Source organism: Hoplias malabaricus, chromosome 1 (genome assembly GCF_029633855.1).
Source record: "Hoplias malabaricus isolate fHopMal1 chromosome 1, fHopMal1.hap1, whole genome shotgun sequence".
NCBI lineage: Eukaryota > Metazoa > Chordata > Actinopteri > Characiformes > Erythrinidae > Hoplias > Hoplias malabaricus.
This window is the reverse complement of record NC_089800.1, coordinates 63,737,159-63,869,715: the sequence shown is the minus strand read 5'-3', so window position 1 is coordinate 63,869,715 and position 132,557 is coordinate 63,737,159. Positions and strand designations below refer to the sequence as shown.

General features: G+C 39.1%; 1 protein-coding gene across 4 annotated transcripts; it reads left to right on the top strand.

Moving 5' to 3' along the window:
• Window positions 1-70,927: 70,927 nt before the first annotated feature.
• On the top strand, window positions 70,928-123,175 carry spata17 (spermatogenesis associated 17). 4 transcript variants are annotated; one of them, XM_066641393.1, is made up of 10 exons: window positions 70,928-71,024; window positions 71,543-71,632; window positions 72,311-72,392; window positions 73,501-73,551; window positions 76,318-76,421; window positions 85,565-85,688; window positions 88,723-88,899; window positions 90,742-90,890; window positions 97,615-97,750; window positions 123,052-123,175. In XM_066641393.1, the coding sequence occupies exons 1-10, from the start codon at window positions 70,957-70,959 to the stop codon at window positions 123,109-123,111; spliced, it is 1,041 nt and encodes a 346-aa protein (XP_066497490.1). In that variant the 5' UTR covers window positions 70,928-70,956; the 3' UTR covers window positions 123,112-123,175. The 4 variants fall into 4 exon arrangements, with proteins under 4 accessions (XP_066497490.1, XP_066497497.1, XP_066497481.1 ...); XM_066641400.1 differs by lacking the exon at window positions 123,052-123,175 and adding an exon at window positions 117,719-117,963; XM_066641384.1 differs by lacking the exon at window positions 123,052-123,175 and adding an exon at window positions 108,803-109,033.
• Window positions 123,176-132,557: the final 9,382 nt, after the last annotated feature.

Genomic DNA, 132,557 nt, shown 5'->3' with positions numbered 1-132,557 from the left:
GAGAGAGAGAGAGAGAGAGAGAGAGAGAGAGTGAGAGAGAGAGAGAGAGAGAGAGAGAGTGAGAGAGAGAGAGAGAGAGAGAGAGAGAGAGAGAGAGAGAGAGAGAGAGAGAGAGAGATGCAATCATTTAGGAAATGGGTAATAATCAAGCGCAAGAAGTAAAAGAGAAAAGAGTGAAACAAAGGAGAGAGAGAGAGAGAGAGAGAGAGAGAGAGAGAGAGAGAGAGAGAGAGAGAGAGAGGTAGACAAGCAGCAGAGTAATCAAGATGGAAAAAAGCATCAGGTTCATCCCTGAGTCACCTTTGACAAGTGATGAGTGAAGATGTGATGTGAGAGACGAGGGTGGTGGTGGTGTGTGTCTGTGTGTGTGTGTGTGTGTGTGTGTGTGTGTGTGTGCGTTAGAAAAGAGCAAGCGGCACTGTCCGGGGGTAGGTGAAGCGAACATAGCTGTGAGCGGACGCCTGGAAACTCAAACCTGTCTGAAATGATTGTTGGTGCTGATGGTAAATTGCTGCTGATGGCAGCTGGTGACTGCTGATTGTGGCTGGTGGCTGCTGAGGATCGCTGGTAGTTGTTAATGCCAATGTGGTGGCTGTTGATGGTGGATGGTGGATGGTCCTTGTATATCTCAGATGGTGGCTGCTAATGGTGATTCGTTACAGTTGTTGTCAGGTGGTAACTGAAGTTAAGCTGGTGAATGTAGATTGCAGCTGTGACATGTTAATGGAGGCTGGTTGCTCCTAGAGGTACCAGGTGGCTTTTGGAGATGACTTGTGGTCACTGATCATGGCTGGTGGTTGAGGATGGTTGCTGGTGTTTGCTGACAGTGGTTGTTAGGTTTTGACAGCTACTTGTGGTTCTTGATGGTGACTGGTGTATACTGATGATTGTTGATGGTGGCTGGTGAATGAAGATAGTACCTGGTGGCTCTTGGAGGCTAGTGGTGACTGTTGACTTTGGCTAGTGGATGATGACAGCTGGTTGCCGTAGACTGTTCAGGGTGTCTGTTAATCTGTGGCTGTCATTGATTGTTGATGGCTGTTGCTGAAGGTGGGTGTCTGTTGATTGCAACTGATGGCTGGGGGGTTTTCGTAGTGACTGGTGGCTGATTATTGTGAGTGGTGGCCAGATTATATCTGGTGGATGTTGTTGGAGGTTAGTGGCTGTTGATGGTGACTGATGGCTGGTGACTGGTAGCTCTTGATGGTGACTGATGACTGGTGACTGGTAGCTCTTGATGGTGACTGATGACTGGTTGGCTAGTAACTGGTGACTGTTGATGATGTCAGGTGACTGGTGGCTGTTGATGGTGGATACAGATGATGGCTGGTTGATGACAGTTGTTGGCTGACGACTGATAACTGGTGTCTTTTGGTGATGTCTGGTAGTTGATGGCTGTTGTTGATGACTGATGGCTGTTGATGAGGATTAGTGACTGTTCATGATGTCTTGTGGTTGGTGGCTCTTGATGGTGGTTGGTGGCTGTTGATAGTTGATGGCGGATGTAGATGGCATTTGTCGGCTGTGGACCAATCACTGGTGACTGCTGATGATGTCTGGTGGTTGTTGATGGTGACTGATGGCTGTTGATAATGGCTGGTGACTGGTACCTGTTGATGGCGTTTGCTGATTGTTTGTGAATGATGTTGACTGGTGGCTGCAAATGGTGATTGTTGGCTTCTCAAAAAAACAGACATAATATAAACTTCGTTTTTTTTTTTTTGTTTTTGTTTTTTTGGGGTGGGGGGTGTTGGATTGAATTTTGTCAGTCCGTATGGCTATTTTTTGCCCAAAAACAGACATTGAAATGGTCTGTCTAATTTGGTATAAATTTAGTCCAAAACAGATGTCTATTTTCAGACCACTTACCACATTTCAACTAATTTTAGATATACAGGGATATCTTCTTTGTAAACGTCTTTACACCTTTCATTTTCAACCAAACATTAACGCTGTTTAGACGGCTGACCAAATCATCTTTTCAATGAGATTTTTCTAGGTATGTTTTGCTTGTTATTGGCAGTTAGTGACTGCTGATGGCAACTGAGCTGAATGTGGTTGATGGCCACTGTTGGACAACACCGAGATCAGACGGTGAAACTGTAGCTGATATAATGTCATTGATGAATGACCATTTCTCATCAGCACTAATAACCTTCTCAGTTTCTGCTATAAACAAGTTTAGCATTTCAATCTCGACACTATACCTCATGTCTCATGTCACCTTTCTGTCTGATGCAGTTTCTCCTGCGAAGTTTTAGGAGAATGTCCATTAAGTGCCCTGAGACATGAACGAGCAACTTTTGAGCAGTAAGCGTTTCCTTTGTGTACAGTTTCTGTTGTGTACTCTGCGAGTGTCTCTGAGGGCACTGAGTGAATGATGAAGGATGACGGGCTCCTTTCCGCTCAGTTATTGATCGTTTCCTGGTGATGCTCTGGTGGAACTTGATCTTGCTGAGATTTCCACTGCCACAGCGATGTGGTGGGAGCCACGGGTCAAAAATAGTCTCACTGAATTAGAGCTGCTTGTAAATAAGGGCCCGCCACAGATAAATGATCCTCTGTCAACAATGAGCAGTGGGTAAGAGTAGAGATCCACAAACATTTACTAGGATCCTTCTTAGATTCTTTCCCAAAAACAGAGCAAACCAAAAGGACCAGAGACAGTGGGATCAATATTTAACCTATTAATTACAAATAACTTAAAACTGATGGTTCTGCAAAGGTTCTTTAGGAAATTAAAAGTGCTATATGGAAACCTGAACACCCAAAGAACCCTTGGCCAGATACAACCCTTGGCCAGAATGAGCTGTAGATGGTCCTTTCAATCCGATGTAATTTTCACACAATGTGAAGAACAGCTGTATTTAAATGATGTAATAAGTTAAAAATCAACAAAAATGTGTTTTGTTTTTTTTTGGATGTGATATATATTGTGGTATATATTTAGTATATACGAAATAATTGTTTATACTAAGTATGTATTTATGAATATATTTAGAGCATATTTGCAATGGATCCTCTTTATGTATCATTTGATTGAATTATAAATATATTTTCTATATTTTATTAGTATATTAACAGTTCAATTCAAACTCCAAAATGTTCCAAGATGAAATAAAGTATATATTTGTAAGATAGTAGAAAAATATGCACTTAATTATATTTATGTTCATCTTAAAGGTGCATCAAAAGAGTGCAGTTAGTACATTTGATTTTATCTGAGTTTATTTATAATAACACTAATGATACATAATTAACATACTAGGTACATGTTTAGTACACCAAACATAACACAGTTTTAGTGCAGTAATCATGAGTGAGTGGAAGCATATTATTAATTCATTCATTCATTATCTGTAACCCTTATTGAGTTCAGGGTCGCGGTGGGTCCAGAGCCTACCTGGAATCATTGGGCACAAGGCGGGAATACACTCTGGAGGTGGCACCAGTCCTTCACAGGGCAACATACAAATTCACACATTCACTCACACACTCACACCTATGGAAACTTTTGAGTCACCAATCCACCTACCAATGTGAGTTTTTAGACTGTGGGAGGCGCCACCATGCTGCCTGGAGGTATATTAAATATTCATAAATTAAGTTTACTTCAGTGTACTTTTTCCCCCTAGTTTTACACTAGATGTGGGAACATTGTTGCAAGGATTCTTTGGCATTCAGCATTCACAAGGGTATTAGGGATCAGTTTTGGATCACAAAAAATATTCCAATTTATCCCAAAGTTATCAGACAGAGAACACAGTTCCCCTGCTCTACTGCCCAGTGTTTTATGCCCCTTTAGCACCATCTTAGAATTGTGTATTGTGAACTTATCTTCTTGTTAGGCTTATGTTAGTTGCACTGCATTTCATATATGCTGTGGAGATTTTACTCACTGTGTCTACAGTTGGTGCAGATGAGACACAACTGGGCACAGTTCACTTTTATGGGCACAGGGCACATATTGTACAATGCAGTCTAGTTAACATTAACACCAGTGGACAGCCATTGTTCTTTGAAGGCCTATAAAGTCTTATAAAGGTTTTTAAACTCTCTGACCTCTCTGGGGGGAAAAAAAATTGATGACAAACATCATCATAAAACACGTCTGGCTCAAACTTAAAGATTTTGATGGCCACCCGCAAAGAACGGCAATCTCAAACCTCTCAGCCCTCCGGCCTCAGCTCAAATAGAGGCTTTTCGCTCACGCTGGCAACCCAGCGTCCCTGCATCTCTCGTTTCATATACATCCGTCTCCTATTGCTCATGGACACATTACCTGTAAACGGTGGAGATCTCAGCAGGTCTCCGCTGAGGAACCAACCGCACCAGAGCTGAGTGATTTTCTCCAGTGGAGGATTTGATTGGAGGCCGGTTAATCCTATAAAGAGCCGTGATTGGCCGGCGACGGGGGCCATGAGACAGCGGGAGACAATAGGAGACAATGGGAGGATTAAAGCCAGAACAGGGACTCAACAGAGACATGCTGAGACAAACATGGAGGAACCAGGTGAGGTCAGGAAAAATGGATCCTCGGTCGATACAGACAGCTCAAAGAGAGTGGAAGGGAGTCAGGAAATTTTGGACCATGGAAGAAAGATGGTTGGCTGTGCACACACTGTTTGTATAATCTCCATAGAAAAGCATGACGTGAAACGGGACAATACTCATGAGGCTAAGGTCATCATGCCCAAAGCCATGCATGGACTAGAGGGCTATAAGGCCCCCAGTCACTGAAAATATCTTTAGGACAATATGTGATGCAGAATAATTTGTCCAGCATGAATACCTGACTTCAGTTATGTTTATCTGGCTGAATGCTATCAAATTCTCACAGCATTGGTCCCATATCTACAGCAAATTTCCAGTATCTCTGCTTTCACCGAAGAGTACTGAAGAGTAGGAGCTGTTACAGCAAAGAGAGGAAACAAACTGCATATAATAAAAAATGCAGATGCTCTCCTTTATTTGAAAATGAAAGAGTATGAGAGAAGCTATTTTTAAGAGTAGTGCATGACTCTCTCTCTCTCTCTCTCTGTGTGTGTGTGTGTGTGTGTGTGTAAATGCCGGTGGTGACAGCAGCAGTGTCTCAGCACTCGTTTGGGATCAGTATTCCTGACATGAATGTGGCCGAAACCCTGGTCAGCCTGGGCCTCCTAATTAGTGCCAATTGTTGTGGACGTCTGGCGGCTTTTTGCCTGGCCTCCAAACACTTTCGCTGCAGTCTCGCCGCAGTCCAGTCATTGCGTTTCCTGCGAGCTTCGCCCTGTGTCCAGCATCCCCAAATCACTTCTGAAAGAAAGAGCCAGAGGATCCAGCCCTGAGGTATCGTCCAGACCATGGGCACAAAAACAGCCTGCTGTGGTGAGGGATCTATTTTTAATTTTATTATATATATAATTTTTTTGTGCTTGTCTGGTCACCTCTGGCCCCTCTTGCAAGGGTCAAGGTGAAGTGTTTTACCCTCAAATCTCAGCCTCCAGGAGGGAGAGAAAAGAGGGACCATGGGAAACAACAAAGAGAGAAAGGTGGGAGGGGCTTAGTATGCTTATATATTAACGTACAGAACGTACAGACAATACTTTATAGGTTTATACTGATATATATAACTCTACTGGACAAATTTAATATTTCCCATTCTGATGTTGTAAGAGATGTTGTATTCTTAGACCAAGTAAATTGTAAATAGATGTAAAAAGAAATGTTCTCAATCATTTATTTATTTATTACATAATTTAATGTATTAAATACATTTATTTATTATATATTATTTTTTTTAAAAAGTAAGCAAATAAAGAAAACAAAAAGATTAAAGTTTTGAATAAAATGTCTGTTTTACATACTGTGCATTATTCTCGGGTTAGGGTTACCCCTGGCACAGGTCAAGGTGAAGTTTTTTACCCTCCAGGAGAGAGAGAAAGAAAGAGAGAGAGAGAGAGAGAGAGAGAGAGAGAGAGAGAGAGAGAGAGAGAGAGAGAGAGAGAGAGAATCAGAAGATTGTTGTGAGAGCTAGAGTGCTGGCTTTTTGCACAATCTACATCAAATTGATGTGCCTATAGACAAAGACAGTGAGAGACAAAGAGAGAGGCCAAAAGAGAGAGAGAGAGAGAGAGAGAGAGAGAGAGAGAGAGAGAGAGAGAGAGAGAGAGAGAGAGAGAGAGAAATGAAATGCTAATGCTTTCAAACTACATTCATCATCACTCCTGTAATGGAACAGATACAAGGGATTAAAGGCACAGTGAGCTATTTTTTTTTCTTTACATCAAATATAAGGAGTGTACCCACTGATTCTGGGAGATAACAGCTTTCAGTCGCCTCATTTGCAAGTACAACTGCTCCACCCTGTCGAGAACCCAAATTTACTGCTGTTCCCAAAATGCTCAGCTTTAAAGACGCACACATCTTCTTCATAATCTTCACTTCTTTAATAAAAAGGATTTTCCCAGTGACTGTAAATGTAACACATTTGTTGCCCACAATGCAAAATTACTTCTTATTAAGGGAAACCATCTCAGATCTAGTCAATATATATAGCATTGCTCATTCTGCTACTGTGTAAATTATACTTTAAAATGATTCAATCTATTTCTGAATGTATTTGAATGTTTTCAAGTGATTATCCAGTGAAAACGTCTTCTTTTGGCAGATCATTTGTGTAAAGCATCATTTCTTGGAGTGGAATAAGACATTTTCACTGGATAAAACCAGTTCAAGCTGTTTAACTATTAAAAATCTAAAATATCTAGAGGTAAAAAGATAAAGAACAATTTTGACATGACTCTTTGAGTATATTCTTTAAACAAATTACTTGAAACTTTGGGGGTGCATACTGCTGAGCCTTAATGACATTCATTCATTCATTCATTCATTCATTTATTCCCTAGTGGTGAAAATGTGGAAGTTAAATGTGTTAATGTACTGTCTGAAGAAAAACAAACTAAGTTTTATGGTAAAAGGACAAGGACACGAAGCACGAACTATCTGAACACACACCAACCGCCATAACTCATAAACGCGTGCACACACACACACATACACACACACACACATAAACACACACATGTACACACACACACACGTACACATGCACACAGTGAGTTATAGGTGTGTCAAACTAGTGAGGGGCAGAAAAAGAGCCGTTTTAAAGTCAACAGCTCTGTAATGTATTTATTTATAAAACCTTCCTCTCAATTTAAATCAGTGATGTCCTCGAATAAAAACGCACACATAAATGACAGAGTGATTTATGGCAATATTCCTGGAATAATGTCATATTTTGGTGGACAGAAGGAGCCAAAGTTCAGCCAGTGTAATGCACTTGGTTGAAATGTACCCAGGGAAAAACCAAAGGGAACTTTCAAAGCTTTCCTTTTTATATATTTTTAGAAAAGTCTGCATTTGTTCTAAAAAGGGTACAACAGCTAAATTATTTTACCAGTTTTTTACCACTTTTTAATGTAAATGAGCCAGATTTTAGATTCTAGATTCAAGATTTGAATGTAGAAAGACAGTGGAAAACCCCCTTCTGATGATGTATCTTAGAAACTAAAGTGGGTTGAGGAAGATATAATGTGTGCAAATTTTGTAGATTTCACTTTTATAAATTGAATTTAGCTTCTTTAGGTTGTGTATGAGTTGTATCATTTTAAAGGACAAGCTAAAAATAAAATGGGATACTTTAGAGCAGGTGCACATGAGCCCAAGGTCATAATGCTCAATGCCAAGGGTCCAGTAGATAGTTCTAAACCCACTCTGCACTGAGATATAGTGTCTGTAGGATGATGTAGTTCTGTTCAATAATGTGATGAGTTGGAGTGGTGTTTATGATCCAGAACTAATCATCCAACATGAGCACCGTTCCTTGCCAATTCTTACATGGCTGCCATCAGATCCTCACAGCAACGGTCCAACATCTAAAGGTGTAATCTTCCCAGAAGACAAGAGACAGACTCCTGATTAATACCCTTCATTTCAGGGGAAACGCTGGATGAGCAGGTTACTGGGAGTTTGGGCTGTGTTCTAAATCACACCCAGCTTCTCGTCTCCTGTCAAACTCAACAATGTCTGGAGGAGTGATTTGTGTTATGCTTCCTTTCTCTCCTCCTCCTCTCAGGATGGGAGGAATTAAAAGAGTCCATTGGGTCAAGGAGGAGTCCACCTGAACCCAGGGCTTGTTCATATTCATCTGGACAAGGACAGTAAACTGATCCCAGAACAGCTGATTTATGGGCCTTGGTTGGTCTCTTGGTGTCTCAGTGTCTTAGGATCTCAGTCTCTCAGTGTTTCTGTCTCCACGTCTGTTAGCGTCTCTCACAGTCTCTCATTGTATGTATTATCTCTGTTTGTCAGTCTGTCAGTTTCAGAGCTCATTCTCTCAGTTTGTCAGTGTCTAAGTCTTTCAATGTTTCAGTTGTCATTCTTAGTATTTACGAATGTGTTTCACAGCTAATTTTCCTCAACAATTACTAATAGATTGTATCGAAAGCAACACATACTAAGATTTTTTTTTCTATTGCGTGTTGTAACAAATGATTACATTATAAATACAGTATTTGCTATTTTCAAATGAAAATATATTTTCTTGCATTTTCAAAAAATAAAATAAAATAAAATAAAATAAAAACCCCAATCCACATAATAATAATTTAAAACAATTCAAACAATGCCAAAAAATTGAAAAGAAAAAAATGGAGGTACAAGGTTTTTGTTTAACCAATGATAGTAAGCAGCTTCTGAATTCCTCAAGCTTTAAATGTTCAGATTAGGAAATAATGTCTCCATTATATCACAGAACTTCAATACTTCAGCATGTCTTTACTGCTGTGTGTGAATGTGGAATATTGGAATATTACTTTATGGAACACGAGGCACATTTTGCCTTTTGTGTGAAACACGGATCTGTGGAGGAGCCAAAGCATGAAATGAGCTCAGCCTCCAAAGAAGCCATTCAATTTGAATCTCTTCCCATTTCCAGCCTCCTTTAGTATTAATATTCATTTTATCATGCAGTGTTTGTAATTACAGTCGCATTCACAAAGAGAACCCAGCCAGGATCAAGAGGAGCTCTCAACTTTGATCTTTTATTAATGGGGCGACGGGAAGGACGTGTTTCTTTGCGTTCTTCTCTCCGTTCTCTCCATCCAGACAGATAGGAGGAGAAGGCCATTGAGAGAGAGACGGAGAGAGAGAGAGAGAGAGAGAGAGAGAGAGAGAGAGAGAGGATTTTCTAAAGCTGCAGAAATCATGAGGTCTCTGTGGGGAATTAATGGCACATGTTTGAGTAAAATGTCATTTCTGTTCTCCCCTGTTCTCACAGTGAGATCATGATTTCTTTTTGCTCTCCAGCTATAGGCTCATCCATCTGTGTATTTCTGTGTGGCATATGCAGGAAATCTCTAGATTTCTCCTGTGCAATTTATCATTTATATTTTTGCTGATCTCTTTTTTACACTTTGTCAATAACTCAAATAAGGTAAGTGCTGCATTTTAAAGCCCCTGCTGAAGCAGTAACAAAATTTACTGTGCCTGACATTGTGTTAAACAGAAGCTGCAATTAAATACTTCATATTCATGCTATCAAAACTGAGGGATGGATGGAAATTTTATACTATAACAATACAATAAGAAACTGTATTCCTGTAACTTTTATGTATGCTGATAGCAGCTTAATGTGTTTTACAGACAGAGAAATAAATGCATCAGTAGTTTATAGGTCACAAGATTAAAACCACTGATATATGAAGCAAATGACGTCCATTATCTTTTGGCAAGATCAAGATGTGGGATATGTAATTGACAGCAAGGTAATTTTTGAAGCCGTGGGCAGCCATGGCCTAATGGTTAGAGGACCAGGCTTGGTACCGGAGGGTTGCCAGTCCAATCCCCAAGAGTGGCAGAAACATCCATGGCTGAAGTGCCCTTGAGCAAGGCACTGACCTCGCAACTGATCCCCGGGTGTTGGACATGGTTGCCCCCCGCTCTGGGTGTGTGTTCACAGCCCCTAGTGCACTAGTGTGTGCGTGTTTTCACTGCCACAGATGGGTTAAATGTGAAAGACACATTTCGTTTTATGTTGTACAATGACAAATAATTGCACATTATTAAACATTATTATGGAAGCAGGAAAAATGGACAAATAAAAGAATCTGAGCAAATTTCACAATGGTCAAATAATATTTTGGTCAGAGCGTCTCCAAACAGCAGCTCTTTTAGTGCATTCCGTGTATGCAAGTGTATGCAACCTATCAAAGTGTGTCATGGGAGCCAGAGACTCACTGATGCACAAGGGAGTTAGGGAGCCGACTGCTATGGGGTTGCAAAGCCAGAGATTTTTCAGTGTCAATGCTGACCCCTGCCCACCACTGAAAGCATATACGTAGCGCACTTGAGCATCAGACCTGGAAGATGACGCACGGGAAATAGGTGGCATTTTCTGAGATTTCACATTTGCTTTTGTGATATGTCGATGGCATCATTGGGAAAGAGATGGAGTGAAAGCTCGCAGCGGCAGCGAGATGCTTTGGGCAAAGTTCTACTGGAAAACTGGGAGTCCAGGCATTCATGAGGATTTTACTGTAACACATACCACTTTTGAAGACCAGGTTCACAGCCTACTGTCAGTGGCTGCGTTCCCAAAAATAAATAAATAAATAAATAAATAAACAAACAACAGGAATGGTATGACAAATATTGGCTTCCAAAATTGCTAAGACTGGCACAAGGGAAACATGCACAATATGAAGCAGTTGGCATTAATGTTATAGCTGATTGATGTATATCGATCAACCATAATATTATGATCATGTTCTTTATTCTACACTCACTGTCCATTCCACTCCAAGTTCCACTGACCATACAAAAGCACTTTGTAGTTTTATAAAGCCATACATATATATATATATATATATATATATATATATGTACTTATTTTTCATCTATTAAATACATTAATTAAATAAAAGTGGCTTGTCATATAATCAGTTGTGTACATAACTTTTCATTGCATGATATTATCTTACTACCATATCTTGCTTATGTTATTACGAAGCCAGAAAAGAAACAAATGCATGAAACACTGCTAACAGCAGCAGCATTAGATAACCTTTCAAATTCAATTATTTTTATAAGTGCAAAAGTTTTTGCTTTTTGGCATTATAACCATCTGTCAGAAGTTTTAATACACCAGATACCATGGAGAATGAGGAGACAGAGTCTAACGCATGAGTCTAATGCTACCTAGAAGGGCAGAACACCGGTCATTTGGCAACAAAAACTCAAAAACATAAAAAGTTTAATATTTGCAATTGATCGAGACCTCCTTTAATGATTTTTCCCAGAATTGCATTTTTTGTAACTTAGAATCCTTAAATGTTTCAAATAATTCTTGTGAAAGCTAGTTTAAACTACTCCTATCAATCTCCAATCATTTTCTGCCAGCAGGTGCTGTTCGCTTTTTCCAATGTTCTGGTTTTTCAGATGAGATTAAGGTGTTATCTGTACTCTCCACAACACGTATCAATCATAACAGCAAATAACAATAACAACATTCATGGCTCAATAACAATAACAACTTTTCTGGCTCAACAAGAGTAATGACGTTCCTGGCTCAACCATAATAACACTGTTCCTGCTAAATAACTCTAACAAAATTCCTGTCTCAACAACGATAACAACATTCCTGTCTCAACAACAATAATGAGGTTCTCGATACAACAACAGTAACAAGGTTCCTGACAAAACAACATGCACAATGTTCCTGGATCAAAAATAAGATCATTGACATTGCATGTAAAAGACAAGAGATGCAAGGGTGTCTGCAAAAAGAACTATGAAACATGGACTAACTAAGCACTGAGATTGCACAGGCATAGGTACAACCTGCTGGCTGCATTTTTTATTATTGTTTAAGTTGTTTAAGTGATATTCTCCACCTCTGAATTTGTTCATTACTGTTTTAAATATTTGTGTATTCCGGTGTATTATTCAACGTCCTGATTATTAAACAAAGAGGTTACTCTGCAGTTATTCAGTACTTGAATAGTTTTTTCACTTAGTACTTTTTACTGTTACTCAAGTAATTAATTGGGTGACTACTTTTTATTTTTACTTGAGACATATTATTCTAAAGTAACAATACTCTTACTTGAGTACAGTTTTTGGCTACTCTACCCACCTCTGCCTGTAATACACAAGAGTAATTTAAAGTGCTTTACAGAGTCAAAAGAAACAGCTGTTAAATGGAACGTCTACAAGTGTTTTTCCATTAAAATCGTGAACTATGCTTTTAAACCAAGAGAAAGAATAAAAATATATAAAATTCATTTAAAACAATTAAGAAGAAAATATTTGATTTGAATTGATTTTTGAATTGATTTAGATTACTTACATTTGCCAATAAAAGAAAACACATGATTAAAATAATTCAAATTTACTATCATGTATTATCATAATTTACTATTAAAATTATACCAAACTTTTTTGTCTTGTTCTCAGTCAGCTGGTTCAAGTTAAGAGCATGCTGTGATACAGATTATTTTGTAATTAAAACCTATGTTTGAAACTAAGCTCCAAAGAATCCACTTGCTTTTGAATATGTAAAGTGAGGTAATGAGCTAATATTAACAATTTAGCATTAAATTCCCCAAACAGGGATATAGTGTGTATCGTGTCTTTCAAATTATGCATCCATTCACAAATTTAAAAGCCTAAAAGGCACATTTTAATTTCACTTTAAAATTACAGAAGATAATAAAGTGTGTTGTGATGGTATGAGTGGATCAGGCACAGCAGTGATGCTGCAGTTTTTAAACACTCTGTCCACTCACTGCCCATTCTGTTAGACACAGTTACTTCACTGGTCCACTTTGTTTGTTGCATTGGCCGTGTAGTTCTTCATCAGTGGACACAGGATGTTGTTAGCTGGAAGTTTTTGCTTGGCTGACTATGCTCAGTCAAGCACTGATACTGAGGTCTTTAAAAACTCCAGCAGAACTGCTGTGTCTGATCCACTCGTACCAGCACAACATGAGAATGGTCAACAGCCCATATCTCTCCTGCTCTGTGGTGGTCCTGACCACTGAACAACAGGTTGACAGGGGCAAACAATGTACACAGAGCAATAGATGGACTCTAGTCTGTGATTGTAGAACTACAAAGTGTTCCTGTAGCTGAGAGAATGAACAGTGAGCATAGAAACAAGCAGGCGGTCATACTGTTATGGTTAATTGGTGTATATTGAAATTTTGAAACACAAAAGCAAACATTACCTGCCAACAGACTTACTGGTGAGCCCTGAGTAACAACAGTGAACACAAATGCAGTATAATCAGGGACCTCCTGGTCTCGGCACCAGTCTGGCCAGTATCTCTCCTTCTCATATCCGTCTATCAGAGTCATGCATTTCCCAATGACCACACAGATCATGAACTGAACACTATACTTCACTCCTGCAACGTAAAACCTCTGTGTTAATGTTTCCCTTTTCCTCCATCCATGCTTTTACTGAGCATCTGAAAACGAGTGAACCTTAAAATCTGCTCACTGTTCCACATCTGTTTCAGCTTTACGAGTCTCCAACGGCATGGACAATGAGGAGAAAAGTGTGTTTTACAGCTCACTTAATGTTAACGGTAGAATCAGGTGACAAATTGGGCAAAAGAGGAAGAAGACAATGAATAAATGTCAGGGGATTTTTCCCTCTGATAATAAGCCGTTCACCCTGTTTCTGAAATTCACACCACACACATGTTCAGGAATTAAAACATATTGGGGAATTAAACGGAAATTTTCCATATTAATGTGCTGCTCTCAGCTGTGCCAGAGGGATCATGTCTGTAATTCAACACTGCATTAAAAAGCATGCATTTAATATTTATTATGCCGTGCTCATATTTTAAGTGTCTCTCTGTGACTTATTATTAGTGTAACTCATTCCTAGATACAGAAGCATTACGTAGGAGTTATGTAATAAATGTGGGTGAGAAAATTGTGGCTGATTTGCCTCAAATATAACAACAAAAGAAAGTTTTATTGAAAAGAAACAGCAGGAATATCCCACCACACTGAGCCATGGGACAGGCAGATTTCTGGCATGTGTTCAGGGCAATGTCAGTGCCATAAGGGACACCTGGCACAGGCTGAGGGTGTGTGTATGTGTGTGTGTGTGTGTGTGTGTGAGTGTGTGTTTGAGAGAGAGAGAAAGAGAGACTGTCTGAGTGTGTGAGGGAGGTGGCAGATAGGACAGACACAATAGAATCAACTGAGATACAAAGACAATGTCAAACCTTTTTAGATAATCTCAGAAAAAGCTACTGTAAAAAAAAAAAAAAAAGAAAATCACCATATTTTCAAACCCTGTTGAGCACAAACTCGTTCATGCAGGGATTACAAAGCTATCTGACTTTTCACCTCATGTAAGTTATACTTTATACATAAATAAAATTGAAATATTGATTTTTTTTGTTTTGTGGCATAAACGACTTATTGCATCATCAACTTAAAAATATAAAACACAAGAACAGGTCCTGATTTTGAAAACACCACCCATATGACCCATCAGTCCCAGAGAAACGTAACGGCTGCAACTAAAAACCTGGAGTCTGCATAACTAATGTTTAACTTCAGGTCCGGTTTAAACAATTAAAATATTGCAAATTGTTTATACAATTTAAGCTCTTCTGCTTCATAGAAAGGATTACACTAAAAACCCCTCACTCACTCACTATCACAGATTCACTCACTCACTCGTTATCACATAAATATTTAGGAAATGCTCCACAAGAGGCTCCTTTCAGTGCTTTGCATCAAAACACAATATGCCCTGTTTTAAAATAAAGTGCTGTATTATACATCATCAAGCCAGGTTTTGCTCTGCTACAAATTAGAGAGAGCACCGGAAATGACCAGTGAGCTACACAGCTGTCAAAAACTAATCACAATAAATAAATCCCTGTGTTAGTTCAGAGTCCTGTTTTATGAGATGCACTACTTCCCACAGCAGCAGCTCTGCTAAAGAAGAAGTAGACCAGGTTAAGTGGAGTTTTATAATATAATTTGAAATAGGTAGGTGGACTATAAATAGTGGTCAGGGAGCTGGGGGAGAGGGGGATTAGGAGGGCAGAGGGAGAGGGCAGTAATAAAGTAATAAAGTTCTCATAAGGAGAGACCTGCGGAGACGTCTCACATCTGGGCCCCAGGTCTCTCCACTCCTTCGGCTTGTCCTACTTTTCTTTTCCTCCTGCTCCGAGGATGGAGGTCTGGCCTCTCACGTATAGAAGTGTGTGTGTGTGTGTGTGTGTGTGTGTGTGTGTGTGTCTGTTTCTTGAGAAAGCGATATGGCCTGATTCCCTGCGTTTTCCCAGTGGTCTCCACCATATGGTCAAACACACACACACAGCGGTGGCATGGCTCCTCAGTCTGTGACATGTAGTCTCCCCCCCGCCACACACACACACACACAGACACACATATGTACACAAACACAAACACACACACATACAGAGACAAATGACCCATGCACACGTGAGCTTGACATGATCGATAAACACACACTCGTGAGAACATATGCACAATACACAAAGCAACCCCCCTCCCCCACAATTAATGATTTCTGCTTAAAAGTGCACGAGTACTTGGTTGAGGTATTTTCAAATATTTTTTCTCAAGTCCATAATTTAAGATGACAGTGGCACTAATAAACTGTTTCAAATCCAAACAAAGGAAATCTCAAAAATCTGCATTTTCTCTTTTACATCTCTGTAATTTCTCCTTTATATTTATGTAGCTCCTCCTTAATTTCTCTATAGTTCGCCCTTAATATCTCTGTAATTCTCCCTCTGTATTTAATTTTTCATATCTCTGTAATTCCTATTTTATATATCTATAATTTCTCTTAATAAAACTGCAATTCCTCCCTAATATCTGTGCAGTTTCTCTTTAATATCCCTTTAGGGTTGTTCCTTGTTGAGATCTCATTAGTTCTCCTTAGTGTCATCAGATATTTAGTCCAGGAATTTCACCTATCTCTCCTCTTGTTTTTTCATGGAGATCTCTATAAAGTCTCACACTGGGCTCAGATTTGCTGAGATTCTAACATTCAGATGTATCTGCAGCTAAACTAAAGAACTCAGAGCTCAACTCTTTCTCAGCAGCACTCAGCCCCTCCTCCGTTCTGATGCTTTAAAATACTTACCTGGACACAAGTATCTACCGTCTCCTTTTGTGTCTGATGCAGTTTCTCCTGAGTACTTTTAAGAGCAATTACCATTCAGCCTCCTGGGATAATGATGAGAGATTGTGTCCATATTCTAACACACACACACGTGTTTGGAGAAATATCTGGAGCTGTATGGAGCTCCACAGCAGGTCCATATTCACACAGGCACTAATTAAAACACTATCAAAGCCTCTCAGCACCTTTCAGTCTGACAGCAGAGCAGCTCTCTCAGGAGCTTCCGTCTCCCTATCTCTCCATCCATCTGTCCCTCTGCCCTTCCATTCATCCATCCCTCTATTCATCCTCCACCTCCATCTCTCCATTCCTTCATCCTTGGAGCCTACTGTCCTTTCATCCTTCCATTCGTACCCCCCCCCCCCATCCACCCTTTGGTATCTATCTCTCCAGTCATCTGTCCCTCTGTCTCTACATCCATTCATCCATCCCAACCTTCCCACATCTTTCCAGCCCAACATCTCTCCATCCCTAAGTCTCCCTTTCATCCTGCCCTCTCTCCATCCTTTCCTCCATCCGCATTCCCCCATCCATCTATCCGTCTGTGTGCTTCCCAGTAGACCCTGGGCCTCCCGACCCGAGGCAGGGATGCAGCGGCTGGGCGGAGGGTTGTGTGTGAGTGTGTTTGGCAGCAGCAGCTGTGGTACTGAGCACCTGGGATTGGACTGGTGGTCACTCCCCCACCAGCCAACACATCCCCCACTCACTCCATTTATATTAATTCCTTATTCTTATGTTGTGTTTGTTAATCCTTAATATCTCTGTAGCTCCTTCTTAATAACTCTGTAGATACAACTTAACATCTCTATAGTTCTTACTTAATATGAACTTCTCCTGGACAACTCAACTCATATAGATGGGCATTTGGACTTCTACTTGTGTCTCCTGCAGCTTGTCAGAGTCTCCTGAAAAACAGAAACCAGGAAACTCACCTGTGTCTCCTCTAGATCTCAGTAAAGTCTCACCCACGTCCCCCACCCGCCACCGTGTCAAGACCATGATTAATGAGAAGACGTCAGGACTGTAATATTCTCTAATGTGCTCCGGCAGAGAGAGGGGAGCTGTGATGTCAGTCCACAGAACCTAGGAGAGAGAGAGAGAGAGAGAGAGAGAGAGTGAGTGAGAGAGAGAGAGAGAGAGAGAGAGAGAGAGAGAGAGAGAGAGAGAGAGAGAGAGAGAGACTATGAAAGACCTTTATAAACATGTTGTTGATGCTGATGTTAAATGTTTGAAGATCAGATATAATGAGTTGTCATGTGTTCTGTTTAATGTGAAATGTCCTGTTTAATCACAGTGGCAAAGTCTCATTTTCAGCAGAAACCCCTATCACTGAGTGTAAAGTGGGACATACAGCAGCAAAGGGTCATTTATAACCTCACTCTGTTGGCAAGTGAGCGTCATTTGTCTTTAATAACGCAACAGAGCCAGAAAAAGTGGAGCAGTCATCACGAATCAAGAGAAGAGAAGAGAAGAGAAGAGAAGAGAAGAGAAGAGAAGAGAAGAGATTACTGTGAGAACCAAAATCTCTGGCCAAACACAGATCTATACACAACTAAACGCAGATCAATTTCTTCTGCTTTAGCTAAAGGATTCTTCGTTGCTAATTAAGTAAACAAGTCATCGGCTGCTTTCATTTATCCGTCATTGACGTGTGGGTTCATGTTCTCAGCCCTAATTAACTTAATTAACGTTTACAGAGGACTAAGGATTTCCACAACTGAATCCTCAGCTTTATACACCGCTAAACATGCAAAACCATCTTTAATCTACTCAATATCATATTTCTCATTCCTGAAGCCCTTGTAGGAATTTTATGAGATTACTCAACTTGTTTGAAGTGATTTTATTTGGTGAAATGTCTTCCTCCAATAGAAGATTTATATGTTTAATGAACAATCACATTGGACACGCTGGAGCATCTGCACATGAGCTGAAGGTCATCCTGTCCAGTGCCAAGTGTCTGCCAGAGGGGTATAAAGCTTCCTGTGACTGGGCTTTGGAGCAGAGGAACCAATCTCCATCTAATATTTCTGGGACGAGCCGCAGAGGTGTTTGTGCTCCAGAAATCACCCAACATCAGAAACTCTACCCAATGTTTATGTGCCATAACATCCTCACAGCAATGTTCCAAAATTTTTCTAAGGACTCCCCAGAAGATTAGAAGCTGTTAATGCAGCAGTCTTGATTAATACCCTCCGTTTCAAAAGAAGCTTTTAACAAGCTTTCAATATAATATTTTTTTCTGATTTTATTTATTATATTGTTGTTAACACGAGCTAATGCTGACATACAGCTGTCACATTGCTCTTAGAGAAACCCTGTGATAGCATTCCATCATCCATTTACACCCATTCCCCAGGCCTCTAATGTGTATACTGGCGTTTGTAGAGAATCACTCTCGCCCCACGCAGACAGTACCAGGCCGTGGCCATCTGCTCCCCCACACACACAACCTCAGGTAATCCCACTACCCACAATCCCCTGCTCCTCAGGGTCAGCCCAGCCAGCCGATCAGCTCCAGCTCAGCCAAGAAATCTGAGTGCTCAAAAAAAGATAAAGATTCATGAGAGCAATTCAAGATTTTTCTATACTGTTAAAAAAAATGACCGAAAATAAAAACATGTACATTCACAGCCGAAACACTGCATTAATACACTGTATTCCTGAAAAAAATATATAAAATATAAAAAATATAAAATAAATGTAGATACATTTATATATGTTAAGTCATTTAATCACAACAGATCTTATACTGTGTGTAGGAACTGTGTGTCTGTATAAAGAATAGAACAGTTTGAATGGCCATCAATGCATCTTTATCACTTTATTTAACCTAAAGGAAATATTTTAATGAACCAGCATTAATAAGAATGTTTGTACTGCTAACTACGCAGCTAATGATGCTGACTCAAGGGCCATGCACTTTGTCAATGGATGGGATGGCTCCAAAGCTGTTTCAGTGTTACTGCAGCTTCCCTAATAAGCTGCTAGAGGCTGTCTATCTTGAAACTTGACAAATGCACCTTTAATTAGACATCTTTTTTTTGTTTTGTTTTGCAGTGCACCTGTACTCCAAACAGTGCTGCTGTTTAACAAGGAACAAAACCAAGCCTCCATTTTACACCAATTTGTATCAGAGTCAATAGAAGACAGTCACCACAAGATCTGAAGTATTGTGATTTAAAAGCCTTAAAACAAACACCTTTTTAAAAAAACACTGTCAAGTTCAGACCTTTAGCTCATGGACATGAAATAATAATCTGAGGAAATCTGTCAGAACAGAGGAATGCCCAAATGGAACAGCGTCCTGATAGTTTCCGGAGCTTTAGCACTTTATTTTAAAATATTTTCTCGTTGTTTTAACAGGCTGTCAGAGAAAGAGGATGTAAACACTGAGGAGGAGAGAAAAGAGAGTGAGGAAATAGGCTTGGGCTCAGGCTCCGAGTCTGAAAACTGCTCTAAAACCACTTTGTCTCGGACGGACGACAAGCTGTCAGAGGAATAATGATAATTTACGGAGAGGAGAACAAAAGCAAATAATCATCGTCTTAAATGGAGCATGAGGAGTGCGTATGGCTGAGGGGAGATCACAACCCTCCTGTCTGAACCACACACACACACACACACAAAGGCTCAGCTCACACAATTAGTGCATGCTCCACACACATTGTGTCCACTGTACAATACATATTAACACCATAAGGTAAATACTGTGATTTAATATTCCTAATAATTATTCTAATATTAATGTAAGGTTTATATGGGTAAATATGATTATTTTAACCAGCATTTATAATTTTACCTGCACCCAAATGCAATAATTTAATGGGATGCTCCTGAGCAGTGGCACATGAACCTGAAAGGCAAGACTTTAGAAGGATTTACACCCTCTGGCAATAGACTGTGGAGCAGTGCAACTCAGTTCTCTGGATTGATGGAGTTCCACTTAAAATAAAGTTTTTTGTTGTTGTTGTTGTTGTTTCTCCCAGGGCTCCCCCCAGTGCAATTCATCTTTACAGCACTATACTGAAATCAATAGGAAGGGGGAATGAGTGGTTACTTACCCTCCTCCAGAAGTACATAGTTCAGTTTTTGCAGGGCTGAGATCAGAGTAGCAAAGACTCTCTCAGAGTCCTTACTACAGGTCAGCAAAGCATCACAACGAATTTGAAGTTGTAATTTTACAGTAAAAATATTACGTGGTGTTCCTTTAACCCCCAGTATAGCGTCAGTGAAATGGTGAAGTGAACTGGTGGCAGGTGCTGGGCTAATTGAAGTCCCTCCGATGCTAATCCTGTTCAATGTCAAGCAGCATTTCCTGCAGATAGCTTAGCATCCGCTAACAACACGTTAGCCAATCTCATTAGCATGGCAGACAATGAGGCAGAGCGAGGATAGATCACTTTTTCATTACTGTGACTCTAATTAATGACGTTAAATGCTTTGGGTGAGGGGAGAAAAGAGGGGAAACAGAAAAAATATCCACCTTTTCATTGCCTCTAGCTTTTCTCACAATGCTGCGGCGTAAGGAGTTTAACAGTTTAAACACTCAAGATAATGGTTCAAATTAATTTGTGAAGCTCTTGTTTGAATAGATGAGTGTGGACACTCTGAGAGAGAGAGAGAAAGAGAGTGTGAGAGAGAGAGAGAGAGAGAGAGAGAGAGAGAGAGAGAGAGAGAGAGAGAGAGAGACAGGCTGCTAACAGGATTTGGTGGAGCTCTTCCTTTAGACTCTAACTAATCTTGTTGAGTCCTAAGATGAAGGCTTTGTTTCTCAGAGGAACAGTGTTCCTTCAACCCGGATCCAACTCAACAGAACGGAAGATATTTATTTGAGTTGAAAATTCTTTCTTTTTTTGAATGGGATGCAGAATGAGGGTGAAATTGCCTTCTCCCAAATATAACGCCAGGCCATCGCTACTTAATGCTCTTCTTCTCTGACTTTTCTGAAGGCGAGCTTTTCTGAGAAATGAGGAGCAGTCCTTGCCGAATGCAAATAAGAGCTGAAGAAGTGCTGAGACAAAAGAGACGTTCACACACAGCTCTGTTCCAATCCTGCAAAGAGTTCAAATCAGACCAGTCTCAGGCAAATCCATGGCATTTCCCTTTTTTCTTTTGTGATAAAAGTGCAGAGAATTTTTGCTTAAGCGACCTTCCAGCGCCCTTCCATCAGAAGTATCTCTGGAAGTGAAATCAATTAGATCAAAAGTTTTTAGAGTTTCAAAATCTGACCTAAGCAGTGCCTAATAAAGTGGCTATTCTTGGAGTCTGCTCTTCTGCTTTTACCTTTTTTTCCCAATGCTTTTTACATGAAGACAACCTAACTGTGGGTTGTGCAGCAGCAGAATTATGTTCCCTGGACTGGTGGAGGTCCATCCAATACCTCTGATGTGTAGGAGTGGTGTTTGTGATACAGAACTGTTCATCTACCATCGGTACCTTACTTCACAAACGGTCATGAGGCTGAATGCCATCAGATCCTCATAGCAATGTTGCAACTTCTGAACCTTTCCAGTAGAGTAAAGGCTGTTATGTAAAAGTTGGATGAGGATGAGCTTTACTGATTTTAAAATATGATGATGTACACACTTGTGGCCATTGTTTAAGAGACAGTGATGAAAGCAATCCATACACAAGACTAAACTGCAGCTATTAAAGACTCTTTGGTTCATCACAGCAGATCACTGTTGTTTTTAAATCATACATTCATCACAAACTCAGTTAGAACATTCTTCAAATGGTCCCAGCCCACTGTGTTAAGTGTTCTCCCACATGAGGCCCTGAATATTGCCAGTAAGAAGTGAGAACATGCTCCGTTATTCGTTATCGTTTAAAATCTCTGTTTTCCCGACACTAACAGTGACCCTTTTGGCTTTTCTTTAGTCAGACAGAGGGCAATAAATAACCAAATTGTGATTTGCTTTTAAGATAATCATAATCTCTGGAATCCAATTCTGGACCTATTTACAGGCCGCTCAGCGTGGGACACTCGGAATTAAAATGAGTCCATCAGCCGTGGAGTATCATAAATGACTGTTTATCGGGATTAGAGGATTCTGAAGCTCATCTCAACATATAAACCATGCTGAATATCCTTCCTCTCTCTCTCTCTCTCTCTCTCTCTCTCTCTCTCTCTCTCTCTGTCTTTCTCTCTCTATTTCTCTTCGGACAGAGTGTAATTACCACCCCAGAGCACCAAAAGTGACATGTTTGAAGAACAGATAAAAAGACATAAATTGGCCGGTAATGGTGATATTTCCTCTGCTTTAGAAAAACCCATTTATTCTCCCTCTCAACAAATCAAGGCTCTGTCATCCCCCCTCCACTCCTCCACTCCTGCACTCCTCCACTTCTCCGCTCATCTCCTCTGCCACATTCTCTCCACCGGTGAATGCAGATGAGCAACGCAGACACTAACTTGTACTCTCTCTTTCTCTCTCTCTCTTTCTCTCTCTCTCTTCTCTCTCTCTCTCTCTCTCTCTCTCTCTCTCTCCCTCTCTCTCTCTCTCTCTCTCCCTCTCTCTCTCTCTCTCCCTCTCTCTCTCTCTCTCTCTCTCTCTCTCTCTCTCTCTCTCTCTCTCCCTTCAATCCTAAATCAGCCGTAATGGGGGCAGGACCTCTGAAACATCGGGAAAAGAGGCAAGTGACACAACGGACAAACTGCACACTTATTTATTTATTTACTTCTTTTCTTTCTCTTCTTTTCCAGGAAGAGGAGCCGATATTGCACATCTGTCACTGCTGTGTAGACAATTACTCACTGAAAAAAGGGAGAGGGCTGGTGGGAGACAAGAGAGAGAGAGAGAGAGAGAGAGAGAGAGAGAGAGAGAGTGTGTGTGTGTGTGGTGGGGGGTTGGGGGGGGGGGGGTGCAGGATGCTTGGTCACTACGTATCGACTTCTGCTTCCTTAATTGTTCATTAGTTTCTCCAGTGGTGTTTGTGTTTGTTTAGTCATTATAGGCAATCTGTTTACCCTTGTTACTGTACATTTACTAATGAAGAATCATGACATTTAGCGCTGCTGTAGTTTTACTAATGAATCAACAAACAAATAAACTACTGGGGAATTAGTCATTTGAGAAACATTGCTGTTTTATACCATTTGAAAACACCAGCTGTTATTCATATTACAAAAATTAGCAGACGTCTTTCAGCATCAGTACCTGACCTCTCTAATGTGGCTGAATGCCATCAAATCTTCACAGCAATGTTCCAACACCTAGTATAAAGACTTCCTACAAGGCCACAGACTGTATGTCATGGTTTCTGCTCCAGTAAATAATAATTATTATAAATGTATGCTCTGCTATTTTATGAACATATGGCACAAGGTGAATGTCATGATAGTAAATAATGAACAGTTAATTGAATGCAAATGATTTAAAAATATTGAAACATTGAAACAAGTTTGTTTATTTACTTCAAACCTAATAGCTACTGTTAATGCGCTCATATCTTTGTAAACTAAGCACCACATTTTCCACACTAAGACTGTTGTAGTTTTATTATTTTAAGTTTTTTTCAAAATGTGAGTTAAGCACAAGAATTAGGGACGGGAATTAGAGACAGGAATATTGGAGTTAATGTGTGTAATATATATTGATGGTGTGTATTAGCTGTGTGCTGGTGAATGGGACCGAGGGAATGCCGTTCTTTCCGTCAGGTGTTGAGTAAATGAAGCTTGTCTTCACTGGAGAACAGCAGGAAGTTTCATGCTCCAGTTCTCTGTTTTTTGTCACTTTCAAAAAAATAATTAAAAAAAATAAAAAACAAATGAGTTAAAACCATAAGGCCAAAATAACCTGGGATCATTATCCAGTGTCCACTCATATATGAGGGGAAAAAATATGCATTGGTTGTTTATATTTTATTATTTGTATAATTTCAGATGTTCTTAGCTTTTTGGGAAATGTTAATTAGGGCTAGAACAATAGAACTGCTGTAAAATGATGAATCAAATAATGTCTTGACATTCAATAACTTTAGGGTAAAGAGGGTTATGGTGTTGTCTTGAAATAGTCACCATTTTGTTGACATCATTGCGTTATACACTTGTATGCAGAATTAATGTGTAATCATCTCCTTGTGTTGTGTCTCCTTTTTAAAGCAGTCCAGAACTCACCTTAAATATGAATACCTGGGTAAAAATCCAAAGGTGCTGTTCATAACATCACTTAACTAACAGATTCCTTCAAAACTAGCTGGAGTTTTCCATATATTAGTGCGCTCTGAAAGTAGAAAAGTTTATATACTGTACTGTATATTTGTATAAAATCAAAGTCAGAAAAAAATCATTCTTAATGGATATAATCCCTCTTTAAACCAATAATGTGTAGTGAATAAAGGACACCTCAGTATTTCCCAGGGCTGATAATTAACACTCATTTCTTTTATCCTTCCCTTTCTGGCGTACAGAGGGAAGTCAAGGCCTGTTGAGGCTGTGAATGATGTGATGGTGTGATTAATAGCAGTAAATAATCTCTCTCTCTCTCTCTCTCTCTCTCTCTCTCTCTCTCTCTCTCTCTCTCTCTCTCCACCTGTGTTCTGCTGTATCGTGAAGTCTGACATGAGGAAGTGAACATCTGGTCGTTGGCTTCTCTCTCTCACCCTCGCTCAGATGTTTGAGTGTTTGTGTGTGTGTGTGTGTGTGTGTGTGTGTGTGCGTGCAATGGAGTGATTAACATGAGTGCTCTTCTACAGCTGTTCATTATGAAATGGACAGAGTTTTTAGGCCTATTAACACCATGTCTGATATTTACACACACAAAAAAAGCATGTCAATCTTGTAAACAAACACACACACACACACACACACACACACACACACACACCACACACACACACACACCACACACACACACACACACAAACACACACACAAACACACATACATTAACACAGTCTTTCTGAAGTCCAAATCCCACACTCTTTTGCCGTTCACTGTGTAAAAACGTAAATCAAAGCCTAGTGTTTTGTTGAACACATTAAAACCCAAGGCCTATTCTCACCAGGGCAATTATGATTTTCTCTGAAGTGGAACCTTACCATCAATACCCCATTTCTTATTTTTAAGCACACTATGAATAGAAATAAACTGAAGAGGAAGGACAACTGATTATTTTATTAGTGGCAACAAATATTCTTGTAGTGTCACAGTCACACAGCTCCAGGGGCCTGGAGGTTGTGGGTTTGATTCCGCTCTGGGTGATTGTCTGTGAGGAGTTGTTGTGTCCGCGTGGGTTTCCTCCGGGTGCTCCGGTTTCCTCCGGGTGCTCCGGTTTCCTCCCCAGACCAAAAACACAGTTGGTAGGTGGATTGCCGACTCAAAATTGTACGTAGGTGTGAGTGGGTGTGCTTCTGCCTTGCGCCCAATGATTCCAGGCAGGCTCCAGACCCACCATGACCCTGCACTGAATGAGCAGTTACAGATAATGAAAGAATGAATGAATCATAGTCATCCAGCTCCAGGGTACTAGGGTTTTAGGTTTAAACCCTTTTTTGAATCACCATGTAGAGTTCGGTGTGTTATCCCTGTGTCTGCGTGGGTTTCCTCCCACAATCCAAAAACCCATGTTGATAAGTAGATTGGCTGTATGATGATACACTGTCAGAAAAACTGTTACTGTGGTGATACCATTTGTGTGTGTGTGTGTGTGTGTGTGTGTGTGTGTGTGGAAGGTGGGGGGGGGCTGATAATCTGAGTTTAATGAATATGCAAACAAACTGCTGGACACTGAAATCAGCTCAGGCCACAGATGTTATATAACTGTTCTATTGGTTTTAGGGATTTATTTATTTATTTATTTATTTTTAGTTTACTTTTTATTTTTTTGGGAATGACTGCTTTTATAAACTTCTTTTACTTATTTTTAGTGGTAAAAATGTCACGGGGGCACCACTAATCCACTTGCACTGCAACAGAACCAGCCCCCAGCACTACAAAGAACTATGAACTCTTAAAGTACAAAGGGACTCCTCTAGCAAGGTTAAACTGCAACCTGGAGAAAGAAGGCAAAAAGCTTCTAATTATATGAGCACATTATTTGAGCATTATGTCTTCATTTAAGTAAAATTATCTGGCAACAGAATAAGAAAACAGTCACTTAAAACAAGCAAACTGTGGTGGTCCCCTGAAGGGTACGTATTCATACCTTTAATTAGGGAACATTTATTACATTTTATTTAACCAGGAAAAAAATACTTGTTTACAGGAGAGTCTTGGCCAAGGCTCTCAGTGCCAATACACAGGATATTTCAAACAACAAACATAAAGCAAAAATCATCAATCATTCATTCATTATCTGTAACCGCTTATCCAATTCAGGGTCACGGTGGGTCCAGAGACTACCTGGAATCATTGGGCGCAAGGCCGGAATACACCCTGGAGGGGGCGCCAGTCCTTCACAGGACAACACAGACACATTCACACTTTTGAGTCGCCAATCCACCTACTAACGTGTGTTTTTGGACTGTGGGAGGAAACCGGAGCAAACCCAGGCAGACACGGGGAGAACACACTTCACAGACAGTCACTGAGAGTGGGAATCGAACCCACAACCTACAGGTCCCTGGAGCTGTGTGACTGCGACACTACCTGCTGCACCACCGTGCCGCCCTAATCAACAATCAACCATCCATAATTTGTTTAAAACACCGACACACTGTTTTATCCACTTCCACAGTTTGAAGAATGTTTTTAAAACTATTCAGCGATATAAGCCCCTGCAGTTTTAAAACCCTCTGTACCAAATTCCAGTCCGATGGTGCAGCAAACCAAAAGCTTAATGAAAGGTCAATGAGGGGTTGTACCGCTCAGCGTTTTAGCAGTTGAACTATCAAAATCATTTATTCACTAGTTGAACTTAATAAATGAATGAACTTAGCCTTTAATGTGACATCACAACATGTTTGACATCTGTGGTGGTGAAAATTACATCACCCCCTGCCTAAAACACCTTCCCATGTCACTGGGCTGAATGCTACCTGACCTTCCCAGAAGCGCTCTGACATCTACTGTAAACCTTCCCTAAACAAAATGTCTGTCAGTGTTTCTGTTCCAGGAGTTAATTGTTAATTATAAAATTACACTCAGATATTGTACATAAAGCACATTACCCAGAAGAGTAGAGACTGTTACTATCCATAACAAACTCCCTATTAATACACAAAGACAGGTTTGATGTGTAGATGTCTACTGACTTTAGTCATAAAGTGTGTAAACACTTACTGGAGCAGCGGGAGGGAAGAGGTCAGGAAAGGGGTCAGAGGCTTTTATTCTTCAAAGAAAAGGGAAAATGTGTTTTGTCTTTAAGGCGTCTCTTCTCCTTCAGGGTGTAAACTTTGCTCTTCTTCGTGTCATGTCCTCTTCGTGTTGTTTTGTCAATGCACTTCCTGCCTGCAGAGGAAGTTAATCAGCTCTTTAGCCTCTCAGCGGAGGCTCTGTAAGTGTCCCGGGTCCGAAGGGTGGGGTCAGGGCCGGGGTCTCGACCTCTCTCCCGTGGCGTGAGCTGTGTGTTTTTGGGCGAACAGCGAAGATGGCTCTGTGGGAGGGAAACACACAGTGTCCTTGTCTGGACAAACCTCTGAGGGCAGGGTCTGGAGCTGACCCTCAGGGATTTACTGCTCAGACGCAGATGTGTGTGTGTGTGTGCGTGCATGTGTCTGTGTGTAGACATCTGTGCTAATGCCTCTGTATCCCATGGAGGCGGTAATCTGAGCAGAGATGGTATAACCTCCTGCGACATGCACAAAAAACTGTTCACACTATCTTTCAGTAATTCAGGTTCAGGTAAAATAAATGGATTTTTGTGGACTTTCTCTCCTCACTTTTCTTCTGAAACGACGTGGTGATCAGGAGACTGCTCTAAGCATGCGCTCTGTAGTCTTCTGGGAACATTAAGCCTTATAAATATTAGTAAAGACAGGTGCTGATATTGATACTTAATTCTAGTTCACAAACATCACTGGTCACAGATGTATTGGGCTGAGCTTGAAAACTCCAGAGAACATAGACCACTGTCTACAGGCCACTGCTGGAGGGCTTCATGCCACTCTAGCCCACTCCTGGCATTGAGTGTAGTGACATTAAGCTCATGAGCAGCTGCTTCTAGACTTTCCTGTTTAATTTCATGTGTTTTCTTAGAGATTATACTTACTCATATTCTAATAAAGAGATAAAGTTTTATTGGGGAAAGAAAAAGAAATTCTACATTCCTTTCTGTATAAAAGCCAATGGGATTTATGGATTTGTTCAGTCGTATTGTAAATCATTTCTATTATAACAAAAACACACTCGGACATGAGATGAGAGGTTTCCACGTTAGTGCAGCAGATGTAATTATTTCGTTCACGAGAAGCAAATCACTTCATGACACGGATTTGCATTTAATTTGTTCCCTACAAAGAGTGGATTAGGAGACTGCTCTGAAACCGAGAACCTTTCTATTTCAGACACTGTATGGAACATTTATACAGAGCAGCACAATGTAAAGAATAAAACCTCTTTAACCCTTTCAACTGAGAGAGTTCACACTGGGCCCATTCTTTAGACCCTCACTGCATGTATTATATTCATAGAACTGAATAACACACAGTCGCTATTCAATAACATTATGCTGTAAGGTTGAAGGAGAACTTCACCCATTTTGTTCAAATTTTTACATTATTTTCCCGTTAGAGTTTAGAAACGCAGACAGCAAGTGAGCTAATGTTCACGATTCATACATGCATAGTTACTGTCAGGACAGAATCAGGATAGAATCTTGTTTCGCTGTTTATTTGGAGGTTTTAAATGTCTTTACCTTCTCACAGTTTTGTAAATATTGTCTCAGCACTCAAAATATATAACTTTAACCATAAGAGTTTGCATTTCACCATTACACAATACTAAACTGGGAGAGAGGGATCAAGAGAGAGAGAAAAAGAGAGAGAGAGAGAGAGAGAGTGAGAGTGAGAGAGAGAGAGAGAGAGAGAAAGAGAGAGAGAGAGAGAGAGAGAGAGAGAGAGAGAGAGAGAGAGAGAGGGTGATGGGATTTGAAAGGCGTTACACTCCAGCGGCTCGTTGATTTGTGTTTAGCGATGGAGACGCGTAAATGGTGCTCGACTCGTGGCTGAAATTGTTTGGACGAGACGGCGGTGGTGATTAGGACGCTGTCCAAAGCCTCAGGGTCACGCCACATGCCCCAGAGTCACTCCTCCTGCTGCCAAACAAATTCAGGATTCATTTTAAGAACACTGCTGCTTTACTGCTGCAGTATCAGGAGTTACTGAGACTCCAGGATATTTGTGAATGTGAAGCTCCTTACACTAGAGTCTAAGGTTCTCAAGTGAAATAATCTAAAATCTAGTTCCTTTATCTAATATTTCTCATTCTGAGACTGCTTAGAATAGAACAGAATATAATTTTTATCATTGCACAAGGAAAATCAAACCAGGTTTGACTCTCTACAGGGTGATACATAAAAGTAATACAAGCCAAATATATATATATATATATATATATATATATATATATATATATCAAGTGAAAGTAGCGAACCATGTAGCATTGTAAAAAGTACAAACAAAGTTTCACCTGAGTGTTCCAATATACAAGAAGCAGGAAAACATTTACAGTAATGGGAGTATAAATATGGTTCTTATTATATTGTAGTGCAGTTTTTAGCATACATAAATACACAAATCAGTTAAAATATTAAAATGACCTTGTTCACTTCACTCATTCTGCATTTCATCATCACCACTGTCTTCACAGATGCACTTTGTAGTTTGAAATTACAGACTGTAGTCCGACGTTCTTGTTACCCCTTTTCCTGTTCTTAAATAGTCAGGACTCCCACAGGACCACCATGGAGCAAGTAATATATAGATGGAAATCATTTGCCGATAACGAACACAAGATCTTAAAAACCAATGCATTAGCATCCAAAATGTTGACTAACAATGTAGGCATGTCTAAAAGACTGGACAATCAGTGGACAATAGCCAATGGAGTAAGCCACTTTTACCAAATGAAATGATTTAAAATGTATAAAGTGTAAAGGTCTAGAAATAATTTGAAAAAGCTTATAATATTATTATAGGTTATTAGTGTTAATTTGATTAATATGATTTTACTTTACACTCTTTACAAATTATAATTACAGTTTACTTACTTTTAAGGCAAAGGGTCTCGAAAAAAGACCCCTCTTAATAACCCCAGTGCAAAAAGTGTGAGAGCGAGACAGCAAGAGAAAGGGGAGGAGGTTATAATTTAAATGCATGCTATTGTTCAGTGTTTTATTGCAATGTACAAGAGATGGGTTTGAGAGATGAAAAAGGGAAAAAGATGAGGAGGGGGGGCTCCTCGTCAATGAGTAATTTTTATTTTTTTATTTTTTTACAGCAGCATAAATTTTCCAGAGAGAACGAAGAGGAGAAGAGCTTTTAGTGTGTGATTTATTCCAGAGAGACGGAGGAATCGTAGATCACCGCTGATGGAGCTAATGCCATCCCAACAAAACCTAACCAATCTCTGGACCCCCTCAACCATGCAATGCGCCTAATAGAAACTCCAAAAGTATCGGGCCGTCGTGAGTGTAGATGAAGGGAATAAATGTATCCACTGTGGCATTCCCCCGTCACACGCATCCACTCTAGGGTTGAACGATCTGAACAGTGTGATTAGTTAACCATAGTGATCTTTTGGAGGAGCCAAAAAAATAACAATTACCAACAGGTTAATACTGTAGGCTAATATTAATGACCAACTGTGAATGATCAGTCTGTCAAAGTCAAATAAATTACTCTCAAAGAGTTTAGAATAAAATATACATTTATCAGGGACATGATTAATAATTAGATAAAATGTATACTTATCTATACACACACACATATATATATATATATATATATATACAATACATCTGTACATTTACACTACGTAGTTGTGTGTGTGCATGTGCGTGTAATCTACAATCTTGGCTCCTTTCACAGCCATAACCCCTGATATAAACATGAGTATCACCACATTAATTCACAAAAGAGACTCTCAAGCTCAAGCAGCAAAATCGTAAAAGCTTGTAAACACATAAACAACATTTAACCCACATATAAACACATGTGCATTCTGCTGTCTGAGCTTTAAATCACCACACACTCAGCTGTGAATGCTGCTCTATAAATCCACAGATCTTCTTCAGATCTTATTATTTAGATCAAAACATAATTAGGTTCCACTCCACTCCACACACACACACACATACACACACTCACACACTCCAGGCCTGGTGTAGTATATCATCTCCTCTACAAAGGAAAAACAATAAAAGGAAGGATTACAAATTCCAGAGACATAAGACATCCTTTTATGTGTGATTTTCATAAAAAAAAAAAAGTACTGCACATAAAAGAAAATCCTGGACGAACATGAACATAGAAATAAAGCGCATTCAACTCAGACATTTCAATAATCCACTTCCTCACCATCACAAGCAAAAACAAACCTGTTCTGTGTGCTACTCCAAAACTTCAGTAATACAATATTTTCCACATATTTTACATTAATAAATGATTAAAACAACTGTACTACGATACTGACACTTTATTCTAACAGAACCTCTGATATCACCATGGCTTATATGTATTATGGTTTTGTTCTGAATTAGGCCAAAGAGAACCTAATAAATGTGTTTTACCCGAACAGAAAACCAATCCCCAGAAAAGATCCTTGATATTAATTCAGATTTTTTAATGGTTTTATCTAACAATCTGAGTCTTCCAGGTTAGATACACTCCAGATTACTACTGAATACAACAAAACAATTGAAATAAATACATTTTTCTGTGACACTGATTCCGCTTCATATTCTGCAAAAAAAGTACTTTGGAATTAAGCATTAAACAACATGGCATTACTATAAATATTTATTTTCTGTACATTTCTCTAACCATAGTGATTGATTTAAAAGCCTATTTTACATTAGAACATCATTTGAAATAACAATATTAAACAGCTTCTCAGTTTTCAAAAAGCAGATCTGCACAATGCTTTTTACAACAAATGTTTTTTAAAAATTTACATTAAGTTCAATTCTGAATGTTAATTAAAATAGAAATACAGTGATGTTTGTAAAAACTGTGATTTGGCATTAATTGGTTGATTGTAAAATAATAATAATAATAATAATAATAATAATAATAATAATAGGCACTAATGATGATGGACTCCTGTTGTACATGTTGATAATGGAAAATAGTGCAAATCTCAAATAATAACATTATTTCTCATGTTCTGCATTCAAATAATAAAAAAATAACAGCAGTGTGTTCACAAACCTTTACTGTAATAACTTTTTATGAGGTGATTTTACCTCTGGTTCCATTCAACACCACTGTGAACTGTTATGACTCTACAAGTCTTCTCTAAAACAAAAACACTTTCCAGGGGTTAGGTTTACGCTATTCTTAAAAATCACAAAATTCTTTAGCCATTTTATCATAATGTCTGTGAGTAAGCCAAGAGGTTTGGGGCACGCATGTCTGCACACACACAGAGAGAGAGAGAGAGAGAGAGAGAGAGAGAGAGAGAGAGAGAGAGAGAGAGAGAGAGAGAGAGAGAGAGAGAGAGAGAAAGAGAGAGAGAGGTGAAGGTTTTAATCACCTCAGTGGGCTCAGACTCTAATGTCCTAATGGAGAGTCGCAGAGCACCTCAATATATTTATCATAAAAACAGAGTGAGTGCCAGAGTGAACACCTAAACACCCTGACCCCCCTCTGCACACCTCTCTCTCTCCCTCTCTCCTTCTTTCGTCCCTCCTCTCTCTCTCTCTCTCTTGCTCTTTCTTTCTTCCCCTCAGCTCCCCTGGAGAAAGCATGTAATTCTGGTTCCATTAAGGGGAATATGCAGCACTTCACTTTGGGGAGTGAGAAGGGCAAGGGTTCAATTCGTCTGCATTCAGAGAACGAACTAGTGAGTGAGAGAGAGACAGAGAGAGAGACGGCGGGAGAGAGAGAGAGAGAGAGAGTGAGAGAGAGGGTGGTTCATTTTAACGCTGTGAGTGGAAACGAACCCTGGAGGTGAGGTTAAACACCTCGGCCTATTCCTATTTTATGAGAGGGGAAAACGCTGGCTAAATAAATTCTGGTTAAAATAACCAGAGCTCAAGAACAATATACATGAGGACACAATGATTAAAGGGAGATGATGGAGTGAACAGAGGGAAAAGAGGAGTAGATGGAGTGGACAGAGAGAGTGTAAGGAGTAGATGGAGTGGACTGAGGGGAAGGGAGTAGTAGTTGGAGTGGATGGAGGGAAAGAATAGTGGGTAGAGGGAAAGAGAGGAGTAGATCGACTGGATGGATGGAAGAAATATGATGAGTGGATGGAGGAATGAAATAAAGATGTGAATGTATTGAAAGAGGGGAGCTGATAGAGTGGCTGGACAAAGAAATAGAAAGCAGTAAATGGAGAGAAAGACAGGAGGGGATGGAGTATGTGCAATTATTATTTGTCATTGCACAACGTGTGTACAATTAGTGCACTAGGGACTGTGAACACACACCCAGAGCAGGGGGCAGTCATCCCCAGCACCCGGAGAGCAGTTGTGGGTTCAGTGCCTTGCTCAAGGGCACTTCAGCCGTGGATGTTCCTGCCAGTCCTGGTGATTGAACTGGCAACCTTCTGGTACCAATCCCGGTCTGTAACCATTAGGCCACGGCTGAAAGGTAGGAATGGACAAAGGTAGTGTGAATGGAGTGCATAGAAGAAACGGAAGAGGGAGGGAGGGAAAGGAGGAGACAGTAAACATAAACACACACACACACACACACACACACACACACACACAGTGAAATTTAAACAGGAGCTAACTGTGATGCACATAATGAAAATACTCTGCTGTTACAATATAAAACTTATTTTAACTCAACAATTCAAAAGATGATAAAAGAGGGTTTTTAGTTCAAATCATTTGTAACTTGGTTGTTGTAGAATTCTGACTGAATATATTTTAATTTATTTTTTATTTTATTTATTTTATTTTCAAATAAGCATGTTTACAATATTACCATATTTTTAAAAATGCCTTTGTTTTCTTTTTTAAACCTGTTGGGTCTAAACTCAGAAAACTGTTAAAGAAATGAATTTTCATTTCTAAATTTCATTTGAAGTTTCTGATTCAGCCCTAACAAAAATCAAGAAATACATGTTTATTATTTTATGATTCGACCTCTCCCTCAAACTAATGGATATCGTTTGAAAATTAAAATGTTTGCTTTACATTTAAAATTAAATTTAGATTCCTTCTTCTCTTCCCATCTCCACAGTTAGAAGGAACACATTAAAACAAATTAAATTGCTTAAATTATTCTCAATTAAACATTTGCCCCTAATGAGTGAGAAAAGCAGAAGAAGATGCCTCACATGAGATGCATAAAAAGTAGAGGGGGTGGTAATTCTGTACTATTTTAAATCAATATTCCAATTCTAATTTTTGGTTAGAATCAAGGTCAGTCTCGTATTCAAACACAAATTCAACGTACTCTCTGGGTGATTTTAAATTTGAAGAGTAAAGAAAAACACAAATATAAAATTAATGTATTAACTTCTCATTAAGGTGTAATATGGATGGTGATTTTGAATTTCCATATTTATAATACACTATATTAAAATTCTCTCTAATCAACTCAATAATATGAAGCTTTATTCTGAGATTGCTGTCAGAATATTTCAAGACATGTTTTTTAAGGGTTTTAAACCACTGGTCATTCATTCTTCTTCCCAACCATCCATCTATTGCTCCGTTCATGTCTTGGATCTAGAGTCTACCCAGAATCACAGGGCATCACACACTCACCCAGTCATTCACACACTCACACTTGTGGACACTTTTACACAATACACCTACCAACATGTGGTGGGTGGAAATTGGTGCACTTGGAGAACCATGGAGGAACCCACGGCTGGGACCCGCAGGACCCTGGAGCTGTGTGACAGCAACACCACGTGCATCAGTACCATGCTGCTCCAATAACAGATTATTGTACTTATCTCAAGAAATTTTGCTTCAAACTAGCCATATGACCTGGAAACTTTCATCAGATAAAATCACTCAAACCAGATGAAAAACATCTATAAATAATAGGATTCATCTCAGAATATCCTCAAAGCAATCTCACAATCAGAAATCTTACTTTTGCAGTGACTGCAATTAATTAGAGATTTTTGCAAGTTTAAAATATTGTACACTGAATAAATCATCTCCATGAAGAGAGAGAGAGAGAGAGAGAGAGAGAGAGCACATGAAAGAACCTCTGGCTCGTACTCATCTTTTCTCTCTGCGTTTGTTCCAGTTTGTTAACCTCTCGCTATGAGCGAGGAAAACGGAGAGAGTGGAAGATGTCTCACATGAGATGTGTGGTGTTTAGGAAGAAAAGAGAGAGAGAGGGAAGGAAGGATAGAGGGAGGGATGGAGGGCAGAAAAAAAAAAAGTGCAGCCGAGGCTGTTTGGCCGGAGAGCTTGGCGTTTGACGCAGTGTTGACATGTGTAGCTCCAGTCGCTGTCAACACGAATAAAGAGTGAAGAGGAAACAACAGGTACTCTACTCTCTCTCTCTCTCTCTCTCTCTCTCTCTCTCTCTCTCTCTCTCTCTCTCCCCGCCACCTCTCTCTCTTTCTCTCTGTCACTCACTCAGTGGATCAGAGGCGTTGGCTGTTGTTGCCCCCCCACCCCACCCCCGGCCAGCGGGGGTCCAGGGGCGAGAGAGGGAGAGAGACAAGCAGATGTGACTATGGTTTCTGGCATTTGGCAAAAGCTCTCATCGTCAAAGAGAAGAGGATGGAGCCCGACAGAGCATCAGCTGCAGCAAGAGAGCGGGTGACCAAGTTAGTGTCACAATACCAACTCTCTCTCTCTCTCTCTCATTAGTCATATCTAAAAGTTTGTACTGCTCAAATTACTTTTTCTGATTCTCCTGGTGAAAACTCTAAGTTAATTCTACTAAAAAATGTATACAATGCTTTTTTAAAACTGCCACTGTCACAAAGCAGCTTTTCAGAATTTCTTTTACAATGACCCAGTCCCAAAGATTCAATCAAAGAACCTCCTTCAAGAGGAGGAACTGCTGAAACGCTCAAAAAAACCTCTCAGAATCAGAGAAAGGACGACTCTGAGGACCCAAGACTCAAATGAAGACCCTCCTTGAAATGTAAAGAGCATGACAACACATCATCTGCAGAGGACTAACCTTTTTGTGTCTGCACAGTTAGTATTGGGATGGCACAATGGCTTGGTGGTTAGGACATTTGTCTCTCAGCACTGGGATCTTGGGTTCAAATCCCATATGGCTGGAGTTTCCATGTTCTCCCTGTGTCCGAGTGGGTGTACCGCTTCCTGGAGGTCAGGTGATTTGGCTTCTCTAAAAAAAACTATCCTGGAGTGATTGAATGTGTTTGTGAATAAAGGTGTGTATGTGTAATGTCAAGACATTAATTTAACACTCCACCCTGGGTGAACCTCCCAGTGCCTGATGCAGTCGTCAAGGTGGGTAGTCATTCCGTTCTAGAAAGGTGCTAAGTAAGCGCACGGATTTTTGCTTTTAAAGTTTTGGGGGAATAGGAAACATAAAACGCAGGTGTTTTGCTGCACATCTCATGGATGCCTCTGACGATTTACACCTAGCACCCCCCCCCCACACACACACACACACCTTAGTTGTTTCCTTTCTTCCTTTTCTGTCTAAACGCTGTGTTTACATCTCTTAGACGAGACCACACTCTTGGTACACTAAGCTGGGTCCAGCAGGAAAAGGAGGATTGTACATGATTGTTGTGTTATGTTTGTTTGTTTTCTCGGAGGCGGCTCAGGTTTCTGGACCCTGTTCAACTCTCTCACTCCCCTCTTTCTCTCCTCTCTTTTGCCCCCCCCCCCCTCCCCCATCCCTCTCTCTCTCTTTCTCTGCCTCTCTCGTTGCTGTGCATTTCCAGTTTCTGACTGTGGGGTTTGTGATGGTTGGTGACAGTGTGTGCTGTCGGCGAGGTCCAAGCTCCATCCCACCAACACCAGCTTTCCAGGGTGGGAGAGGAAATCTATCAGATGATGATGATAATTATTATTATTATTTTTAATGAATAATGAACAAAAATGATCAGTGCATCCCTTGAATCTCTAGACTTTGGACACCTCAGGCCTAATGTTACATTTTTAATGTGAATATAAGTGAAGGGATTCTATAGAGTTAGTACACACACTACAGTTTATATATAAAATAAAATTGTGCAAAATGTGGGCTGTCGAAAACTTGTTATTGTATGTTTTATTTTAGCCGTGTATTAAACTTAAAGTCCACAGAGAAAGAGTGAAGTGAAATTTACAGGTATTTTATGTTATATTTGAAGTTGCTAAAGGTCTTAACGTCCACATTTTTGAGGATGTTTTAAATTAAATTCACTTAGAAATTCTACAAAACCCGAAACATCCACAAAATTGAGTACACAACTCCAGAAACAAGGAGAATGGCAATAAAGAGTGGTGTGTGTTTTATCCTGATGGAGGGAGAGGGATAAACATGAAAAATTGTGCAAATAAAAAAGGCGTTCAGCAGTGAGCAGTCGTTCTGTCAGAATCCTGACATTCTGTGATGTGACACTTGTCTCGTTTCATCTGAGAGGAGAGTGAGAGAGGGGCGAGAGAGGCTGCCCTGAAGACATGTCCGGGAGAGAGAGAGCAAGGGAGAGACAGAGAGAAAGAGAGGGAGAGACAGACAGAAAGTTTCCCTCTCTTATTTCTTGTCGACACATTAATCTTTATTAAAGAGAACCTGAACTCCCCTCTTCCTTCACAGAGCAACAGAAATAACACACTGTGATCACCAGTGATCAATCACCTTGATTTGAACTCTCATCATCAATAAATACATTCCACTTTCATCAATTATTCAACAACAACCATTATTTATATTATCAATATAAATAGAAAAATATAACAACAATACAACTTTATTCAATGTCCATATCTTTATTAATATTACAAAAATATTATAACCGTCAGCTGAGTTAAACCAGCAGTATCCTAAATTAAATTTAAAAATACTTTTAAAAATATTTTGCTTTTCTTTTATAAAATCTATTACATTTACACAGACACGATCAAATCAACACACCACTGTATTAATGCTGTTACATCGTCTCAAAATAAGAGTAAAACTCAAACCTAAAACTGAAACTCTGTATAAATCCTTTCAGTGAAAATTCTTTTCATTCATTCATTCATTCATTCATTCATTATCTGTAACCGCTTATCCAGTTCAGGGTCAAGGTGGGATTCCGGAGCCTACCTGGAATCACTGGGCGCAAGATGGGAACACACCCTGGAGGGAGCACCCGTCCTTAACAGGGCAACACACACTTACATATTCACTCAAACACACAAACCTATGGACACGTTTGAGTCACCTAGCAATCCACCCGGTGGAAACCCACACTGTAATAAATGTCACCAGCTTCAGCACAAAAACGTAAGTTCAAAAGCTGCCTTAAAATTTAAATCCAATTAGAATGATTATTAATTTCAGCTCATGGCTTTAAGTCAGGTTTGGCTTTGAATTCCTTTCTGCAAGTTGATATGCCTTTAAACTTAACGACCTACGTTGAAAATCATGCAATTTTTCCATCCAACGTAGATCTTAAAAGTATTATCTCTACGTTTTTTTTTATTATTTAATTATTGTGAGGACTTAAGTATTGTGTTAAGAAGAACTATCCTGCTTCATAGCTGCTTTTAATGCTCTTTATTATAACTCTCTGAAAAGAGCATCAGAGAATAAAAAACAAACAACAGACAGCATCGAACCTGTCACTCTGAGGGTAAGGCCTTGGACAAAACACAGTTCTCGCTGCAAAGAAAGATCTTAATTTACCCAAACACCAGTAAACATCCCATATATTATTTCCACGCTCACAGCACACAACAATGAAAAAAAAAACCCAAATAAACTCCAAACAAGTGAAAAACGTGGGCCCGCATGCTGGGAGCTTTTCCTGAGCGTAACAAAGCCCAGCCTATAACCAGCTAACAATTTCAAGTTACTTCTGCTCCTTCAAATTTCCTCATTGGAGTAATTTAAAAACTTGAGATGAAAGGCTGAAAAACTCATAAAATCCAGATGAAATCACAAAACTTAATTTCATAAATTAAGGTAAATGTCAAAAAGATGTTGTCATGACTTATCTAATATTTTACAGTGCACTTGGAGAACACACCAAAGTCCTCATACGCAGTCACCTGGAGCAGGACTTGAACCCACAAAAAAAAGTATAAAGATTGCTGTAAATGCTGTCTTTGCTGTAAATATCTTTTTCATTTCTGTATGGACACATGCATCATGTCTCCTTTCTGTTTGATGCTGTTTCTCCTGAGGAGTTTACAGAGAATCTACATTAAGATTCCTGAGCCAGTAAAGAGCAGCTTTTGAGCAATAGGATTTTCATTTTTCCTCTGGGTTTGTGTGTAGAGAACTGCTGCAGTTCACTGTCTAAATTACATCTCATTCTTTTCCACATTTCACTTTGATTTTTTGTCATTTCCAGTGTTTGCATTCGCACATTCAAGCCTTGCCTGAAGGCCTGACACACACACACACACATTCAGTACACCAGCGTCCTGTTAAAGTGGTTTGGTGTCAAAGTCAGGGACGCTCAGAAGGAAGGAAACACAGACACATTTTGCAGAGATATGTCAATAAGCCAACACACTGTACATTATTAATTACTTTATTAGAGAGAGAGAAAGAGGTGAAAAATGTCTCTACATAGTGTTTTCTAGTGTTTCCTCGTGTGTCTTATTGTTTCTCTGAGAGAATCTTTCCTCTCGTGTTTGAAACTCTGCATTTTAAAAGCTCAAAGAATCACAGAGTTCACTTGTCTTTATGGAAAATAATCTAATGAACTTTCTCCTAATCTTCACCTTTATCTAATTTTACTCTCATCCTCAAGGGACAGAAAAATCAATCTCTCGCTCTAAAAAAGCAGGAATCTTATTTTCTAGATTCATTTTTCTTTCTTTCTCTGTGTTAGCACAGTTCCAGTGCATATCAGAGCAGTGTAATGAAGATTCAGAGCATTTCTCTCTTGCACTAATACCTCATCAGAGCGGAATCCCTTCCTGGAAAATCAATTTTCTTTCTGATTATTAAGTTCTTCTTTGCCACGGTTGCGTTCCTCACTGCAACAGAAAAGTGAGAGAGAAAAAGAGAGCGAGCAGGAGAGCTCTCAAATCTTTGTATTCACTGCATAGAGAAGAATCTGATATCAATATTCCTGCGACTGTGATATTGATCGTCTTGATGGTGCAACACATTAAGTAAAAAAGAGGATACAATGAAAAGAGAGACAGATTTGCTTCTTCGGATTAATGTTATGGTTGCGTCCAAGCGATGATGAGCTGTTTTATCATCTGAGCTTGTAAAAAGAATGAAGATGAGAGAGAAAAATGAGACAGGCCGTTCAACACTGGTCACATGCAGTTTTCCCTTATTTAAGTTTATGTTGTTCTGAGGTCCACTTACAACAAACATTATCTTGCAAAACAAAGTTTTTATGTTCCATTTTTCAAATCCCTTCTGTCACAGGCCCAATGCTAAGCTTGGTTTAGAGGGTTATAAAGTGCTTTGACAGCAGTCAAATAGTGTCCTCTGGAGTGATGGCTCTCCATCCACTACCTTCAGAACAAACTGGAGTGTTGTTTGTGGTACAGAATGAATCATCCAAAATACCCTTCATAAGAGATGTCTAACCAGCACATGTCCACAATGTTTGGCCTAGAAGAGGAGTCCAGGTGAGAGTTGTGGATGTAGCTAACATAGGGTTGTCACTAAGGGGTTCAGGGCACTGGGGACTGTGTCCCGCTTTTAAGTTGTTGTGCCCCACAGTGTGTTGTTTCTTTCTGTGTGCTACTAGTAAATATTTGAATTTATAGTTCCCACGTGCACCCATCTCTCCAAATGCCCACCCATTCAAACAGCCCTCCAGACTGTCCTGAGCTAGCAGGTGATGATGAGGATCATCAGAGAGGAGGATACACAGAAGACAAAAACACTGGGGAAAAGAGAAAAAGTGAGGAGAAGAGGAAAAAGAAAGAAACAGACAGAGCAGAAGGGGAATAATCGAATAATAAAGCAATGGGGAGACACAGAGAGAGAGAGAGAGAGAGAGAGAGAGAGAGAGAGAGACAGAGAGACAGAGAGACAGAGAGAGTGAAAGAGAGAGAGAGAGAGAGAGAGAGAGAGAGAGAGAGAGAGAGAGAGAGAGAGAGAGAGAGAGAGAGAGAGAGAGAGAGAGGGTGATATATGTGGTGATGTCAGTGGGAAAGATGCAGTAGCGCGGTTCCTCAGGAGGCGATCTCCCACCCACAGACACACACACACACAAACACCCACCATAATGAAGTGGTCCGCCAACAGACAGCACACACGCCCAAACTCTCTTATCTCCCACAAACCTCCAGCTGGGCCCAAATTACACAGTGTCCATGTTCCATCAAACTTTAACCTAATTGCAGCGGTGCACGACTCTGCAGTGATTTGTGTTTTTGTTTCGTGTGTGTATGTGTGTGTGTGGGGGGGGCGGGGCATTGTATTTGTAAAAAGACATATTACAAATATCATTATTTCACTGAGAATATTTATGTGATTTGAATAAAGCCAGATCATTTGTTTGTTCATATATGAATTACAATGTAAAAATGCCTCAAGAGGAAACAAGTAATTTAACTGGTTTGTATCAATTCAGATAAATACTTTAAATCAAACATGCAATTTAAAGATCTTATTCTAAATTTACATTATTATTTTACATCAATTCAAGCCTTAAAAATCAACACTTCCAAACTGCCTCTGTTCAGTTTTACTTTTTACAGTCTAACACACACCCATGCATGCACACACACACACAAGAAGAAAGAGCACAAATAGTACATGTGTGAAGAGTGCTGATGTGTGTTTGTGCATGTGGGTGTGTGTTTTAGAGCTTGAAATGGCAAATAATTTGCAGAATGAACATTAAAAAGTGAGAAGAAATGAGGAGATGAGAAAATCAATGGAAATGGCTCCCGGAGGATTCTGGGTAATAAGGATTACTACACAGAGAATAACAATCCATACAGTATCCCATAATGACAGAAATATCAACACTGTGCCAGTATGAGTGTGTGTGTGTGTAGGGAATATTCTTCTATTTTAATAATTCACATTATAATCTTAAAGGAGAGATCTGTAATATATTTGCTGAATCGTAAATATCCAGGGTGTGTGATCATAGATTAAGGAAACAGGCTAAGCACTGGTGTCTCTGAGAGCAATGCTGAAGCAGTATTGATTAGTTGATTAGTGCCCATTCTGGTGCAGAACTCTACTGGAGTCCAATAAGACTTGTATACGGACACATTTATAGAAGAACTAAATGTTTGAATAAGAAAATTGTGAATAAGAAGCAAAGATCTGCTTCCTAAAATAACATTAAGGGTGGAAGGGGAAATTGACAAGTAACAACAGAATTACCTGTTCAAACTATACAAAAATGCAAGGAGAATGGTGGCTGCTCATTCACTTTTTTGCTTTTCTCTAGCGTAGGTAGATGTTTTACTGATTAACACTTTTCTGTATAAATATGTTGATTATGACAAATTTTTTAAGTTCTTAAACTCGTCCCTTGCTTGTCCGTATAGGTTCAGTTTTAGTAAAACTGGCAACCTGGTTGAGTTTTGGGCCAGAAGAGAAGAGGGAGGAGGGAACTGACTCCAAACATACAATTTTTGAATGTTTGGAGTCAGTATTACAGATTGCTCCTTTAAAAAACAAATTAATAATGTTTAAACAGGGTGTGTTACCACCTTGCGCCCAGTGATTCTGTGTAGGCTCTGGACCCACCGTGACCCTGAAATGGATATGTGGCTACAGACAAATGAATGAATGAATGAATGAATGAATGAATGAATGAATGTTGAAATATAATTTTAATAGATTTCTACCATTTCTCTTTCTATTCTCTCCTAGAGACTCACTTTACATTTCTCAAAAATTCTGCAGACCCTCCTCCAAGATTCAGTCTTAGAAATTGGTTGCTCTGTCTCATAACACTACAGGTTAATCACAAACCACCTTCAACAATGTAAAGGTGTGGATTCAACAATGAAACCAGCATGGTTTATTTATTTATATTTATTTATGTGCTTATTTTTAAAACTTGATCAATCTCTTGTTTATATTTTTGAAGGCCACAGAATATAAACAACCAAATTTCATTCTGGAGAATAGCTTTGGCCTTCATCACCCTCCTGTTTGCGTTCTTCCAGAAAGAGAGAGAGAGAGAGAGAGAGAGAGAGAGAGCACCCTGCATGTGTGTATAGTGATATTTTGTGCTGAGATAAGTCCATAAATAAGATTAATATGGTGTACAGGAGGAAATACGTTGGCATTGAGCGAAGCGGTGTAGAGCGAGTGAGGGCTGAGTCCAGGGGCCGATAATGTGATCAGGGGCCCGTAAAACTCAGCATGAAAATGGGCCCCGCTCCGGAGAGAATGGATTACCAACCGCACTCGCTCCAGCACTGCTTTTCTCAACCTGCCACTGAGATAGCAGCAGATTAAAGACTGTATACACACACACACACTCACACACTCTCAGTCATGTAGTTATTTCACACATGGAGCTACATGTGCAGGTATACAAGAGTTCACCTGCTCAGACAACACCTCACACACACACAAGCACAAGGCTAGTATCATCCTACTACACTCACTCTCTCTCTCTCCTTCCTTTCAGCGTTATATGTATTAAAGGATACAAAGATATCAGGAAACCTACAGAAAGGAAACAATCAAGACTATATTGCTATTGTTTTTCAGAAAAATATACTGGCTACCGCAGAGCCCACACCTCAACATCACTGAACTAGGATTAGGAACTGAACTTTGGACTTATTGAAAATAATCCCTTTGAGAAACTGAAAGGGAGTCTCTTAAAAAGAATGGAAGGTTTATTTTTTTTAAATTATTAATTAATTATGTTTTGAGTTCAAGTTTAAATTCAGTTTAATGGCAAACTATATTTCCACAAATGTGCAACACTTAAAAAAATGTAGTTAAAAACTAAAGTCTGTATTTTGGTCATTCACTTGAACATTTATTTAACAGACAAAAGAACAAAGATGAACTTAATTCTGTCTTTAAAATATTGAAAATGTAGGAATCTATACCTGCAGCACACTAAAAACACACCTGACACAGAGGCATCACATTTTCTTTGTTTTCACTTGTTTATGAATTGAATATATTTACTGTGTTAATGTCCTCTTCATTTTCAGTAGGAGTCAGATCTGGACTGCACACAGGCCACTCAAGCTCAAGAATCTTTTTTTTTTAAAGCCACACTGTTATAACTCATGCAGAATGAAGCTTGGCATTGCCCTGCTGAAAAACACATGGAGTTCCTGGGAAAAGACATAATGTTGATGGCAGCATATGTCTTAGCAATATACTAATATAAGCCTCCCCACCAACACCCTTCACATACATAGAGATTCACTCATTCATTTACAGATGCTGGGTTTTGCACTTTTTATTGGTAAAAGGCTGGATGGTCTTTGCCATCTTTAATGTAAAATCTGATGTCCATTTCCCCCAAAATAAGCTGAAATGTGGACATGTCTGAGGACACAACACATGTCCACTGTTTTTCAGTCTGTCTCAGAAGACTTCAGGCCCAGAGAACTCACCAGCATTCCTGTGCAAAATTAATATATGGGTTCCTCTTTGCATAATACAGTTTAAGGCTGCATTTCTTGATGCAGCGGAGACTGTTAAGTGACAATGATAACAAGTAATTTCCAAATTGCTCAGAGCCGATGTGGCTGTTTCCATCGGAGCAGCATGAGGATTTCTCAAACACCTCCTGAGGTAACACACATTCAGCAGAGGTTTAAGCACAGAGACATTCTCTGACGTCCCTGAATCTTTTTGTGATATTAAATTCTATTCAATCTTGCATTTAAAAATGCAAAATATAAACTACAATCAAGTTGTTCTGTGAAAACATCAACATTCTTTTCCTAGTGCATTTGTCAGTTAAGTAAAGGTTCAAGAGAATTTAAAAATCACAGATGAATGTTTAATTGCAGTTTTAAAAATATCCACACTTTTATGGAAATCGGGATTGTATTATTTAAATAATTTAAATATATGCTGAGTGATTAAAAATGACAAATAATTAAAAAACTCTCCTGAGGATTGAGTGGAATTAAAAATATCATGTAAAATATTATGTAAAAAAATGGCCTTGGCCTGAATTAATAAAAATAAAGAAAGGACATATAAACAAATTCAGAAAAAATCATGGTCATCTCTAATTTTATCAGATTGTCATCACGACACAAACAGCTGATACTCTGCATTGAGAAAGAGAGAGAGAGAGAGAGAGAGAGAGAGAGAGAGAGAGAAAGAGAGAGAGAGAGAGAGAGAGAGTTACATATTACTATCGGAATGACATTACTGTATCACTGTATTACTGTACACAGAATTACAGCAAAGCCTCAGGGAACGAGGCTCAGGGGACAGAGGTTAATACAGAGAATGGGTGGCTAGAGAGAGAGGGAGGGGGAGGAAGAGAGAATAAATAATAAAAATAATTTAAAATAATGAGAGAGAGAGAGGTGAAATATGTCTCTCAATGGCATTTCCTCAGTGTCTCTTAGTGTCTCTCTGAGAGAATTTTTCGTCTCGTGTATCAAACCCTGTATTTTAAAAACTCAAAGAATCACAGGAGATCTCGTCTTCATGGAAAACAATCTAATGAAATTTCCCCTAACAGTCCCCTATGTTTATTCCCTTCTCAGTTACACTTTCATTAGCATCATATTTGCATTCAGACACCAACAGCATGAGACAACAACACAAGAAAGTGTATTTAAAACATCTCTCTTTCTGTTTGTCCATTGCTCTGTCTCTAATTTTAAAGCAGTGAGATGTATTGATCTGTCTCTGCTCTCATCCCTTTAAAAAAAAGGAGTAAAGTTGGATTAGGAGGTTTGGAGTGAGGAGCAAGTGAAGTGTGGCTTAATGATGATTTCATTTGTCACTTCTTGGTGATTTAGGCCAAAACTCCTTAGCTTTGCTAGGACAGCACCCCTAACTTCTTCAGCAGATTACAGAGTGCAGAAGAGAGAAAAAAAGATTTATCAAAGTTTCAACAGGTGAAAAAATGTATAGAAAATCGGAGAGTTCAAAAAAAAAAAAAAAGAAAAACTACTACTACTACTACTACTACTACTACTACTACTAATAATAATAATAATGATAATAATAATAATAATAATAATAATAATAAATAAGGCATAGCTTTAACAGCTGTTCTGTAATATAGAAAGTTAGAAAATAACATTTTGTTGTCTCATGCAATATTCTTTCTATTTATGTTGTATTTATTTTGAAATAAATACACATTAGGAATGTTTTTCAGTGTTCAAGGCTTTAAAAAGCTTGTTAATTGTGTACAAAAACAACACTCAACTGAAAGTTAGTTGAAAAGTTCTGGTATCTCAGTGCTCCAAATAACACTTTTATTTTGAAAAGTGTAATTCATTAGACGTTTTAACGGCATGTTTTGTTTTGTGAATATAAATATACGATATAACCCAAAGACCTAAAATGCAGGTGCATTCCGTAATTCTGAATAAATCAAGAACATTTTAAAACTTATGAAATAGCCGTTACACTGACTCCTAGTGGTCTGGAAGTTTCAAAGATTCTATACTAAACATTTTTTTTTAAAATGGCTGCCTCCCTAAGGTGGTATGGGTGGCATATGCTCCATAGAGCAAAATAAGTGCATATAAATATATATAATCACGTTCACATATGTAACCACGTGCACCTTTAACCCTGCTGTTCATAGTCTGCTATAAAAAATTTCCTCTGTACTGTGTCTTAAGGCTGATCATGATGTTAAGTGATATTCTGAGTGATATTATGTTGACAGAAAGCCAGACTTGACCTTGTAACGTACGTTGAACTGCGTTCTTCTGTCCCTCTGACAGCTGTGTAATGTGCGAGAGAGCAGCATTCCGGAGTGACACATGTATTTACAGCTTTTCGCAGCTTTTCCATAATCCACGTGCCTCGCATTTATCATCAGCCGATCAATCGTCCACGCCGCAGTTAATATTTTTTCATGGATAAATCATTTATCAGCTTTTACGAGCAAGTGATTGATGCGTTTTTCGTCAGTATCTTCCCAGAGAGTTGGGTGAAGAGAGAGAGAGAGAGAGAGAGAGAGAGAGAGAGAATATGCAGTATTCAGAATAAATGTTTGTGTTCTGTTCATGTTAAGTTGAACTCTACACGTCTCTGTAATCCTTTTTCACAGGACTCTGTTTCTATATGCTTCTGTGCTACCATGTTTTTGCAAAAATTTCTTTTTGCATGTGTTTCTTCTCGTTTTCATGTTTATTTTCTTTCCGTGTGTTTCCCTAAATGTTTCCACGTCTGCTCCCGCCTGTTTCCGTATATGTATTTAAATGTGCGTCCATGAATATATGTGTAAAGGATGCATGAGGTTTGCTTTATAGATGATGTGTGTTTTCCTGATAAGTACTGGATATGTTTAATCAATCCTAAGCTAAAACCTCTAAATCAAGGATTGTGTACATTCATTTTCTGTAGCGTGTCTTCTTTAAAAAGTCTCAAAAAGTGCTGTTCAAAATTTCTATAATGTATTTAAACAGAGAGATTAATAAAATTATATATATGAAAATAAATGTTCTTACATAAAACTGGATTTAGAAATGCAATGCTTATGGTGGATGTAAAGAAATGTGAACTGTTCCATTAAAAAAAAAAAGGTAGATTCTGGCAGTTGTCCACCATGATCTGAGAACAGATCCCATTGAAGGTAAACACAATTTAAGAAATTAAGGTTTACTAAATAAATAAATAAAAGTAATATATATATATATATAAATGAATATTTTATAAAACAGTGAATAACAACAAACATTCTGAAATATGCAGCTGTCAATGTGATGTTGCCAGACCAAGTGTGTGACGGTTTCTGAGGGTGTTTTTCTCATGTGTGTGTGTGTGTGTGTGTGTTCAGTCAAAACCGAGTGTGGAATCTGACTGTCAGCTGTATGACATGCTATGAGTGGCCTCTGCTGGCTGACTGAAGGCAGCATGAGTCACACACACACACACACACAAACACACACACACACACACACACAAACCCTCATCTCTCATTCTTTTTCTCTCACACACTACATGTTCTTATTCATCTAGTGATTCTTCGGCAATAAATGTTATTAATTGGGAGTGTGTTCCTCTTTGCTGCAGTAATAGCTTTTACTGTGGGAAGGTATTACACTAGATATTAGAACATTGCTGTAAGAATATGATGGGAGTAAGCCACATAAACCTTAGTGAGGTCAGGTACTGAGGTGGGATGATTAAATCTGGACTACAAGTCATCTCAAACGTACTAGCTGGAGCTTGAGTTCCAATTTTCTACAGCCTATTTCTGGTGGTACCCATCTAGCCCATGCTTGGCTCATGCACAGCTGCTTCACAGCCTCTCATTTCATTCCATGTTTTTCTATAAAGATTATAGTGTGTGGACATTAATTTCGCTGAATTCATTATCATTCAAATCATTATAAATAAAGTAGATTTTGTAAGTACAGCCTTGGGTATAAATGGTGGAGAAAAACATAGAGAAGAGACAGGGATAAGAGAGGGAGACAGAGGGACAGAAAAGATGCACAACTATGTTGATACAGATGAATGACAGCAAAAGATGCTTTTGGACAGAAATAATAACTCCACAAAAAGATGAGAGTACTCAAGTTCTTCCTCTTGACTCCATTCTGTGAGACATAAACCATGATGCAGAAGTTTTTTTTTTTAACAAAAACTCCCTCATCCTCTTCATCAGCTCATGGTCAAAAGAAAAATGTCACAGAATATATTCAATATGTTTTTAAAATCTCTATTTATTTTACATTCTATTGTGTGGTGATGATCATTTTAAAAAATGTAAATAAACAACCCTGCAACTTATTGAGAACATCCCACAATGCAATCTTAATATACCAGAATTAATAGAATACATTACAGTGAAAATGAATGCAACATTGTCATTTTCATTTTAAAATATTAATCTAGAAATGTTTAACTGTAATTCTCACCTCTACAAATATGATAGATAATGTATAAATTAAGCACTGTTGTAAATAGTTTCTTTACGACATAATCAACAAAGAATGGTATAATAACCGTACAGAACCAAGATTATTGTCAGATAATCTATTATAAAAAGATTATCTAACAATAGGTTTAGATCTAACAAAACATTTACAAACGTGACTTTCATAATAATAAATAAAAATAAATACAAAATCACATTTTGGATTAAAATGATCAATTAAAAAGAGCATGTCAGAAAACATGGAATGTCAGTGTCGTGGAAATGATCTTACTGTGTTTCAGAAGGGTCCAAATTTTGCGTTGCACCAAACAAAGGAAACACAAATTACACAAATGGGGTTAAGAACTGACAAATGACACAATTAAAACCTGAAGGGACAGTGGTCAAACTTCAACTTTGCAGTTTTGTGGCTTTAAATCCTCAGATCAATAACTATCAAAAACAAAACAATATACATAACAATATAACTTAAAGTATTGTGATTAAACAACTGTGTGAGACAAAATTTCAAGTCTTCAAATTGCTAGGAGTATTAAGATGTGACTCTGAAGCAATGGATAAAGCTCATGTAGTTTGTCTGGGTAAAAATGAAATGCATGAAGTGATGCACCCATCATGCATAGTGTACACACTTCTGATCTGGGCTTTCTACAGTTGGTCATGTCTAGACTCAGCAATGATATTTTCCTCCCTGATGGCACAGTCACAGTCCAGTTAAAATAGTCAAACCGTTCTGGAAACGAGGAATCACTTCACACATTTATTGGTCCCCACAGAATCCTGACCTTAACCGAACGGTAGGATGTGCTTGTGAAGACTTTATGAAGTTGTTCCTTTCCCACTGTCAAAACAAGAGCTTGACCAAAAATTACAGCGGTTCTGCACAGAAACATATGTTGTGATCTTGCAAAAGGTTATCAGAACAACAGCAAATCTAAAGGCAGTCCAATAAAGTGCCTGGTTAATTTTATTAACTTGAATGTATTTTTTAAATAAATAATTAATTAAAATATTGATGACTGCAACACAATCCAAAAATGTGTGAAATAAACACATCACCTTTCCTCTAATAATCTTTTTAAATTTTTGAACTTACTAAATTTTGAAAATACTAACTGTATTATGGATGTTTTTTGGATTGTTTGGCTTTTTTCACCGACAACAGTCTAGATGAAGCTTTTGTCTTTAATGATCTTTTTGTCTTGACATTAGTTTTCTCAAATATGAGCTAAAATGTGTACTTTGACTAAAGAAAACATTTCCACTGTGTTTTACTGGGATTTGGAAATACTCCTGAGTCTATGTGACTCTATCTGTCTCAGCAGTATGGTGGTATGTCATGCAGTCCTGTCTGAGGGCTAGAAGGTCATGTTAAGTCAACACTTGTGTCCGGCCTCTGTCCCAACATTTTGTGTGTTGCACAAAATTTGTTAATATTTCAAATATTTTTTTGTTTTGACCAGGAAACATTTATTTACATATATGAAGAAACATCTACTTTGTGACATTAAAAGATTCATGGGAAACTGTTATCTGTATGAAAATGGGAAAATGTCCAAGTTATTTAATGGCACTATTCATTTAAAGAATCATTTTATTGCGTACATAAACAAATAAACAAACATTTTCAGAACCTTTAACTGCAACATCTGAGTGAGTGGATTATTCCATTAAATACAATTGACTACTGCAGAACGCTATGCAGACATTGCATGGGAATGTAATCTGACCTTGGACAGGAGAAAAAACAACAGAGGAAAAATTAGAAAAGCAAGGGAACATGTGTGAGTGTGTGTGCGCCTGTGTGTGTGTGTGTGTGTGTGTGTGTGTGTGTGTGTGTGTGTGTGTGTTTGTGTGTGTGTTTCTCCAGTTTCTCTTAAGAATTCAAAGGGTTATTTGTGGTGATCTGTTCAAAACCTCATGTTTATAACTGAGAGAAACACTCATGCTGTCCAAACATATTCCACTGAGACACAGAGAGACACAGACACATCTGATCTACTCAGTACATGACGTACTGCACTGAGGACTTATCAGTGAGAATTCATTTCATTCATTCATAAGAAGTTTTTCTTTATTTTATTTTATTACTTAATGTTAAAAATGTTAATATTAAAATTTAAATGTACTACATCCAGAACTATGTGCATCATTAGTGTTAAATTAAGCAAACACATTTACAGTGTCACTGAGGACGCTGTCAATAATGTCAAACTGAATTAATGTCACCATCTGCAACAGAAAAAACAAATAAACAAACAAAAAAACATATTACAATGTGTTATGTTGATTATGTTAAATATTTATAGTAAAAATAAAATGACCACAAAAGAAATTGTAGGCAGCATATCGACTACTAAATTGTACATAAATGATAATAATATAATAAATTCAGCCATGACCCTGAAATGGATTAAGAGCAAAGACGATGATGATGATCATTTATTCATAATTGTATTTCTATGATTTCTTTTTAATAAGTAAATTGGACATATAATCAGATGCATGCTGATGGTTTGCTATTACAGATCATACAATAACCAAAACTTTTTTACTTATTATTTAAAAATATCTGCCCTTAACAGTAACCTTTGATGAATGAACAAAATGTTTCACATAGTAAAAAAGTAGCATGTCTACTATTAATAAAACTGCATGAAAAATACTCCCTATTGAACAAAACTCTCCTGTAAAACATAAACTTACCAGTTAAACTTCCTCGTTGAACAAAATATTACCTATTCATTGTGACATTTTGACACAATGCACAGGGCCGAGTGTAAATACAAATATATAGACGCCTGCATGTATTTCATCTGGGATTTCATAGAGTATGGTAAAATGTTCCAAATCTTTCCAAATATTACTAATTAAATGAAAATACCGTCATATATTTCCTTTTCAAGCAGAGAAATAAAAGTAGTCAAAGAAGTTTCAGAGTGGAGAAAGAGAGAGCGAGAGAGAGAGAGAGAGAGAGAGAGATAGAGAGATAGACAAAGAGTGAGTGAGTGAGTGAGAGAAAGAGAGAGAGAGGCAGAGAGAGAAAGAAACACAGCCTTCACAGGGGGGAGTTTGGGGCCGGACAATGATGAAAAGTCCATATGTTATAGTGCCACCATAAATTATGTGGAAACGTATGGCGAGGCCACCGAAGGGGCGTCCAAAAATAGGCCACGGAGCGCTGTTCCAACTGCGCAGAAACAAATTGCCTGCTTTCTCAGTGCAGGAACATCACTACTCTGACATCCCTGTTTACACGGGGTGTCCGAGTCCGGAGAGAGGGAGAGAGAGCAGGGGAGTGGTTTGAGAGAGAAAGAGAGAGAGAGAGAGAGAGAGAGAGAGAGAGTATGAGATCCACAGCTCCTGACATCCCGGTTTACGCAGGGCATTCAAGCCCTGAGAGAGAGGAAAAATGGGAGAGAGCAGTGCTGCTTGAACGCCCTCTCACCCACGCACCCATCTGCATGAGAGAGAGAGGGGGAGAGAGAGAGAAGATTTATTGCGGTTCTCCAGCGGTGAAGAGAGGAGGGACGCTGAACTGAGGGTCAGCCACGAGACCTGGAGTTAGGAGTTTATAACAACCTTACAACTGCTCACAGAGTCTATTACTCGTGCTACTGACCATGAGAACATAAACATACATTAAAGTACACAGCACTGTTTCAGAAAGAAAATTATGATATGATTATGATTATGAGAACTGTTCATTGAACTGTGAAAAGTTAGAACCAGAAATATCAAAATTATGTTGTAATTTGACATTAATAATTAACTTATTTATCCTCTTCTTATAGGAAAATGAAACACAACATAAACCCAATATTTAATATGCAGTCAGGATATGTAAAGGCTCAGAGAGTATCTGAACAGCTTGTTTCTCCAGCGCAGTTTGGTGTCCGACTGTGGTCGAGCTCGTGAGGAATGACGGACAGCTGCAGTCAGAGAACTGGCCCTGAGACGAGGGGAGGGTGAGGGGGAGTCGAAAGGAAAAATCCCATTTACGGAGAGGCAGATGGGACAGGCCGGACGCTCCAGAGCGAACAGCCCATCGTTCTTAGCGGCAGAGTGTCCGGCTCCGCGGCGATGATGGATCAGGAGTGTCCGGCGAGAGAGTGAGACAACGCTGCCTTGTTAAAGCTGCCACTCTCTCCCCCTGCTCCTGTCATTATCGCACGCCCAGATTTATCAGCGTTTGGAGCAGAGCGCGGGCACACCGGCTGCCTCACATTTATCACTGGGCCAGGCCTTCACTGGGTCTACACTGAGAGGAAACGTGAAGACCACACAACGGACCAGGCCATCACCAGGTATTCACTGGGCAGAAACACAAAGACCACACACTGGGCTGGGACGTCAGTGGGCCTACATTGGATCTACAGTGAATGGACGCATAAGCAACACACACAGGGCTGAGAACCTGTTCCGCCACTCAACAAGACCTTCACAAGATCTGCAAAGCGTCTGCACCAAGCAGAAACAGACTTATACTGAGCCAGGACTTCACTGGGTCTCGAGTGAATGGGAACCCAAGGACCACATGCCAGGCCGGCCCAAGTCTAGAGTAATCAGAAACACAAGGACCACACACTTGGCTGAGCCTTCATCAGGTTCTGCCAGGTCTGTAGAGACCTCCCCCGAAAATAAACATGAAGACCCAGAGCAGGCTGGGCCTGGACCAGGTCTCAGCAGGTCTACAGCCCTTCATCAGGTCTTGATGTATCTACATCAAGAAGAAACATGAGGACCACAAACTGGGCCATGCCTTACCATGTCTCACCGGGTCTACAGCAGATGGAAACATGAGGAGCACTCTCACCAAGTCTACACATACAGGACGAACCTCGACCTCAATTGTAATTCCATTACAAATTAAGTATGTTGTTTCTTTTCTGGTAAATCGTCTATGTCTGGAGATATGAGATGTTATTATTAATAGTTATTTAAGAGTGATGAAATGATAGGGAAAGTATATCCATCTTTACTTCACAGTAATATGCAGTGTATACAGCCATTACATCATTTAAACTAAATACAAAAGTCCTTCAGAATGTGCTCCCTGTGGATAAATCAGCACAAAGAATGAGAAAGTGGCTGGGACTTTAGCAAACCCCCAAGTTCTGTAGAAGAATCAGACGTTATGTAAAAGAAGCAGGTGACTTAAGGAGGGAGTTGTGGCCTACATAGAAAAACGAGTGTCTTTCATTTCAGTGGCGTGGAGGTAATTAGACCAGCACGGTGTGATAGTAGGACAAGGCCGCCGTGGAAAATTAACTCTGCTCCATTTGCAATTCACGGTGCACAGTTCCGCTAAGGTCCGGACATACACTCTTACTCTCTCTCACTCTCTCTGTCGGTCTCTCTCTCTCACTCTCTCTCTCTCAAACTCACACAAACTTAGCGACTGTGCGGCTGGTGACGGTTTGTGATGTGAGACGAGAAACATCTTCAAGGTATTTATCACTCTACCGCTTTTCTTTCCCATAGCACCAATAAATGTTTTTTTTTTCTTTTCCTGGAGATATTCAAGGCACGTGTCTCTCAGAGATAAACAAACAACACTGTAACAACAAACAACAAGAGGAGAGGGGGAGGGGGGAGGACAAGATTCTCATAAACGAGGTTATTTACACTATAAATCACTACAATTAAACACCAAAACTAGGCCACCGTAATTAATTGGCCTGGAAAGGGTTGATGTGACAGGCAGGAGAAACATATCAACTCATATTTCACTCACTCATTAGTTCTACTCATCATATTATAAACATTTCAAACACTGAAATATGCAGAAAAATATTTCTCTTTTTTTTAACGAAAGTCTGTGGTATTCTCTCGTAAGCAGCTCTTTCAGTGCCCAGTTTTACAGGTGTGATTTTATTGAATGATAAAAATGTAAGTTTATATAGTGAATTATATTCACACAATTAATATTTCAATTTTCCTTTTTTATTCCAATTGTTTTGATGTAAAAAAGTATTTGATGTTCCAAGAATATAATTATAATTTCTCCACAAAAATCGTACTGTATGCAGTAACAGTAATTTAAGTAATTTAATGTGATAGAGAATCCATTTCTCTGGGAAAATGTCTTAGTTGTTTTAATTGCAAAGTTTACTGATGCCAATAACAGCAGCGTGTAATTATTAATGGCCAAACTCTTGAAGTGCCAAAGTGTTTTCAGTAAAACACAGAAAGTGAATTGGGTTTGATTCTGTATTAAATGCTGCTGCCTTTCTGAGTTCATTCTTTCTGAGATAGACAGATCATGTCTGTCCTTCACAGCCTCACATGTTCCTCTCTTCCTCTCCATGCTAATGAATTCACACACACACACGCACACACACACACACAGCACTTTCAATCGCTGCCATCTCATTGTGTCCTTATCCCTTAGATGTCCTCTCCTTCCCTCTGTCCTGTCCATTGTATCTCTGATTAAACTCTACGTTCCTTTGCTTTTCTCTCTTTCTCTTTTTTCCTCACTTTTCTCTTTTTCTCCTAATGACCTCGAAACACACGGCATTGTTGTGAGGCAGCAGCTGGAGAAAGTTGCATTTAAAGCAATAAATCTGTGGTGCGCTTTTTCACTTTCCGGAAGGTCATTAAGGCTTAAATGCAAAGCATAACCAAAAAGCGAGAGCGAATGAGCCACTCTCCTTTTACGGGAGGAAAGAGGTCACCTTTATCTGGAAGAATGGATGACCTGCGATATCCATCTTTTGATTGCAGGGAAACAGGTGATTGTGCTGTGAATTATTTATTATTTAAAAAGGTTTTCTGCAAAGCAAAGAGCAGAGAGTCGCTCGAGCAGAAAAACACGGATATAGCTGTTACAGGATCCTCACAAAACCATTCTCACCACACTTTTATCCAAAATGGTTTGTTTGGCAAGGGTGAAAGAACACTCAGCAGCGTAAACACACACCCGCTATAGTATGCATGAACCTGAGGTCATGTTGAAGCACTGGAAAAGCAGTTGATATCTATTCGAAAACCATAAAAAAATTTTTACACATTTTTTACACGTATGTATTTATCATAATTTTCAGCAAAAAGATAAGCACAAAAAGTTACAGGAACATAAAACAGATGTGGAGCATAAGAGCAATTACACAGAAGTCTCTATCTTTCAGAGACATTGTTTCCTGCATTCAGGTTCTAGAAAATTTATAATAAGACAACGGTACTTTGATCTTAAGCGAAATTACAGCACTGAATTATCAATAAAAAAATCCCTACAAGAATAAACAAAGAGAAAGTGGAGAATAAACCAAAGTACTTAAAAATACCTTTTGTATGTATTGTATGTACGTATTTTTCTAAAATTATTTCCCCTTCCTCCCAACATTATAATTACTTCATAATCAATGCCTGTTTTTGTTAGGCAATAAATAGGATTAGCATGTTGCTACAGAGACTCTGCATTACAACATGTACAAAATGTTTATCGTAATAATAATGTGTTGATACTGCTGAAGCTTCTGGAATTAAAACACGGGGAACAGAGAGATGAAATTTGCGAATGCCCTGCTTTAATGTAAACGGTGCTCAAAGCCACGGAGAGGGCAAGGAGATTTATTGGCTTAATTTGCTGACCTCTCGCTTGTGGATCTTGAGGGGGACGGTGTGCAAGCTAGAGTGGGTGTGTATGTGCATGTGTGTGTGTGTGTGTGGAGGGGGGGGGGTCAAGGTCAGCTCGTTTTAGCTAGGTCAAGTTCAGGCTGCCTCCGCTGCCTCCCTTATGCATTCAATTACACAGTCACCTGACACTAAATTAGCATGACAACCTAATTTACCTTTTCACCCCATTTGAGTATGATCTTCCCCAAGCCGAGACAGAGAGAGAGAGAGAGAGAGAGAGAGAGATGGACAGAAAAAATAGGAGAGAGGGAGCACTCTGTCAGCAAAAAGAAGGAGAAGAAAAAAACCTTTTTGCCCCACTGACTCAAGACCAATAACATTTTCCAAACGTCCGACTGCATTAATTATTAAGGAATGAGAAAATGACTTCTAAAGAGGCCTTGAGTCCAGGTGCTGTCCCATTAGCCCATCAGCTCCAGGGGGGTTTTGGGGTGTGGGGGGAGGGCTCTGTGGCAAGTGTAGTAATGAGTGGAACCTTCACGCCTGCAGGCTGACCTAATGAAGTGATGCTTTACTGAGAGCGAAGGAAACCAGATGAGGGGGCAGTAGAATGAGCTGTTATAGAGAGAGATCTGGTGTAGCAAGAGCTGGTGTAGAGATTTTCACTGTAAGAGAGCTGCAGCAGAGAAATACTCTGACCTAATACAGGCTCAGTGATTGGCAGTTCTTGCTTCCCAAAAACAGAAAATAGTGTGTTCAGTGCACAGAGCTGCTCCTTCGCCTCCACTGTAAAAAGTTTAATGAACAGAAAAAGAAGAAATCTCTCAGAAAAATGTAAAAACCTATCACTAGATTTGAAAATGCATAGAGATGGTGAAAACAGAGAGAGAGAGAGATTTAAATGTCAAATAGATTTTTTGTTACCACAGAGAATATAACATACAATTTCCTTTTCTTCATTTTATAATACAATGTTGTATTATTATAATTACTTACATTTAATGAATAATTAACTTTCTCATATTAAGAGAGATAGATAGAGAGAGAGAGAGAGAGAGAGAGAGAGAGAGACAGAGAGGGAAAGAGAGAGAGAGACTTAGTGTATTTCTGCCGAGCCTTAGGTTTGACTTGCTTAGTCAGGATTTTTCAACATTTTTGAGTGGTTGATTATGCAATCACTGACATGGACCCCAGCACCATTAATGAATTCATCAGGCAGCAATCTCCTATAGCTATGTCTATTCCAAACTATCAAAAGAATACAAATAAACAGCAGCAGCACCCAGTAAACTGTTCTCACTAGGACAAGCAGGAAAAATTCACCACTGCACTTAATTAATTCATATATCTAACAAAATATCTACCTTTAATCATTCATTATTAAAAAATAAAAAATAGAGCAATGTTAACTGTGCTGTCAACATCAACAGCATTTACAAAAAAAGAGGCAAATATGGCTCAACTTCAAAGGAATAAGTTTATGAAAATAACTGATTCTTAAAACCCAAAGAAAAACACCTACCAGAACTGAGCCGATTCCTGCTAAATATAAACATACAAAATGGATCCCTAAATGTCTGGATGCTTTTGAATTTGAGTCCCAAAAAGACCCCTGCAGTTTAAAGTGTCACAGAGCAAGAAGCTAACCCATGAATAGAGTTCCCTCAGCCAGTCACAGCCCTGAGACACTCCACAGTCATGCTAACAATGCTACACTGAACTGAACTAAATTCAGTTGCATCCATTTTGAACAAAGTGTGTACAACCACTACAAAAATACCTGGAAATTATGGGATGCTCTGGAGGAGATGCATATGTGCCAAAGGTCATGCCCAATGCCAAGTGTTGGCTAGAGAGGTACAAATCATCCCAATCAGACTAGAGTGATGAGGCTGGAGTAGTAGTAATGAGCAGCGTCTGATTCAGAATTAATCCAGTACCTGACCTCAAAAGGGCTGAATGTGATCTAATTCGCACAATGTTCCAACATTAACACCTAGAAAAGCAGTCATATACTGCAGTAAAGAGGAACAAACACCCAGTTAGTATAGATAGTTAGATAGATAGTAGGAAATAAAATAGTTAGATTTGTAAGTGTTCACAGATGTAGCCACAGATTATTAAGGGAGCTGTAGCCAGGTCTTTCTTTATTAATAAAGGCTACTAACAGAACAAATCATAGCAATTTATGAGAAATCACACCTGGTGCTGAACAAAATAACGGCGCTTATAGTAATATATCAGTAAGAGGAGAAGCACTAAACCTCTCTATATTTTGTTGCTGGTAAGCAAATTAAAAAAAAAAAAAAAAACCTACTGTCCTAAAGCTAACGATGCATTTGGGAAGGTATTTCGTCACGGCTATGCAGCAGAAAAGTGGACGACCTTGCCCAGTGCAGAGCGGGGGGGTTTAAAGCCACTTTGTTAGAGACGCAGCGTAGCTTTCTGCATGATTCAATGAACCCCACTCCCCAAAGGAGCAGGGACTGTAGGCTACGATGTGCACACGGCCACAGGAACGCTGTTCACCTTCACTCTCTCCACAAGGTAACTGGCCAGCTGTGGATCAGCTATTTTTGGACGGAACGGTGTCGGCTTTGTTACGAAACTTAGTCCCCTGCTCAAAGATATAATCAATTCTGTCTTCCTTAGGGCTCTCTCTCTCTCTCTCTCTCTCTCTCTCTCTCTCTCTCTCTCTCTCTCTCTCTCTCTCCCAATCCTCCCCTCTTCTCAGTTTTGAAACAGAGCAAGTGAATGCGGACTGTCCTCCATCATTGATCAGAAATACAATTCAAAGGCCTATAAATAAAAACAAATGAGTGGCGTTCTAACGTTTCTCTCCCAGAGGCCAGCAACCAAGTGGAGATCGGATCCATAATCCCCCATGGGCCGTGCCGATAACGGCCCCGGAACAGAGACTCACATGCAGAAAAACAGAGTGTCAGTAAAATTCACTAAAGTAAACAATAACAGAATTAATGTCTGGGTACAAGAAGAGGTGTGCGCTCAAAATCATTCACTGAGACAAGCAGAAGAAAACGATAGAGTGATGACAGGGAAAGAGAGGGAAAGTTTAAACAAGGATGTTAGAAATAAAGTGTCCAGTAGGACCTTGACATAAGTGTTGTCTTCCTCACAGCACCATCACAGAGCACCAAGACCTGTACTTCTGTTAGAATCACACGCTGAGAAAAAAACAAGCGGAAGAAAGAGAAAAAAAGAAGAAGTCAAAGAGTCATCAGGAAAATAAATCTATACCTCGTCTCCATCTGACAATTACTGCTGTTAGATTAGAATTAAATGGGTATTGACAATGAGAACAAGGGGGCAACACAGGGCCACCACACTGAGAGAGAGGGGTGAGTTTGTGTGTGTGTCTGTGTGTGTGTGTGTGTGTGTGTGTGTGAGAGAGAGAGAGAGAGAGAGAGAGAGAGGGAGGGAGAGACAGAGAGAATAAAATCATGAGTATTTAATAGAGACAGTATATATTTGTAAAAATAATTGCATAAAAATAAAGTTCAAATATGCATGCTAATAATGAGCAAAATGTTTTTAACTCATTTTAAATACATTATAAAATATAATTTTATACATAAGCCTAAATTAAAACCTAATTTAAAATATATTCTGTAAAATCTTTACTTTTTAATACTGTTTAAAGTGGAAAACGTGCACTACATTACAAGGTCTTAAACTGTAGCATAGAGCAGATCAGGACAAGAGAGGTAAGAGGGAGAAAGAGAGAGATAGAAAGAGATTTTGTGTGAGTGTGCGTGTGTGTGTGTGTGTGTGTGTGTGTGTGTGTGTGTGAGAGAGAGAGAGAGAGAGAGAGAGAGAGAGAGAGAGAAGGAATATGAGAGTCAGATCTTTACTTTTTATTGGAAAACTAGCTGAAGTTAATATTGACACAGCGAGGAGTGAATCAATACATTGAGAATGAGCAATACATTTTAATTTCAAACTTCAGCAGCAAATCCATGCGGTTAAGCTACTGAGGGAGGTATTGGTGGGGGAAGCGTGGTTATGGAGCAGTGGGGATGAGATAGAAATTTGCTCCAGATCAAATTCTGGATCAACCTTCTCCAGCGTGACATTTCCTGTCAGCTGATATAGAGCGGCAGAGTGGACTTTTAACCTGGAGTTCAGACTCAAGACATTGGAAGGTGGGGATGGTTCAAGGGGACCAGGCGAGTAATAGGATATGATTCAGTGGGAGGAGAGTCACATAACAAAATTGTTGCAGTCTTTAATTCAGGTACAGAACCTTCCAGTGATTCAAGACCGTCAAGTAACACACATCTGCAATTCACTATGGCCTCAGCTACACCCTACACTGAGGCCATCAGCTTGTAAACTTAATTATCATACACATACATGTGTAACAAATCTGTTCAAATCTCTCAAAGAAAAAAAAACAGTTGTGTTTATTAACACAGCATCAGGAAATCCATCTGGTTAAACACTCTCTCTCTCTTTCTCTCTCTCTCTCTCTCTCTCTCTCTCTCTTACAAACACACACACACACACACAAAATAATAATAATAATAATAATAATAAACTGAGCTTATTATGAGCTGAGATGCATGACTAAAAAGGGCCTGTATTCCTGTGTTACTCTGATGAAGAGCGTTAGGACCCTGAGGGCACTCAGGTGCAGGTCGGGAGAGCTGAGGGTTTGAGCTCCTGAGGTCACATGAAGAACAGGTTCCTTAATAACACCCCACAGAGCAGTCATTATCACAGTGTTCCAGGGAGAATTACCATTTCACAAACCCACAGACAACAGGAATGAGTGAGTGACAGCTTCTGATACCAGCAGCTCACTGAGGAAAGGAGCTGATCCCATATCCACAATTCATATTAGAGAGAAAAATACAGAACCCCAAAACCACAGACCCCCACACACACACAAAAATAATAATAAAATATTATTTAAAAAAAAACATACAAACAGAATCTCAAAAAAATCTGATAAAAAGCCTGAAAAAATATTCCAGAACTGTAAAACCCCATTAAGAATCAAGGCAAAACAGAACCCCAAACCAGAATGATGACATTAAATACAGAACACGCTCAATGAAGAGAACACTACAGAGATGGGAAATAAATAAGGAGAACATGAATCAATAAAACTGCTGCAGTTTCATAATTCTCTCCATTATGATTCACATATCACTAAATTTATAATAAATAAACCAACTCTTGTACAATATATTTAGAAATGCATAAGTGCGCTGTAAGACAATAAAAACTCTTAGGGGTATCTTCCCAGACAGGGATTAATCCTAGCCTTAAACTACACAGTATTATGAATGGTGATTCTTCATTAAAAGGAGGATATAGTCCAGGACTAAAGAGTTACATACAATTTGAAGTGTGTGCTAAAGACCAACTGGGAGGGAAGTGCCTAATTTCAGTCATTTGAATGTTAATAATGTTTGTTCTAAACTCAGATGGGCATCTGACATCTTGACTGCATCCAGACAGCATCTGAGATCCGGCCAAAATCCAAAGAGTTATTTAGAATTTAGTGCTGTATTTTAGGGAAAAGAAAGAGGCAGTAATTAAAGTTTAGTCTTCAAGAAGGGAACATCTGTTTTCATCCCACATAATTACCATAATTAATTAATGTTAATCAATCCAAAACAAATTATTTTTTAACACATAGTATAAATCATGGGCGTCCGACTCTGAGCTGACCCAGTCTGGCTCGGCCGGGTAATCGATCAGAGGTAAATAAGACACTAGAGCCAGAGACAGAGCTGGAGCTGCAGCCACAACACTCCTCAAATGTATGAGCAGATGGACGGACGGATGAGTGTCTCTCAGACCTCAGCAATAGGAAGGAAAAGGAACTAGCACTGAGAGCCAAGGCTAGAATAAGATACATCTTAGACACCATTAAGAAATCAGTTAGAGACCAGTTATGTGTAGTTAGCTATGAATTACATATGTATCAGTGATTTTTGTAGTCATTTTCATTTATGTTAGATATCAGTTCATGATATCTAGTTAGATAAGTTATAGATCAGTCTTATATCAATTAGAGACCAGTTACAGAGCAGTTGGGGCTATTTAGAAATCATTTAGAGACCAGTCAGAGATCAATTACAGATCAGTAAGATGTCAGTTTGAAACCAGTTCAGTTAGTCACCATGTAGAGGCCAATTAAGGATCAGTTAAGATTCAGTTGGAGATGAGAAATCAGTAAGAGACCAGTTAGAGGTGAGTTAGAGATCTGCTGGCTGTGTTTTTTATCGCCTGAGCATCCATCCAGTCCTGTTCATTATGAGCTGTGTTCAGATCATGGCCTGAGGTGGAGATCTGCTAACACTGTGTAGAATATATCTAAATGGACTCAGTGCAGTTATTAGGCCTGTAAAAATAGAGTGCCCTTAAGCCTGTCTCTCACACACACACACACACACACACACACACACACACACACACACACCCCACCCACTTACACACATACACACAGCTATAAAATCTCTTTCAAATATATCCAGAAAAGGTTTATGAAAAGACAAAAAGAGGGCCTCAGGGAACAGTTCCCACCCGCTGTGGAACATTGCTGTCAGCTTCACTGTGGGACGGGTTAATCAAAACCTCAAGGGGAAAGGTGCTATCTGGAGTCGCACACCGCCGTCTCCATCGATTCCATTTACTGCTCCTCGCCACCATTCCACTTCTTTAATTATTAAATTGGCCCAAAATAGATTTTTCCATTTTACGCCGCAGTGACAGGGAAAACATTAGACCATAACAAAGGTGATATAAATGTATCAAAAAACAGATGAACAAACATTGGTGAAGATATATGAGAGGGATTTTAATAAATCCGGACCGGATGGATTGATTTTGGTGAGGGAATAAGCAACAATTTATTGCGTGCGAAAGATGCATTATTTTGCGATTGTTATCGAGACGCAGTGAAACTGATTTGTGTCCCATTGCATTTTATGGACACAAAGAAAAGGAACTTTGGGTGATTTAGATTAAATGCATTAATCAAAAGCAGCCTCTGTGAACCATATATCTGGGACCTGAGAAGATTTTTTGACATTTAATTCAGAAGCACAACTCTTTCACTCTCCACCTCTCCGTCTAAACGCCAGTGCTGCCGCCGCTCAGAGAAACCTCCTTTAATTTTATGAGGCTTAAAGTAGCTTTTAACCAGCCATGCGGCAAATAACACGGGATTAGGAATATTTAGTGTTTTCCGACTCCTTAACACGGATAATCCTTTAGAAACACGTGTGACCTTTGCTGCTTAATGACTTGGCAGTGGTTGACTCTTTAAATGATCGCTGGGTAATTCAAAGAATGATCTCATAGCAATAACGATTAAGAGAAATGAGAGAGAGAGAGAGAGAGAGAGAGAGAGAGAGAGAGAGGTAGAGAGAGGTTTTAAATTAATTGAAATACCCTGCAGAAAAGACTCTCACAAATAATAAGAAAAAGAACATGTATCCCAGCAGGATTAGGCCTTTAATAATCATGTTCTGACCCGATCCGATCTGGAGAACTGGTATCAAAGTGAATCTTGGCATTTTTTAATGGTTTTGGTATTGGCTATATTAGCTCGGATCTAATTCAAATTTTTTGTTAATTTTTGTCCTCTGTAAATTCCAGAGTCATATGTTGAACCTAATAGAAATTTACAAATTATTTTGTAAATATCTGCAACACTTGCAGAGTGTAATTTGTTTTTGGCTTTTACAGCACTGTCCTCAAATCAAGTGGGAGCAGGGGGGGCAGGGGGTGAAGGGTGGGAGGATTTCGTAGTGCAGAATCTTTTTTTTTTTCACACATGATAATAGGTTATCTATTTGCTTTTAAATTGGACAACGCATGACAAATGAAAAAACTGTGCAGCGTACGAATGATGACAAAACTCTACAAAAGAAACTTATTTGGCACCAAAAGGGCCAGCCTCTGCTCTGCCAATTCAATCATTTAAACTTCAGAACTTTTCTCTCTCAAACAGTGCACAATGTGTTAAAGCCAGAACTTTATCATCAAGCTAGAATGTGAGAACAAACCTCTGAGGTAACTGCTCCTTGGAAACAGGCCAGAGCCACTGGAGAAAGGGCGAGTAAATAGGCAACAAATCAACAATAAAACAAAACCACACAAAACCTGGGCCAGGCTCAGCTCAAACGAAGCGAACAGAGACCAGGAATGAGATCGGGCCCTGGATGGAGTGGCCTGAACCGTGACTACAAAAAAGCAACAGAAAAAAAAACAGCGGGAGGTCAGAGGTCAAGGACTCTCCCTCCTTCGTAACCCTCCCTTTCACTCCCTCTACCTCTTTCTCTATCTTCTTTAGAAGATGAATTGCTGGGCAGACAGAATATTGCCTAGATTAGGTTCAATTCACCACAATTACAGCCATTTTCAGACTAAATCAGCTCATTCACACCAGCAGTTTTACAATTCACACATTAACACACACACACACACACACACACACACACACACACACACACACAGATAGAGAGAGAGAGAGAGTGGGGGGGGGTGAACATAAATAAATAAATACATTTAAAATAAATAAATGAATAAATAGCTTGAGTGTATCAAAAGCTGTCGCAGTCACACACCTCCAGGGACCTGGAGGTTGTGGGTTCGATTCCCGCTCCGGGTGACTGTCTGTGAGGAGTTTGGTGTGTTCTCCCCGTGTCCACGTGGGTTTCCTCCAGGTGCTCCGGTTTCCTCCCACAGTCCAAAAACACACGTTGGTAGGTGCATTGGCACTCAAACGTGTCCATGTGTGTGTGAGTGTGTGAGTGAATGTGTGTGTGTCTGTGTTGCTCTGTGAAGGACTAGCGCCCCCTCCAGGGTGTATTCCCACCTTGCGCCCAATGATTCCAGGTAGGCTCTGGACCCACCGCGACCCTGAACTGGATAAGCGCTTACAGATAATGAATGAATGAATACTACTACTAATAATAATACATTATTATAAAAACAGGGTGGCACGGTGGCGCAGCAGGTAGTGTCGCAGTCACACAGCTCCAGGGACCTGGAGGTTGTGGGTTCGATTCCCGCTCTGGGTGACTGTCTGTGAGGAGTTGGTGTGTTCTCCTCGTGTCTGCGTGGGTTTCCTCCGGGTGCTCCAGTTTCCTCCCACAGTCCAAAAACACAAGTTGGTAGGTGGATTGGTGACTCGTGAGTGTGTTAGTGTGTGTTTGTGTTGCCCTGTGAAGGATTGGTGCCCCCTCCAGTGTGTATTCCCACCTTGCGCCCAATGATTCCAGGTAGGCTCTGGACCCACCGTGACCCTGAACTGGATAAGTGCTTACAGATAATGAATGAATGAATAATATTAATAATTTCTATTACTTTTATATAGCAATTGTTCTCATACCCAGGAATGTTTTAAAAATATTTGTACTTTAAAGAGATTTTGGCAATGTGTTTCATAGTTTAGGAGCCATAGGCACAGCCATTAATGGATGTGCTCTGAGCAGTGACCAGTCTGAATTCACTCACTTCACTCACTTCACAGCTTTGTCCTTTTGTCTGTAATTGGGTTAAACAGCTCCCTCTCCAGGTCATAGGCCTGTGTGTGTGTGTGTGTGTGTGTGTGTGTGTGTAGAACATAAACTCCCCTTGAGTAGGATGTGAAGAAACATGAAGATGTGCATTCATTTTTCCTCAGTATAGTTAATAAATTAACCTAAAACCTTACTAACACTGAACAGTGCATTCAAACCTGTGTGAACATTTGGAACATTCCTCTTTTATTGTCATATTTTATAAGGAATGGCCCAATAGAAAGAATTTCAAATGATTTCCATATTATCATTGCATTATTAGCATATGTTAAAGTTTTGGCTGTTAATGGGTGGTTTATCATTTACTTGTCCAGATATTTTAATGATTAAAGGTTTTGTTCCTACATAATTTTGCTTTGTTTGTATTCATTCTTCCATCGTCTGTAACCGCTTATCTAATTCAGGGTCATGGTAGGTCCGGAGTCTACCCAAAATCATTGGGCGCAAGGCAGGAACACACGCTTGAGGGGGCACCAATCCTTCACAGGGCAACACACACACTCACACATTCACTCAAACACACCTACGGACACTTCTGAGTCGCCAATCCACCTACCAACGTGTGTTTTTGGACTGTGGGAGAAAACCGGAGCACCCAGAGGAAACCCACGCAGACACAGGGAGAACACACCAAACTCCTCACAGACAGTCACCCGAAGGAAACCCACGCAGACACAGGGAAAACACACCACACTCCTCACAGACAGTCACCTGGAGCGGAACTTGGACGCACAACTCCCAGGTCCCTGTAGCTGTGTGACTGAGACACTATCTGCTGCATGTATATATCCATGGAGTGTGTATCCATGGAAAGGCACCTGGGCAACATCCTTTAGATTGATTTCACATAAAAACAACCAAAAAAATGTTAAATGATGACATTATGGATTTTTCATTTACAGATAACTTGAATCCTTTCCAAATATAAACTTTTTTTAATCAAAATATTAAATGTATTGGAAAACTTCAACAAGCAATTTTATTCTTTAGAGTTTCACCTCCAAAAGTATCTGCACTGGTTTTATATTCAGCATCATAAATATTAATATGTCTGTCTACCTGTAAAGAAGAGAAAGACTGACTGAAGTGCCACAACAAAACACTAGCGCTGTGTTTGCTCATTGTTTCCAGGCAATGGCACCAACAACAACACAAACACCGCCTCTGCGGACAGAGAGATGAAAAGAACGAGTGATCTTTGAGTGGCACGATGATGGAGACTAAGAGAAGTGAGAGAGTGTGAGAGCGAGAGAGAAAAGTTGGCTCAGGTGGACAGGCCTGGGAGCGAGAGAGAATTCTCTTTATTTCATTTTATTTCATCTCTCCGTGTTCTTCTTTCTTTCTCCAAAATTGGAAGGCGAGCGTTCCCAGTTTCCATTAAAGAAGGAGGCTGTGATTTGGGACCCGTAAAAAGTGTGAGGGACCGGAAAGAAGTAACCGAAAGCAACAGAACGCGCACAAATGATACGTTTTTATTACTCACCTCCATCAAATAGGCTCCGGATCAGTTTCCCCTTAGCCACCAAGCAGCACGTCTCAGAGGAACGGGAAGAGACCTCAATCAAACGTGGGCTAAGCCTTTCTTCAGGACATGAAACACGCCAGCCCTCCAGCCAGGAATTACTGCGGGAGAAAGAGAGAGAGGGAAAAAGAGAGGAAATGCAAAACAGATAGAAAAAAGGCAGTTATAGGAGAATAGCCAGAGTAAGTTTCTGATGAATAATAAGTGGCAGGAGGACACAAATAACTGTGCATCGTGTGATAAGCTGCAGCAGAGTGAAATTATAATGAACACGCACAGAGAAAAGTCAGGTCTTAATTGCTTCACCACATGGACAACAGTAATGTACACACACACACACACACACACACACACACATATGCAAAAGAAAGAGATACATAATATGATTGACTTTGTTCGGCCAGGTCTGAAAAGTGGAGGAGGCGTTGAGGAGAAACAGAAGGAGGAGAAACAGCGTGATGAAGGGATAAAGAGTCGTGATGGATCTGGCTCTGGCAGTGGGGGCCGGCAGCAGTAAATGCCCTTCCACTCGGGGCAAAGAGTCTCGACTTCATCAAGACCCTCGCAGGATCATCCCCCTTCTTAATGGATTACTGCTGTCTCCACGCAAAACACGCCACAAATAATGATGAAACACCACCAGATTAAACCACCTTACACAATCCTCAATTCATTACCTTTCCTCTTTTCTCTCCCCCCAAAGATAAGGGCCAGCTAATAAAAATATGATTCTCCCTTCCGCCAGAACAGTCACGCTTTTTATCCATTAGGGGAAACAAAGACAGAAAGGGAAAGAGAAGGTGAGGAGGGGTGGGTAAAAAAAAGCAGCACAGGGGAATAATGACCATCATTTCAATTATGCACTCCCATAGTGTTGGGACAAAAAAGGCTCAGAGATTGATGATGCGGAGGTGCACACGCAGAGCGTTATATTTCATGATATTAAACAGCTTCCTTGGGGCACTGAGAACTACAACATGTTGCAGATGTTAGTCTTCTGTCGTTCTCTGACTCAAGGTCTTTCGAACATGTTTCTGATCTCAGAATGCAGCACACTCCTCTCATCATTACTCTGCAAAAGTTGACCAAAAATACGCCCTTTTCATTTTACAGCACCCAATACTTCATCTCCAAAATGCATTTCGACAGTTAAATGGTAAAATAGGGACAAATGTGAACCTTAGCATTATTTTGAACAGCAGAATTATTGCTACCTCTTGTTTAAAATGAGAGTAAATTTATATATGATATGTATCAGTTAAAGGACATACTGGGAAATGCTTGGGATGCTCTGGAGCATTTGCACATAAGCCTAAGGTCACTGTTTCTGGAGTGTTGGAGCTCCATCAATACTTTTAGGATGAGCTGAATCAAGAAGTAATCAGCAACAATCCATCAGTACAAGATCTCACTAAAATGTATGTAGCTGAATGTTGCAAATCCTAACCATAATGTTCTAACAGGTAGTGTAAAGCCTTCCCAGATGAGTAGAGACTGTTAAGGACATAAGCACCTGATGAATACCCTTAATTTCGCTGAAGCAGAAGCAGGTGTCCACGTGCATAAAAAAAGACCCTGAGAGTAAGTGCATATATAAAACAAAGAATAATGACACCTTCACAATGTTAGCAGTTATTTTTTCTAGTTCCTTATTTTATCCAAACACATCCGAGTTAAATGTGATTATTATAGCCAGTCAAAACAGGAGTGTCCACCTTAACAAAAAATATTGTAATTCATACTGTTATGACCCTACTGACCTCCTGGCAGGAGATGTGTAAATCTGTGGTTTTTCCAGGAACCAGCTCGTCTCCATGCTGCTCGACTGATGGCACACAGCCTCCAACTTGTCAAAACACAGCGTCTCAGGCCATTAGCGTCCAGGTTCGGACGGATGGATGGAGCACACGGCCAAAGGGTCAAAGCCCAGATCGTATTTCTACCTCAACTCTGCAGTTGGACCACAAACTGGTCATTTGTCCAAACAGGCTTCATTCAGGTAATACAGACCAGAATCCTTAAAGGAATGAAGAGGAAAAGCCTAAGTATCAACACTGTGATGAGGAGCCTGGAATACAGGGTTTGGAGTAGGGTTAGGGTTTGGGTTAGTATGGAGTCTTGAGCAGGGAGTGCTGATTTATAAATGAGAGAAGGTAGTTAAAATGTAGTTTGAAATGTTTTCAGGACCAATTATTCAATTCACATTAGTAGTCTATAGTTATTGTGCTGTAGTCAAAAAGTTTCTAGAGTTTCTCAATTTGTTCATATTGCAATAATGCAATAAATAGTGGAGGGGGTAATCAATACACAGTTTGTAACACCGAGCATCACTTCTCTGTATGCAGTCACATTAGGGATAGTGAAATTAGACCAAGGACATAATTTAAATGTTCTGAGAACATATCACCCCATATATAAATGATATATAAAAAAACCTGTTTTTAATGATTTAACAAACTTTATGAGACTTGCCTTACATTTGATCAATCCATAATTCCAGGCGTTGTTGTCAGATTAATTCTGTGGCAGGAACATAAACAATTTCATCAACCACGTGTTTATCTCAGCAGACTGTGCCAGATGGCTCATGTAGTCAACAATAAAGTGCACTCTAAATAAAATAAAAGTGAATAAAATGATGAAAGTTGATGTAACGATATAAAAACCTGAGAACAAACACTACACATTTTATTCTAGGTTTAGTTTCTATCGGGCTGGTTATAAAACACACTTTTGTTGCAATTTTGAAGGACTTGGCAACCCAGACCTCCTCCCCCTGCTCCTGTGATTTGGGCTCGTCCGTTGTCATGAAGACGCGTAAACCGACAGGAACATGGCGAGGCTGGTGCAGCTCTCCAGTAAAATAGATCAGGTTATAGAGGGTTTTTACACCAGGAACAGGTGATTAAACATTATCCAAACACTACGGCTTTGTAACGTAGTGGGTTTATACGTTGTCTTGTTTCCTAATATAGATTGTTAACAATACTTCCATGTGCTCCGATGGGAAAGATAGTGGAGGAACGTCAATTAAGGTTCAGCAATTAGCTAATGTTATTATTTTAATAAATTAAGATTTTAAGAAGACAAGTTGCTTCTCTTTGGAATCTTGTTCCTCTTTTTATAATTTCACAATTAGTGCATTACACATAAGTCCAATACAAAACTGTTTATGCTTAAATGCACAGCTCCCTACTTAGTGTATGGGTCACTAGTCAGGTGTAGTAGCCTTAACATACTGTTTTTTTACATCTTTTTACTTTTATTGGTATACTATTCACACTTTGTATGGTTTTGGGCACAGGATGGTTTAATAAACACACACACAAACACACTTTCCTTCTCTGAATTACTAATACGAAATAACATTTGGTACTCTTTTGTATATTATTATATTTGTATTATTTACAATGTAACAGGATTGCTGAGGAGAACAGAGAGCGAGAGAATGCTGCAGCGATCCGAATCCAGAGCTGGTTCAGAGGCTGTAAAGTACGAGCATATCTGAGGTGAGGGTGCTCATCCTGATAATAATTAACTTATCCATAGTATCTAGTCATAAAATGTTTTTTTATTTGTTTTATTTTGCTTTTTTTTGGCTTCTGTATCATCAAACACTGGAGTCCATTGTGGTTTGCCTGGTCCTGAAGTGCTGAGGGCAGTTCCAACCCCATGCTCCACTTTCTATGGCCTTCAGACTCTAAATCAAGTCTATTTTAGTCTTTAGACATGAAAATTACCCAGAACACTCGGAGCTACCACAACGTAACCTCCATATATTTCTGTAGGTTCAGCAGACAAACTTCCAGACAGTAGGTTAATTTAGATTACTTTAGTTAATTGATCAGTATGTTAAGTGGTTAATTAGGCACAATCTGAGCTCCTTAAGTGCAGCTTCGAGGTCCGTGCCCTCCCCATCTCCTCATTGATTTTCTGGGGTTATAAATGGTCTTTTTGAAACGGATGGCTTTCCCGAGTTCAACATTGCCGTAGATGTGCATTTAGAGCGAGCAGTTCATGATGAATGCGGATGTGGACCTGTCTGAGAGGTGGCAGCCATTTGGGAGCTCTCAGGAGAAAGATTTTCTAAATGTTCCCTAAAACGCTTCTCTCTCAGGTTTCACTGTGGAGCTGTTAATGTGTTAATATTATAATGGACTGTGATTAACGGACAAACTGTGTTCTAGCTTCATCAACAGCAAGGCCACTATTATACAGAAAACATGGCGAGGTTTCAGAGCAAGGGAACTCTTCAGGCTGAGGGTAAAGGTAAGCTGCAGAGTGGTGTAATATTGATTATGTTATGATTTCACTCATTAACATTCAGCACTTACACGACTTACACCTTCAACAGCTTCGTAATTTGACAATCCACATCGATTCTTTGTGGAATGCCTTTATCTCAGATATCACTTACAGAGGGAACTGTTTTCATCATAATCCTCTTCACTCTCTCTCAGAATCTAAAGTTTGGATTCAGCTGTCATTCTTTTTTTGTTGTTACCTTGTTATTGCTTATGTTTTTTCTAAGTTTACACATAGTAGAGTAACACTTTATTGCAGGGTTTTTTTCGTAATTCTACATGACACTATCACAAGGCTTTTATAAGCCATCAATACTATAAAAATATTTGCTGGAATTCCATTTTAACCAAGCAACTTTTAATTTTATTGAATGTTCCTGGCCCAGTTTGATGTAAAAACCTATAGGTTTTGTCACCAGAATCAGTATCAACAGGTATAATACATATATTGGCCTGAGTCCCCTATTAAACTATAAGGAAAATCTATTGTCGCTGTGTTTTTTCTTTGCAATACTTATATGTAGCTTATATTTTCCTATATTTTTGTATTATTTTAACTTAGCTATACCTAGCTATATTTAATTGATTCTCTTCACCTTAACTGAGCAATTCTCAACTCAAGCAATCACACAGGTCAACAGTCATCACAGTCAACAAGAAAAATACACAAACAATATTATGACATCACACAATTTGTTTTTTAGATTTCCTTTGTTCATAACAGAAATATGAGGTTATGTGTTAGTGCTGGATCCTATAGAAACTGTTACCTCAGTGTGTAAACAATAACTATGAATGCTGTGAATAATATAAAAGTGTTTAGATTGAGTTTATTCCTCATGCGGGTGTCATTGATTATCAAACTGTGTCCAGAGCGGTTTGTCATATATCTCCATTAACTCTGTGTTTGACTCCCATAGATTTTCTTTAGACACGTGTGTGTTCTGTATTAAGAGCTGTGTCCCTTCGATATAGAGTCTGACTTTGCTTTGCTTCTCTCTCCCCCCCCCCCCCCTCTCTCTCTCTCTCTGTATCTATCTCTCACACACACACACACACATATGCATAACCAGACGGCGTATTTCCTCATGAAGATGAATTTCTACAATAAAATGGCTGTCAAGGTAAATATTTCCCTCACAGTTTGTTGAATCAGGACTAACAGTTTGTCCTGTCATTTGATAAACAAAAGTCAAAGCACAGCCCCATTGTTATTACAAACTTAATTAAGAAACAACTTCAAACTGTTTAATATATTAAACAAAATTTCAGTAAACAAAACTAAACATGAGTGTTTTTTCGATCTGTGATGGACTGGTACATGGTGTGTTCCTGCCTCAAGCCCAGTGATTCTAGGTAGGCTCTGGATGCGCCCTGACCCTGAACTGCATAAGCGGTAACAGAAAATGAATAGATGATTGAATGATCTGTTTCAGATCTTTCACTGCAAGAAAGGAGCTCTTACTGAGTGAAATCATCTTAAATCTAGTCAATTTATCCAATTGAATTTATTCTAAGACAGAAATCTCCAAGATTATTTAAATTATTTACTGATGTTTTTTTTTTACTTGTTTTAAATGTTTTTATCATTTTACTGATCTGCCAATGCAATAAGAACACTTTGACCAGTTAAAGTCACTTAAAACAAGTATCATTTTCAGTGTTTAACATGCAGCGCTCTTATTGTTCATCGCTGATTTTCAGCACAGTAATCATGCTTTAGATATATAGCATGTTATTTTGCTTTCAGCTGTAATTCCTGTGGTTTTATCCATCCATGTTGTATCAGTAGAGCCATAAATCAGAAAGGCTGGTGTTTGAGTGATATTTTGGCACTTTAATGAGGCAAGGAATATGCTCTTAAACTGTAACTTTATGATCCCTCGCTGACTTTTTCCCTCAAGTTAAACTTTTTATGACTAGGACAAAATTTTATGATTTACCGAAGAGAAGCATATGTCCACTGGGGAATGGCATTGATGAGAAGAGTGAGCTTCTATAAGTTGAATAATCTATTACTATTCTAACAACAATCTTAGAAAGAGGAATTGATATTGAGTTTGTTTCAAAGAATTTTTTTTAAGTCCGAGATCATTTTTTGCAGACTATGAGTGCCTCAGTGTCCAACACAGCTCTTGGTTTGTCCTCTTTTCGGTAATGTGAGACTAACAAGAGCTGGACCTTTTCTCTAGGTCATTTTCCATGCAAGTAAAGGTTTGATCTCCATTCAGACTGAAGCGGCTATGAAGGCCGGACAAGTTTTACAGCACCAGTAAAATGCAGAGTGTTATGTCCGGGAAGCAGCAAAATGTAAAAGTTTATTAGAGAGAAATAAGGGGCCAACGTTAAACAGTATGAATTTCATGCTCCAGATTTAAAGGACACAGCAGATCTGGGTTTTTTTATTATTATTATTATTTATTTTATTTTTTTCTCTTTTATTTATAAAAATTTTATTTTTGTGTGTTTATTACTTGTTTCCTAATAAACAATTCTGCCTTCCAAAACAAGTCACTTATACATAAATTATTGTCCATTATAATATATGCCCAAACGTTTATATACACTTCTTAATGACTGTGTTCAACTACTTTAAGTTAAGGTGAGATAAAAAAGAAAATCATGGAATGAATGAGACATTTTGGAACAGCTGCACATGAGTGTGCACATGAGCAAAGTGTGGGCTACATGAGTATAAAGCCAACCACACATTTCTTGGATGTCAATCAGGAGTTTGTTCCTCTTTGCTGCAGTAACAGTACACTACTCTTCTGGGCTAGATATTGAACCACTGCTGTGGGGATTTCTTGGCAGCCACAGACACATTATTAAGTGTCTGTTCTGATGTTGGGATCAGTTGATCCCAAACCGCCCCCAAGGTATTGGATGAATCTCTAGAGAACCCACTTCCCATTGCTGGAGGCTTTATACTCTTGGCTCAAGCTTGGCATTAGGCATGGTGACCTTAGACTCATGTGCAGCTGCTCCAGACACATTTGTGTATTCAGATGTAGGAGACAACAACAACAGGACCCTTTTATCGCTGCCTTCCCTCATTCCCCTCAGTGTTTATGGTGTTTTTACTGAAGGCCAATGTGTTGGTTGTTAATGGAAACCAATGTTTACAAGGGAGCACAGATTTGTATTGGATCTAATTGAGCAATATTCACCATTGATTTTATGTGTGCAAAAGGTCACAAGGACATGGAATCTCAGCCTGCAATTACTTTATTTAGAATTATCTATTGACTGCTGATCAATGGCAATTCTCATTTTGTTTTGTTTTTACCTTATTATTTTTTTCTCCTGCTATTGTTTTAATCTTCTCATTAGCCTGAAGGACATCTGTCCACTTCACTTCTGGGATTTTTTTTTTTTTGGTGACAGAGACAGCAAGCTAAAACGTATTTAAGATGGAAAGTCAAAGCCTTTTTTAGTCATATAGCTGCTTTCAGTTAAAAATCAATTACACTAATGCTACTGATGAACACATTCATCTAAATAAAACATGAACTGAAAGAGATACTTACATGCATGCAAATATATTTTGAGCTTTTATAAATTAAGTGTATTACTCAGTCTATACTGCAGATGTTTAAACTCTGTTGTCTAGATTTGGTGGAGTTCATCTACATAAATCTTGCTGGGGTGAATTTTTAAACACCACTCCATATCATTCAGAGAACGAAATTATTCTGCTTAATAACACAGTGCTTGGGAGTTTATACCTCTCTGGCAGACTCTTGGCATTGGTCACCTTGGTCAACTTATGCTCTTGTGCAGCTGGTTTTCTAAAGAGATGTTGGCTATATAGTCTTTGTTTAAATCCAGTATTAGACAAGCATATTTTTGTAATATATATTACTAATATTTATTTCATTTTTATACAGATACAGCAGAGATGGAGAGGCTACTATGTGAGAAAATATGTCCATAATTACTATGCAAGGAAAAGATACCTGGACGCTCTGGCCAAGAAGAATGAACAAATCAGGTAAGATCAGACTGATAAAAAGTAAACTGGTTTATTAATGGAGTTTATTGTATGATGCACACACAACCTAAAAATGCAAACATTTAAAAAAATCTTTTGGTCATCAGCAGAAATTCCCAGCAAAAATTGTTCTATAAAATAATAAGATTTATTTGATTTCTAACTATAGTTGATTGTTTTTTGGCTAAACTGTGGCATGTTTTAAGTTTTAAGAAAACTTCTAAGCTGCCAAATAACCTGCTCGAATGGTTATTTTATTCTGTACTAAAAGGCTTGTTTTATTTTTATGGCCCTTACTTTATTTCCTGTAATGTTCCGTATTTTATTTTTTGAGCATTTTAAATTTGAATTATTACTATTACTACTACTGAAGAACCATTACAGAACTCGTTGTAAATGGGATGATGTGCAGTAGGTTTACAAAGAAAAATGATTTTTTTAAAAATGAAATATTAAGTGTTAAACACGCACATTAACAGCAAGCAGTGCATAATCGTCTCTGCCCCGGGTCATACACTAAGAATGGGGTTTTGAAATAAAAAAATTAGCCTCAGCTTTCCAGATGCTGTCGCATTAATAAAACACTCTGCTCTTGGGGCTGAACAAAAATCATATTTTACCTTTGATAAAACTCATAGTCACACGTTAATGTGGTCAATATATTTTGTGGGGAAATATCTTAAGGGTTTCACCTAAAATTAAATGTAAATTTGTTAAGTGCTCCTTGGATCAGTAATTCCGGACCGCACACACACACACACAAACACACACAAAGAGAGCGACTGCTTGGTTTAAATGGAGTTTAACTGTAACACTCTACCTTAATGTGTATGATGCAGAGAGTTTTACTTTATAAAAAAACACAGATTTAACAGTTACAGTGTATATTTTCATAATTGGAGCTGAAAAGATTAAAATAATGCTGATAGGTTTGATATTCAGGGTAATTAAAATAGACAGAGCTCCATTACTCCAGCTGCTTCACTGCCAAAGGCTGGGGGACTTATTCCTCTTTTTTATGCTTTGCATTGAATATTGCAAGTCTAGGCTTATGTGCTCCAGATCATCGCATTTTATTTATTTCGTTTCTATATAGATTATGTACACTTTGTGCACAATGGGTGTAGGGTAACGTAGCTGGTTTCATTCATTCTGTGTATTTGTTTGTGCTCATTTTAACATAAAATTTTGTTTTTGTATTTTATTGGAACCGCGACCCTGAACTGGATAAGAGGTTACAGACAATGAATTAATGAATTAATTAATTTTCTTGGAGAATAATTTTAATATTAATTGTAACCCACGTAACCGAAAAGAACAGAGAAACCTGTATGTTTCTTATTATTCAGAGTTTGGCGCAGTGTTCTATGGTTCTTGTACGTCCATAGGAAGAGTTCCACAGAATATAACACTTTATTCTTTGTCAGGGAGGCACTGTAGGTTCAGTTTAATAAGGGCTTCCTCTGGGCTGGAGTAATTAGACCACAGCATTTTTTTGCATATTTACTGAACACAAAGTGTCATTGCCATGGCGGCTTGTTTCTGCATGAATTATTTCTGTATCTGTAATAAACAGCTGGGTAATTATTACTGCCATAATCAGATAAATGCCTCTCTGTAATGTTCCACAAATCTTTAACTGTGTGTGAGAGTACTGAGGGAGTTTACAGGCTCCTAGTGTTTAGTCTTCGGTCTCCACCTTGTCTCAAGGACATCTAGAAAATAAAAATAAATAATAAAAATGGCTTCATAACTGTAGGCTTCCCTTACTTCACATACTGTAAACATTTCTAAGTATTAAGGGCAAATGCTTTATCACAGTAATAAAGCGATTCACACTTAAGCGCTCATTAGTGCAGACACTGTGGTGAGATATTAAGCTTCCACAATATTTATATTATTTAATTTTATTTACTTTTATTTTATTTTAATGAAGTACCAGAAGCAGCTCATCCCTTTTTAAAATCAAGGGCTTTTATTAAAATCCAGTTTTTCAGCATTTTTTAAGCTTAACGCAGTGTACACCTCTGGGTAAAAATGAACAAATGAATGTACATACATAACTGCACCTTTAAATACATCGTGACTTATGCAGTGAATTACATTTACATTTAATTTACTTTCTGTATAAACAGGTATGTGTCTGACATTTTCCACTTCCTTCAGTGTCAACAAAAATTGCTTAATTCTTGTTGTTGTATGTACAACAATAACTTTGCAGGAAAAAAGTATGACACCACTTTTCTCTCCCTAATTAAGTGGTGAATTAAATAGGACTTCCTCATCTAAAAGGTACTCAGGGAAAGTAAATTCTGGAAAAGTGAATGAATACTGAATTCAGCCAGATAAACATTAACGAGGGTACGAACTTGCATTGGATGATTAAGTTCCAGATTAGAAACACCTTCTCCAGCTCATCTCATTGGTGTCGGATGAAGCTACATCACTCCATAGAACAGGGTTCCACTGCTGCACAGCCCAATGTTGGGGGACATTTATACCCCCCTTGCTCACATTGGGGATGGTTACTTTGGCCTCACGAGCAGTTTTCCAGAGTGTTAACCTGCACAGCAGTTACAACACTGTAAAGCAACAGATATTCAGGTGTTTAGTTGGAGCTCTTGAGAACATGTCTATCAGTGGCGTTAGGGCTCTGTGAGTGAGTGTGTGTGTGTGTGTGTGTGTGTGTGTGTGTGTGTGTCTGTGTTTGTTAAGGACACACTAAGGTCATCTGTGCTGGTGTTCCGGTGTCCATCAGCTCTAATGAGCTGTGTGTGTTCCCCGTTCCTCTCAGACACAGATCGAGATCCTGTTCCTGTTACAAATCTGTTCAGCTCTGTCCACTACACAGTGATTAATAATAAGAGAGAGATATGGGTCAGAAAAGGTCACACAGAGCACAGCACCCAGCATAAACACACAGGACTACAACTGGACTCAGACTAAACACTTTCAGATCAACACAACTACAGCAAAACACACACAAAGCTACAACTGAACTGGAATAAACAGCTTCAGATAAAAAAAAAAAAAAACTACATTCAGACTTAACACCTTCAGATAAACCAAACAATAATATACAGTACTGTACAAAAGTTTTAGGCACCAGAGATTTTAAAACGCTATTTATCTGAGCAGTAAGTGGTTATTTGCTAAAAGACAAACAAACAAACAACAAATAATGGCCAACATTAGAATAAAAACAAATAACATTATTCCAGTGAGTGTGATATTCTGTGTATGAATTTGTTGATTTATGTTTTTCCAAAACTATATATTATAATATAATACTATCTATATTATCTGAGGTTATCCAATACCCAGCTTTACCAGTTAATAAGTAATGATTTTAAGTGAAGTGTGCTGTTGATTTAACAAATTCATGCAATCAAGCAGAATCAGAACAGAACGTTGCTCTTCAAACTCACATCTACTACTTCATAGAAAAAAATTGATTTTATATTTTATTTATTTATTTTATATTATTCTTTTATGTATTTACTGTGATTATATATAACATTATACAAGCACCACACTTACTGAGAAGGCATTAGTTTAAATAGATATAATTATCTTATGTGCCTAAGACTTCTGCACAGTACTGTAACACTTTAAAAAATGGACTCAAGCTAAACAGCTCCAGAGATCACATCGCACACAAACACTAACATATGCATATACACAACTACATGTGTCAGACTAAAACTTTTCAGGTGAGCCCAACAGCAAAAATACATACAACTAGAATAAGAGTAAACAGTTTAATATCAACACTCACAAAACAAAAACTGGTCTCAAGATATGTTCAAGGTTCAGAAGTTTTAGAGAGGTTGGAAGAGGGAAAGGAGAGAGAGATGGGGAGAGAGAGAGAATGTGTGTGACTTTAAAGCCTTTTATTAATATTTCTTAACTTAAGCCCAAGGGTGGCGCAGCAGGTAGTGTCACAGTCACACAGTTCCAGGGACCTGGAGGTTGCAGGTTCTAGTTTCGCTCCGGGTGACTGTCTGTGAGGAGTTTGATGTGTTCTCTCTGTGTCCGCATGGGTTTTTTCTGGGTGCTCCAGTTTCCTCCCAAAAACACACATTGGTAGGTGGATTGGTGACTAAAGTGTCCATAGGTGTGCGTATGTGTGTGTGTCGCCCTGCGAATGACTGGTGCCCCCTCCACGGTGTGTTCCTGACTTGCGTCCAATGATTCTGGGTAGGCTCCGGACCCACCACGACCATGAAATGGACAAGCGGTTACATTCAATGAATGATGAATTTAAACCCTCGACTGTTTTTCTGATTGTGGTCCTCTCTGAATAATGTGAATGTCTGTTTCTGCTTCGTGTACATTATATTCATAAATATCTCTCTCAGTACCAGCCCTTATCACTTCATCCTTTTACAGATTCACAGCACAGACAAAAAAGCTGAAATATTGCAGAGATGATCACACTGGACAAATGAATAACTTCATATTTACAGTACAACATTAAGCACTCACAATATACAGCCAGACTCAAACTAAATTGCTTCAGATCAAAAAATATTGGCTTAGACCAAACAAATTAACACAGCTAAAAACCCACAAAACTACAACAGAAATCAAACTCCTTCAGATAAAAAACACCTTCAGATAAAAAAAAACTAGCGAACATACAAGGCAATGCATTTATTTGTAGAGCACCTTTCATACAAGAGCAATTCAAAGTGCTTTACAGAAAAAAACTGTTAAATTTAAAGCAAGAATAAAAATCATAAAAGTCCATTAAAACAAATAAAATAGTGCAATAAACGGAAAAACATAAAGATGTAAAAGAAAACATGATACAAATGACTCAAACAATTTAAAATGATACAATAAAAGAAAAGAACATTCACATCAACCCAACAAAACAAAACTAAAACTGTAATAAAGAGCTTCAGATCAAAACAGCATCAAACACAGAGAATTACCAGGTGTTTTCTGACTAAACACATTCAGATTGACATCATAACAATACAGACACTCACAAAACTACAACTGGGTTCATGCATAAAGGCCAAGGGCAGCAACAACTGCTGAATATACATGTATTATTTGGGAAATATTTATTTTACTTTTAAGAAACACAACCTGAAACTGTATTATGCAGCAAGAAAGCCACATGTTAATTTTGCACAGAAATACTAGCAATTTTCTCTTGGCCTGAAGTCATCTGAGATGACACCTCTAAGGTTATGTAAGGTTATGTTGGGCCCAACTTTTCTTTGAGTGTGTTTCAGGTGTCAATTTATATATATATATATATATATATATAAAATACATTTGTCATTTAAATCATTATTAATAATTTCTTTGTCCTTTATGTCTTAAATAAAGTTTCAGATGTTTTAACAAATTGCTAAAGTAAACTAATTTAATTTAATTGGCATTATGCTAGGTAATGTCACTGTCACACAGCCCCAGGGTCCTGGGGTTGTGGGTTCGAGCCCCACTGTGTGACTGTTTGTGAGGACTTTGATGTGTTCTCCCTGTGTCCACATGGATTTCCAACGAGTGCTTCGGTTTCCTCTCACGGTCCAAAAATACGTCAGTAGGTGGATTGGTGACTCAAAAGTGTTCCTAGTTATAAGTGTGTGAGTAAATCTGTGAGTGTGTGTTGCCCTGCCAAGGACTGGCACCTCCTCCAGGGTGTGTTCCTGCCTTGCGCCCAGTGATTCCAATTAGGCTCCGGAATCACCATGACCCTGAACTGGATAAGCAGTTACAGTCAGTTAATTAATTTAATAAATTTCAGTTTTTATAGTATTTGGAAGTTTCCAGCTTTTCTGGAAATGGGGTTTGTATGTCATGTTTTTCTTTTTATTATACTTGTACTTATAGTTTTTATTATATTTGCAAACTCTATAATAGTTGTTGCAATTTCAGCAGTGAACTTTTGTAGCATATGCAGAATATTGTCAGGCACTGCATTTTTTAAATAACCATGGACTGCCCAGGAAAACAATAGATATGTCTGTCTAAAATCCCTGTCTGCCTAAAATCCCTCTATCCTTCTGCATTAATGCAAGTCACCATGCCATAAATATTGACACACCCCATACCATAAAATATTTGGGATTTTGTACCTTGTGCTGTTAACATTCTATATGGTCTAAAGTGTGGACTTATTGGACCACAGCCCACATTTCCATTTTATTTAAATTCAGAGATATCAGTAGCATATATGCATATAACATCCATCCATCCATAACCGCTTATCCAATTTAGGGTCGCGGGGGGTCCAGCGCCTACCTGGAATCATTGGGCGCAAGGCAGGAATACACCCTGGAGGGGACGCCAGTCCTTCACAGGGCAACACAGACACACACACATTCGGACACTTTCGAGTCGCCAGTCTACCTGCAACGTGTGTTTTTGGACTGTGGGAGGAAACCCACGCGGACAACACACCAAACTCCTCACAGACAGTCACCCGGAGCGGGAATCGAACCCACAACCTCCAGGCCCCTGGAGCTGTGTGACTGCGACACTACCTGCTGCGCCACCGTGCCGCCCTGCATATAACATATATTAGGTAATACAGTTTCAGCTTGAAATATTTGATGTAATGTTACTTTGATGTGGTTAAACTTATTTCAATGAAAATTTCTCATGCAGTGCCATCTGAAGGCTTGAACATCATGCACATTCAACAGTGCATTCAGCAGTGCATTTCTCTGGATTTCCTAAATTATTTCACAGTATTTTGTCTAGTAAAAGACTTCTGTTCTCTTTGATGATACACTGAGATTTTTTTAACTTTCTTACAAACCTCTCATAATATTTGCCATAAAATGGTGAGCCACAAATCATCTTAGTTTGCAAAGACAGAGCCTTTAGTGAAGAGGTCTTCAAATCCACACAAAATGCCCCGCCGGCATGACAATATAGCAACTGACTGGCCAAGTATAGTGTCATATGGGCCAACCAATTATGAAATACAATTAAGCCAGTCTCTGAAAAACATAAAAGTGATTTCTTTGCACATGTGTCAATTAGTGTTGTCACAATATCAAAACTATGACTTGCAATACTATACCTGCCTAAATATCTTGACAACCATACTAATGCAAAAACATAAAACATCACAAAAAGTAATGTACTTTCTCTACATGCTGAGGGCAGTCGACAAAATCACTATTATCTGCTTCTTAAGTGTGACGTAACACGTGACATTTCGCCATATCTGGGTCCAGTTATGCCTACAGCCCAGTGTCATACATTCATAAGGCATGTGTTTACTCTTTTTGCAGTGTCACCCACAGCTCTGTATCTGGGAACAGAATAACCACAGAGAGAGAGCTGTATCTCTCGCTCTTGGTCAGCCCCAGTGATCTATACTTCCATAAAAATTAGCTAAGGTTTGTAAAGTAAAAAAGACGCTGATGCGATTTTTGTATTTTAAATAACTCGCTAGAAGGTCCAAAAAGTCACTAAAACTAGCGGCTAAATCATTAAGTGAGGGAGAGGAGGTAAAGCGCTGTGGGCGCACACTGCCCCCTGTGGCACTCATTCATAATAGTCTCACAAAACATAAAGTTTTCATTTGGTTGTTCTTTGATAAAACAAGTAAATATAAGTTTATTCTAAACTATACTGGCCTGGATGGTGTTCCACAGTGCTCTTTCAGCCATAAACACTCCTTTACGGTGTGGTGAACAAGGTATTTTCTTTTGGAGCTTTTCATTGGCGAGGCTCCTTTCCTGAGACTGTTAGTGAATTTTAAAGACAGAATCTAAAGAGACCTTACATGTCTGTTATTTTTTAAAAGAAGGAGTTTAAACGGCGTCCAGCTCCAGGTGTAAAGAGTCAGTACCAAGCAGGGTGGTCTCTCTTTGTTTTTCTGGAGAACAGTTGAGTGAAGGTGGCTGAAAATTGGTCTGTGAGTATTTGTGTTTTGGGTAGAGGGCATTTCTGCGGAAAGGGGTTAAAGTACTGGTATTAATTGTATGGGGTATTGTACCGTTTTTAATCACAAAGCAATACGATACTTTTCTAGTAATGGTATACCGCGCAATACTAGTGTTAATTAATCCTAGAAGTGCTGAGCACTGGTCATTTGTGACTAACTTGTTGGTTTTGGTATCAGAAGTCATTACAGCACTCAGAGGTCAAATGACTGGCTTTTGGCACTTCTGTGTATCAGTAGGTAAAATAGGTGCAACTCATAGATCACACATTACTTTATTGTGTTTTACATAATTTTTTCTTTGTGTTTTACACATCTCAAGAAATGGGATTTGTATTAATTATACAAGATAATTTTACCTGGCTAAACCTGGTTGAATGCCTCATGATTAAAAAAGATAAGTTTCACATGTGAATAGTGCACCATATATAGCATACAACTTCTAAGAGTAAACATCACATTGTTAATAGTATCACAATTTAAGAACAATAAAGAATTGCATAATAAAAAGAACAGTTGTTTCTTAATAACAAAAAGCATTCAGGGAGATTAAATTTTACTTTGTGTTAATCTAGGCCTCAATAGTTGGCATTAATGTCTGTAAAAAATATGATTTAAAGTGTGTGTGTGTATCTGAGTTCAACTTTTTTTCATTTTTTTTTTCAATTTGTTTGATACTTACAATGTTTGAATGTTTGTATTGTGTAAGATGTGTTTCTTTTAAATATGTGAAGGCTGTAATAATACATTTAAAAACAAAACATTAATGAATTCATTCATTTTCTGTAACTGCTTCACCCTGTTGAGTGTGACTATGGGTCTAAAGCCCTCTAAGAATCACTGGACTCAAGGCAGGTACATACCCTGCATGTGGCCCCAGCTCCTCACACACACTCATTTGTGAACTCTTTGTGAATAGCCAATCCACCTACCAGATTATTTTTGGACTGTGGGATGATACTGGAGCGCCCAGAGGAAACAATGAATCCCACTCCGACATGGGGTAAACATTCAGACATGTTTTAACCCCATGACCCAGGAGCTGAGTGACAGTGAACATTGACACTACTTGTTGCGCAACTAAGCCGCCCAATAAAAAAGCAATAATTGACCAAAAAAATCTTATGCAGATTTTTAATAGTGATTTAATCAACTCTTTGCATAATGATGTCTTAAAATTATTATAAAATGCATTGTGTGTGTGTGTGTGTGTGTGTGTCTTCAGGAGAGAGTTAGAAATATTGGCAGAACAGCAGAAAAGAGAGAGAGTTCGAGTGGCAGTGGAGAGAGAGGAACAAGAGAAATACTTCCAAGCTCAGCGTCTCCATTATCTCCTCAGCACCAAACAGGTCAGACCCTCACATACACACACACACACACCCTGCCTGGCCAAGACTTTGTGGACACCTGCTTATCCAGAATTTCTTGTGAAATGAAAGGCATTACTCAGTCCTCCTCTTTACCACATTACCACAGTAACAGTCTTGCTTATTTAGAAGTTATTTCACTAGATGTTGCTGTGACGATTTAAAGACATTTATTGACATAAATATTAGTAAAGTCAGATACTGATGTTGAACAATTAGTTCTCGATGATAAACACTGTTCAAACTCATCCCAAAGGTGTTGTATGGAGCTTCACAGGCCAATACTGTGGGTATTTTACCCCTCTGGTGGAGCCTTGGTTTTAAGATTTCGTCTTAGGCTAGAAATAATGAAATAAATAATATAATCAGGTAAATGATGCAAAACTGGTTTAACCTTAGAGTACAGTTTTCACTACATTTCAGTTTATTGTTTTTGCTGTAAACAGTTACAAGAAAGAAGTGATGAGGGCTGCTGCTGAGAGAGACATTTATGAACACAATACGTTATACCAAGCACAAACAGATGTTCACATTATTCAGAGAAGATCACACTATGAAAAAAAGGTCATAGGTTTAAATTGAGAGGTACTAACAAAGGCTTTAAAGTCTCTTGCTCCCTATCTCTCTCTTTTTTCTCTTTCTCTTTCTCTAACTCTGTTCTATTCATCTTATATTGCTCTTTTTGCTCCTCCCTCTTTTTCTCTCCCTCTGTTCTCTACTCTTTCTTTCTCTCTCTCTCTCTCTCTCTCTCTCTCTCTTTCTCTCTCTCTCTCTGAAACTTCCTGTTCTCTGACCTTGTCTGGAGGAAATGGATGGCTCTCCCACGGTTCATCGTTAACAGAGAGAATTCTGCTGGACCAAAGTGGCTGCTGTGACATAGATGTAGTTTCTCGGTTCGAGGGTCAAGCTCATCGCTCTTCTCCGACTCTGAGGAGAGTTTGGAGTTTGGAGAATACCCCCCATCAGGATGTTCCACAAAAAACACATCATGAGATGAAAATAACAGCTTTAATGAAACCTCATTAGCAGGTTATAACACATTACACTCTGGGTTTTTTCTCCCTCCAGGAAAATTACTGTTACTGTGGTAAAAAAGGAGTGAAAGCAAGATGCCTCATAATTTTGTACTAAAACTCTATGAGATATTTATGAGCTGTTTATGCTCCTTATGTCCTGATCCCTGAGTTTGCTGTGGTTAGTGGGGCTTCTAGGAACATATAGCATCTATCAGGATAGGTACTGAAGTACTACCATATTCTTAATTTTTGAATTTTTGTTTTTTTTTAATTAATGTAGTTAGTTACTGGGCTGCCTTAAGGGCTCTGTTTTTTTGTAAAATGACTTTAGCACAGGCAGGTGTAGGCATGACATGAATGTTTGCTGTTTTAATGACCGCAGTAGTCTAATAAGGTGCAGAATGGTGCAATTACAGTTTAGACTGAATACATGATCACCAGGTGTGGTAGGGTGTGCCATCACAATTTCCAATCAGATTAACTGCTCACGTTGCCTTTAAAAGCCGAGCTCGAGCCAGCAGCACTGTGCAGTAAAAATGTCTGTCATGGCAGGTACTAGCTGTAAAAGCAACTGCAAAACATTATCGCATTTTTACACGGATCAATTTTATTAATAAACATAATGCACAATATTTGTTGCAGGCAGCTTTTTCTGATAAGAAATCACAGATGTGTTCTGTCTACTTAATATTAATAAACAATTTTTATTCATAAAAACATGCTTTTCTATTCACTTTTTTATGTTTTAGTGCCGAATTTTTATGAAATTTAGAGGGCCATTCTGTCCACCGATTCTTCTTCATGTTATTAAACATTAAATATACTAACACCTAATGACCTGAATGTATCAGAGATTCTGTACTGAACCTGTTTACATGGGAGACCCTCTCTATGAAAAATAATCTGGTTAATTCAGGAACTGCATTTAATCATTTTTATCGTATGAGTTTTACATTATGGAAAATAATAATAAGAAGAAATAATCACATTGTATGGCTGAATTATATCTAGTATTATGTTATATTGTATTGTATTATAATATATATTGCATTCATTATATATTTCCCCCTGGAAATTCCATCAATGGACTGAAGCAATGCTACACCTTCTTGTCAGAGTTCCCTTGTTCCAGAAAGAAACAGAGACTGTTTGAAGTTGGGAATGCTGGGAGTAAGAGATGTGACAGAAAAAGAGAGTGATAGATCTGTGTCCGCCGGAGGAGGTGATGAGTGTAATTGTTTCGCTGAGGTTCAGTGATTAAAAACAGGTTCATTTCTGCTGCATGCGTTTCTGCAGCGAATTTCACATGCATTTCCGAGAAGAGGAGGAGTTCAGAGATAGAGAGATGAGAAAAAAGAAAGAAAGATGAAAAGCCTGGAGAATGAAGAGAAAGATGTGAAAGATGCAGGTGGATGCCTCTGTCTCCAAGGCCACGGAGTGCTAATATTATGAAGTGTGCCGTTTTTGTATATTGGATACAATTATTTAGGGAAGGTTTTAAAAACAGTAATAGAAATAGTATCAGAATAAATAAAAAAGAACCTAAAATACATTTTAATATATTTTAGAACTATTTCATTACAATTCAATTTGATTGGGCAAGGTCAAAGTATGTGTTTTCTTCTGTGAAAATCTGGATTTCCAAAAGATTATGATAGAGAAAAGCTAGATAAGCTTTCATCTATTTCAGGATTAAAAAAAAATCAAGGAAACAAGGTCCAGTTTCGTGTGTGTGTGTGTGTATCCTTAGACTGTGAGAAGAACAGCTCAGCAATATGGGTCTGAAAGAAAGGGGAACTGTAGAGAAGCCTAAGAAAGGGAAATAGACACAAAAGTAGAAAAGCTTCTGGTGTTTCTCAAAACAGAGGACCGACCAGAAACTGAATGAAGAATTGTAAAGAATTGAAGTATTCTGGAGTAAAACCCCAGATTGTGTTAAACTTTCTTTGATATTTCGCTTAAATAAATGTATTTTTTTCCACATTTCATTTCTACACCAGTGTCCAGGAGTGTTCAACTCTCCATTCCGTCCAGAGCCTGATGAGATGGAGCTGAGGTTGAGGAAGGTTAAACCAGTTCGTATCATGTCTGCTCCCAAAGAAACAAGACATATGTTACAGTCCCCCAGATTCCTGAAGAGTGAAGACAAACTTCCTCCCATTCACAAGACCCCACAGGTAAAACGTCCTACTATTTACATATAAATTTAACACGTGTGAAAATTCTCTTGCAATATCAACAAAAAATGTATATTATTTCATTCATTCATTCATTCATTCATTGTCTGTGAGCACTTATCCAATTCAGCGTTGCAGTGGGTCCTGAGCCTACACGGAATCACTGTACACAAGGCATGAACACACCCTGGAGGGGGCGCCAGTCCTTCACAGGGTTAAACACACTCACACATACACACATTCAGTTATTTGTCTCTGTGTTGTCAGATTTAAGTTCACACTCTTTGTGTTGAGTGTTGGTGATCGCTGGCTTGTTAATTAAACAAATGTGAAATCGAGAACAGAGTGTAATGACACTTATCAAAGGAGATTCTGTGATAACAAGGATTAAAACTGAGATTTACAACTTCTGAAAACTCTCTGTGAAGAAGAATGACATCATTAAGCTGGTCCTCCCTCTATCCACACACCCCCTACACACACTCCCAACAGGATCCTTCCAAAGTATTTAGACAGAAAGATAAGCAGTGATAAGAACGCCTGTCAACTCTAGCTCCCTTTTATTTTCTGAGTTTCATCAAGAGGCTGAGAGAGATGGAACACACACTGAAACACAAACACACACTGATAAATACCCTCTCTTTAAACTAATCCCAGGCTGATCACACACATGCAAACACAAACACATATGCACACACTCTCCATCTGTGTTACTTACGCACTGTGAATTTATGGTCGCTGTTTCTCATTGGTCTGTGTTAATGTAAAATATAAACGAGCAGAAATGAGGCATGAGTCATTTCTTTTTATTAGAGCTCCACTTCTTTACCTCTGTTTAGAGTGAAGGATTATTGAAGCAAAATAAAGAGACCCCTTATATACAATGAGCAGTAGATGAAGATGCATTATTTATCTACGTTTTACTCTCTCTCTCTCTCTCTCTCTCTCTGATAATCATCGGGTAGTGATAGATTGATTATGTTGGTGTTTGGGCAAGCGAGGGGATTGGTCAGTGCTGGGTTCTGATCTGGACGATGATAAAGATCAAGGGCAGTGTTAACAGCAGCATGAATTAAAAACAGCAATGTCTGAAGGTCACATTAAGAAACAAAGCAACAACATCTGAGCACACACAAACACACACACATACACACACCCACTTCACAGTGAGGTAGTTTTGGTCAGCAGGGAATTGGACACAGTAAAATTGCTGACTGTCTGCTACTGAGTCCTTCACGTGTTTTTATACACAACAACTTATGCTATGTTTTGTAAAGTTACTGTTAGCTGCATCTATTGTGGGCACAGTCTTTATAATCACTATAGAAAATCACTTTAAAAAAATTAAATGTTCTGAAGCATCTCCACATATTTCCATGGTCACAATGCCCAATGCCAGTATTCTGCCACAGGTATATGAAGCCCACAATCACTGGGCTTTGTAGCAGTGGAACTGCATTCTCTGAAGTGTTGGAGTGCCGTCTGATGTTTTTGGTATGAGTTGTGGTGGTCAGTCAGCAATAATCAGGCAGTCGTAGGCAAAAACCAATTACCTTATCCCACACATTCTCCTTAACCATTTCCCATTTCTTGCTGTTCTTCCCATTTCTTCATTACCCATCTTCTTCTCTGTTCCTGCCATTTCTCCAGTTCACCTTTTTTCTCGATTTCCTCTTCCCCTATTCTCTCAATTTCTCTTTTTACCATGTTTCCCCTGTTACCTGTCTCCCCTGGTTCTGCCCATCTCTCCATTCCATGGCTCCCTCCATTTCTTGTTCCCACATTGATCCCATTTCTCCGTTCTCCCAATTCTCCCTTTTTCCCCATTCCCCTGTTAACCAGGGCCCGTTCCGGCCAGCCCTTGAGGTGCAGCAGCAGAAGCTCCGCCCCCTGGAGCCCACTCTTCGCTCTGACACATCCATCACCAACATGGAGCACGTACGGCAGCAAATACTGGACAGAGAGCGGGGGACTCACTTAATAGACCACCCGTAAGATACACACACACAAGCACAATAACTTATTTTCACTGTTCACCTTTCATTATTGCTTTATATGCTTTATTTATTCATATTTTCTAACTATGTGTACGGGGACATTTATTTGAGAATTTTCTGACAGCAGGAGATAAGTGGTTTCTGCATTTTTAGATTTTACTGAAACCTACAGGAATATTCTTAACTCACCCACAAAGCTACACCTCAATGACCTCAGTGTTTGTATGTCGTTCGTTTAATGAAATGTCAGCTGGAGTGCATGAACAGTTTTATTGGTCCTTGTTTGAATCAAACCTCCACTTTGCTCTATGTACAAATCATTGGGATAAATCATTTTACCAACCTGAAGTGGCTTCTCTTAATTTATTCAAATTAAACTGACATAAATTCTCTCATCAGTACAGTTTAATTTTCACATTTTGTAATTGAGAACATAACTAAAATGACTCAGTCCTCTTTGCCTTAGAGGCAAGAAAAATTCCACATTCTAATTTTTATTCTATCATTTTAATTTTTATCCTCTAAAACTTTAAACCAGATGGTGGCGTTGGGTCTAAACAAGTTATAACTTAAAACAAGTTAACAAGAAAAACACTTCTGATTAAAACACAGCAATTAACGTCCCTCCGCACTTGCAACTCATCCCCATCCAAACCCTATTAGAGCCTCTACAGAATATAATTATTACAGCGGATTATCATAATAACATTTTATAACAATATTACTTTAACAGCAGCATCTCACATTGAAAGGCTCTTCCATTTGTTTCAATTAGAGCTGCATGTGCAGAGTTTATTAACAAGGACGCCTCCTTTCTCTGCGCCAACTTTAAACAGAAAATTAACTAAACCATATTAACACTGGACGCTCAGAACCAGATACAAACCATAGGCTTTTACTGTGAAAATCGCATTAAACATGTAACGTCTCAGGGTTACTTTGCCTCTGACCAGCATCCGGCTCAGTGTTTTCTCAATCATTCCTCTAGAATCTTTCAAAGAGAAAACAGAAAGTTGCCTCTCCTTTTTACTGCACCATCAGCTTAGTTTCCACTCTGAATTTTCCTCTGAAGAGGATAATAATGGATGGATTAGATTGAAATTATCTCACTGAAAATATTCAATGCTTATAAGCCATCAAAGCCATTTTACTTTGATGTCTAAACTAAACTGGTTTGTTTGAGACTCCTAGATTAGCTTTTTTTTCTGTAATCACTTCTATACTTACATTATTATTAAAGTAATGTTACACACATCTGTTTACTCTTCTGTGCTGCCATGAATGTTAGTATGATTGGAAAATAAAATATGTTTAGTCAGTGTGGATTGCATAAAATACGATAATGTATTAATGTAAAATGTCAAATAATCATTTTACAAAACAAAATGACTATGAACATGATGAATGAAAAATATTATTTTGTCATTTTATATTATTAATATTACAATTTCGTTTTCCATAAAAACATTATTTAATTGACAAAGGTACAAAATAATTTTCCAATAATTGCCCCACTAACTATTTGAACTTATTTTTTTAATATATAATTTGTAACTGTAAATTTAAAATACCAAATATGATCTAGAATTTGATGCCTGAAACCCACCCAAACATTTAGGACAGGGCAAAATAAAGGTAAAATGTTTATAGAATATTGATGTTACACCATTCTGAAGTATTCAACTATAAGCTTAATAAGCGTATAAGGTTAATATAAAAGGTCTCAAAGGAGCATCCCAAAAATGCTCATTATTTGTATGTAGAGATGAATCACACCTCACCAATTTGTGACAAACTTTGTGGGGAAAAATGATCAAAAAGTTCAAAAAGGAGATTTCCCAATGCAAAATAACAAAGAATGTAGGTCTTTTACCTTCTACCTTACATAATGAGGAATCTAAGTCCATGTAAGGAAAGGGCAGAAACCACTGTTGAATGTGTATGATATAATTGCATGAGAAACCATAATGCTGTTGTGATAAATATAGCCACATGGGGCTGGGGCTAGTTCAGAAAAACAGACTCTTAAGACAGTTCAATGATGCATCAAAAAGTACAACATTAAATTCTATTATGCAACAAGAAAGACATGCACCAAATGTATGGTGAACCACAGCTGAGTTCACTGGGCCCAGGCTCATTCCAGATGGTCTAAAAGATCTTGCTTTGGAAAACAAATGGGAGTAGAGTTCTCTGTGCCAAAGATGGCTGGTACCATCCAGACTGTTATCAATAAAAGGTGCAAAAGCCAAAATGTGTCATTGTATTATAATGCATCAGTGGCCAGAGCATGGGGCATATATGGAGGTAACACTGTAGTAAAGGCATATATTGAGATATTAGAAAGTCATATGCTGACATCAGGCCGGCTTATTTTCCTGCAAAGTCCACTGTTATTTCAGCCAGACAATGACTGTTTTCTTTGTGCATGTGCTCCAAAAGTGTGGCTTAATAACACAGAATGAGCATGCTTCACTGGCCAGCTTGCTCTGAAATTATATTAAATATGTATTTTTATGTCTAGAATGTTATGAAAAGATGTGCAACAAAGAATGTGCAACAATTTGTCTTTAATTCCCAAATCATAGATTCAGTTAAAATAATGGTGATGTAACACTAAATAGTGTTAAACTTATTTATATTTCCAAAAGAACAATAAAACTAGTCAGGGAAAAACAGTGGATTTTTATTGATATTATTTATTTATTTATTTATTTTTTGTATTTTTGTCAGTTAAATAATTCTTTATATTACTGCATTTTGCAATAAACCCAACTTCTCTGGAAATTGTTTACAAATAAAATGATAATCATAATAATAAATTAATTCATAAACACTTAATATTTCACTCTATATATTCTCGCAGTATTTTCTCTCTCTCTCTCTCTCTCTCTCTCTCTCTCTTGCTGTGTTTAGACTGGTCAGTGGTCCGCTCTGCTGATGTTCCCCAGTGAGGAGTCAGACTCTGTTTAATGGCTCTGAATGAATAAAAAGTGTTCTATTAAAATGCCATTCAGACGCAATGAGAGCAGAGAGTGAAGCAGCCGGAGAGAAGTGCATTCTGGGACGTTGGGGCCACATTAATTTCTGCTCCGCCATGTCGTCCCTCGCCAACATTAGCTCAGCATGTGCTGTAATCTGTCTTTCAGGAGCCTTGTCTCCCAGGGCCCAAAGCGCACGTGTGTGTGTGTGTGTGTGTGTGTGTGTGTGTGTGTGTGTGTGTGTGTGTGTGTGTGAGAGAGAGAGAGAGAGAGAGAGAGAGAGATTGAATCATTATTTAAAGGGCCAGCTCCGTTTTGATTTTAAATTTTTTTCTATTTCCTTATTAGTTGAACTGTTGAGTGTTATTAATTTATTATTTGTTCATACTTTTCCAGTAAACAGTGGCCTCATTTCTACAGGTGTTTTAGGTAGGATAGAAATAACTTTTTTGCACTCTTTTGCCTTAAATGAATCATTAAATAATTTTCTTGTGCCGTATCTTGCACTTAATTAAAAAATGGCATAAAAAAACAGGCTTTTACATAAGTTTCCTGAAAGCTTAAATTTTACAAGGAGCTACCAGGATTTTTTTTTCTTTTTTTCCTCTGCTCAGAGACGATGCTGATGTTGACAGGTTCCCTGTTTCTAAAAGCTGGGTATGAAATGTCTGATGGCAGATGGAGCTGTTATTAGAACCCTCTCCACATCAATGTTTTTATTGCTTTAAAACGAACACATCCCCCACATGCACTGTGTTCATATTATCATAAACACGCCCAGACAAAAGGAGCAGTGGGAATAAACAGTACTTTTATTGCAACAAAGCACTGGCATGAAGTGTCAATGTTGTTGTTTGTTTGTTTGTTTTTTGACAATCCGGTGCTGAAGCCCAGAGGACGGTTTAATCCTCAAGGCCAAGAGTCCTGCTGCAATTTACTAAACCAACCTCGCTGTAATTAACATCTGGCATTCCTCCTAAATTACAGCCATTTGCATTGAACAAGTGCCCAACAAACACACAGACGAAGCTGGCGATTAAGAAGCCGTTAGTATTTGGATTGGAGTGTGTGTGTGTGGTTTCAGGGGAGAGATGAACAGACGCTGGTGGTGTTTAAGTGTTTTATCCACTGCATGTGAGAAAGTGGTTGACATTAGCTGCGAGATACTGCTCCACTAAAGACCAGAGGACAACTCAACAAAATCTTTGTAACTCCTGCTGCTGTTTAATGGACCATGTCCACAGTAGGAAATCTGATCCCTGATGTTCAGTCATGCTCTTTACAATTAAAAAGTGTTTTCTTTTTTCTTCTTTTTTGAATTTTGTTTCTTTTTAAAGCCATTCTTAAAAAACAGGAAAGATTTTTACAGAGCCAAAATAATCATCCTTATTTCACATTAATCCCACTCTTTGTTATACCATCAAAAAAACTACAACAAAAATTATTTTTACAACATTTATATAGCATCAAACAACTCATTCCATTGTAAATATACAGTGGAGTTGAGTCACACACTGCTCTGTTGCGCTGTTCTCAAGGCCTTGTTTTTAGTCTCTGGATGCCTTATAGTCCTACCCTGTTTGTCACTTTCACTGTTTGAGACCGTCACTGCCCACATAGCTTTCTCTAAGCAAGATGGAGGATTCCACTACCAAATATTCAGGACATCACTACTATACACATGTTTCTCCACTGAGAAAAAAGCATTTTCTTCCATAAAAACACTAACGCAGAGTGAGACAAAACAAGAATCAACTCTGGACTGACTTTTCTGATTTGGAGAACACTACCTCCTGCTGATAGGAGCAGGACTTTGAACTCACTGTTATTCTCCTAGAAGCGCTCTCTAGGGTCAGTGACTCCACTCCCTGCTGATGTGGGGTGATGGCTCACTATGAAATACTGCTTTTACTTCTCTAACTCCCTTCATTAGGTAAATTCCTGCTTCACTAACTGTGGGGCGTCTGGGGGACAGGAAGAGCGGATTATCATGTTCCACCTCAAATGATGCTGCAGTTACACGTTGTGTAACGCATGAGCTGAAAATCTTATTCTACAGTTCCTTATTCAGATTACCAATTCCAACTTAAAATCTTCTTAAAACCAAACTTCTAAAGTTACTGTTTCTTTTTAATTTAGGGTGTTTACACAGCACTTTATTTACATTTCTCAGTGTTATATTTCTTTATAAGTATTAAAACACTATATTCCTCAGCACCATTTAAGGTGGAGCATGAAATTCAAATGAGATGCTAATTACTGCAACGGCTGACTACTGCCGCTTCTGCTCGCCATGGCTCACTCAGTTACTTTTTTTCCATGCTCCAGACCTGTAAGAGCCTGTTTTTTTTTTTTAAACTCACCTGGCAGAGGGAGAAGTCTGTTTTTATTGCCTATGTGCCTCTGAGGAGAGCTCACATGTGCCGGTGAACTGTGCATGCTCTCTCATGCCTTCACTGTACTGCTTTCACACTGAGAGAGTTACTGCAATCTGTGCCCAAAGAGTGAGCACATTAACCGCTCCTGGGTGATGGAAAAGCACCAAGTAAATATGATTTTGTTTTTAATTATAATGTTCCATGTCTGTTTTTTTGAAGTACTGGAATGGATAATATGAATTTGTTGTGAATGTAAGCTCAACTGTCACGAGTCAGTATGACTTTTTCAGCTTAAAGTGCATCACTCCATATACTTATACTGTACATTAAACCCAAATATTTTCAAGTGAAACAAAATGAGCAGATGGAAGGAGCACTTTGGATGCTGGTGGCTGCTAGTTAGTCTAGTTAAAAAGGCCAATGTGATGAGATAACCTACAGCTAAATGTAAATATCCTTTTTGCACACGTAAATGTGAAACTCACAAGCACAGCAAGAAGAATTAATTGCATATGCATTGATTATAATCTCACTCTCAAGCTATCTTTTTTACATTTTCAAATTGTTTTCACCTTCTCGATAAGTTTCTCTCAGATGCCAAGCTCTTTTTCCTCTGCCTCTTTTAGAGGGCCACATACCTTCTAACTGTGATGCTAACTGTTTTGATACTAATTTGTACAGTTTGCAGTTTCTCTGGTGGTATTTGGTTGTATTATATGATGCTGGGGTAGTTCCACCCCTCAGTACGCTGGCTTTACAAAGTTACATGTAACCGTTCTGCTGTTTGGCATTTCCAGACTGAAAAATCTCCACAAAATTGAGATATTTCTGTAGCCAACAGCTAATGTTTGCTCACGCAGCCACAGACTGAAGCTGCTGGTGGTTCAGGGTAAGCTGTGGTACTGGAATACAGATCAGTGATGTGTTTCATGTTAGCATGACGGAGAGTTTATGGTCCAGCACCGGCTGTGAATATGGATCGGTAAGTGGATCAGCGGTGTTTGCCCGATATCCAATACGTTAATTACATCAATATGGGGCCAATACCAATATTGTATCGCATCGGTCCCATCTCTAGGGTCGGGCCCTTTCTCTCAGTAAATGCTATTGTATGATTTCTCCAATTAATTCTTTCTCAAAATGGCGGCATCTCTACACGTCTTGGGTAAAGCAAGTATAAGTACATTACTTGTTAAATTAATGTTGTTGTTTTCTTTTAAAGGGAACACTGAAAATCATATATTGCTCAGAAGATTTAAAAAAAAGGAAAGGGCTGTTTTTTGGCTGTGTGAATATATGAAAATTCCTGTTTAAATGCTGACTTTGTTTTTTTTTTCAAACAAACTCTTGTTTGTACAGTTTTGTTCTGCACTCAAAGTCTCATCAGAACCAAAAATACAAGCCCCTGCTTCACACCACATCTCCATATCAGCTCATGGCATACGGAACACGGCATTTCAGAGAGGAGGATAGGAGTCGACTCCAGGGGAAACAGGTAAATATACAATATACCAATTATCAAATACAGCACACTACAAATATTTCAGGAAAAACCTGTCCACTCAGGAGAAATCTCCTCAACTGCAATGCCAGTGTTGAATGTTACAAGCTTTTCCCATTCATTTTTCAAACCTGTGACCTGTCTACTCATTCTTTATATCATTTTGCAAAGCAGGTCTGGAGTCAGAGATGTTATAAAGGCAGAGGAGACAGGTCACTGGTTGAAAAATGAATGGGGAAAGCTTGTAACATGTATACGTTTCATATATGTCCAACACGGCATGACTCAGCAGCTAAAAAAAGGACCCGTTTCAAACCTGTGTCACAAATTTGTCAAATGTGACAGCAATTTAATAAAAACCCACAAGGAAATGAGGGGAAGAAGAAGAATCCCCCCAGGCTGAAGTCCTGGCATTAGGTAATTGAGTGTGTCTTTGCTGAAGGCCGTTCATGGATGAGAGTTTTTTATTGGCTCTTACCAGCAGAGTCCAGGGAAATTGTCCGGAATCGCCTTCTCCTGGGATTAAATAAACAGGGGCCCTCCAGCACATACCATACACTTACAAACATTGTTAAAATCATTCAAAACATTTGACGTTACCCATTTTGATCTACATAGAGGGATGTCAGTTTTATATAAATATAAATTGTTATAATAAATATAAATTAGCTTTTTTGCATCTTTACGTAGAGAGATTTTTAACCACTGATTACAGAATACACAGAATGAGGTATTCCCGCCTTGTATCCACACTTTTATATACTTTGTAAAAATCCTGTTTTTAAATATTATTACTAGAGTAACATTACCAGGAGTTGGAAATAATCTCTCAATTAAATCTTTTTAAATACAGAGACTCATTAATCTGCTTCATGTTTGATTTTGGTTTAAACACTGCCTCTGTAGGGAGCAAGGGAGCACACTAAGGGATTAGGGCAAAGCCACAGACTCTCAGTTTTGATACAGGTCTGTGTAGAGGAGTGTGAGACTCATCTTGCTGGAGTGTGTGTGTGTGCTTGTGTTTGTGTGTGTGAGTGACAGTAATGAAGGCTCAGCATAACGAGTGTGTATGTGATTTGCATAATTGATGCAGCTGACGATGTCACATTGAGGATTATCACTGATCCATACACACAGGGAAGACCACCCACCTGAAACCCCACGGACAGACAGACACACACACACACCTATGATGATACAAGCATCAGATATGATATAAGGTGTTCTTTTTTTGGGACATTAACAAATTACCTTTCTCCAGACTTCAGAAATTGTGGAATGGTCTTGTATTTTAATATTTTCATGTAACTGAACATTCTCCTGTATATTTGACTCATTTTACATTGCTGATAAAATGTACTGTAAATGTTGTGCAAACAGTATCAGTACTGTACAGGAACAAATGTTGCACACAAAACAATTAGCAAACAAATATGACAAGAGATGAAAAGTGCCGAAGCAACAAATGCTGGAGAGATGTCGAGATGTGAACCCATTTGAGGCTACAGCAGGGTACACTTACACTAAATATTGTGTTAAGGGCATGACATATACAAATTTTGCTTTTTGGAGTTTTACATTAAACTAAAAAAGAAAATAATAATTATAATCATAAAAATAATGCTAACACATAAATGTCATCTGCTTTAAAAAATGTGCTGTGGAAACATTTAGTTGTTATAGCTACACACACCTGATTCTAATTAATCTTCTTATCGCTTTTTCCAATTTTCACTTCATCCCCTCATGTCTTCAGCCTCTCATCCCGTTATACGCTCATCCAGTCATCCCTTCTTCCATTCATTTCTCTATACCCTAATCCCTTCCAACTTTCTTCCCCTCCTCCTTACTTCTCATCATTCCTGCTTCCTTTTATTGCTTTTTCACATTGACTCACAGGAAGGTAATGATGGATTTGGTGATTTTCAGGAGCATTTGTGATTAAATTAAACTCATTTTTTCTTTTTTTTTTCTTCTTCTACTTTTCTGCTTCTCCATTCCTCTCCTCCACTCCTCCTTCAGATCTGTTATTTCCTGGGATTAACATCTTAACCCCAACATCGTGCTCAATGATTTATCTCAATTTTGAAAAAGTAAAAGAAATGAAGTAGAGCTGTGTCACTAATGAACAGTCCTGATATTTATTTCTGATTTCTCTCGCGCTTCTCTCTTTCTCTCTCTCTTATGACTGTGGCTGATGGTGTTGCTGAGTAGAGATAAGGGTTTTTAATTTGGTAATTGTTTTAATGGGGTATCTGTGAAAGTTGTACCTTTTAGTTTTCTGTGATGTTGGATGGCTACAATGACAAAGGTTGGTGCTGATGCTGAGTGAAGTTTCAGCTGCTGGATGTGCCAATGTAATTGTGGCAATATTAGGACGCTCTTGGTTGAGGCCGGATGCTTGGCCTTTGGCCGGGGCCTGTGTTTTGATGTTTGCGTTATCACCGTGGAAGTGGAGGCTAATTATGGCGCGTGATGAAGTGAGGCAGCGTCCGAGCCTTGCCTCAAACGCCTTGCCTTCGCCTCCAATTACACTTTCATCAATCAGGCTTTTAAACTGATATCTCTCTCTTGCCGTGGAACCTCGTCCCCCCCTCATGCTGCTGTTTTAATGCTGCTTCAGTAATTGCTTTTTCAAACCGCACCCCCCCCCCTTCCTTCTCTACCCCTCTTCTCTACGCAGAAACACAGCAATGTCTTTCTTTCCTTTTTTTTAAAGATTGTGCTGGAAGGCCTGGGAATATTTAGAATATTTATCCTCTGCTGCTGCTTTGTTAATCATCGTGGGGTTAATGCATCAAAACCATGAGAGTGATGAACGAGCCGCATTTAAACCTGAATGATATTCATTACCAGCAATAAATAAGTAAAATAAAAAGTAGGACATCCCGTTCACATGCACACACACAAACTCACACACACATACACACAAAAGCAGGATTACATTAGTGACCAGGAGACTGGGTGATTCACTAAACCTAAAAAACTCTTTCATTTGCCATGTTATAAAAAATTCTCTTACTTCTTTCACATTTTAGCAGTGAACGCCACACTTTCCAGTATATCCTTTTTTTATCTGTCTGCCCTCAAATAGCATCAGATAAACAGAAGGTGAAATATGGATTAAAGCTGTGTTTAATTAATGTTAATGTCTTTTGAATTAAGACAAATATATTTGGACATAATGGATTTATTTATACATCAGTTTGTGTTGTTGTTTTGTCAGAAAATGTGACTCTGAAGTTTTACATATCACAATGGTTTCATTTTATATTTTGCCTTATGAAGGCACTTTTTTTGGCCTTCACATTATCCTACAAAACTTTTCGTAATACTTAAGCCAACAGAAATGGTCTACAATGACACTAGGGATCTTTTTCTTCTTATAGTTTTGATGCTAAAAGATTTTGCCTTGACATTTCAGTTATTGATCATAAGCCACAGTTCCAGTTTCTGCAGCTTCAGGTTAGAACTGGTAATCCCAGGTCACTGGTCAATTTTCTAGAATTTTGAACTGTAGGCTGATATAAATAAAATATTTTAATCACAGAGATCTTAAAGACAGTGCCATTTGGTCCAAGAATTCTTTTAATCTGGGAACAGAAAACATGGCAGTTTCTTTATTTATTTTTACACAGATATTATATTACACTATCTCCGAGGAGTCTAAAGCTAACTTTCTTTCTTAAAAAAAAAAAAACTAAATCTGATGTGTCCAATGTAAATATAGAAATCAAAGATAAGCTACATGGGATGCTTCTCTGCTTTAAGTGTATGTCAGAAAGAGCTGAGATTCTCTTTAATGTTTCTGCTTCACTGCTTCTACAACACAATGCCATCTTTCAGCTTCTCTTCACTTTCTCCTCATTGGAACGGATATCTGCCTCAAAAAGAACTCCTGACAGCCCTCACACTCTAGAACACGCAAATCTGCATCCTATTACTCACGACCAACACACACGCCCAAGATGCAGATTTAGTCTGAAGGCTCCATTCACAGCAACAACAAAACACAAGAAACCTGGATAAAAAACAAAAACACTGCCTCCATCTCCCCAAAAAAATGAACAAAAACAAAAATATATTACACACACACACACACACACATTCACTGTCCTCACATTACAAACCTCAGTTCCAAAAGAAAAAAGTAAAATGCCAGTGTGAAACTTAAATAAAAACAGTGATCTTATAGATCCACTTGGATAAAAGGAAATTTTTACTGTATAAACTAAATATCCTAGGATACTAAATAAAAACCTCATTCTGCGGCACGGTGGTGCAGCAGGTAGTGTCGCAGTCACACAGCTCCAGGGACCTGGAGGTTGTGGGTTTGATTCCCGCTCTGGGTGACTGTCTGTGAAGAGTTGGTGTGTTCTCCCCGTATCAGCGTGGGTTTCCTCCCACAGTCCAAAAACACACGTTGGTAGGTGGATTGGTGACTCAAAAGTGTCCGTAGGTGTGAGTGAATGTGTGTGTGCCTGTGTTGCCCTGTGAATGACTGGCACCTCCTCCAGGGTGTATTCCCACCTTGCGCCCAATGATTCCAGGTAGGCTCTGGACCCACCGCGACCCTGAATTGGATAAGCGCTTACAGATAATGAATGAATGAATGAATGAATGAAAACTCATTCTGAAATCAGTACATACAATATTAAATAAAAAGTCTCTAAAGACAGTTTGAACAGGTGATATAATGGTGTGAATAAAAGCAACTTCCAGGAAGAGCCTAGTTTGGGCATCATGAAATAGTGGACCTCTGGATCATTAATGGCTCTTTTTAACAACATTGTACCTGCACATTTTGGCTCTACTTACTTTTTTTTTTAGAACTTAAATTTTATTAGATTTTTATTAATAGCAGAGCAAATCTCAGATCTATACAAAAAGGGTAGTTAATAAGCTTGAGAAAATTGTACAGACACTCAATAAAGTAAAAAACTTAGCATTGTATTTTACAACAGATTCTGTATGATTATCACAATATAAGCAAGATAGAAAAATCTAGTTTAAATGGCACTATTGTGGTATCCAACATTACAACAACATAGAGATGAAAGAAAAGGAGGTCAGCTCAAATTTATTAATAGGGCCATTACATGAAGTTCTCTATTGGTGTAGGGTTTAGCACTCCCATTCCTTGTGTGTAGTCAAGAGCGCAGCTGTAAATATCTGAAGAAATCATTTTTTTGGAGTCGAAAATGTCTGCGTAGCTGTTCAAACGTCATAAGGTTGTTTGTGTCAATTAACTGATGAATAAACACAAGCCCCTGATCAGTTCATTTTGCAAAACCTTTATCTAATATATTAGGAGTGAATGATTTAATATGTCTGATACTTGTTCAAATTTAAAGTACTTTTGGCATCTTAAATGCAACTCTAACTTTGTTCCAAATGTTAAGTGTGGTTCTAGTCCAGAATGACAAACCCTTTATCGAAATATCTAAAATGGTAATATCTTTAATGGCACAGAACACTTTGCTTATTCAATGTTCAACCATCGTGTGTGTGTGTCGTTTCGGATCCAAGAGATTAATGATCTTAATTGTGCTGCCCAAAAATAGTATTTTAGAACAGGAAGATTAAGTCCCCCTTCTGCTTTACTTCTTTGGATTGTATTGTATTTTATCCGAGGCCGCTTATTTTGCCATATAAATTTTGAGAAAATTTTACCCAATTCGACGAATGTAGATTTTGGAATTGCTATTGGTAACATTTGGAATAAATGTAGCAATATTGGGAGAACATTCATACGAATAGTTGCTATGCGGCCGCTCTACTTACTTTTTTATACCTGGTACCTGTTTTTTTTCCCCCCACTACTACAGCTTTTCCTCAAAATTAAGCTGGTGACACTGCAAAAATGTCACTAATGGGAACCGTGGGCTTTGGAATGCCCAACAACAGCAGAGGTAACTTTAATGGTTGTTTACTCATTGTGTATTCATCATGTCAGACAGATCAGTCCCTTGTTGCACCATCCATCTCCCACTGGAGTCCTCACTGGAGTACTGTTGGCCACCAGTCCAAGAAATGTTTGAACCACTTCAAAAGTCCACAGCATAATTTTACCAGCTGCCATTGTGAGTCGGATAAAAACAAACGTGATGTCAACTTTATTCTTGGAGATTTTACAAATGGCTAGTTTGTGCTGGATGTCAGCATGGTGGGACACAACACCAGCAGAAAGAAAACAAGATAAAACTTGTGTTCATGTAAAAAAATAGCAGGACAGTACAAATGCATCAATACTTCCATGTGCAGTGGTTACAGTGTTCTTAAATATACACTGATAATCATTGTGGCCTTTTAGTTTAGTTTCATTAAAGTGATTTTTTTTCAGTTAAGCATGAATAAAGGTGGTGTCCATAGGGTGATGGTTGATGACTGACTCCTATAATCTTAGGCCTGAGTAAGTACGAGCAATATTCAGGCATGTTGTTCTGCTTTTCCTGGGCCTGTTTTATGAATATAATTCTTTTTAAAGGTGCAGAGATTGATTAGTCAAAGCTCTCTCTCTAATGACACTTTAATATTCCATAATTAAAGCGCTTTCAGAGTGTTTGTGTGTGTGTGATGAGTTGTGTTTGGGATGGACTCCTCACATAGAACATTATTATTATTGTTTGTTTGTTTCTGTGATGCTCAGCTCAGACTAAAATCTCTTCCTCATCCTGGAGATGAATAAAGAAATAAAAGTGATGATGAAACAGGGCTGGGATGTGGGGTGTGGGATGTGGAATACATATTTGATCGCTTCTGAATAAAGCCGGATTATTATGCATTGCCATCTCAGGCCTGGACTGATTACCATACACCATAAAGAGTTTCTGTTTTATCAATCTGCTGCTGATTGTTTTTGTGTCTGTAAGATTCCCCTCAGCCCTCAGCCTCCTCCCAACTTTCACCACGGGAATACACAATATTACAGAATATTATGGAATTTCAGCAAATATTTTCTTTTTCTTCTCAGAGAATTTTCTTATAAATATTTGGAAAAGTTTATTATTTCAGGATTTGATTATTTGCTTTAGAAAAATTAATATATAAATCTTTTTGGAAAACTTTTCATTGAACGCAGTTCATTGTTTATTGTTGGTCTTTTTTTGATCTGGACATATAAATGGAGTGACAGTCAAGATACTCTTTGAAAAAATTTTTTCCTGTTGATTAGCTGCATGTTTCTCAGTGTTTTTTTAACAGCTGCTAATGTACAGTTTTGGGCAGCATGGTGGTGCAGCAGGTAGCGTCGCAGTCACACTGCTCCGGGGACCTGGAGGCTGTAAGTTCAATCCCACTCCAGATGACAGTCTGTGAGGAGTTTGGTGTGTTCTCCCTGTGTCCGCGTGGGTTTCCTCTAGGTGCTCCAAAAAACACGTTAGTAAGTGGGTGAAGCGACTAAAAAGTGTCCGTAAGTGTGAGTGTGTGCTGCCCTGTGAAGGACTGGCTCCAGGGTGTGTTCCTGCCTTGTGCCCAGTGATTCTGGGTAGGCTCCGGACCCACTGCGGCCTTGAACTTGACAAGCAGTTAAAGACAATGAATGAATTAATAATGTACAGTTTTGAATAGGATGCAGTTTACTGCAGTGGAGCTTTCCTCATCCTCCACCATATATTTATATATAGATTGTTTAATTATATTTTTCTCAGCCGTCTTCTCTGGGATAAAGCCATTCTGGTGTTTTGGGTTTTTTTTTTTTTCTTTGCTTGTTTGTTTTATTTTATTATTATTTTTCATTCAATAAATATATTTATATTTATTTTTTAACCAATTAACAGGAGGCAGTTTAGTGGAATGTAGGTCAGTATGAGGTAATAAAGGAGAATCGACTTTTCTGTGACTGGACGCTGCGGCCTTGTCCCATATCAGCATGACTCCATTAATTTCACTTATATCTAGAAGGACTCTGTCAGGTCCTAAGTGTATAGCACGCTTCTCTCTACAAAACTGCATTTGGAACAAGCCTAGGACAGTTTACCTTACCAACACCATCTAATGGTTTTTGTTCTGAGAAATGAAAACACTGAAAAAAAGATGTCTCATTAAGTGAAATTATATGAAATCAGCCCAATGTTTCTCAAAATCTCACTCTGAGAATGATGTAGAATATTAAATATTAATGGGTTTATTTATGTATTTTTTCTTACCTGTTTTTTTCTTACTTGAGTGATTTTATGTGGCCAAAGTGTCGAATTGTGTTGGCAGATCATGTGAGCGTAATTTCTTGAAATTAGGAATACATTTTGCCAGTGGCATTAGTCACTTTCACCAGGGGAAAAACACACTCACAATAAGTAGAAAGGTCTCGAATTAAGTTGAACAGTAGAAACTGTTACTGTATCTAAGATGGAACTTCACAAATATGATTGCAGTAAAATGGTCTTGACTAATGTCCAGGGCTAAATTAATGATGTCATCATTCTTGTTAGTACTAACCTCATTAGACCTGGCCTCATTGGTTGTGGACAGTTCTGAGGAGGAGTGTTTGGTGATACTCTCAGTGTATTAAGTCACACTTTGACAGAAATGTCTAGATATTTGGAGCAGGTTCTGAGACAGTGTCCAATAGTGTTTTCCTTGATGTGGTTGTCTTGTGTGTGTGTGTGTGTGTGTGTGTGTGTGTGAGAGAGAGAGAGAGAGAGAGAGAGAGAGAGATGAGTGAGTGCGCACGGGCACATTAGTGGTGTGTATGTGTGTGTGTGTGTGGGCGACGGCGTGTCTGGAGGCTCCAGTGGATGATTGTCACAGCGACGGACTCTGAGTGACACACACTCCCTGAGAGAACACACACACACCCTGCACCCACACTCTGACATTACTACGTCCTTGCTCAACTCCAGCTTTTTATAGTGTTTAAAAAAAAGAGAGAAAATATATAATTAAACCACTTTTCCCTATTGTGCTCTCTCTCTCTCTCTCTCTCTCTCTCTCTCTCTCTTTCATCTCTCCCTACTCTTTTAAGCAAAGCTGAAAAAATTACTTCTTATGATGTAAAATGATCTTAAATCTACTCAGTATTTCCAGTATTTCTCATTCTGAGATTGCTGTAAAAAGATTACCAAATCATTTAAATTAAAATGTAAACCTTAAATTATATAATTCACTGTATCAACTGGATACAAATATATATTATTCTACATTATTCTCACAACATACAATATTATTCTCTGTAGAGGGCTGGGTCGTTTACTATCAGCTTAGACAGTCAACAAAAATGTCATATGACCAAAGGTCTACACACGACTGAAAAACATGGAAGTAATTTAAACCTGGAAAATTTGCCATATTTTCTCCCTAGTCATTTGTTGTCTCCAGTTCCACTCTATTAGCTGGGACTCCCTTATTCCACACATTGACACTAACCTAGGAACATGAAGGTGACTGTTCTTTCTCTGTGACACCAACCACCACCTCTTATTCAGCTGCTGCTAACACAACACCACTAGACATTTCACTGTGTAATCTTGTAAAATCCACGCAATCATCTTCAAAACCTGCTTCTTTCTTTGAGGGCAATCAATTTTTTCTGCATCTTTGTATGGCACAAAGTGGTTGTGATTTCTGCATTTTATGCTGCAGTTAAATGGCAGAAACATGTAAACAACTTTACAGAGCCCACACTTTGGCTGTTGACATCACATGTTTTTTAGTTCCAAACCAGCAAGATTATGTGGCCAGAAACTTCCAGCTTTGCTGATGAAAAACTAAATTATTTGGAAGAAAATCACAGAAAGCTTCAATATTTTGGCACCAAGTATGATACCCTGCCTGAGTGTCTAATAAGAATTAAAGGCAAAAAGTGGGAGGACTTAGTTTTCATAACCCCTGAAAAGACAACAAACACAATGCAAAACGCACAGCCTAATACAGACAATAACTAACAACGTAGAGCTAGAGACACACACTTAAGAACATGAGATATTGACAGACACCTGAAAAGCAATTAAAAGAGACACTTGACAAGGAAACTGGAACACGAAAGGGATGCCATAAAGAACACATAGGAAAAAACATACAAAGACAACACGTGAAAACCAAAAATAGACAAGACACAGAGAAACTTAACCTGGGGAATAAATCATAGCAGAACATAATGACATCATGACAGAAAGTGGCTCTGAACCCCAAGGCTTGAATGGCTGAGGCCTCACCAGGATTTTAATCTGAAATCCCCCAATATTAGGGCCAGTGCTTAAACCTCTTCAACAGTTGGGAGCAACCATAATCTGTGGTTTATTCTACAGCCTCTTTCACACATCTACCTTGAACCAAATTTTTCCAGACTTTGTCTGTTGGAATGTTATGTGTGAATGCAACTGTCCATCTGTAACATTTGACCCAGACTTTATACTTCTAGTTACCTAGTACAAAGTTCAAGTAATGTCTGAGTGAGTGCATGTGTGAATAGAGCAGGTAATTTTCCAGAGAATCATACTGTTCCCTCACAGACATTGCTACACGGATGCCTCACCATGCCTAAAGTATGTGGAATATTTCTAGCTCTGAGAAGGTGTCTGACATGGAAAATCTCCAGCTGTACACTACAGTGAAATGACATCTCTGGTAAATGCCCTGATACTCCAGACAACATAAGACAAGAGTTATGTTAAAATGGTCTCGCAGTCATATCTAGGAGCTCAGTCCTGTTAGAACCACAGCAACTAGGCCACAGTCCACTCCAGTTCAGCTAAAAATACTTGACACCTGGGTTTTTTCTTTCTTCTCTCTTTTTCACAGAGCTGCACAAAAACAGGTCAGGATTCATGTTGTGGTACAGCATCAGTCATTAGCTACAAATTATTAGAGCAATGATGATGAAGATGACAGGCTTGTGTGCTCTGTGTGCAAAAGTTTACACACAAGTTTACCTTAAACACATGTATTTTGCTGACAAATTCAGCTAGCACAGTGGAGTAAAACGTATAATATAAATAAAACATGACTTTTGCCTATGTATTCTCACTTTCCAAATTGTACAGTTGTGACATATTGTTCTGTATATACTTTCCAAAAGTTCTAATGTCCAAATATTTTCTGCTTTTCCAGCCATTTAAGACTGTCTTCACCACATGCCAGGTCTTCGATAAGTTTGGACGGCTTTACTCCAAAGCTGGAAACATTGTGTAACCCAAAAATGGATATCAGTAAAACATTGTGTCTGCCCGTGTATACGCTTTAAAATTCTGTGGCTTATTCTGTGTTTTGTCATAATGAACATGCTGAATTACTAATTACTGTTCTCGGAGTGTTTGTGTGTGTGGGGGGGGTACATAAGAAATGATCATTAAAATTTTAAAAATGCTTTAAAATGAGGAATGCTCTGTGGTATGATTTGTTTGTGTTTTCTCTCTCTCTTCATTGGACGCCCATTCCCTGGCTCTCAGAACCAGGGCCTTGTCCCAAACGCAGCATTTTCTCCTAAAATAAACGTCCTTTAATTCCACTGAGTGGGTAAAGTCAAAGTCGCAGAGACAGGCCTCTCCTACTGAGATTTAATTTCCACAAATAATTCTGAGTGCTTTGTTCTGTTGTGTCAAAGTGTGTGTGTTTGTGTGTGTGTGCATGTGCACACACACACTATCTCTCTGATTGCTCACAGCCGAAGGTAGTCCATCACTTCACAATAACTCAATGCACTGAAAGAAAAAAAGGAAAAAGATGGAATATACAAAAGTATGTGGACACCCGCTTATCCAACTCTTACTCTAAACTCTTATTCTGAAGGGAATTAATCAACAGTTTGTTCCTCTTTGCTGTAGCAACAGTCTCTTCTGGAAGGCTTTACACTAGATGATGTGAGGACATAATGGCAATGGATTATTGGTTCTGATGACAATCACCTCTCTAACTGAATGGATCTCTGTTCCCCCAGGGAACACAGTTCTACTTCTCCACAGTGTTGGGGACCTTTATAGACATTTAGCTTATACGTGGCTTTTGGCAACTTCTCTTGGTTGCATGCATTCCTAAAGAAGTTATACCGTCTTCCCAATGAGTGCTGCTTAAGATAGCTGAGTTCATTAAGTTTAAGGATGTGTGGTGTAGTTTGCTAAACTACCCAACCCTTCATTTCCACTTTGTGATAGATCTCATGCCATGTTGGACTGTACTGTTCTTGTAGGAACTCTGTATGGAAAGTCTGGAAGAGTGCAAGAACGCTGCAGTGTTCTAACAGATGTTGTGGCAGATGTGTGTCCCAGCTCACATGGCTGAGTCCATAATTACATTTCACACACAGATCTGAGCAGACAGCCTCCATCAGCACCCGCGCCTGGTTCTCCCTGAAGAGTTCAGGGGTTTGGGACAGTTTTAGATGAAGAATTCTATTTACTGATCATCTTCATCTTTATGCCTCAACAATTCATCTCTGAAGAGTGTCTGTTTCTGCTGCATCTCCATCTGTGGGTGTTTTTGATGCTTCAAATATATTTCTCTGCACTGTGCAATTTACAGTAGCTTACAGTTAACTCTCAGTTAATACACATTATTGTACTATACAACATTGGACAATCATCACCTTATACATGCATCAAAGACATATTAACCTACATTACTCTTAATATACTGTAATAGCCACCCACAGTAACAATAATCTACTGATACTCTGACTCCACCACTTTTATAAAGACCATCAGAGACATATTCACCTGCTTCACTCTAAAAGCACTGTAGCTGCAGCTCTACCCACAACAGCAACCTACTAATGCACTGAACTCTTGTGTAAACATTAGTGACATAATTATCTACTTTATGGTAACCATCACAATTCTCTATTATTTCTTAAGGATTTACACTTTTACTTACACATAGCCATTTCTGTTGGTCAAATCTTGCATTTCGTGTGTTCATTTCGTGGAATTTGAAATATTGCTCTTAGGGTTTCTCATTTTAATTCTGTAAATATTGCAGGGAAGTCTATTAGAGCACTGATGATGGTGGCTATTTAAGCAAATCTACGAAAAACCCAAACATCACTGTACTCCAGATCAAATGATGAAAAGAGCAGAGCCGCCACGGTGAAGATAAAACTGATCAGAAAAGATATCGACAAGCACTTGTTCTGTTCACTGCATCACACACAGACAGCTGTCTTTTTTTAACAGCTGTATCGACAGCTGTCTGTCTTTAACAGATGTATTGACAGCTGTTTGTCTTTAACAGGTATATTGGCAGGTTTGTACCTCTGACCATTGTCAGTTGCTAGAGTGACATAAAATTATTGATAGATTGGAAGTGCTCACATTCTTTGCAGCAGATATTTAGCATAGTGGACCTCTAACACCTCCCAACTCTGGCAAGAGCACCCAACTACAACAACAACAAAAATAATTTAACGAAATCTAATTTTTACATTTTGGAGCATTTCTATTCGTCCATCTCCCATGAAGTATTTCCCCAATGTACACAGCACCTGAATGTTTTGAAATCACTAAGAAAATGTAAAATTGTAAATGATTTTGTTCCAACAGCAATACTATAAAGCAGGGGACATTTTTGAGGAATAACAGGGATGAATATATAAAAGGAGTGGTGTGTATCTGCAGTTATTAAGTGACAGCTCCATGTTTCTGATGAGCTGAAGGTGTCAGAGCTCTGGGGGAGATGGATAATAAACGGTGGATAGAGAGGGTCAGCGGCTGCCCGTTCAGACTGACCCCGGGGTCCTTGCGGTCTCTCCAGGTGCCGGGGGTCTCTGCAGGTGCTGAGGGTCTCTGCAGGTGTTGTCAGGGTGGACAGGTACAGCTCTGTGTCTGGCTCCTCTCAGAATCAATCAGAGCAGCTGTCAGAGCCTCACCCTCCCAGACAGAAGGGCAAAGAGAAGCTCCCGCTGGGAGATGAGAACTACACAGACTTCAAACAGACCATTATATGATACTTTATTATTTTATTTTATATTATATTATGTTATAATGTACTACATATTAAGATATGATTTCCTTAATCCACACCTGCTTTTAAATAAGTATTGACCAGGCATGTTCTTTTATTTTTACCGATACAAGGCTAAATATAGTCCAATATGGAGCTCCATTTGTTCAGCTATGAAGCTCCATGTAATACTTTAGGAATGATCTGGGATCTAAAACATTTCATTCAGAACCTGACCTCAATATAGTTGTTCCCTGCAATGTACCAACATCTTGTGTAAAACCTAGCATGAGCGGGTGTTCACAAATTTTACTGATGTGATGTAGATAAGAGAGAATGAATGATTGCTTTTTGTTTTACGTTTGTTTGTTTGTTTGACATTGTTTTGTACGTCCTGCACTGTGAAACTTTGTCTGACAAAAGGCACAGAAAACACAGCACTGACCTCAAGGGACTCTAGTTATTTATACAAGTTCCAAACTGACCATAGGTCTTTGGTGTGCTTGCTTTTTAAACTTTCAGTTCAAGTGGTTTTATCCAGATATGAGCTCCATGACCTTTGCTGCCACAGACACACATGCACAAAGTGTGCTGACATATCCTGCATAAGTGTGTGTCTTGCATCACTTCAGGAAACTTGTGGCTAATTTCATTATTATTATTATTATTATTTTCTTTGGTGGGGGTTGTGTGGTTAGAGAGAGAGAGAGAGAGAAGAAATGTAAATGAGCTGAGACAGCTGGTGTGTTCCTGGTGGTGGAGGAGTGATGGAGGGCCCGGGGCCTCGCTCCTCCGTCAGACAGAAGCCCACCAGGGGTGGTGTGTGTGTGTGTGTGTGTGTGTGTGTTGGGGGGCAGGGTTTCCACAGCGGGACCAGATGGTGTGAGTGGTAAAAGCTCGACTCACTCAGTTACCACAGTGATATTGGTCGCTCCGGCAATGGAGCTGATGCTGCGGGCATTCTCCAGGAGCTCCACCTAAGCACCGCCCCGAGTGAGGAGAGATAGCCTTCTAGTCAATCTGGATTGCCTGCACCGATGGACAATGGCTGCTGCCTTCTGTTCCGTGGCCGAGCTCCATTTGTTCAGCTCTGTGCGCAGCGGCTTTGTGTCATGACTCTTAGTTTGAATCAAATCTGCAGCTCTTCGCTATGATGAATCTCTGTTTTAAAGTCATAAACTACAGCTCTTCACCATGGCGCATGTCCATGTTAGTCATAAACTACAGCTCTTCACTATGGCACTTCTCTCTGTTAGAGACATAAACTACAGTCTTCACTCTGGCACTTCTGTCTGTTAGTGACATAAACTATAGCTCTTCACTGTGGCATGTCTCTGTGTTATAGTAAAACTACAGCTCTTCACTGTGGCACTTCTCTCTGTTAGAGACATAAACTACAGCTCTTCACTCTGGCACTTCTGTCTGTTAGTGACATAAACTATAGCTCTTCACTGTGGCATGTCTCTGTGTTATAGTAAAACTACAGCTCTTCACTCTGGCACTTCTGTCTGTTAGAGACATAAACTATAGCTCTTCACTGTGGCACATCTCTGTTATAGTAAAACTACAGCTCTTCACTGTGGCACTTCTCTCTGTTAGAGACATAAACTACAGTTCTTCACTGTGGAACGTCTCTGTGTTAGAGTCATAAACTACAGCTCTTCACTGTGGTACTTGTCTGTGTCAGTGTCATAAACTACAGTTCTTCACTGTGGCATGTGTCTGTCAAAATCATAAACTACAGCTCTTTACCGTGGCATACATCTGTCAGAGTCATAAACTACAAATATTCACTGTGGCACGTCTCTGTGTTAGAGACTTAAACTACAGCCCTACAGGGTCCTGGAGGTTGTGGGTTCAAGCCCCACTCCAGGTGACTGTCTGTGAGGATTTTGGTGTGTTCTTCCTGTGTTCATGCTCTGAAAAACACATGCTGGTAGGTTGACTGACTAATTGAAAGTGTCCATATGTATGAGTGTGTGTTGCCCTGCGAAGGACTGGGCCCCCTCCGAGGTGTGTTCCCACCTTACGCTCAGTGATACCGGATAGGCTCTGGACCCACCACAACCCTGAACTGGATAAGCAGTTACAGACAATGAAATGAAATTAAAAAAGCATTTTTGCATCCCAAATAGCATCATACTGTCTTTATAGTGTACGTCAAAGAAAATAAAACTAAAAATACTGTGCTCAAACAGTGCCTTAAAATCTTACAACACGTGAATGTAGAAACCATACAGCCACTGTGTCCTACAGAGGATGTAGGGGGATTGTTAAGATTCAGATTCAGCATCTCTCACAGAACACTCACATTTTCAGCAAAGAGAACTACTTTATTAAACTGTAAGCCAAACCAGAATAATAATTTAATCAGACATTTGTTGTCCCTGTACCGGTTATACACTAAAACATTCATTTATTAATTCATTATCTGTAAGCGCTTATCCAGTTCAGGGTCGCGGTGGCTCCAGAGCCTAACTGGAATCATTGGGCGCAAGGCGGGAATACACCCTGAAGGGGGCGCAAGTCCTTCACAGGGCAACACACACACACACACATTCACTCTACAGATCCTTTTGAGTCACCAATCCACCTACCAACGTGTGTTATTGGACTGTATGAGGAAACCAGAGCACCCGGTGGAAACCCACGCAGACACGAGGAGAACACACCAACTCCTCACAGACAGTCACCCGGACAGGGATAGTGTTTATTTTTAATTAAATTTCACATATAAAATATTTGGGCGGCACAGTGGGGCAGCAGGTAGTGTCGTAGTCACACAGCTCCAGGGACCTGGAGGTTGTGGGTTCGATTCCCACTCCGGGTGTCTGTCTGTGAGGAGTTGGTGTGTTCTCTCTATGTTCGCGTGGGTTTCCTCCGGGTGCTCCGGTTTCCTCCCACAGTCCAAAAACACACGTTGGTAGGTGGATTGGCGACTCAAAAGTGTCCGTAGGTGTGAGTGAGTGAGTGAATGTGTGTGTGTGTGTCTGTGTTGCCCTGTGAAGGACTGGCGCCCCCTCCAGGGTGTATTCCAGCCTTGCGCCCAATGATTCCAGCTTACAGATAATGAATGAACGAATATAAAATATTTTTTATAGTTTCTAAATGTCTTTAAAAAATAAGAGTACAGGCCCAGCACAATAGGATGTTTATATAGACTTATTTGCAGTAAGAATATTTTATTATTATTAAAAACATTGGACTTTGGAGCATTAGAGCATATTCTGATATTTTGATTAAAGCAATACACTATACATCTAGATATATAGATACATAGGAATTTCTAAATATAAATTAACTTTACCTTGATATTGTAATAAAGTGTACAATATATGACCTTGTCTATGGGCAGTTCTTTAAAATCATATCAGAATCCTCAGGGGTGGAGTGTGTACATTTATCTGACCTCTGACTTATATGTAATTAACATATTTCCATTTTTCGACAGTTTATTTTGTATGAGTGAAATTGAAGGATGTCTCTGGGCCGACTCGCCGCTGTCAGAATCACACAGAGATGAGGTCAAGGGTCATTCCCATGGCACACTTCCACCGACCATCAACCTCTCTCTCTCTTTCTCTCTCTCTTCCCCCTTTCTCGCTTGCTCTCTCTCTCTCCACTGTTTGACATCTGCCAGAACTCCCAAGCCTCCCCCCTGCAAACAAGCCCCATTTACAAACACCCACTCACACACACACACACACTCCAGCTCATCAACATTTAGATACAGTCATCACTTACTAGGCCAGGTCTGTCAGAAAACATATGGACATCAGGAGCCTTCTCTACCAGAGAGAGAGAGAGAGAAAGAAAACAAAGGAGAGGGAAAGAGGAGGTATAGGGGTCAATTATGTGAGATGTGCTGGTGGAAAAACTAAATCACCCAACAAGGTCTAAATTAGAGACAAATAAATAATACATGCTTACAACATTTTATTGAAAGGTGACGTTCATGACTGTAATAAAAAAATCACTCTTTGAAAGATTTAAGATCTTTGAGATATTTGAAGCTAATCACGCTTGGAGGAGAACACCAAATGCTCAGTTATATTACGTAAAGTAAGGCAGCTGCATTTAGCAAAACTGACTTTTCTGGCAGTATTTGGACACTTGGAAATAATTGCATCACAAAAACTTTCTAGGTTACAGAGAAGAGGAGGAAGATGGGATTTTGACCACAGCCTTATAGTCCCATTTATGGATGGCTGTAGCATCATTGAACACTGAAATCAGTTGCCAGCCCCTAAAGAAATGCCCTTGATTTCCAAAAAACATAATAATTCATTCATTAATTGTCTGTAACTGCTTATCCAGTTAAGGGTCGTGGTGTGTCAGCAACCTACCCGGAATCATTGGGTGCAAGGCAGGAACACACCCCGGAGGGGGCGCCCACACGATCACACATTCTCTAAAATATAATAATAATAATAATAATAATAATGCAAATACTGCTTGTGATACAAATTCCATTACACAAAAAGTGATACTATGGAATAAGAGAGAGAGAGAGAGAGAGAGAGGTAGAGTGGATTAGCTCTGAGATTCACAGGAGTCTTGCCAGACCCTTGAGCAGCCCCCACTGATCTATCAAAAACTGATGGAAAGACACAGTTCAATTTGTCCCACTTTCATAAAAGATAATTAAGCTGTCAGTCTCCACTCTCCAACAACTTCATTAAATTGGAAGTGGAGCAGGGTCCGGACGAGTCCCAATCCCAGCCCCTCAAGCAGTTCTCTCTCTCTCTCTCTCTCCCCCCACCCCTCTTTACTTGCCCCTCGCTAAGTACATGTCAAAATATCAAAATATCAAAATATAGACGGGACATGGACATGTGTTCGTAATAAACACAAGTGACATCTTACAGTAATGACTTATGTTAAACTGAGCATGTTTCCGGAAGAGGGAGCTTGACACCATTTAACATAACACAAAAAATTTATACACACACACACACACACACACACACAGAGAGTGAAAGAGAGAGGGAGAGAGAGAGAGAGAGAGAGAATCAATTTGGTCCCACTGAACCATGGAGTGGTCTAAGAAAAGACCCCTTGCTTAAAATAATGCACCACTATCTTAAATTGAGGTGAGAAGGTCGAGCTGTTGTCACTGGTCTATAATCAGAGCAGAATGAAATTCCCTGAAATAAAAAATATCAAATATAAAATATGCAGAACTTCAGCATTGAGCTTGTCAGCGAAGGTCGATTATGACTCACAATTCACAGAGGAAGAGACCCAACAACTCACAGAGATATTCTGACCACAGTGGGCCATGAATTTCACATCACACACACACCATCACAGATCTACACATACTAACATACACAATATCACACCCCTTTGGCAGAAAAGGATCATCTCACACACGCCCAGTCACACGCCACACCGTCATATACCATCATAAACCAAAACACCATCACACACGAAAACACAACACACACCAATGCACACACATAACCACAGACACACATCAGCATACACATTAATATACACATATTATCAACCAATAAACACCATCACACACCCACACATACAATCACACACACATAAAGACACACAAACACACAGTATCACACACCAGCACATTCTAAAATACATGAACACACATACTTACACACCAGCATTTGCATTTAGAAACCAATGCACACCAACTTTATGATATCATCAGGTGGCATGAGTTGCAATTTCACTGTTATGCAGATGATTTTACTATATACTAAACCAAGCGGCAGTGTAGTCGCAAATAAGATGTTAACAGTGTGTAACTGCTGCAGCAATTAAGGTGGAATCTGAAAAAAGGCGCTCTCTCAGTACGCTAGACGCCACACAGCTGTAAGTAAAGCAAGAATTTACCTGACATATTGAACCCTCTTTCCCAGTGCACCATCACACCACATCAGCAGAGAGAGGAGTCACTGACCCAGGAGAGCACTTCTAGAACAACTTAGTTCAGACCCTGCTGGAGCCTTTTAGCACAACGTAGTGTTCTCCATATCGGAAAAGTTAGTCTAGTGTTGTGTTGATGCTTGTATTGTCTCACTCTGTTTTTGCTGAGAAATGTGTTGTTGTTTTTTTTTTTCTCAGTGGAGGACCATGTAAATTGTTGTGTCTAATCCACCATCTTGCTTAGAGGAAGTTGTGGGCGGTGTTGGTGTTATTGGTGAGGGCCAAAGGGCGGGACATTAGGCCATTCCAAGGATGAACACAAGGCCTTGAGAACAGCAAAACAGCAAGAATATGGCTCCTCTGGATGGCTTAACTCCACTATACCGTTACAATAAAATGAGTCGTTTGCTGCTATATAAATGTTCAGGACTGAGAGCTATTTGTTACTATGCCTTTAAGACCCATATATGTAAATAAGCTCTGCTTTGATTGTGCACCTTTAAAAAGGAGATCAGACTGAAGCTCATAGCTTTGATGTGTTGTAAAGGCTATACTTCTGTATTCTGAATAGGCAGGTGTATGTAAATATGCTGTCTTTGGTGACATTGCAAGATCCCTGCACCTGAGCATTTTATGAATGACCTTTGTCCATTAGAGCTGAAAAAGCTATGATGATAATAATGTGACATTTTATGCGACCAGTGCCTTTCTCTATATGTTTGCACAACTGGCATGCTCACAGTGTGTGTGTGTGTGTGTGTGTGTGTGTGTGTGTTGTAAATTGTGCATCGTGTGCATGTAAGGCTTCACTAACCAAGACACTTACAGTGAATGGTTCAAAATAGAACACAATTAATGACCACATTAAAGTCTGCAACCGATGCAGCCCTCATAATTATCAGGACACACACACACACACTTAGCCCTGCTTAGGCTCAATTCACACAGACAACATAAGGCAGTATATATCTTTCAGCCTGGACTGCTGTGTGAGTTAAATACAGTATTTGACAAATAAGAATAGAGTTTATTAACATAAGTCAACCTTAAAAGCACAGTCACAGAAACAGCCTGTTAAATTCTGAATTCGTTAAACTGAATAAAACAGTTAAACACAGCAGTGTCTTCATTAATGCATTAGTCTCTCTCTCTCTCTCTCTCTCTCTCTCTCTCTCTCTCTCTCTCTCTCTCTCTCTCTCTCAGTGGGAGAAGTGATTAAAATAATAGCCATCCTCCAGTTCACAGACATTACATTAGATAATATTTCAAGGTGCAGATGCTAAATATCTAATTATGGCTTTATTTGAAGAAAACATGAGCGCACTTAATAAGCAAATTATCAGGATAATGAAGTCTTTGGACGAGAGCCAGTGTGAATATATTAAAGAGGAACTGTAACATCTTTAGCCTCTGGAATATGAAAATAAACACGGAAAATTTCAAAGATACAATTATTACTCTCTTTGAGGCATCCACTGATAAGAATCAGTTTTATCCAAATGAGCATGATCATGCAATGAATGTCCACTGAGGGACCCTCTGGATGGGATTCACAATTGTGGGGAAAATGTTGATAACTTTGAAGTATAGAAAATGTTTAGAAAAGAGAGAGAGCAAGAGAGCAGCTCTTTTAAATAACATCATTTAAATTGTCTCTTTAAGAAAGGCCTACTTAAGGATGAAAAATATACTGCCATATTGTCGCAGTATATGCCCCCCAACACACACAAACACACACACACTCACACACACACATACTCCCTCAACCCAAATACATGTATCACTGTCCAAAAACAAAACATCTTTAAAACAGTTGCTTTATAGGACAAGGAAAAACATACTTAAGTAAAAAATAAATTTTATTCTATCTATACTATTGAGGGGCAGCACGGTGGTGCAGCAGGTAGTGTCGCAGTCACACGGCTCCAGGGGCATGGAGGTTGTGGGTTCGATTCCCGCTCCGGGTGACTGTCTGTGAGGAGTTAATGTGTTCTCCCCGTGTCCGTGTGGGTTTCCTCCGGGTGCTCCGGTTTCCTCCCACAGTCCAAAAACACACGTTGGTAGGTGGATTGGTGGAGTGGTGACACTCCATAGGTGTGAGTGAATGTGTGTGTGTGTCTGTGTTGCCCTGTGAAGGACTGGCGACCCCTCCAGGGTGTATTCCCGCCTTGCGCCCAATGATTCCAGGTAGGCTCTGGACCCACCGCGACCCTCAACTGGATAAGCGCTTACAGATAATGAATGAATGAATGTATACTATTGAGTGTTTGTGTGTGTGTGTGTTTGATGATCCTCTTCTGCCAGAGTAAAGTTTAAAGTGTTATCGAGGGGCAGTATGCTGAAGGGCAGATTTGTATTAAACTAATGAATGGATGTAAATGGACAGATTTTCCAAAGTGAAGGAGGAGCGTCCTCCTGCATTGCACTGCAGCATGTTGATGGAGTGCAGAATCTCATTACGGATCTAATACAATAACAGCGTGTCGATCCGGGCCTCGGAGAAACCAGATTAGTCAGATTACTTTATTACACTCCGACTCTCAGTGGACAATCACATTAAACAACAACAGAGAGACCACCCCATTATAAAACACACACACACATGCACACACACACAAAACAGTTTAATTGATTCCTTATGAAATTAGTCAGGACAGATTTGGGGAAACCTAAAGGCCAAATAACGACAGCAGGACAAACACCAATAAGCTCAGACAAACAGGAATAACACTGAATAATGTAGTAATATTTTTACAACAGTGTCAGAGTGAGAAATATTAGAAATGCTGAAAAGATTTAAGATGAATTCACTTGATATGAGATTAGGCTTTGAAGCGTGATAAAATACTGAAAGCATCTGCAAAGTGCTCTTTCCATTGACTCTAGTTCATGTTATTTTTCTCTACATTCAAGGACAACTGAAAATATTAGAATTAATTAAAGATGTTATTTCCTCCTATTGGGTAGCTTTTTATTTTAATTGGGGGTGTTTACAGCAGTGTTCAGGACAGGGAGGGGAAAGAGTTCAGAGAGTTTGTCTTTGTCTGAGAGTGTGTGTGTGTGTGTGTGTGTGTGTGTGTGTGTGTGTGTGTGTGTGTGTGTGTGTGTGTGTGTGTGAACTGAGGGGTTAATGACAGTGACCCTGTTGTGCTGTTTGCCTTGAGTTGGCGATCCTCTCTGGTTCTCATTACCACCCATCTCTCCGGATCCATTCCGTCCAGTCCCATTTAGAAACGTGCAGAAACTTCTGGTGCTCTGTGGGTGTCAGTGGCTAATTAGCTTTAGCTTGGTTAGCACCATCCACAGCAGCAGGAGTGTTTTGGGGAAGGCAGGCGCTAATGTTTCAGCAGCCCCACTTAAGGTGGCAACATATTATATTATATTATATTATATTATATTATATTATATTATATTAACCTGTAAACATGTAGATTATCTCTCATTCTGACCCTGAGATATAGTCTTAATTTTCAGGTGCTGTTACAAAAACACAAACACTACATCTCCATGTACATGCACAAATTCGTCTGAGTAAGGCATCAGTGAAAGTCTCTACTTTTCTGAGATGGGTTTAAACTAGGTTATGGAACATTGCTGTGGGGATTTGACACCACTTAGCATTATAAACATTGGTAAAGTTGGATAATGATATTTGATGATTACTTCCGGATCACAAACACCACTACGACTTGTCTCAGAGGTATTGAATAGAGCACCATCAGTTCAGAGAACACAGTTCCAGTGCTCTACAGTCCCGTCTAGTGAAGTATAATACCCCTTAAGCCTTGGCATTATAAACCAGGATGTAGAAATGATGAAGATGAAGTTGGTGATAATGATAATACTGATGGTGATAACAACATTGAAGATGATGACGATGGTATTGTTGGTGATGATGATGATGATTATGATGATGGTACTGATGAAGATGCAGATGTTGATGATGTTAAAGAGGATTATACTGAAGGTCATGCCATTGATAAACATGAATGCTGATGTTGATAAAATGAAGACGCAGATGGTGCTGGTGATAATGATGAAGATGATGATGATGATGTTGATGATGATAAGGAAAATGATGATGAACATGATGATGATGATGCCCAATCATTATGTTGATGGTGTTGATGAATTAAATGATGGAGATGATGATGAAGATGGGGTTCCTAGTGCTAATGAAGATGAGGATAATGTTGATGAAGATGTGGATGATGAGGATGAAGATTATTATTATGATTGATGACGATGTTGGTGATGATAAATATGACAATGATGAACATGATGAGGACTATGCTGATTGTGGTGGTGATGAAGAAACGAATGACGTAGTGATGGTGCTGATGAATATGATGATGGTGATGACGAAGATGGTGCTCTTGGTGCCAATGATGATGAAGATAATCCTGATGGTTATTGTGATGATTTTGATTATAATGATGAGGATGAAGATACAGATGGTGTTGATAATGTAGAAGTTGATGAATTTGGTTATGCAGTCATTGATGAGGAATATGATGATAGTGAGGACGAAGATGAAGATGATAGTAAAGATAATGATAACAAGCAATATAAAGATGTTGCTTATAACAATGAAAAAGATGATTATATTGTGTGTGACATCTCTCCTTAACCAGCTCTTTCTCAGTTTGTGCTTTTCCAGCCTCCGTCAACACTGATCGCCCCAGCACAAAACAAAAAAATGTAACCTATCATGACCTTGCCCACCGCACCCTCCACCTACCACCTCTCTCTCTCTCTCTGTCTCTCTCGCCCGGGGTTTCTGATGCTGTGTTTCAGTCACTGACAGATCACTGTAGTCCAACACAGCCCAAAGTGTAGCACTAGATTAACACGATATTCATTCCTTTATTTTCAGCTTCAGTCTTCTCTGTCTCGCTGTTGTTTTAACAGGACAACAGCACACTGTATGAAACATAGTATTACACAGTAATTACGTATGGTATAAAGCACACCACCTTTGGGTTTGGAGCAGTGGAACTTCTGCTGTTTAGTGCAGAACTAATCATCTGACCTCACCAATTTACTTCATTTCAAAAGAAATGTTGGACACCCTCTTGGTCCTAGTTTTAGCAGCAGTGCTATTGCTTAGTACTCATTTATGTTCCATGGTCTTCTTCCTGATTCTGTAAGTCAGCACCAATTCACTTCACCAAAACCTCATGACTACACAGCACACATCTCTCACTTTTCATTCTCTCAGAATTCAGCTCAGAAACCTGCTGAAATTCATGAGATTTTATGGAGAAAGACCCCATTCCCCAGTGAGTGTGGTCCAGCAGTAGAGGTCAGGAATAATGCTGTTATCCATGGCTCTGTCTGACGCTCGAGGGTCTTCTTTCCGTTCTGAACCTGTCACTTTCAGCCAGTCGCCTCACAGACATCCAGAGTAATTGACCAGTACCTCTCTGTCTGGACAGTCCTGTCTCTCCAAGTATCTTGCTTACACGCTTTCATCTCCTGCTCTTATTTGATCATATTTATGCTGACTTCCCATTTCTTCTTGCACACAGATTTATTGGCCTGAGCAGAAGTCAAGAAGTCAGGATCTTATGGCCCTTCCTCATCTCTGAAATCTGCAACAAAGACCTGGCTTCTTGATTGATTATGCTTCTGTTTATGCTACTGCTTTCCCAAACCTGTTCCTGGAAGCTCCTTTGTCTGGACAGTTTAGTGTTCTCCTACTCCTAAAACATGTAGTCGGATCATTAAAAACCTTTAAAACCTGTGTTGCTTTAAAGTGGATGGAGTTACTAAGTTGAAAGGAAAGGGAAACCACTAAATTGTTTAGCGCTCCTTTGTTCGGATGACTGTGGATGTGCGCTGAGTGTGAAAGCAGAATGTGAGGAGAGAAGAGGGACAGTGGCTCTTTAAAAACAAAGTTGGATGGTGTTCTGGACGAGGTGGAGAGAGGAAGAGTGATTGGACGGCTGTGCTAATGACCGGAGGAGGAGCAGCACAGCAGTGTTTCTCTGAAACCATCAGGTCATCGCGACAGATGTTCCCAACATATGTGGAAAATTAATTACCCGCTAGTAAACAAAATCTGTGATGCGGAGAGTCGTTTTGTCCAAATTTCTTTCGTTTGGCTGTTATTAGGGGTGTCATTTTTCTTGATCAGGCCGACCCAGCTGGGCATGGAAGTCCAGTGATATGCTGAAAAGTGGCAAGAGTTCGGCGCTGAGCAGAAGAGGTGCAAGGGTTCAGTGATCGGACAAAGGGGTGCAGGAGTTTGGTGATGTGCTGAGGGGTGTGAGAATCTAGTGATGTGCCAAAAGGGCAGGAGAGTTCAGTGATGTGCCAAAGGGTTACAAGGGTCCAGAGATGAGCTAAAGGGGTGCAAGAGTTTTGTCATGTGTAACGTGTAAAGGGGTGTGGCAGTTCGGTGATGTGGTGAAGGGATGTGAGAGTTTGCTGATGTGGTGAAGGGACATAAGTGTCCAGTGATGTAGGAAAAAGATGAAAGAGTATGATGATGTGCTGAAGGGGTATGAAAGGCACAAAAATCACAGACGGGTGATAATTTGGCAGAGATGATCTTCAGCTGCACAATGTGAAAGCTCTTGATTGTGTAAGTGGTTGACAAAATGTGGGGCTGCTAGTCCTTTCTCTCTCTCTCTCTCTCTCATGCAGCAGCAAGTAGTAGATTGACGTGACTATGAAAATTCATAAACTTCAGAAAAATACCTTTTTTTTTTTTTTTTTTAGATTGATGTTCCCACATATTGACTGGAGGTTGGTGAGGGGACAAAAAATGCATTATAGTGTTGTAAACATTGAGACAGCTGGTTCCATTCACCACCACTGAAAATAAATCCGTGCCCTTTAGTTACTGAACAGTCAACCACTTCAAACCACACATCACTTTGTTTATATTTCAAATAACCAAATATGGGGATTTTTTTTTTTAATGTATGGAATTCCCCTGTAAGTGTGGCTAAATCCCCTGAACAAAGCATCGTCACAAAGTGAGGACAATTAAGTGTTTCATTTATTCAGCAGATTTCTTAATGTCATTACATTTGTTGGAGTAATGCGATAAAGAGAGAACAGACTCAGTGGAAAGATGGAGACATCCATTAACCGAGCAGCTGAATCTCAGGAAGCTAAAATGAAAATCAATTCATAAATAAGGAATGACATTGTCCCCACAAACAAGGCTGAAAATTGCAGTGGTATTTAGAAGTCTCTCAACATCAAAGAATATTGATTTCTCTGCTACTTCATTCACACTCTCAATTTAATATTAGATTAAGCTAAAGAAATACTTCTCAAGGTGAATTATACGTTCCTGCACAAATCCCAATCAGATTAAACAAACCAATCAATCAGAAACTGAAACAGACCGCACTGGGGCCACGCGGCTCGGGAAACTATTCATTACAATTAATGCATCACTATATAATTAAAGATTAAAAGATGTTATACACAGAAATAAATTTAGCAATTATTAGATGATTCATCAGGAAACTGGGCAGATTTATATTAAGTATATTATTATCAGTATAAATTTGCATAAAAGCAGCCAAACTGTTTGATTCTGTTCTGTCCTCTCTACAAAAGACTACACAATGGATGGTTAAAGCTCCAAACCTAGCTGACTTTATTGAACAACTACATGTGCAACTTCACAAGTACATCATCTGTCTCTCATGTGGTGCAACAAGCACACACAAAGGTTCCTCTTTATACACACTACATCTAATCAAACCTCACAGAAATCATGTCCATGCACAAAATCTGAGATAGATTTCTCTAAGACAGTAATTAATGCCATTATCTTAAATGTCCTCTACTGTGTCCTGTGATAAACAACAGTTCCAGACCAGATATATTTTTCTCATCTATAGCTGATATTTTCAAAACTAATATTCTATTTTTGTCACAAAGAAATCCTGCTTAAATGCAGAATTCCTTATATGAAGAGGGATGATGCACATCACAGAATGGATCAATTCAGTGAGGTCAGTGGAGGCCTTGTGGAGTTAGATTAAGCCCCGGAAAGGGAAGCTGGAGATGTGGCTAAAGCAGTGATTTGCTTCAGGGGCAAAAACAATTCTTCACTTCATTTTCACAGTGAATTGATTTCCTGTCTGCATTCCTCTGTCAGGGAGAGTTAAACATCTGAGAAATGGTTAAAATCTCTGGACTTTAAGTGGAGGTTACTGGGCTTGCGGGTAGAGTTTGCAGGCAGTGTTTGTGGTCAGCTGGGAACTTCAACCATTTAACCAGGGCCATATTGTATATTCAGAAATGTGCTCCAAAGGAGCTTTAAACCTGGAGTGAGTGTCTAAACTACAGTGAGCAGTGGGAGGAGAGATTTGTTTCAAACAGAATCTCTATCAAAAGACGAGGTCCTTGTAAAACATCTTTGAAAACTTTGCAATGGAAAGAAAGAAAAAAAGACATTCATTTCAAAGATAATGTTCTTGTCTGCTGATGAAAAAAGATCAGATCTAATTGACTGGACTGTTTGTTATGTTAATACTAATAGAGGAAAGACAGTGGGAGATCGGAATCAAAAGAGAAGAGAGGAAGAGAGAAAACCGGGTGAGAGAAAGGAGTGACACTCTGGAATGCGGAGCAGTTTATTGATAATCAATTGAAACAGAGAAGTGATTGAAAAACTGTCTGTGAGCAGCTGAGCTCAGTTTGAGAAACAGTTTAAAATAAAGGCAAGAAGAAGAGGAGAAAGAGACAGAGACATTCAATACGGGGCATGGTGAAGGACAAATGAGAGAAGTGTCTAATCTTTAAATAATCAAACACTAGGCCTGTGACACGGTGCTTTCTTAGCAGCTGAAAGCTCTCACAGCTGAGCATTCACTTTCAGTCAAATTCACTGACAACAGCTGAAAAAAGCCACATCAAATGAGTGAGAAACACAGGACAGGAAAACAATCTTACATTTTAATTCCAGCTAAGGTACTGAGAATGTTTTCAAGTTATTCTGGACCATTCCTGGTGTTTTCTAACAATACAGAAAAATACAAATCAGAAAAAATCAAGACGTCTCCATGGTTTCTGGAATTGTGTTTATGACTGATGTACACTGAGAGAGTCTGACATTTCTGTTAAAAACAGAGCACAGAAGCATCAAACAGAAAAGCAGATAAATCCAAAAGCAGCAAACTAACAAAAGCAATGAATAGTGGAATGCACCAATCCCCTCAGACAATTTGCAACACAACACACTTGAACGTGCTTTAATATAATCTTCATGTTCACCCATGCGTTTTCAAATGGCTTTAAAAATTAAATACTCAATGATATTATATTAAAAGAACATTATAATCTTAAATAAAGGTAAATGTGTATTTATTATACACATTTAGGGAATAACAGCTCTATAGTTGTCAAGGTTTGTATCATGGTTTATGAGCAGATTATTATAGTTTACTGTTCATTTTGTCTGAACAGATTCATCCTTAAAACAATGATGTATTCATTAAACCTCAGAGTCTTTTCGTCTCTCTTTAGGAGAAGCACTTTTTTAGGGCGGTGGTAGTGTGGAGGTGGAGGTGACATGTGTATGTTTGTGTGTGTGTGTGTGTGTGTGTGTGTGTGTATTTATGTGTTGTTGTCTGACTTGTTAGTTCACTAGTGTCCAGCTAGTTTTGGTGCATGGATCTGATTAAGGATGGGGTCCCTCCTGATGTTCACCCTCCATAAATCAGACTGGAACATCCCGGCGAGGAGCACAATGCAGTGACAAGGGAGAGATCAATTTCACTGTCCAGCCAGTGTACCCCTACCCAAAAAAAAACATGCTCCTCCAAAACATCTCTTCAAACACCCCCCCCCCCCCCCAAAAAAAACAAAAATGTTTTACTGTAGGTGAGCCCACAGAGGTGGAGGGGAGAGAATGACCAGTGGCAGGTAAAAAGAAGTTTTAGAAGAGCGAGAGAAGCTGGAAACATTTTTTTAAAATATTGAATGCCATTTTGTGGGAACAGTGTGAGAACAGTCTTAAGTGTGTTCTGGATGTGTACGTCTTCTGTGTGTTTCTGTTTTCTTTGTGTGATTTTTCATATTTTGAATGAACTACTGTTAATTCTGAAATAAGGTCATCACTTACTAGCTTTTCCTTACAGATTTCATCCTTAAAGCAGGAACTGTTTTGCTGGCAGTTTATGGACTGAGCTAAATTTTGCTGTAGGTAAAATAGCACAGCATATGCCGACTAATGAGCAGTGTATAAGTGAGGCTCGGTAAATACATTAGACTGATTTTGAGGATACAGACAGACTGAAGAGCTAGTGAATGCTGTGAAAACATTTTAAGAATTTTATAAAAAAGTGTTTTTATTTTATTATTAAAATCATGAAATGTCACTTTTAAATATCACCACACTGAAAATAAACTATTTATATATCACGTCACAAAAACTCAACACACTCATTTCATCACAAAGCTTGGTCAGACAGAGCTAAAAGTCATTTTTAAAATATATAGTATACTCTCATATATCTTTAAACAAATGTGTAATTTTGTGGGGATGTCTGATCAAAATCCCACCCACATCAGTAGTTTAGTAATTTTATGCAAATGTGTATGCATTGAGTAATTACTTAATAATTACTTAGTTAAAAAAATACTACATACTAACAGATTGAAATAGTGAATGTCCAAGGGTTATTTGCCAAAAAAAAAAGTAATTATTGTAATGCAATATATTATGTATTTTTATCCAAAGGCTTGTCCATATTGGAACACTGATTTTTCTTTTCTCAGATAATCTTCTTATCTCTCAATTAGACTCAGCTACAAAACTACACTCACTCCACATAGCATGGGTATTAATCGATTGTTTATATTTTGAAGCGTTTGAGGAACCAAACAAGATCATGTCATCAGCTTTCAGAGGAACATCATCTCTTCATCTAAAGTTAAGCTAAAGCTAAGCTCTGCATCCTGTCATGTTCATATACTCAGTCACATGCAGATCTTACATATTTTGTGTAATTCAATCAAACGAAACAAAAAAATCAGCATTAGTCCTCTGTTTACACTGAGCTTTTTACTGTCCTTTTGAACACATCGCAGTTTACTGCATTAATAACACAATTTCAGAGAGAGAGGGGGCGGAGAGAGAGAGAGAGAGAGGGAGAGAGAGAGAGAGAGAGAGAGAGAGAGAGAGAGAGAGAGAGAGAGTTAACCTGGGGTTGTGTTGTGAATGGAACCAAGTGTTGTCTCTTTGTGATGATGATGGAGTGGGTTTTTTCAGGCTCTAATGTCAAAGGGTCACCATCAGCTTCTAATGGACTGTGAAATAACTACGAGTGTTGTAACCTCCAAGGATCACATGGTGGCGCTGCACCAATCAGACATTTGCCTTAACAGCTATGTGATTGGACTGAGCTTTAATTAGTGAGGCGTCACCTGTAGAGAATTTAATCAGTGAGAAAGGAGAGTCCACACACACACATACAGGTAAACATACAGAGACATTCAGGGATGGAATCAGGGCTGACAAAGAAATCTCCAAAACCTCTATGATCTCTGCTTTTCCAAAACAATTAAAACTGGATCTTAGCTGTAGAAATATTGCCACTCTGGCCACAAAAATCTCAAAGGAGCACTTAATTTGTAAAGTGAATGTGGTTATGGAAGTACAGAAAAACTGGGCAGAACATCACAGGAGCATGTAGCCCCAAGGCCTGAGATTCAGAGTTACATTCTGATCTTTCTGATTGGGAACTGCTGCAAATACACAGATTTTGTTGGTGGTGTTATGTTCCCACACAAAGACACTTTCCTGTCTGTATCCAATCACTGAACTCACAAAATGAAGCCCTCCCTCTCCCCAACTCCTTAGAGTAAAGTGTACGAGAGGAAATGGAGTGATGAAGTTCATAACGCTGATGGAGCACGTTCCGAGTGAATAAAGGATAAACAGCGATTAATTTCAGTCAATAAATAACTGTTCGAGGCCTTGCGTCAAAAAGCCGAACAATTACTTTTCCATTTTTCTGCCAAATGGGCTGCAGGGGAGGGGGGGTGGAGGGTGGTTGCAGGGGAATGGGCGTAAATCAGTCTTAATTTTGCCTTCCCCATTAAAACGCCACCATTAAGACCCTCCTCGCCTCATTTCATCTTCCTCTTGTTTCACTTTTTCAATTTGTGCGAAAGGGGGAGTTCACTCATCATAAAATTTCACTTTGGCCGGACCATCATTTGCATCTGAGCCAATAAATAGCAATTAGTTTTAACAATTAAACCAGAGACTGGAACCAGTGTCCGCTCCCGCAGAAAACCACTGCGGGGGGGCTTTACTCTTGAGGTGAGGACTGTTATCAGGAGGTGGAGGGGGCTGTTTTGTGAAGATGGAGGAGCTTTTATCAGGAAGTGGAGAGGGCTTTATTCTGGAGGTAGGGGCACTTGTATCCAGAGGTGGGGTGTCTTTATTCCTGAAGTGGGGATACTTTTTCAGGAATTTGAGGGGCCTTTTTGAGGAGGTCTGAAGCAAGAGTGGAGCATGATTTTCTCCTCTCTGTCACAGATGAAAAGTGCAGTTGTTCTGACAGACAGTTTTGATTGTGACACCCGGTCTTGGTCAGTTGCTGTGTGTCCCACTTCCTCTGGAGAGTTTAATCATAATTGAAACTTCAGTTTTGGACACTAATGGAGGTGGAGGCGATTTGGGAAGCGCCCTTACGCTGAGCTGAGGAAAACGACTGTGTTTAGCCCCCAGAGCTCTGAGGCACATTTTAATTTTAATGTCTTATTTTAGTGACCCATTTTATTCTCCCTCTGTGGGAGGGCAGTCAGATCACCTTTACCAAAGATATCTGGACACTCTCCAACATCACATCACAGCACTTTTCTCTAAATCCTCTTCTCACCTCAGGTTTGTTAGTGGGAGCTCTTTAAGAAGAAATGTGATTATTTTAAGGGTTAATACAAGGCAAGTGTGTGAAGGCGTGTTCTACTCGAGCGAAGGCTGTGTACACAGCCGAAACGAGGCTGACTCGAGGCGAAATGGAGCTCATATTGTCGGTGCCTTATGAATCCATTGGCTTGCATTAATCATCCGTAAAAGCGCTGACGACGGCAGAGTGGGTGCCCTGCCTAACAAACCGTTCACTAAGGACAGTGTCACCCAAAAGCGAAAAGGGGCTCTGGCGAAATTGGAGGAGAGTGCCACTGGTTCTCTTTTTTTTTTTTTTTTTTTTTTTTTTTTGATTTTTATTAACATCACAGGCCCATTAGAAAGCTCCCTGTTCTCCTTCAGTGGAGCAGTAAATGAAGAAGCTTCAGAGAGCGGACTCCTGCCTCGACTCGGCCTCGCCTCGGACCGGGCCGGCGCCACCGTGTTTTAACGCTTGTAAGAAACAGATGTTCCTTCCCTGACAAATCTCCCGCCTTTGATTTATTAGTCATTTGCTCAAATCACAATGGAAAGTCCTCGGCCCATTAATTAAATCCCACGCAAAAATAAAAAGAGCTCATTACCAGAGAATGACTTTGACACATCGTCACGTCTCACAGAGAAAGTGAGGAACTTTCCTAGACACAGTGAAGAGTGTTTGGTGGGGAGGGGTGTGAAGTGGGGGGTAAAGGGAAATGTTTTTAAGCGTTAATGTGCTTCACTGGTCAGGTCGACTGAACCCATGGGTTTATCACATCTGTGTAAAATTGAAGAAAAAATCATTAACATCAGGCCTTAGTGTGAGGAATGTGAACCGGATCTGAACTCAAGCTCATTATCAGACACGTGGGTCATATTCTCTGATCACAAGCAGGTTCTGAACTATGCGTTCAATAAATCAGAAATTAAAGTATGAGCTTCTGCAGACATGCTAAATATGGTCAACCTCACACACACACACACACACACATATATGTATATATACACTGCAGTACAGTGCAAATTTAATTCAGTTACTGAACCCTGCTGAGACGGGATGCTAAATGCTGCAAATTGTGTGTGAACCACTGATTGCAGTGTGTCAAATCATCTTCTAATTACCTTTTCAGCTTCACCAGTGAAGTGCAATTAATACAAGGGAATAATCCCACCCCCACCCCCTACACACACACACACTGTCACACACACCTCTATATTCAACCAAACACAGCAGCACACAGGCAATCCAAACACAGTCACCAGACCTTCTAGATGCCCACATAGAGTCATTCATGTAGACGTCTGGTTCCATTTACACCATGGTGAACAACTCTTACTCACCAAGTTCCTCTATAACCAAGCCATGTTCAATCACTTTGTTTACTTCACAACCATGTAAATATACAGAAGGTTTATTGAATGATTAGTGGAATTCTCCTTTAAGGGCATTTTCACAGTGATTTTAAAGAGCAGTTCTTGGATTGAGGCCTCAGAAATTTTCACAAAACAAAACCTCACAACCTGTCCATCAACACTTGCTGTCGCAACTTGGCTCAGGTCAGCCCAGACTTCTCCAGCAGGTGAAAGTCGAGCTCCATCATGACTGGAGTCTGTGTCCCCGTCTATGTCCCAGTTATTTTGGGCTTGCACCGGAAGCTCACCTTGTCCCACACTGTGGATTCATTACCAGCTATAGTGGAGAGAGATGGCACGAATCAGGAGATTAAATTACTATTGACTGGCATCAAAAGAAATGCACCTCTCTTTAATCTGCTATTGTCCCTTGCCCCCAACCCACCACCTCCTTTTCAGCAGCGTTCTGCTTTTGTTTGTTGAAAGTGTGTAAAAATGCCCCACAGCTCTCAGATTTTGGAGGTGGCTCCTGGAGGGAGAGCTGCTAAAATTAAGCACTGTCACTTCTCAATGACACTTTAATGACGCCGCGCCTCGATAAAAGAGACAGGGGGAAGCTTTAGAGCATCTGCTGGAGATATTCAAAACACACACACACACACGTGTGAGGGACTGAAAGTTCTTTGTTGGCACTGCCCAGGGACGGTGGGGGACGAGTCACTGTAATTAAGTCGATCCGTGGGGAGAGTCTGTGTCATTTCCACTTGGATCAGCTCTGCAGCTTTGGCATCACAACTGCCATTGAGGCAACTCAGA

What these genes read in the sequence shown, in the direction of transcription:
- spata17 (XM_066641384.1), top strand. Translation starts at nt 70,957, where the DNA reads ATGGCGAGGCTGGTGCAGCTCTCCAGTAAAATAGATCAGGTTATAGAG. An exon ending in AAGAAGAATGAACAAATCAG is followed by an intron (nt 76,422 to 85,564) that starts GTAAGATCAGAC and finishes GTGTGTCTTCAG; the next exon opens with GAGAGAGTTAGAAATATTGG. An exon ending in ATCTCCTCAGCACCAAACAG is followed by an intron (nt 85,689 to 88,722) that starts GTCAGACCCTCA and finishes TTTCTACACCAG; the next exon opens with TGTCCAGGAGTGTTCAACTC.